This window comes from Sminthopsis crassicaudata, chromosome 3 (genome assembly GCF_048593235.1).
Source record: "Sminthopsis crassicaudata isolate SCR6 chromosome 3, ASM4859323v1, whole genome shotgun sequence".
Lineage (NCBI taxonomy): Eukaryota > Metazoa > Chordata > Mammalia > Dasyuromorphia > Dasyuridae > Sminthopsis > Sminthopsis crassicaudata.
The window spans coordinates 30053931-30196254 of NC_133619.1; the positions used below are offsets into that span (position 1 = coordinate 30053931).

Consider the following 142324-nt stretch of genomic DNA (forward strand, 5'->3'; position numbering starts at 1 on the left):
CCCAGGCTTGAGGAAAGGGTGGGACAGCTGGGGAGTGTTTGTTTAAATGTCACCAAGACGGCACAAAGCAGAGATAAGAGCTTGGTTTCCAGCTACGAGGAACCTCAGAGGTCACTTCAGGGGTTCCCCTCCTTTTATAGACTCCCCAAGACCATGCAGCTCATATATGTCCAAGCCAGGACTGGAGCCCAAGCCCCCGCCTCCTAGAAATCTAGGAAATCACCAGATTAAGAGCAGCAAAGCTTGCCTAAGCATTTCCTCCTGCAAGTTCTCAAGCCCTAGCTGGGCCAGGAAAGGTTTTGCAGTCCGCCTCCTTTGCCAGTCCAGTCTCCTGGGTTCTTCCTCCCTCTGGGGCGCCCAGCTCCAAGGCTTTCAGACCTTGGCAAGCCCGAGGAGCAGCCAGGGGCCGAGGTGAGAAATGACAGTGCCCGACAGCCAGGCACCCCGCCCCGCCCCCTCGCCTCTGCTGGGTCTGGGGGTGCTGAAGGGACAGATCGGGGCGTACTCGAGCAAGGAGGGTCCCGTCCCGCCCCGGCCCCAGCGCTCCGCGAGCCCCCCCCCCCCCCCAGCCGCCCACTGACCTGCTTCAGCTCGCTGGAGAAGTAGAAGTACGTGGTAGCACACAGAAGGGCTTGGATCAGCAGCGAGAAGGGGAAGAGCAGCGCCCAGGCTTGGCAGGCCCGGGGGGCCTCCCTGGAGATGACGGCCTGCAAGGACATGCTGGAGCGCAGGCAGCCGCCGCCGCGCTAGTTTTCAGCCCGCATCTTCGGGACGGCTTGCAGGCTAGCAGTTTGTGCGCGCGCGGGGATGTGTGTGGGGGTGAGGATAGGGGGTGGAGGGGGGCGGGGCTTCGGCTGGCTCGGGATTCTAAAGCAGTCCCGTGTCTGGGAAACCGAAAGTACCTCGCGGGGTCCGCAAATCCGAGAAAAGGCAAGCAGGAGAGGAAATACCTTAGAGAGAAAATAAAATGTCTGAGACTTGCCTTTTTTTTCTTCTTCCTTTCTTTTCTTTCTTTTCTTTTCTTTTCTTTTCTTTTCTTTTCTTTTCTTTTCTTTTCTTTTCTTTTCTTTTCTTTTCTTTCTTTCTTTCCTGAGGCAATTAGGGTTAAGTGACTTGCCCAGGGTCACACAGTTAGGAAGTATTAAGTATCTGAGGTCACATTTGAACTCAGGTCCTCCTGAAAGCTGGTGCTTTATCCACTATGTGAGAGAGAGAGAGAGAGAGAGAGAGAGAGAGAGAGAGAGAGAGAGAGAGAGAGAGAGAGAGAGAGAGAGAGAGAGAGAGAGAGAGAGAAGCAGAGAGAGACAGAGAGGGAGGCAGAGACAGAGAGGGAGGCAGACAGAGAAGAAGAGGAAGAGAGAAGAGAGAGGGAGGAAAGGAGGAAGGAAGAAAAGAAAGGAAAGAAGGAAGGAGGGAGGGAGGGAAGGAAAGAGAGCAGGAAGAGGGAAGGAGACAGGGGAGAGGGAGGGAAAAAGGAAAAGAAAGAAAAGGAAGGAAGGAAGGAAGGAAGAAAGAAAGAAAGAAAGAAAGAAAGAAAGAAAGAAAGAAAGAAAGAAAGAAAGAAAGAAAGAAAGAAAGAAAGAAAGAAAGAAAGAAAGAAAGAAAGAAAGAAAGAAAGAAAGAAAGAAAGGGATGTCAGAAGATGAGATAGTGTCATGGAAACAATGAATGGAAGCTTGGACAAACTTCGGGAGACAGTGGAGGATAGAAGGTCTGTGGGGGTCAGATATGACTGGGCAACATTAGATTAACTTATCTATTTTTTGGAAAGCACAGAGGATATAACTCTGAGAAGGGAAGTTAGATACAAAGTCAATTTCAGTGAATTTAAGGAGAAAGGGGGAAAAGAGAAAAATCCATCTTGAAACTTGAGTAAGGATGGCAGAATAGACCGGAACAAACAGTAACATCTTAGAGGGATAAGGGACCTCCGAAGTTATCCAACTCCTCTGTTTTACAGATGGCTAAAGGGCCAGAGAAGCTGAGCATCTTACCCCAAAATCAAACAGCCAATCAGTGAGTAGGATCTAAGCTACCTGATTCCCAGAGTCCCAGGGCTGGTCCTACCTATTGAGGGAGATTCCTGGCAGTCAGTAGTAGGATGGGGCCAAGACCAGACAGAGTCTGGAGCTGACTCAAACAGGAAGCTATACCTTAAGGAAATCAGAGACTTAGAAGGCAAACCTAACAGTCTCTCAAGCAGACTCAGAAGCAGACATCAGTCATTGGCAGCTGGCTGTGTCCCAATCAAACCTGAGGGGAATTTCTAGGACTAGGAATTGAAAATAAATGACTACCACCCGGGAAGCCCAACCTTTATTCTGAAATAGGATTATTCTCTCCAGAATGTTTATCTGAAGCAAACCTAGGTAAAGTTAGGGATCAAAGTCACTTTTAAAGGGACAGGAGGAAGAAATTTATTTGTTATAGCATTTGATCCTTTGAGGCCCAGCTGTAATTATCCCCATTTTTCAAATGAGTAAACTGAAGCCTCAAGAGGTTTAATGATTTGCTTAAGGTCACATTGCAACTATTGTTTGACATGGTATTTGAACTCAAAGCTTCCTTATTGACAGGTGCAGAATTCTGCATGTAATAGAAATTAAGTGGAAGAGTTAGGATTATAATCCAGATTCTCTGACTCCATACTTCAGCCCTTTTTTTCTCCAACTTCATTGGCTTCTAACCTAAATGTTTGTGGGGCTTGGTTTCCAATCCCTTCGTAGCTGTTGAAACTGAGGCTGACCTTTTCATAGTGGCTAGAAGCTGGAAGATGAATGGATGTCCATCAATTGGAGAATGGTTGGGTAAACTATGGTATATGAATGTTATGGAATATTATTGTTCTATAAGAAATGAACAACAGGAGGAATACAGAGAGGCTTGGAGAGACTTACATCAACTGATGCTCAGTGAAACGAGCAGAACCAGAAGATCATTATACACTTCAACAATGATACTGTATGAGGATGTATGCTGATGGAAGTGGATTTCTTCAACATAGAGAAGAGCTAATCCAATTCCAATTGATTAATGATGGACAGAACCAGCTACATCCAGAAAAGGAACACTGGGAAATGAATGTAAACTGTTATTTTTACCTTCTGAATCCAATTCTTCCTGTGCAACAAAAAATTCGGTTCTACACACATATATTGTATCTAAATTATATTGTAATATATTTAACATATATAAGACTGCTTGCCATCTGGGGGAGGGGGTTGGGGGAGGAAGGGAAAAAATCTGAATAGAAGTAAGTGCAAGGGATAATGTTGTAAAAAATTACCCATGCATATGTACTGTCAAAAAATGTTATAATTATAAAATAAAATAAAAAATTAAAAAAAAAAAAGAAAGAAACTGAGGCTGAAATGTAGTTCAGTGGATAGAGCTCTGAGGAAGATTTGAGTTTAATTCCAGCCTCAGGTATTTAGCTGTGAAATTCTGGGCAAGTTCCAACTTCTGCTTCTCTATGTGCAAAAACAAAACAAAAACTGAGGATGATAATAGTTGTACACCATAAATCATATCTATTTTTATTAAACCTAGAGCCCTTGCAGGAAATAAGATGTAAATACAAATTTCTCCCAGTTCCTGACTCAGATACTAAGCTACATGGAAGAGGAAACAGGCAGAAAAGAAAGACCATAATAATGATTGTTTTCCTGCCTTTTTATAAAAACAAAGAGCAATCTTCCTAATCTCCGCCCATTTGTACTTCCTGAAAAAACAATAATTATGATATAAGTTAATATTTTCCAGAAAGGAATGTGAAAGTAAATATTGAAAATCGTTATTTTTCAATCATATGTGACCCTTTGTGACTCCATTTGGAAGTTTTTTGCAAAGATACTGTAGCAGTTTCCCATTTCCTTCTCTAACTCCTTTTATAGATGAGGAAACTGAGGCAAACAGGGTTAAGTGACTTGCCCTCGGTCACACAGCTAGTGAATGTCTGAAGGCAGATTTGAACTCTAGTCTTCCTAACTCCAGACCCAGAATTCCTTATCTACTGAGCCATTATTGAGTCCCTCCAGTGAAAATTAATAGCTAATATTTACATAGAGCTTACTATGTGTTAAACTCACAACTCAAAGATTGACTAAGATATTGATAAATGTTAGAGGGATGTAGGAAAACTGGGACACTGATACATTGATGGTGGAGTTGTGAACTGATCCAACTATTCTGGAGAGCAGTATAGAACTATGCCCAAAGGATTCTCAAACTGTGCATACTGTTTGATCCAGAAGTGTCTCTACTGGGCCTGTATACCAAAGAGATCATAAAAAAGGGAAAAGGACCCACATATGTAACTCTTTTGTGGTGTCAAGGAACTAGAAACTGAGTGGATGCGTATCAATTGGGGAATGGCTGAATAAGTTCATATGGCATATGAATGTTATAAAGTATTATGTTCTATTAGGAACCATCAGCAGAAAAGGCCTGATGAGACTCACATGAACTGATGCTAAATGAAATGAGCAGAACCAGGAGATCATTGTATATAGCAACAACAAGATTATACAATGATCATTTCTGATGGACGTGGCTCTTTTCAACAGTGAGGTAACTCAGGTTAGTTCCAATGATCTTGTGATAAAGAGAGCCATCTGCACCCACAGAGAGGACTTTAGGAACAGAATGTGGACCACAACATAGTATTTCACTCTTTTTGTTGTTATTTGCTTGCATTTTTTTCTTTTTTGACATATTTTTCTTGGGCAGCATGGTATTTGTGGAAATATGTATTGAAGATTTGCACTTATTTAACATATAGTGGATTACTTGCCATCTAGGGAAGGGCATGGAGGGGGAAGGAAGGGAGAAAAAATTTGGAACACAAGGTTTTGCAAGGATGCATATTATTATCTATACATATGTTTTGAAAAGAAAAAGCTTTAATAAAAAATATTTTTAAAAACCTATGTGCCAGACTCTGTGTTAAGTATTTTACAATTGGGACAGCTAGGTGATGCAGTGGATGGAGCACCAGCCCTGAATTCAGGAGGACCTGAGTTCAAATCTGGTTTCAGACACTTAACACTTCCCAGCTGTGTGACCCTGGGCAAGTCACTTAACCCCAGCCTCAGGGGAGGGGGAGTATTTTACAATTATTGTTTCATTTCATCCTCACTACAATAAAGTAAATGCTTTAATTATCTTTATTTTACAGATGAGAAAATTGAGGCAGGCAAGTTATTTGCCTAAGGCCATAGGATAAGTTTTTGAATTAAGTTTTCTGGGTCTTTTAGGTTTGTTTTTGTGTTTTGTTTTTTTTCTGGAAAGGCACACAACAATTACAAATATCTGACTGAACCAGCCTCAAAAAGTAGATGGAATGAGCTGAGAGAAAGAATGTAAGGGCCCTTTAAATGGGCGGACACAGTGCATCGGGAGATTGAGGCCCAGAAGTAATTTCTGTGGATATTAGGACTGCCCTTGGGTGGGATCCTGGCCATATTGAGATAGTTTTGTAATGGGTGACGGCTCTCTCGCTGATTGGCTGTGTGTGTGACCTCACAGGCCCTATGTAAGCCCACTGCAGGCAGCAACCGCCCTCTTTAATCTGGCGCTCTTCACCCTGGCTCCCTAGCCTGGGTGGCTAAGCCGAGATGGGTAGCCAAAAGAGGTAAGGAGTTTGGTAGTGAACACATGGGTCTTCTGACCAGGTGTTCACTCGGGAACCAACAAGTCAGGGCATCAGTTAGGGCATTATGTGAGTAGGTATAATAAAGGCTTTTAAGATTACACGTGGTTGTTCTTGAGTGCGCTACCGGTTATTAAGCTAGTAATTGTAACTGCCAGGAGAGCACGTTACAAAAGAACTTTCGGCTGAATTCCACAAGACACAGGTGAAGAGAGAGAACATTCCCAGGGTGACTGGTCAGCCCCATTTTAATTGTGTAGAAAATAAATTGGAGAGGAAAGAGAGTAACAGCAAGGAAAAACAATTAGGAGACTATTAGGATAGTCCGAAAGATTGGGATAGTCCAAAAGAGAGATGTTAAGAGCGTTAGTAAATGGAGAGGACTCATGCAAGAGATGTTGGGGAAGCCAATGAAATGTGGCAACTAATCGGATATAAACAGAAACAGAAGATAGTCTCTACTGAAGGCAGGAGGCGTGCCTAGATTTGTATTTTATGAACATTATTTTGATCCTTAGAATTGAGTAATATCCATGTTTTAATTTCATTTATTTTCATTATTCAGTCATTTTTCAGTTGTAACTGACTCTTCATGATCCCATTTGGAATTTCCTTGGTAGAAATCCTGCAATGGTTTGCCATTTCCTTCTGCAGCTGATGTTTATAGATGAGGAAACTAATGTAAACAAGATTACGTGATTTGTCCAGGGCTGATTAGACTCAAACTACTAAGTGTCTGAACTTAAATTTGAACTCAGGAAGATGAGTCTTGCTAACTTGTCCAACACATGGGAAATGTTTTCCATAACATTTGAAAAAAAAGAATATTACTCCCCTTTCATGTTTCTCTTTAATGCAGCAACTTGAGTTATTTAATTCAGGGAAAGCACAAGATTATTTAATTGGGGAAATGCACTGAACTTGGAATAATAGGACATAAGTTCAAAGTCCAGCTTTGCTATTTACTATTTGTATAACATAGATTTGTTCATTAAACCTTGCTATTCATCATTTTCTATAAAATGAAGGAAATGGTTTGGATTAAATGATCTTTAAGCTCTTTTTCAGAAAAAGATTTATGAACTTCCTTTTTAATTATCTTACATTTGCTTCATATATGCTTTTTTTTTTTTGCATGTTGTCTTTTCTATTAAAACTCCTTAAAGACAGGATCTATTTTTGTCTTTGGATCTCTAGCACTTAGCACAGTAATGAGAGCATTGAAAGCAATTATTAAATCTATATTAATTGATTGTTAAAGAATACGCCCATCTATTTAGAGAAGGAAATGCTAAACCACTTTATTGTCTTTGCCAAGCAAACCCCAAAATGCATGGAGAGCAGGATAAAATTGAAATGACTGAATAACAGTAAATGCCCATCTCTTAGATAATTATTTCTGTCTGTGGCAAAACTGTTTCACAGTACACCTAGATCCTCCATGAAAGCTGAACCTCATCCAGCCCTCCCAACTGTCTTGTGGAAGGGGAGTGAACAGGGCTGAGAGCCAAATACATTTTGAACTGCTCAACAACCAGACCCATTGAGTCTGTGGAGGAGTGAAGGCAGCTAGCTATTCCATGTATTCTCCAATGCCCTTTTCTACCTTTCTCACTTATGTTCAAATCATGTTTGGGAAATAATTCATCCGTCACGTTCCTTTCATTTTTGAACTTTAGCCACTTGTAAAATTTATTCAAGAGAAAGGTATATCATTAAGGGAAATTAACCATTAAGTTAATCATTAAGGGATTTTTATGGCCTTCTACAATTCAGTATTGTGAAACTAAATATTTGTGCTAAAAGATTTTTGAAATAATGACAGGATGAGTTCAAAAAGAAATATCCCCATTTCATTATTATATGGAAACACCAAAAAATACTCTTGCTGAAAAAAAAGAAGCAATAGAAATGAGAAATGCATTTGAGTATACTTTTTAAATGTTTAAAGATGTTCTATAAGCCAACTTTCCCCTAAGTCTTCCTTGATTTATTTAGCACAAGATTCTGGTTATCATATTAAAAATACATGATATAATGATGTACTTAAAGAACTCAAAGCTAACTAAAAGTTCATTGAAATAATAATTTCAAGGAGCTCCAAATCACTATTTATCAGAGAAATGCAAATAACTCTGAGATACCACTACATATCTCTCAGATTGGTTAAGATGACAGGGAAAGATAATGACAAATGTTGGAGGGGATGTGAGAAAATTGGGCACTGTTAGATTGTCAGTGGAATTGTGAATGAATCTAACCATTCTGTAGAGCAATTTGGAACTATCCTCAAAATGTTATAAAAATGTGCATACCATATGAATGTTATGGAATATTATTGTTCTATAAGAAATGACCAGCAGGAGGAATACAGAGAGGCTTGGAGAGACTTACATCAACTGATGCTGAGTGAAGTGAGCAGAACCAGGAGATCACTGTACACTTCAACAACAATACTGTATGAGGATGTATTCTGATGGAAGTGGAAATCTTCAATATAGAGAAAAGTTAATTCAGATCCAATTGATCAATGATGGACAGAATCAGCTACACCCAGAGAAGGAACAATGGGAAATGAGTGCAAACTATTTGCATTTTTGTTTTTCTTCCCAGGTTATTTTTACCTTCTGAATCCAATTCTTCCTGTGCAACAACAACAAAAAAATTTGGTTCTGCAAACATATATTGTACCTAGGATATACTATAACATAATTAACATGTATGAGAATGCCTGCCATCTAGGGGAGGGGGTGGAGGGAAGGAAGGGAAAATTCAGAACAGAAGTGAGTGCAAGGAATAATGTTGTAAAAAATTACCCATGTATATGTACTTTCAAAAAAAATGTTATAATTATAAAATTAATAAAAGCATTTAATAACATACACACAGACACACATACGTATATATATGTATATATGTGTGTGTGTGTGTGTATGTCTGTGTGTGTGTATATATATATGTATATGTAATGTGCATACCATTTGATCCAGCAGTATTACTACTGGGCTTATACCCCAAAGAGATCTTAAAGGAGGGAAAGGGACTCACATGTGCAAACATGTTTGTGGCAGCTCTTTTTGTAGTGGCAAGAAACTGGAAACTACGTGGATGTCCACCAATTGGAGATTGGCTGAATGAATTGTGGTATATGAATATTACGGAATATTATTGTGCTATAAGAAGTGATCAGCAGGATGATTTCAGAAAGGCCTGGGGAGACTTACATGAACTGGTGCTTAGTGAAGTGAGCAGAACCAGGAGATCATTGTACATGGCAACAAGACTATATACAATGATCAATTCTGAGGAACATGGCTCTCTTCAACAATGAGATGATTCAAACCAGTCCCAATTGTTCAGTAATGAAGAGAGCCATCTACACCCAGAGAGAAGATTGTGGGAGCTGAATGTGGTTCACAACATAACATTCTCACTCTCTCTGTTGTTGTTTGCTTGCATTTTGTTTTCTTTCCCAGTTTTTTTTTTTTTCCCTTCTTGATCCTATTTTTCTTTGTGCAGCAAAATAACTGTATAAATATGTGTATGTATATTGGATTTAACATATATTTTAACATAAAAAAGAAATAATAATTTCAGCTAAGTTGTAAAATATAAGATAAATTCACATAAATCATCAATATTTTTATATATAAACAATAAAACTTATTAAGAAGAGATAGGAAGATAAATTCCATTTGAAATGAATACAGAAGCTATGCAATATTTGGGAATGTATCTTCCAAGATTTACCAAGGCACTATATGAACCTAACATTCTTCAGAAAAAGAAACATAAACCTAAGTAGAGAAACACTAATCATTTAGTTAGTTAATTGGAAAAACATTGATCTTCACAGGTAGGCCAATATTACATAGTAAAAATGACAATACCACCTAAATTACTTTACTTCTTTAGCAGCAAACCAAACTTCCAAAAGAATATTTTTTATTAAATTGTATAGTATCAAACTAATATGAGGGCAGCGAGGTGACGCAGTGGATAGAGCACCAGCTCTGAAGTCAGGAGGACCTGAGTTCAAATCAGACCCCAGACATTTAACATGTCCTAGCTGTGTGACTTAACCCCAATTGCCTCAGAGGGAGAAAAAAAGCTTAATATGGAAGGTCTAAAAGTTAAAACCCAAGAAGCTAATAATGAAAAAGGGGGAAGGAAAGGGGAAGTCTATCTATATAAGATCACAAATCGAATTCCAAAGCATTAAATCAACTTAATACTGATTTTAAAAAGAGAAAGTATTAATCTGAACAGATTAGATACAATATACAGAAGCAAGAAAATACATTAGCATAATGTCTCATTTATTGGACAGAAGCTCACTATGTTACAAAAACTATTGGAGAAACTGAAAGGAGGCTTGCAGAAATTAGGTTTAAACCAATATCACATCATTCAAAAGCTCCAAATGGGTATATGATTTAACATAAAAATATAAATCACATTATTTTTTTTAAATTTAGAAGAAAGGAAGAAATTACCAAAACAAGTGAAACAGAGGGCCACACAAGATAAAAATAGACAACTTTGATCATATATATTTTTTTTATTTTTGTACAAATGTAACATAAAAAAAATAGACTGAAATCAGGTACCTGGAAAACAAAATCTTTGCAAAAATCTTATTCCTTATATAACTTGAAAAATATTTATGAGGGAGATAAATATCTATTTTTCAAGTTATATAAGGAATTGATTCAAATTTATAAAACTAAGAGTCATTGCCTAATAAATAAATGGTCCAAGGATAACAACAGGCATTTTTCAAAGGAAGAAATCCAACTAAAAATAACCATATGAAAAAATCTTCTAAATCATTTACACTCATAAAAGTGTACATAAAAGCCACTTTGAGGTTCAACCCCATACATATCAGATTGACAAAGAGAATAAAAGAGAAAAATAACAAATAGGAAAATTTTACTTAGTCTCCCTATTCCTATTTCCCCTTACTGTTAGGATTACTAGGTGAGAACTCAGGTTGTCTGGACAATGACAAGGTGAGAATTCAGGTTGTCTGGACAATGACAAGGTGAGAACTCAGGTTGACTTGATAAGAGGAGCAAGCTCATTGGTTGGAGTACTTCTTCCCAGAAGCCCTTGCATTATCCCACGCCCATTCTCTGGGAGGATAAAAGAGGACACCACTCCAGAGATAGGAGAAGACTCTGCACTACATCAGGCTTGACGGGGCTCTCTGCAGGAAGGGAAGTCACTTCTCTGGACAAGAGTTAACAGCAACTGCCTGGAGACAACGGTTCTCTACAGGAAGAAGAATCTGTCCAAGAGATTTGAGTTGACACAGCAGATCTCTTCCCAGAGAGTGATCCAGCAGATTCTGGAGACCACAGCTCGCTACACCTTACTAGTTCCTTCCCTCGGAGATTACCTTATGGTGTGTGTGTGTGTATGTATGCATGTATGTTGGGGAATGGCTGAATATATTATAGTATATGAATGTTACAGAGTTACAGAGTATTATGTATATATGTGTGTATATAGATAGACATATGTAGAGATAGAGACGAAACACAGAGGCAGAGACAGATGCCATTTAGAATGGGAGCTGCTGGAGAAATGCCTTTTGCCTTTCTTTGTATTCTCAGTACTTAGCATAGTGCCTGGAGCAGATAGAGCACTGGTCCTGCAGTCAGAAAGACCTTAATTCAAATCTAGCTTTAGATGCTTATTAGTTCTCTAACTCTAGGCAAGTCACTTAATCCTGTTTGTTTTATAATAGATGGCTCAGTGGGAAAGAGGGAGAAGGAAAGGGGAAATCTAAAGTGATATAAAAGCATAATCAGTACAGGCATAAACCTGAAACAACCAATAGTACATTACCTTCTGACAATTTTGAGCTGAATCAATATTCAATAAAAATCTTGGGAAAGCATGGCTAGAGAATAATTCAAGGGGCAAAAAATCTGACCGGGATTTCTTTTTCCTTATCTGTCAAATGAACTGGAGAAACAAATGGAAACTAGTTCCTTTGCCAAGAAAACCCCAAATGGAATTACAATTGAAAATGATTGAATAACAACAACCAGTGTTTGTTGACTGACAGACAGAAGTAAGCAAAGTCTCCCAGGTAGTGTCAAGGTGAGATTCAAACATCAGTGATCTCACATGACTCTAAACCCTTCACTCTTTTCACAACACTATTCCATAAGCAATGTTAATATAAGGAAAATGTAAACATTCAAAAGTATCATACTTAATTGATTCATTCTAATCAGTTTGGAAATAATATCAGAAATCTAGATGAAGGAATAAATTAAACAAATGCTTTTTCATCTCCCATCTATGGGTCTATTCCCTGGCTGTTTCCCAAATCTGAAATGCTCTCCCTCCTCACCTCTATCTTTCTAAATCCCTAAGTGTTCTTCAAAGATGTTGCCCCCTCTACACATTTCTTCATTCTTAGAATTAGCCCCACTAAGTTACTTCTTGTGTTTTTTCTTTATTTAAGAAGGTGTGGTTTCCCTTAATAGAAAGTAAGTTCCATTAAAATAACTCTGAGGTACCACTTCACACTTCTCAGATTGACTAAGATGACAGGAAAAGATAATGATAATCAGGATAATGAGATGGGAGAGGATGTGGGAAAACGGGGATACTAATACATTGTTGGTGGAGTTGTGAACTGATCCAACCATTGAAGAGCAATTTGGAATTATGCCCAAAGGGCTATAAAACTGTCCATACCCTTTGATTCAGCATTGTCTCTACTGGGTCTATATTCCAAAGAGATAATAAAAAAGGGAAAAGGACCCACATGTGCAATCCTTTTTGTGGTGGCAAGGAACTGGAAACTGAGTGGTTGGCCATCTATTGGGGAATGGCTGAATACATTATGGTATATGAATGTTATTGTACTATAAGAAATCATCAGCAGGATAATTTCAAAAAGACCTGGAGAAACTTATATGAACTGATGCTGACTGAAGTGAGTAGAACCAAGAGAACACTGGACACAGCAACAAGATTATGTGATGATCAACTATGATGGACTTGACTCTGCAGCAATGAGGTGATTCAGGCCCATTCCAATATACTCGAGTTGGAGAGAGCCATCTGCACTCAAAGAGAGAATTGTGGGGACTGAGTGTGAATCACAAGGTAGTATTTTCACCTTTTTGTTGTTGTTTGCTTGCTTTTTTTTTCTTTCCCCCTTTTTTCCTTTTTAATCTGTGCAGCAATTTTGTGCAGCAAAATAATTGAGGAAAAACTATACATGTGGGAGTGGGTGAAAGAAAGGGAGAAAAATTTGAAACATTAGGCTTTTCAAAGGTAAATATTGAAAACTACCTTTGCATATATTTTGAAAATAAAAAGCTATTATTAAAAAAAGAAAAACAAAAACAAAAAAAAAAAAACCGTCCCTTAAGGAAAGGGATCATTTTCATTTTTACCTTAGTATCCTCAATGGTGGCACATAGTAGGACCTTATTAAAGATTGAATGAGCCAATCTGTAGATGACACAAAGCAAACAAGATACAGAATCAGAATCCAAAGAGATTTCAAGACACAATAAAACTGAATTGATTCCTAGAAAGATGAAATTTAACAGAGATGTAAAGTCCTCTTCTTGAGTTCAAAAAGTCCTCTTCATATATGAGAAGACATATTCCCCCAACTTCTTTTGGGGGGAAGGTATATTATCTATGGGTATAGATAATTTCATATCATTTTAGATTTTTTTTAATGTAATGATTTGTTTTGAAGAGTTTTTCTCCCTTTTCTTCCTGTTTTTAGAATAATTCTTTGTTATAATGCATGACTGTGGGAAGGAGGAAGAAGGAAATGGGGAAATTAAGTGATACAAAAACAATCAGTACATTCATAAACTTGCAACAACCAATGTCACATTAGCTCATACATATACACACCTAACAATTTCTAGCTGAGTCAATATTCAATAAAAATCTTGGGAAGGCATGGCTAGTGAATAGTTCATAGGAATAAAAAAAAAAATCTAGCTTGGATTTCTTTTTCTTTTCTTTCCTTTTTAGCAGACTCAAAGTCCAATATCATTAATTCAACAGAATATCATGGCACCCAAGAAAGCTTGTATGACCACAGACTGCATTTGGAGATAGGATATGGGAAATGTGTCTCTGTACTTCCTCTTGTTCAAATCAGATCTGGGGCATTTTTTGGTTCATATTTTCAAGAAATTAATTTTTAGAACACAGTCAATGAAGACCAATCAAATTGTGCTACATTTTAAGATTATGCAAATGGGAATTATTTGAAGGAGCTAGGGATTTTTTGACTGGTGAAGAGAAGACTCAGAACAGACATGATAGTTGTTTTCAAGTCTTTAGAGTATTGGTTGTGGAGCAATTTAAGTGCTTTCCTTGGTCCCGCAAGGATAGAATGAAGAGTAACTACAGGAAATTAAAGAAAGACAGATTTCTATTTTGTATAAGGAAATGCTATCCTACTATTGGGCAGCTAGGAGGTACAGTAGAAATAATGTTAGGCCTAGAGTTACTAGACAACACTCATCTTCCTGAGTCCAAATGTGGCCTCAGATTCTTCCTAGCTTTGTGACCCTGAGCCAGTCACTTAATTTTGTTTGCCTCAGTTTTCTCACCTATAACATGAGCTGGAGAAAGAAATGTCAAATCACTTCAATATCTTTGCCAAGAAAACCCTAAAAGGATCGTGAAGAGTTGACCATGACTAAAAGTTGATTGAACATTCCATTATATTCCATATATAGAGCAGATATTTAATGGAATTTTATGTGGAAAAAGAAAAAGCAGATAGCCTAAATGTATTGTTGACAGTCTGTTAGAAGTCTACTTCCAAAGTTAAAAGTTCAATGGTCATTCAAAAGTTCACTTGCAATCATATAATCATAACTTCCTTATTTTGTTTTTTTTTTTTACATATAAGGCAAATGAAAGCTAGAAAACAACCTGATCAGATTTCTTCACAAACTGGCTTCATAGGTCAATACTGGTTATAAACTCAGAAATAGACCAACTATTGTAGCAACGATCTGGATTGCACATGGATGATAATAGTTTTTAGTTTCTTTTTAATTTTCAAAGATGATGATTCTAATTTTTTTTTCGAGCAAAAGCATAGTTGAACTTAAATTTTTTGCCTTTATGCATACTTGACCTGAAAAAGCTACACTATTTAGCACAAAATGAGATTTAAATCCTAGAGTTTCTAAGTGTGAACATGGGTACTGTGGGTTTGGGTTTTTTGTTTTTGTTTTGTTTTGATGGTTGTGTTTATTTTTAGCATTCCTTTTTATTATATATATATGTATATACATACATATATATATATATATATATATATATATATATATATATATATTCCAACTCTTTTTCTTTATTCCACCTTCTTCCCCACATTGAGAAAACAAGCTCAAAGGATATGAACAGACAATTTTCAGATGATGAAATTAAAACTATTTCCACTCATATGAAAGAGTGTTCCAAATCACTATTGATCAGAGAAATGCAAATTAAGACAACTCTGAGGTATCATTACACACCTGTCAGATTGGCTAAGATGACAGGAACAAATAACGATGAATGTTGGAGGGGCTGTGGGAAAACTGGGACACTGATGCATTGTTGGTGGAGTTGTGAAAGAATCCAACCATTCTGGAGAGCAATCTGGAATTATGCCCAAAAAGTTATAAAAATGTGCATACCCTTTGACCCAGCCATACTACTAATGGGCTTATACCCCAAGGAACTACTAAAGAAGGGAAAGGGACCTGTATGTGCCAAAATGTTTGTGGCAGCCCTTTTCATAGTGGCTAGAAGCTGGAAGATGAATTGATGTCCATCAATTGGAGAATGGTTGGGTAAACTATGGTATATGAATGTTATGGAATATTATTGTTCTATAAGAAATGACCAACAGGAGAAATACAGAGAGGCTTGGAGAGACTTACATCAACTGATGCTCAGTGAAACGAGCAGAACCAGAATATCATTATACACTTCAACAATGATACTGTATGAGGATGTATGCTGATGGAAGTGGATTTCTTCAACATAGAGAAGAGCTAATCCAATTCCAATTGATTAATGATGGACAGAACCAGCTACATCCAGAAAAGGAACACTGGGAAATGAATGTAAACTGTTATTTTTACCTTCTGAATCCAATTCTTCCTGTGCAACAAAAAATTCGGTTCTACACACATATATTGTATCTAGAATATGCTGTAATATATTTAACATGTATAAGACTGCTTGCCATCTGGGGGAGGGGGTTAGGGGAGGAAGGGAAAAAATCTGAATAGAAGTAAGTGCAAGGGATAATGTTGTAAAAAATTACCCATGCATATGTACTGTCAAAAAAATGTTATAATTATAAAATAAAATTAAAATTAAAAAAAAAGAGAGAGAAAACAAGCAACATGATGTCAGCTATATATTTGAAATCATGCAAAAAATTTTTCTATATTATCTAGTTGCAAAAAACTCCCAAGAAAATGGAAGTGAAACAATTATTCTTTCAGTTCTAACATTTTTCATCATGAGTCTTTCAGGATTGTCTTGAATCGATTGTCTTGATCAGAGTAGATAAGGTTTTCAAGTTTGATCATTGTTACAATGTTGTTATTATTGTGTTCAATGGCCTGGTTCTGTTCACTTCACATTGCATCAGTTCAGATAAGTTTTCCCAGTTTTTCTGAAATCATTCTGCCCATCATTCCTTATAATATAACTTTTATCATTTATGATAGAATGAAAGCTTAAATGCCCATATACATCTGAAGATAAGCATGATGTTGTCTGGATGCTATTGAAGTCATATGTGCTGTGACTAAAGAACAATATGTCATCACAATCATATTGGGTGTGAACATATTTCCCATATTTTGATCCGTCATGTCTGATTTGAATGGGAAGGAGAGAAAGAGAAATGTATTGCTTTAACTCAGGAAGTCTCCCCTTTTGTACATAATGGATTTCTTTGGCATTCTGATAAGAGCTATGGATCACTTTACAAACTATGTTTTAAAATACATGAAATAAGAAGATTATAAAGGAAGATTCCAAAGATTATCAGAGGATGACGATATATAAATAGGATTAGACACTAAATCCATTCTTTCCCTCATACTCAGAATAAGTATTGAATATTTTATTTAAAAGAACAGACTTCATGTAGTGTTTTAAGGTTTTGCAAAAGCAAAACTTTTTATTCTTATAACACTGTTAGAGGTAAGTGCTATTATTCCCATTTTAACAGACGAGAAAAATGAGACTCAGTGGACTCTTCCAACTTGCCTAGATTCTTATGTCAAGTATAAGTTCTTCACCACCCTCTCCATTTTTTTTTTCACCTGCTACGGGGATTTACAGGCTTTTCCTCCCTTTGACATCTACATTTCTTTAGGGGTTCTCTCTCCAATTAGTAAACTCTCTGAGAACAAAGACTGCCTTGCTTTTTCTCTGGGTATACTGAGCTCTTAGCACAATACTTGACACTTATTACGAATTTTTAATGCATTTTATCCAACTCTAAAATGAGAAGCCTGGACTAAATGACCTTAAATGTCCCTTCCAGCTCCAATGGTCTATGAATCATAACATTTTCCCTCTTGATACACAACTTTTAAAAGAGTCTAACCACAACAGATGATGGGTTTGAATCATGTTTAGGATTACACAAATGGTAAACTGCTGCTATTGTTAGTAAAAAAAAAAAAAAAAAAAACCCAGAACCAAAAACCAAAAACACAAATATTTAACTCCTTCAAAGAAAGTATTTGCTTACATAAACAAATAGAAATAATTTGTCTTTTTAAGTGAATCATATCTTTTTTTGTTTAATGAAATCATTTTTAAAAATAATCGTCTTTAGAACTGAATCTCCTATACCATCAATTTCTTCATGGTGAAATGTATGCTGGCAATGTAAGATGGCCTTGAGATATCTAAATAGACAGGCAGACTTAAGGGATGGCATATATATATATACATATATATATATATATGTAGCTTCAGAATCTTGCCTATCACTGTCCAAGGGAGATTAGGAGCCTTCAGAAGAGAGCATTGTAAAGCTGATTTTTTTGTTTCCTCTGAGAGATGACACCAGACTAGAATTATATCTACTCTCCATTTCTAAATATTACTGGTTTGGGAGCTCAACTGAGTCAGAGAAAAGATTGCTTTCCTGGCCCCCCTGGTTTTTTAAGAGAGAGGGAATTACCTGAAAGCTTAGTTCCTTCCCATCAAATACAGATTATAAAAAGGACCAATACAAATAGTGAAGAAAGGCATATTCATGCTATAGCAAACAGAAAAAAAGAAAAGATATAATTTTAAAAATATAATTTAAACTATGCCAAAAAATACAAAGTAAATATGTCCTCCAGCTTAGAGAATGATGAGATCTCCATTCAGACCAGGAGATCCCAATCTCTTCTTTTTTTCTGAGACTATTGCCCAGGATCACACAGCCTGGAAATGTTAAGTGTCTGAGACTGGATTTGAACTCAAGTCCTCCTGACTTCAGGGCTGGTACCATCTAGCTGTCTCCCAATATCTTATAAGATGAATTCCATGAAATCTCTAGAAAGGATGCTAGAAATGGAAAACATATTGAAGAGTGAAGTTTTCCTATCTGTCTGCCACTTCCAAATTCTCTCTATATGTCTGCAGTTGGTCCTGAAGAGAGTCTGGAACCATATAAGTCTTTCTTTTTCTTCCTCCCCTTCCCCTTAATAGCATTTTCTTTTTTTCAAATTACATGTAAACATAGTTTTCAATATTCTTTTTGTTGTTGTTGTTGTTGTTGTTGTTTTTGGCTGAGGCAATTGGAGTAAAAGTGACTTGCCCAGAGTCACATGGCTAGGAATGTTAAGTGTCTGAGGCCAGATTTGAACTCAGGTCCTCCTGACTTCAGGGCTGGTGCTCTATCCAACGAGCCACCTAGCTCCCCTTCAATATTCATTTTTTGTAAGATTTTTGTGTTTCATTTTTTTTTTATCCCTCACTCCTTCCTTTCCCTCTCCCTTCCTCAAGACTGCAAGTAATCTGATATAGGTTATATTTATAAAATCACTTTAAGCATATTTCCATATTAGTCTTGTTGTGAAAGAAAAATCAGAAAAACAGGGGAAAATCAGTTTGCTCTGACCTACATTCAGTCTCCATAGTCTTTTCTCTGGCACATGCCTTTCTTATTGGAATGATGACTGCCCCTGCTCAACAAGGCTCTTTTCCCCAAGCAGACATGCAAGTCACATCCTGTTCTCTCCACAATAATCTCGTGCAAAATACTCCAGGCTTGACTGGCAAGCTGAGCTAAGTTAGCAGATTTGGTGGAATGGGCTGTTTTAAGGAACTAGGGAATTTTCTAGAAGTTTTCTTGCAGATAATGGGGGACTACTTGCTGACTTTATTGTAAAAAAGGTAATGCTTTTGAGACCAGGGACAGCTGAGTTAGCCGTGGATATGCTTTTCTAAGTCCAAGATTCCATGACTATGAAATCTCGTGAAAATTTTTCTTCTGGGCTTATCTCTTCAGAGGTTGGGCAACATCCACAGAAGGCCAGAAGCGCCTTTAGAAACCAACAAATTGCTCACATTTTAAATAATGTACTGTTTTCTATTGCTTTTTCTAAAAAGTTCTCTCTATGGCAACTCCTGTTTTGGGTTAAATAAAACCATTTCTAGTTGTGATGTTGTCCCAATTGCTTTAATGGAAAACACATCCCAAGAAAGCAATATTTATGTCAGATGATTTTTTAAGTACATTCCTTTTTGTTGCATTATTTATTTCCTTGCCTCTGAGGCATCAGACCTCACAACACCCATCTTTTTGTCTCTTCACAGATGACAACATATTTTTCAAATAAATTGGTCACATTCCTAAATTTTTGTGACTTAATAGACTAAGAATTCTGTATAACCTGTGATCTATGGGCTTGTTTTATATTGGTTCATTTAGGGGGTTTTTAAAGATAAGTTTTTATGACTATCGCAATAAAATTGATTTTCTTTCTTTGTAATCCTAAGCATTTTGTGTGAAGTGTGAATGTGGGTAAACTCCTTAACCTCTCAGTTTCCTATTTATAGAATGGAAATAGTAATTGTAGAGGGCCACAGATAGTGGGGGAACTCTGGGTGAGATATAATACCCTTTAGCCCAGAGGGAACCCGCTGACAATGTCTGGTTCGACTCCCCATCTCCCCTAAGGGCTCTTGGCCTTCCTGGGAAGTCAGGGGTTGGTGACAACCAGTGTTGTAATTAAAGCAGAGCGATACCAAGTGGCAAAGAGTTAACTATATACAATAGCAAGTTGTTTATGTGGTCGCATGTGCACAGTATATGGTTACTGCAGTGTTTCTTTGGTTATATAAGGGTATTAGGGTATATAAGGCTGAGAGAATTTGAAATAAATGAGCTCCATATTTGACCATCCATGTGAGTCCTGACATCATTCTTCTAAGACCAAGGACTCAGGCTGGTCTGGAGATCCTCCAGAGAGTTAGTCTAGACACAACAAGTAATAATGTCCAACCTCCTTTTTTTTGTTCCTTGATCCCCAATTCCTAGAACTTTCAACTTCTTCCTCTTCCTTCTAACTTACTAGAGCTCCTTCTAGCCTCCAGTAAAAATTCTGCCTTTTGCAAATAACCTTTTCCAGGCCTTCTTAATCTTAACATCATCTTTGGACATACGTATTTTCATTTTGTCTCCCCCTCTTTTGCCTCCATTTAGTCTCTGAGCCCCTAGAAAGCAGGAATTATCTGGCCTTTCTTTGTATCACTATGGAACTTACTTAGTGCAGTGTCTGGGATATATAGTAGGTACTTAATGAATGTTTATTGATTGATTGATCTTAGTTATTATTAACTTTATGTTTATGTTGTATGTATATTTATATCTACTCATTATCCACCTCCACCCTGACTAGAATTTGAATTCCTTGTAAATAGGAATGTTTCATCCTTTGTACTCATAGTACAGTGCTTGACACATAGTAGGTGCTTAATAAATAGTTGGTAATTAATTTTGGTTCTTGTTTACAGAGTTTGCAGTTCACAGAATGAACAGCTGAATAAATATTTACTGAATTCATAATCATCAAGAATCCATGTGATCAAGAAAGGAGGTATGACTTATGTCATTAGAAAGAGGGATGCCAGATGGATAACACAGGTGTCCCACTGAAACCTTCATGGCTTGAAAGTCTAACTAGGATCTGGCTCATGTACAGACCACACCAGTTTGCTCGGTGGATACCATGGAAAGAGGCTAGATCTGGAGAAAGCCTGCTATTCACCGTGTGGCTAGTACATTGGAGTTAGTTCCAATTCTCCCAGAAGAGGGTTCCCAGCCTCCTGCAGCAGAGGAAACAGCTGTGGAAGCTGCATCTGCTAAACAAACTGATGGAATTCACAGAGCCGCCAGCCTCTGTCTGATCACAGAAAGAACAGAAAGGTTGTAAGAACTTGTAAGTTCTTGTAAGAACTCAAAGATAAATAGAACAGAGTGAAAAGGAGCTTAGAGGAGTTATGAACTGAGCTGGCATGGTCAAAAATCCAGCTGAGACATAATGTTATTTCAGGCAGAAAAACCAAAGACAAGTCCTGGACATGTAACAACTGTAATGTTCTTTTCTCTAAATTATAATCGTTCTCTGGGAGCAGGTTTCTTGGGGAGCTTCTGGGAGTAGCCTTCATTTCAGTTCAGTTCAATAATCCCAAAATGCAGCCAGGAGTCCAAATCCTTTGCTGTCTCTTTCCAAATCTTCTCTCCTGCACTTGGGGCTCAGCTAGATTTCTGGAGGCCTTCCGGATCTTGGTTTCAGTGTTCTCCACAGGACAGCCTGCCACCACTTCTCTGTCTTCTTTCATTCTGCCCGACTTGTGAATCTCCTTGACTGAATCCTGATTCTGAATCTCCTGAAATCTTCCTTGGCCCTGAGAGCTTCTTGCTTCTATGCTGCACACTGAGTGCACACCAATCATTATATCACTAGGAAACCATTATTTGTTGTAGGATTAAATCAATGCTAAACTAGATTTAACCATTGTCTCCTCAATTCCACTCAGTACCTTGTTTCAAGTTCTGGCCCATAACATTTCCTTGTAGGATCAGATCAATCATACCGAACTGTGCTAAATTAGATAATTCTTGTCTCTATCCATTCCAGTAACTTAGCACCTTGTAAAAATCCTAACAAACAACTCTTCCTACTTCTGTACACAGCTCTTCACTGTTCACATGTCCAAAGACAGGCAAGCATGGGCCAGGCTGAAAAGCCCAGAGAGTCTATTCGCTCAAGCTTCTTTCTATAGGAGCCCAGGAAGAAGGAGGAGAGAACGCTCTGCAACCCATTGTAGTTTAAATATGGCATTTTTGGGGCTGCTAGGTGGCACAGTGGATAGAGCCCTGGCCCTGGAGTCAGGAGGACCTCAGTTCAAATATTACCTCAGACATTTGACTCTTAGCTGTGTGACCCTGGCAAGTCACTTCACCTTGATTGTCCCTCCAAAGAGCAATTTCCTTTGCAAATAGTCAGCCAAAGGCAACCATTTTCCAAACCGTGTGATGTGGTAGCTACTATGATTTTGAAAGTCTAATAACTCAACACAGAAAAGAGGAAGGGCCACTTCTGCATAGGCTTCCTATTCTGTCTCCATCTTTTCAAAGAAAGGAAGTACTCACAGACTTTTGAGATTGAAACAATTTCTTAAAATTAATTAAAGTACCCCCAAGACATTTATGATAGAATCTCCTAAAAAAGGCAATATAGGGGCAACTAGGTGGTGCAGTGGATAGAGCACTAGCACTGAAGTCGGGAGGACCTGAGTTCAAATCTAGCCTTAGACATTTACCACTTCCTGGCTGTGACCCTGGGCAAGTCACTTAACCCCATTTGCCTCAGAAAAAAAAAAAAAAGCAATATCTTTGAATAGAAAAGACCTTAAACAGGTCTTCCTATCTCTTATCTTAACCAGTGCCATAGTTTTGATGGGTCAGTGTGCTGGAGCAAATCATAAAAGATGGAATAAGAAATTGGAGTTTGGGGATGTATTTTTTGATAATTTAATGGTGATACACAGAAAACTGAGATAGTAAGCTAATTGTCAACTCCTTAAGTGAGTCAGAAAGGATGAAATATCACAGACTAAAACATCCCAGATGACTTCTAAAAATCAACTTAATAAGTCAGAAAGAAAAACTCTAAGAGGAGATGAGTCCAGTTTCTTACAAGACTCAGAGAAAATGCATAGCACTGGAGAAGGGAAGGCTGCTTGAATTTGTGGGATTGGTTGGCTGGAAGGATGGGTACAGGCAGACTCCATAAGGAATAGAGCCAATATTCCTGCATTATCTTACCTAGCACAAGAAATGTTGATATGAATGATTTCCCCCTCTCTACCTTCAACCTCAAGGAAATAATTCTGCATCTTTTTTCCCACTGAGCTCCCACATGGTACCTGAAGCCTTTTCCCTTAGGAACAGGTTTACCTTTATGATTTTATCAATAAAAAGGATAAGTCATTAATATTGACTCTACCACTGCACCCTAAGGACTATATGACTGGCAGCTAAAACCTGCCATACATATTGATTCTCCACTTCAGAAAATGAGCTCCTTGAGACAAGGGACTGTCTTACTTGTCCATTTGTATCTGCAGAGCTTATCATGATGCTTTGCACATAATAAGTGCTTAATAAATGCTTGATTTCTCTGTTTTAAATATTTAAAACTGTTTATCCTTTTGAAAAGTATTAATTACAGACCTTTGCTACATTGGATGTATTATTGGAAATAGGGTAAGAAGCAATAATAGGGGAAACATCCCCAGGGAAAAGGGAGAAACAGCTCTAATCTGAGATGTTTACCAGAGCATCATCTCTAGCTGGGGGCTCAGAACTCATTTTTAATAGAATTTTTAAAAAATTAATAGAAACAATTACAGATTCTTTGATACAACTTCCCAAAGCAGATTAAAACATGAATTATATAGGACCAGTCTAAATAAAGAATCAATAATAAAGCTAGGGAGGCAAAAAGAAATGACTCTGTGTGTGTGTGTGTGTGTGTGTGTGTGTGTGTGTGTGTGTGTGTGTGTGTGTATGTTTGCAGAATAAAGATACAAGAAAGTTTAGGAAACAAAGGCAAAGGAAGCTTGGAAAATACGAAAAAGCTCCATGGCTAAAATATAATTTGAGGTGAATCTTAAAGAAAGTAAGGGCTTCCTAGAAGCAGTGGATTCCAATGGGAGTTGGAATGACCCTGGTTCAATTTTCATATCTGATGATTACTATGAGTGTGACTCTGGACAGGTCACTTAAGCTCTTATGATTCAGTTTCCTGAGGGGTCTGGGTTCTTATGTCCCTTATAGCTCTAAATCTATGAGGCAGAGGTGAAGAATAAATGTTTAATCTCTTAAATATACCTTACATGTCTTTAGTTTGAAGCTATTATTATTAACATATTGTGTTCTTATTTTTACCTTCTGAATCCAAAAAGCAGGTGTAGCCATTCTAATCTTAGGTAAAGCAAAAGTAAAAAATAGATCTTATTAAAAGAGATAAGGAAAGAAAGTACACATTTGTAAAGGGGACCATGATACTAAATGTATATGCAACAAGTGGCAGGGCAGCCAAATTCCTAAAGAAGATTTTAATCCAATTATAGGAAGAAATAGTCAGCAAAACTATACTAATGGGGGACCTCAACCTTCCCCTCTCAGAGTTAAACAAAAATTAAACAATGGAAAATAAACTTGCTTTTCTGTAAACCTCTTTAGCCTGAATAAATGGTAAAAAAAATTGATAGACCAATTTACGCAAAATTGTAATTTTTATTATATTAACTCAGATTACTCATGAATAATTGATATTTTCCCTATTGTTTAGAGAATTGTGTGAAAAGTGTTTTTTATAATTGTGTTCCTATAGTTCTTAGGTTTGTCTTGACAGGTAGACCCCCCCAAATACTTTATTTTGTCTATAGTTATTTTAAATGGAATCTCTCTATTTCTCAATGATGGGCTTTATCGGTAATATAGAGAAATGTTGATGATTTGTGTGGGTTTATTTTATATCCTACAACTTTGCTGAATCAGTTGGAGAATGGCTGGATAAGGTACAGTATATAAATGTTATGGAATATTATTGTTCTATAAGAAATGATCAACAAGATGATTTCAGAAAAGCTAGAGAGATTTACATGAATTGATTCTAAGTGAGGCAAGTAGAACCAAGAGAACATTTTACACAATAACAACGAGAGTATATGACTATCAATTCTGATGGACGTGGCTTTTTTCAACAATAAAGTGATTCAGATCAATTCCAATACACTTGTGATGAAGAAAGCCATTTACTGCCAGAGAGAGGACTGTGAGGACTGAGTGTAGGTCACAACATAGCATTTTCACTTTTTTGTTGTTGTTTGCTTGCATTCTGTTTTCTTCCTCATTTTTTCCTTTTTGATCTGATTTTTCTTGTGCAGCAAAAGAATTGTAGAAATGTGTATAGAAGAATTCCACATGTTTGACATATATTGGATTATTTGCTATTTAGGGAAGAAGGTGAGGGGAAGAAAAACAATTGGAACACAAAGTTTTGCAAAGGTGAATGTTGAAAACTATCTTTGCATAAATTTTGAAAATAAAAAAACTATTATTTTTTAAATGAGGAGAGTTAATTATCCTTGCATATGTTTTGAAAATAAAAAAATCTTAAATTAAAAAATAACCAAAAAAAAAAGAAAGAAATGAAACACTGGGCTGAATCCATGTGCTACATTCACAGTGGCTATCCTCCAAAAGTCTATTCTCTAGTATGTGAGGTATTCTTGATGCTCATTATAGTTCTCAGTCCAAGGGGAACTAATTATTGAAATCAATAAATCTAAATTCCAAAAAATAAAAATAAAATAAAAATGAAGACAGTTCTCTTCTGTCTCTTAGTTTAACCAATGTAATAGGCATAGTAGGTCAGTGTGTTAAAGCAAAGAAGAAAAGAAAAAAGGGCATATTCTTGGGGGAAAGGGATAACTAAAGAAAATGGAACAAAGGAAAAAAAAGAGTAACAAAAGAGAGTAAAAGTATCCCTGTGCTATGACAGGGATAACAAGACATTACTTTTTTATCCCCGGAAGCCAGTTGAGTCTGGAGACCATCTGGGAATGTGAATATGGGCTGAGGTAGCCACAAAGGAATATTGAAAGACAAGAAAGTCACCTGGACACTGGGTCAAATTGGAACTAGCTTCTGTTGCCTAGGTTCAGAGGAGTATTGGAGAACTGAGCCCTAAGACAAAGCAATTAATAAGGAAAGGAGAAACCTATAAATTTTTTACCATTTATTCAGAGTCTAAAGAGATCTACTGAAAAGTAAATGTCATTATCCACTGCTTCTCTGCTAGGAAGTAGATTGACCAGTTGGGGATCTTTGCTTTAAAATGATAGTTTGAACCAGCCGTGTGCTACAACCAGCTTGTATTGATTTGTTGGCAAATGCTACAAAACTTGATTTATTGCTTTGTGAATTGTAAAGACATAAGAAAGTAATTCAGATTTAAATTTAAAACTGTGTTGTCATGTGCAAAAATGGCTGTGGCAGTCCTTTTTGTAGTGGCAAGAAACTGGAAACTGAATGGATGCCCATCAACTGAGTGGATGGCTGAATACGTTATGGTATATGAATGTTATGGAATATTATTGTTCTATAAGAAATGGTCAGCAGGATGATTTCAGAGAGGCCTGGAGAGACTCACATGAACTGATGCTGAGTGAAGTGAGCAGAACCAGGAGATCGTTGTACACAGCAACAGCAAGATTATACAATGATCAATTCTGATGGATGTGGCTCTTGTTAACAATGAGGTGATTCAGACCAATTCCAATGGTCTTGTGATGAAGGGAGCCATCTGCACCCAGAGCGAGGACAGTGGGAACTGGATATGGATCACAACATAGCATTTTCACTCCTTTTGTTGTTGTTTGCTTGCATTTTGTTTTCTTTCTCATTTTTTCCTTTTTTGATCTGATTTTTCTTGTGTAGCATGATATTTGTAGTAGCATATATAGAGGAATGCAATACATGGATCACTTGCCAACTCGGGAAGAGGATGGGTGAAGGGAGGGGAAAAATTAGAATACAGGGTTTTTGTAGGGGTGAATTTAGAAAATTATCCATGTTTATATTTTGAAAATAAGAAGCTTTAATTAAAAATCCTGTTGTACTATTTTGAGAATTAGTTAACATTTAAAAGCATACCAATGCTCCTAATCATCAACTCCATTAGTAAAAGCGTATATTGTCATAGTGTTTTAAGTTTGCTGAACATTTTTCAGACATGATCTCATTGCAGCTTCACAAAAGAATTGTTGCTATTGTTGTTCAATTATTCAGTCATGTCTCTTTGTTATCCCATGTATCCATGGTATCCTATGTATCCATAGTGTTTTCTTGGCAAAAATTATGTAGCATTTTGCCACTTCCCTCTCTAGCTCATTTAAGGATAAGGAAACTGAGGGCAAAAGGCCTTAACCTCTTAATAGCCCAATAGGGTGAAGTGACTTGCCCATAGGGTCACATAACTAGTAAGTGTCTAAAGCCTGGGTTGAACCCAGATGTTCCTGAATTCATACCCAGGGCTCATTCCACTGCACCACCTAGCTATCTCTCACAATGGAGAAATCAGTGCTAATTTTGTCCTCATTTTCAGATAAAAAAAATAGATTCAAAGTTATAATATGTTCCAGGCCCCAGAGTTAGCAAGTGCCCAACTTGCACACTTATTATTTTGTGCTCTTCTCAGTACTACCACTCTCAGATTACTTTTCTTATTACTCAAGTCAGCAGTTTGGGCCATGATCTTCTATTTTCAGTGAAAGGGCTCTCCAGCCAAGAGAAGAACACAGCTGGCTCTCCTATTCCCCTTCCCCATGAGTTCATATCTACCCATCACTTCTGCTCCAAAATCCCTTTATCTATAGCTAGTTACTTAAAATGTGTTAGATAATATTTTTCAAGGAAGTATTAAATTTCATTAGCAATAATCATCTCTTCTTCCTTCTTCCTTATTTTGGTAATTTTCTTTTTCCCCTCCTTAAAAAGCATTTTCAATATTTTTGAATTTACTATTTAAAAAAAAAAACCAAGGAAATCCAAGTTTGTATTATTGGTCCAATTATATTTTGTTCTGATTTGAAGACTTTTCTTTTTCCTTTGCCAGAATATGTAGTTGGGGACATCATTATTATTAATTTGAAAGTAACAAGGGAAAGTTGTCTCCTCAGAACCAATCACTGAATACATATTGATTAAACACTTATTGTGTGCCAGGAATAATACTGAGGATGTGAAAACAAAAGCGAAAACTTTACTGATCTCAAGGAATTTGGACTCTATTGAAGGAGACAATTTGTACCTATATAATCTTATACAAAATATACACAGTTCAAGTAATTTTTCAGAGGAGATAGTAGCTACCTGTGTAGATCAGTAAAGATTCATGTAGGGAGCATTATTTGAGTTTGTATTTGAAGGAACATAAAGAGGCTAAGAGACAGAAATAAGGAGAGGGAACATTCCAGGTGTGAGGCTGTTGCCTAGGAAAGAATATGCAACCAACAGGTATAACAAATAGCTTGAAGTCTGGTGTGAATGGACCATGGTGTCTGAAGAAAAGTAATATACAAAAATTGAAATATTAAAATAAGGTCAGATCTAAAAGAGTTTTTGATCCAAACAGGGGAGTTTATATTTGATCATAGAGTGGCAGTCACTGGAGTTTATTGAGCAGACGAAGGATTAACCTAGAATAATCACAATGATGGGCTCATCCACTGGGGAATGATCAAGTCAACAAGCATTTAATAATTTCCTATTATGAGCCAGACAGTTCTGGGGATACAAAGAAAGCTCAAAACAGCCCCTACCCTTGAAGCACAACGTAATGGGGGAGACAATGCACAAACAACTATATATATATATATATATATATATATATATATATATATATATATATATATATATTATATAGGATAATAAACTGGGATAATGAAAAATGCAATTAGAAGAACTGAATTCTTGAATTCTGAAAGAAAAATGAATTTGAAGAATTCAGTGAAGCAAGATTTCTCTTAACTAACAGAAGGTAAAAGAAGAAAGAAAATAATATGCACATTACACATATATAATAATATATAATGCTGTAAATGGAAATTAATTCTATGTAATAATGATGACCAAGCCTGCCTCATGGAAGAGCTGAGAAAATTCCCCTCCTTCCTTTCTTATGAGAACTGGGTCATTCAAGAATAGATAACTCCAGTAATAAAGTTGTTTGGTTTTTAGGTACTATTCTTTTCTTCTTTTCTTTTTATAAGGTACTCCAGGTTGAGTTAGGGTGGGGTATTTTTGAAAGTATGAAACAAGAGTATCTAAAATCAAAAGATAGGAATAAAGATGATATTTAAAAAAATACCTAGAACTTTGAGAGCTCTTTGAGATTTGCCAAGTGCTATGCATATACTCTCTCACTTGATTTTCTTTTGTTTTAATTAAAGCTTTTTGTTTTCAAAATCCATATGTATGGATAACTTTTAACCTTAACCCTTGCAAAACCTTGTGTTCCAAATTTTTCCCTCTCTTCCCCCCACCTCCTCCCCTAGATGGCAAGTAATCCAAAATATGTTAAACATTTGCAATTCTTCTATACATAATTCCTCAAATATTTGCACAAGAAAAATCAGATTAAAAAGGGAAAAAATGAGAAGGAAAACAAAATATAAGTAAACAACAAAAGAGCAAAAATGTTGTCTCACTTGATTTTCACAACTATGCTGCTGGTGAAGATGAGGACAATAGATCTTTTCTTCACAATAATATCTCCCCTCCATGATGGCTAGAATGGCTAGATCTGAAGCAAGGGGACACTGCTTTATCTAAGGCTTTTAATTTCACCATACTTGGCTGACTCCATCAAGAAAGATGGCGGTCAAGGTGGTGGTGGTACTAGGTATGTATGGCACACACCCTCTTCATTAAGTTTGATGGGCAATTGTTGGATATGCTGTTGTTATAGGTAAGGATATGAGATTCCAATACAGGCTAAACAGAATCACACAACTAATGAGAATTAAAAATGTATTTTTAATTAGCCCAGGTTTCTATGGCGACCTCACAAATCTAGCACTATTTCTCCCATCCCAAATTGCCACCTTCCAATCCTAAAATACCAACCTTCTAGATGATGATTGCCAATACCTAGCAAAATCATCTTCCAAGTTATCAGGGCAAACAGGAGGCAAGAGCTTATACCTAACAATAGTTGTTACAGAGACTGACAATGGGAAGACATGTTCGGACTGGGCAGTGGCCAGGGTAATCAGTGACTAGAGGTCAGCTTGAGGAAAAGCACAGAAAGCTGGTGGTAATGGCAGAAACTCATGGGATCCAGGATTATTAGTTGGGATGACTAGGATTGTCCACTCACAAGGATGAAGGAAAGAACCATGTAAAAAGCAGGCCCCATTGTAGGCAAATGCTCACTTATGTGACCTTAGTCTCTTCATCTGCAAAATAAGCAAGGTGAATGGGGCTAACTTCTAGGGCTCCGAACATAGCTCGTAAATGAAACAAAAAGACTTAGCTGAGTTAATCTGACTGGAACTCTGAAAAGAAACAACTAGGCTTAAAAAAAGAGGGGGAATATAATCAGAAGCAAAAATCATGAGGTCAAGCCATAGTAAAGCTGACCATGCAGTTTACTGGGGAGATTCCAGATGAGAGGAACTGCTGAGCTGTTAGAAACCAAAAGGTTTTCCTATTTCACTTCACAAGGACTTGTCAGCATTGTCCAGTCCCCTATTCCAATGTCTGAAAGGACTAACACCACATCCTAATACCTGTTAGTTTTGAAAATTGGACCAGAGAATTACAAGTTTACTAAAGGCCTATTATAAGTCATGTGGCCCAACCTCAGATGAAGAACCCAAAACTCAGAGAGGCTTTATTCAAGATCACAATGACAGTTAGAGATAGACACTGGATTTGAATCCAGGTCTTCTGACTACTGGCCCAGTGCTTTTTCTACTCTACAATACTGCCTCCCTGTTGTAAGAACAGATGTAATGCCAGCATCTTCTTAGTTTAGGTTTCATGTAGGGGTAAAATGGGATCATTGAACACAAATCATGGACCATTTAACAAAGAAGGTTGTCTTTGCCTTAAAACAGCAAGAATATACCACAAGGAAATGGGGTGGGGGAGGGAGAGAAATGTGTCTTGTCAATAGGTTATGAGGCTCTGTTGATTATGACTTTAGGTTTCCATGAAGTCACAGCCTTGGATTTCCTGCAGCTGGGACTTTTGTGTTCCTAGGTGACCTAGGATCTGGCTCAGAAAGGCTAACACTAATTGGATCCAAAAGACAAATCTATCTAGGGCATATGACTCACCCACTCCTCTTAAAGATGTGGAAACAGGTTCAAAGAAGGTAGAATAGCAGGAAATCCACTAGATCCAGAGTCTGATGATGTGAGTTGAAATCCTGACTGAACAACTTTATCACTGTCTAATTTTATGCAAGTCATTGCTCCAGGGGCCCTAAGTTTCCATATCTACAAAATGAAAGTGATAGAATAGTTTATTTATGGGAGGAAGTGACTTGAAAATTATTAAATTACAAATAACTCCAATTATTGGGTGGCAGAGTTGGATGGTCGAGGTGAAAAATCTGATCCAAATATCCCGGGTCAGGACTGGTGCTTAAAAATTTTTTTCCAGAGTCACAATTATGCCAAATATCTCTAGCTTCCTCCCTATCCCTTCCCTACACCAATTGCTACATCAACTGAAAAAAGATTTTGCAATTCTGCTGGCTACCTGATCTAAGAAAAATCATAAGAGAAATCTTCCTACATACAGATGGACACAGCAAAGCAAAGAAATATTTTTTTTTTAAATTTAAGGGACCAGTAAGGTTCATAATATAAATGTCTTGACTGCCTTTAATTATTCTGTTGGTGTTGATTATATGGAGATGACTCTTTGGGACTACTCTTTTATTTTATTTTATTTTTTCCAATTTAAGGTAAAAACAATTTTCAACATTAATTTAAAAACAATTTTTTTTGTGAATTCCAAATTCTCTTCTTCTGAGCCTTCCCTTCATACTCCTTGATTTGGTAAACAATTTGATATCGGTTATGTGCAATAATACAAAATACATTTCCATTTGTATAGCATAACTTGTTTATCCATGTTCCAGTTAATGGACATCCAATTCTTTGTCACCACAAAAAGAATTGTTAAAAGTAATTTTGTACTAATAGCTCCTTCTCTTCCTTTTTATTTTTTTTTTGGGGGGGGAAGGAATTGCTGAGGCAATTGAGGTTAAGTGATTTGCTCAGGGTCACACAGCCAGGAAGAGTTAAGTGTCTGAGGCCAGATTTGAAGGGCTGGTACTCCTTCCCTTCCTTTTTAAAAATCTTTTTGGGATATAGGCCTAGTGGTGGTATTGCGAGATCAAAAAGTATGCACTGTTTTATAGCCCTTTGAGTATAGTTCCCAATTGCTTTCCAAAAACGTTGGATCAGTTTACAATTCCACCAGCGAATTAGTGTCCCAGTTTTCCTGCATTCCCCCCAACACTTATCCCTTTTCTTTTCTGTGCTATTAGCCAATCTGATAAGTATGAAGTAGTATCTCACAGTTGTTTTAATGTGCAGTTCTCTGATCAACGGTGATTTAGAGCATTTCTTCATATGACTCTTGATAGCTTTTACTTCTTCTGAAAAGTGCATATCCTTTTACCATTTGTTAATTGGGGAATGACTTATATTCCTATAAATTTGACTCAGTTGCTGAATGAAGTGAGCAGAACCAGAAGAATATTGTATATAGTAATAGCAACATTCTGTGGATATAAGCTTTGATAGATTTTGCTCTTCTCAGCAAAGTCTTGCAAAGACAATTTTAAGACATATGTTGGGAAATGCTCTCCACATCCAGAGAAAGAACTATGGAGTCTGAATGCAGACTGAAACATACTACTTTCACTGAGTGGATGTCTGTCAATGGCTGAATAAATTGTGGTATATGAATGTTATAGAATATTATTGTTCTGTAAGAAATGATCAGCAGGATGATTTCAGAAAGGCCTGGCTTACATGAACTGATGCTGAGTGAAATGAACAGGATCAGGAGATCATTATATACTTCAACAACAATACTTTATGATAATCAATTCTGATGGACGTGGCCCTCTCCAACAATGAGATGAACCAAATCAGTTCCAATAGAGCAGTAATGAACTGAACCAGCTACACTCAGCGAAAGAACTCTGGGAGAGGACTATGAACCACTACAAAGAATTCTCAATCCCTGTATATTTGTCCTCCTGCATTTTGGATTTCCTTCACAGGCTAATTGTGCACTATTTCAAAATCCAATTCTTTCTGTACAGCAAAATAACTGCTTGGACATGTATACATATATTGTATTTAACTTATACTTTAACATATTTAACATGTATTGACCAACCTGCCATCTGGGGGAGGAGGTGGGGAGAAGGAGGGGAAAAGTTGGAACAAAAGGTTTGGCAATTGTCGATGCTAAAAAATTACCCATGCATATATCTTGTATAATAAAAAAGAAACATACTACTTTCATTTCCCCCCTTTTGTATAGTTTTCCCCATTTGTTCTTATTCCTTCACAACATGAAAAATGAAATTGATTGTTGTCTTGGAGATGGTGAAAAGGAGGGGAAAAATGGAAATCAAAATGTTATAAAAGCAAATGCCAAAAAATAATAACTAAGTTTTAAAAAATGAAACAAATTTGACACAGTACTCTATATATTTGAGAAAGGAGGTTTTTATCACTTTCTGTTAAAAAAAAAATCCCAGTTTTCTGCTTTCCTTCTAATCTTGGCTGCATTGCTTTTACATGTGCAACATTTTAAATTTTAATATAATCAAAATCATACATTTTACATCTCATAATGCTCTCTATTTGACCACTTGGGGTCTTTGGTCTTTGGTCAAGGAAACCTGTGATAAGGAAAGAAATAGCTAACTGAACCTATCATCCTTGTAAAGTTTCACACTGTAATATCATGGAACTGCATCCACAGACTTTACTTAGCTTTCAGAACAAATTTGAACATCTGGTCACTTCTTTTGTCTCTCTACCCATTTTAGTCCATGGTATTTTATATAACTGAAAATGAAACACCTAAGTGAAATTTGTGAAGAAAGTTCCTCAATGAATCATTCTTTGTTCTTTTAGTTTCAGCTCTCTTAAAATGCTATCTCTTGGAGATCAAATTAAAGGGAGAAATCCAAGGAGAGAAAAAAAAATCATTCAGTTCATCTCAACAGCCACAAGTCTCACAGTTGATGTGTCTGCTATGGATCTACTCATTGATTTTTTTTTTTTTTGAAATGAGATAAATATTTTCAAATTACATTCAAAAATTTGACCGACTTGAGAATGTGTATGTGAAAATGGAGTGGAAAATGACATGCTTCTCATGTGAGAAGAGTGCCTAGATTTTTAAAAAGTCTCTAAATGAACACACTCTTTTATCCAGAAATATCATTACTGAGAGCTGAGAAAGTCAAACAGATTAAGAAATAATTATGAAATACACGACTCAGGAGAAGCATAAGCAGGCAATCAAGAAGGTGATATTATAAGGGAGTTAATAAGGATTATCTGCTTATATTCCTACATAGGAGGATGATACCTTTAACTCATTAGAACTTTCTCATTAATTAGAAAGAAAGGAAGGAAGAATTTATTACTCACTATATTCTGGGAACTTTATAAATATTATCTCATTTGATCCTCACAACAATGGGAGGGGATGGGAAAGGGGAGAAGTATGGAGATGCATTCATGGAGCTCTTATATTTTACAAATGAGAAAATCGAGGTAAACAGGTTAAGTGAGTTGGCTTAGTAAGTGTGTGAGGCAAGAATCCAACTTCCTGACTCCAGGCTCAGCACTTTATCTCTGTGTCACTCAGTCCTAGAAGGATTAACTATAAACTTTCCTTTTCAAAAAACAAAATTAATTTAAATAAGTGAAGTTTCAAAGGTTGGGCAATTAAATAGGGGAAAAAATGGAGCCAAAATTAAAAGGAACTCTGAATTCAGATTCAAGTTCTACTATTATCAACCTCAATTTCCTTACTTAGAAAAGGCAATTGGTCTACTCTAGGTGATCTCAAAGCTCCCTCCTAATTTGGATATTCTCTATTAATCAGAGTACTGAGTCTAATGTTCTGGAAGATGCAATTGTGTGAGCCATTATATCTACAGACCTCAGAACCTTGAGAGTCAATGTCTATCAGTCAATAAATATTTATTAAGCCCCTACTGTGTGTCAGTTGCTTTGGGGCAGCTAGATGGTCCAACGATACAATAGAGAGAGTATTGGGCCTGGAGTCAGAAAGGGTTCAAATCTGGTCTCAGACACTTATTAGCTATGTGACTTAACCTCTGTTTGCCTCAGTTTCCTCATTTGTAAAATGAGTTGCAGGAGAAAATGACAAACTACTCCAGAGTCCAAAAAAAAACTCTATGGATATAGTCCATAAGCTTACTAAGTATTTGGATGACAAAAACAGTAACAACAATGCTCCAGACATTGTGCTAAGTGTTAGGGGCACAATAGTATCATACAAGAGAGTGTAAGATCTGTAAAATGAATTCATTGATCTCCAAGCTGCCTTTCAGCTCTAGATCTGGGATTCATGACCTACATTGCCTGGAAGAAGAACATAAAACTTCCCCCCTTATTTCTGAGCTTTCTGAGGCATTTCATAATTTTTTTTGGCCTGTTGGAGTCCAGCTCTGCCATTAAACTTAAACAAATCACTTCTTTCCAGGCTTCCCTGGGTAAGGGAGAGAATGAGATGAACTCTAAGGATCTGTTATTCTGCAACAAAAATAAAAGGGAAAATGAAATGAACTTGAAACTTAGAATACTAAGAATCTCTGGGATTTCAGGAAGCAAAAGAGGGAGAGGGATTTCCAGGATTCCAAACCTGACTATGGCCACATTCTTCTCAACTAAATATAGATTTAGTCTGTGAAAGGGAAGAAAATAAAAGATAATAAAGTTAGAGCTAAAATAGAGGGGCATTTGGGGACTTAGAATAAGAACCTCAAAGGTCTTTCTGCTTCCCCTCTCCCCTGTTCTTCACCTTCCAAGTCATTATTCATACCGTTGTCAGTATCATTTTTCTTCTGTACAGAGCTGGTTTTGACATTGAAATCTTGAGTATTTCCAAAATGTATAACGATTGAGAAAGCAGCATTTGTATAATGCTTTAGAGTTATGCAAAGCACTTTATGTTCTTAAACAAATTTGATCCTCAAAACAACACTAGGAGTTTAGTTTTATTATGATCCTATTTTACAGATAGGAAACTGAGGCAAATAGACATTAAGGGACTTGCCTAGGGGCACACAGCCAATAATTATCTGAATCTGTATTTGAACTCAGATCTTCCTGGCTTTTGATACTCTATATACTATTCCAGGTAAAGTAGAGTCTTCTAATACTATCAAGTTTTATATTAAATCAAGCAGCACTCTATTTATCCAGCCTTTTCCTATACTGCAGGTCAACAAGAAGAGCACAATCTTACACTGCTTCCTTTCACATAATTAATACTTTGGCCAAACAACCACTCTCAATCTCCTGAAAAAAGAAACACCACAACCTGAACCTTCAAGAAGGGCTTTTCAGGGACCCTTTTCCTTCCTCTTCTCCTCTACTTAATAATTCAGTCCATTATTCAGAGTCCCTCGTCACTGGAGAGAGATAGCATGCCATAGTATACAGTGTCTGGAATACAGCAAGCACTTAATAAATGCTTGTTAAGGGATTGATAGGATGACACTGGAGAAAATGTTGGGTTTGGAATCAAAGTTCAGTTCAGAGGAGAGTACTGGATTTGTAGTCAGCATCAATTATTAATATAATGGTCTATCATGTGCTATCTGCTAAGTGCTCAGGATCCAAATTCAAAAGTATGCTTTTGTACAAGGAAGACAATATATACATCAGTAGGGATGGGAGCTAGATTTGGGATTTCATTGGTATGCTGTTGTTCAGTTTTTTCTCAGTCCTGTCCAACTCTCTGTGACCCCATTGGAGATTTTTCTTAACTAAGACAAACAGGGTAAAGTGACTTGTGCAGAGTCACACAGCCAATAAGGATTTGGGGATTGGTTTATTTATTTATCTTTCAAAGCATTTCTTCACTTTAAAGCTGAAACTTTTAACAGCCTTTCACTTTTACTTTCTTTTTACAAGAAATTTCTCATCTCTTAGGTCCAAAACCTTACAGTTTCATCCTTAAGGTAATCCAGATCTTATTTATTGCTTGTCTAATGGGTAAAATGTTTAATAAATCAGATCGTTTATTGGTGGGACAGAGCTGAGCCATATTACTTCCTTTTGTTCTACCATCTTGGATTCTTCAGGAAGGTCTGTCATATGAAAGAGGAATTGGACATGTTCTGTTTGGCCTCAGACAACAAAGTTAGGAGTAATGGATAGAAACTGTCAAGAGGTCTTCTTGATCAGGAAAAACCTTCCTACCGATGAAAGCTGTCCAAAGATGGAATAGTCACCTTGGGAGGTAATGGGTTCCCCTTCCTTGGAGGTTTTTAATCAAAGATTGTGTGACCTTATATTAAGTATTAAGTTTGGGGGAATTTTTGATGAGATATGGTTTGGATTAGATGAGTACTGAGATTATAGAATCATGGATTTATAATTGGAAGGGACTTTTGAGGCTATCAAATGCCTTGCATTTTATTAAAAGAAATTGAGGCAAAGGAGGGAAAAGAACCCACATGTAAAAAAAATGTTTGTGGCAGCCTTTTTTGTAGTGGCAAGGAACTGGAAGCTGAATGGATGCCCCTCAGTTGAAGAATGGCCGAATAAATTATGGCATATGAATGTTATGGAATATTATTGGTCTGTAAGAAATGACCAGCAGGATGATTTCAGAAAGGCCTGGAAATATTTACATGAACTGATGCTAAGTGAAATGAGCAGGACCAGGAGGTCCATATACATGGCAACAACAACACTATATGATGATCAGTTCTGATGGATGTGGCCCTCTTCAACCATGAGATGATTCAAACCAGTTCCAATTGTTTAGTGATGAAGAGAAGCCATCTACACCCAGAGAGAGGACTGTGGGAACTGAGTGTGGACCACAACATAGCATTTTCACCCTTTTTATTGTTTATTTGCTTCTCTCTCTCTCTCTCTCTCTCTCTCTCTCTCTCTCTCTCTCTTTCTCTCTCTGTCTTTCTCTCTTTCTTTCTCTTTTTACTAGTTTGATTTGATTTTTCTTGTGCGGCATGATAATTGTATAAATATGTATGCATATATTGGATTTAATATCTATTTCTACCATGTTTAACGTATATTGGAATACTTGCCATCTAGAGGAGGACATGGGAGAAGAGAGGGATAATTGGAACAGAAAGTTTTGCAAGGGCTAATGTTAAAGAAATTGTCCATGCACATATTTTGAAAAATAAAAAGCTTTAATAAAGAAAAATAAAATAAAGGAAAGAAAAGAAACTGAGACACAGGAAAGATAATGTCCAAGGTGGGATTTGAACCCAAGTTCTTTCTAATTCTAATTTCTATTCAATATATCATGCTATCTCTGAAAAACATAGTGATCCTTTCCAACTTCAAAGTAGGAGAGAGAAAAAAAAGGGAAAATAGAATCTGAATTCTTGAACATCAGATCCATATCTTTCCTGAGTTTAGAAATCCAAGAACTTAACTGGTTCAGAAATGCAAGACATCAGGCTTTTGAGTCCTGAAACTGGTTTTGTGACTGAGCTTCTGCTGACATTCAGTGTGTTTCTGATCCTTGGGCAATTGTTGTGAGATCTGAGATCTGCAGGAGCCAAAACACAACAAAACACTTCTGGAAAGAAATTCCAAAGTGGAGGGAGTAGAGCTGTGATATGAGAAGAGCATGTATTCCTCTTCCTGAAGCAATATGAGAATCAAATAATGAAGATCAAATTCTGAAGAATGAGATAACATATGTAACCTTTATAAACCTTAAAGCACTATATAAGAGCTAAATAACAACAACCAATAGCAATAATAATAACAATAAATCCTCTGAACAATGTACCCAATATAAAGTGGGGCTTCATTAGGAGAGTTTTCTCAAAGAGCTAAAAATCCCTGGGGAAAACTACACCTTTAGAATTGGCAAGGTAACAAAGCTACACATAAGGAAATTCCCAGAACTGACAGAGGAGTCATATTTTAATGTAAGAGGCCAAGCCTTTTGGGATCTCTACCTAATCTGTGACTGCAAGAGACTGAGACTTTATATATGTTTCTGGAGAGAATTGATTATTAATGGATGACTTCATTTTCTTGTCCTAATTTACTTCCCTTATTTAAATATTTTTGTGTCCTTATTCAATGTACTAATAAAACTTTTCTTCTAGAAAGATTATAAGCTGAGAAGAATTGGTGATGACACAACAAATCGCATCGTATTCTAGACCAGGATTCTTAACTGAGAGTCCATGAACTTGTTTAATTTTTATTTGTAAATGTATTCCAATATAATTGGTTTTCTTTGAAATCCTATGTATTTCACGTATAACCTATATCAGATTGCTTGCTATCTCGAGGAGGGGAGAAGTAAAGAAGGAAGGGAGAAAAAATTTGGAACTCAAAATCTTACAGAAATTATATGTGATTTTCTAAGTCAATATGTATCCAGAGGGATCATTATGTACTAGTAGCTCTTATTTTTGTTAAGTATCTGACACAACTGAAATAAATGACCTCCAGGTCCAATTCTAAATCTATGATCCTGTTGCTCATCATCAGCTACAGGGCTTTCCCCATGGAGCCTCCTCTTCAAAGAGGGCATGGAATGAGAAAGACAATCTATCAAGAGTTTTTCCACTAAAATCCCAACTTTCACATACCTCAGATTCTTTTTTTTTTTTTTTAGGCAATTGGGGTTAAGTGACTTGTCCAGGATCACACAGCTAGGAAGTGTTAAGTGTTTGAGATTAGATTTGAACTCAGGTCCTCCTGAAGTCAGGGCTGGTGCTCTATTCACAGCATCACCTAGCTGCCCCCATACCCCAGATTCTTAACAAATCTTTATCCCTGTATTAAGAGAAATCAAAAGAAGTCAATGCCATAAAGTTAATAGAGAGAAATCAACATGGGAAAAACCCTATCTTTATAACTGAGTTTAGGATGTAAATTCAGGAGATTTTAGATACAGTGTTTGGATAAGTGATTTTTCCCTTTGTTAATTCATAGGGTCATAAATATATTGTGGTTATTCTATTAGAGCAGCTAGTAGATAGAGCACAGGACTTGTCACCAGGAAGACTTTTCATGAGTTCAAATATGGCCATAGACACTTAACCAACTGTATGACCCTGGACAACTCACTTTCCCCTGTTTGCCTCAATTTCCTCACCTATAAAGTGATCTAGAGAAGGAAATGGCAAACTACTCCACTATCTTTATCAGTAAAACCCCAAATAAAATCATGAAGAGTTGGACATGACTGCACAAGGATTTTCTATTTGATTTTAATCTGTAACTGGTTCTCTCTGGTAACTGATTCACCAAGGGGCCAATAACAGGAAAGTAGGAGAGTATGGCTAGTATAGAGGTAATGACCTTGGAGAGGACTGAATAATAGAGTAATAGGGTCATAGTATGCATGAAAAATGGGATTTGAAGCTGGAAGGCAGAGGGAGAAACACTCAATTGTTGATCTGGAGCCCAACCTAATTAGATGGCCACAGACTAAAGAATCTCTCTTCTTAACTACCTAGGTATTTTATCATATTACTGATTGCTCCCTCACTTATTGCTGAATAAAGATATAGAGAAACTGTAATGAACTAGTCTACTAAAAATTTATGGTACTCAACTGGGCCCTCACTCCTATAATGAAAATTTTCATCTCTCTAAATTAACTCACTATCTTTCTATTCCCAGTGGCTTTCCTTTTTCTTCCTCTTCAAACTTTCCTTGATTCCTTTGACCCACCCTCTTAGATAAGAATATTACATCATATTTTATTGAAAACATTGAAGCCATTCACTAAGATCCCCCTTTCCCCTCTTCCTTATCATCCTGATGCTTTCTGTGACTATCTCCTCCTTCATTTTGTATCATATGATGAGATCTTTCTTGCACAAGTGATCTCTTTCCATCTCTTTTCCTTTAGCAGATCACTCCCTCTATTATTCCCACTCTCTTACCTTCAATATCTCCCTGCCTACTGATTCGTTCCCTATTGTCTACAAATATACCTATGTCTCCCCCATCCTCATACAACCCTCCTTTAATCCATCCATTTCCACCAATTATCATCCCATATCTCTCCTCCCTTTTTTATACCCTTACACCTAGAGAAGGCCACCTACAATGGATGTCTTCACTTCTTTTTTCAGTGTTTTCTTAACTCCCTGTAGTCTGGCATCTGACTTCATCATTCAACATAAATTGCTCTTTCCAAAATTACCAATGATCTCTTAGTTATCATATCCAACAATATTTTCTCAATTCTCATCTTTCTTGACCTCTCTACAGCTTTTGACACTGTATCTCCTACCTTCTTCTCTTTGATAATCTCTTTTTTCTTGATTTTTGAGACAACATTCTCTCCTGGGTATTTTTCCTATCTACCTAAATGTTCCTTCTCATTCTCCTTTGCTGGATTTTCATTCAGATCTTATCTTCTCTCAAATCCATCCTGCCATAACTTCTTTAAATATAATATTTCCTAATGTTTATTGGATATCTTGGACCTGTATATCCCATAATTTAAGTTCAACATGTCCAAAAGTGAACTTATCTTTTTGCCAAAATATGCCCCTTTCCAAGTTCCCTATTACTGCTCAGGGTACCACCAACTCCTCAGTCCCCCAGGTTCACAATTTGGTATGATCCTCAGCTCCTCATTCTTTCTTACCACCCACCTACCCCCATATCCAATCTATTGCCAAGACCTTTTCATTTTATCTTTGCAATATCTCTCCTATATACCCCTTTCTCTCTTCTGATATTGCTGCCACTTTAGTGGAGATCTTCGTCTTTTCATACCTATTTATACCTCAAGGCAGATGAGAGAAGATTAACTTCTCCATGAGAGAAGATTAACTTCTCCATTACTATCTTTGTCTCTATTGCTCTTTCTCTCTGTATCAGTCTCTGTCTCTGTCTTTCTCTGTCACTTTCTTTTTCCCTATGTGTGTTTCTGTCTATCTGTCTCTGTCTCTCTGCAGATATCTCTCACCTCTGACCCCAAACCCTCTAGTTAGGTTACATTGACAACAAAAAAAAATCCAAATTGAGTTTACAAAACCTTCAAATGTACAACAAGAGAGCCAAAATATAGTTTAGCTAGATAAAAGTTCTAATGCTGGCTATTCAGTCTATGCTTTAAGGGAAGTGGGGAAGTAGAGTTTTCTCCTCTCTCCTTTTCACTCCATCAGCTATCTATTCCCTCACATAAATAGGAAGTAAATTAGGACAAACAAGAGAAGTGAGTATCTCCATCCTCCTTTTACATCCAGGGATCACTGTGTAGCAGGAAATTGTTAGTCCAGAAAGCTTTCTCCCCACTTTATCTATTCCCCCAACCCTACTGCCAGTGACTAGATAAAGGAAGAAAAGTAGCAGTGTTTTCTTAATAGATGAGAGCAGAAAGGAGGTAAACTGGAATAAGTGACATTTGTTGTTGTTCAATCGTTCAGTCTAATCTGAGTCTTTGTGACCCATTTGGGATTTTCCTGGCAAAGATACTGGAGTAACGTTTTATTGTGGGTTGCTTTAATTTTATTTTCTTTCTCATTTTTTTTCCTTTTTGATCTGATTTTTCTTGTGCAGCAAGATAATTGGATAAAGATGTATGACTATGTTGTATTTAACACAGATTTTACCATGTTTAACATATATCGGATTACTTGCCATCTAGGGGAGGAGAGAAAAGAGTGGGGAAAATTGGAACACAAAGTTTTTCAAGGGTCGTTTTTGAAAAATTATCCTTGCATACATTTTGAAAATAAAAAAATTCGAATGAAAAAAAGATACTGGAATGATTTGCTATTTCCTTCTCCAGCTCATTTGACAGATTAGGAAACTGAGGCAAAGGGCATTAAGTGATACAGCTACTGAGTGTCCGGGGCCATATTTGAACTCAGATGTTCCTGACTCCAGAACTCTACCCACGGAAGAAGTGGAAAAAGAACCTTAGAGTGAGGAAGCCCTGGGTTTGTGTATTATCTCTGACACCTACTGACTGTATGACCCTGGACAGCTCAACCTCTCTGGCAAGTCTGTAAGACTGTAAATTGCAGAGCAGGGCTGTATTGATAAAAGCATCCCATCTGCCCGTTCATCTCTTAACTAGAATTTCCTCACACTAATGAAATCATAGGTGCAGAACAAGAAAAACAAATGCCTTACATTAGACAAGTTGGAACCTGAGCTTAGACACAAGTGGGGACACTGAGAGGCAAAGAAACAAGCAAGTTACCACTGAGGATGCTAAGATTCTGTGTTTTCCCAATGGTCCACAAAAGGATTTGTGAAAACAACTCAGTATGTGGAGCGCCACCTGGTGGTTCAAATAAATCTTACACTCCGGGTAGCCAGAGTGGTTGAGCTGTCCAGGGTTATAGTCAGTAGGTGTCAGAGATACATGAACTGAGGTCTTCCTGACTGTAGTGTTCATTGTTCACACCTTAAATCCAAATCATCTGGTTTTCATTGATTAACCAATGACAGATCCCAGGCCAAACCTGCTTGGTCTTTGTTTGGAGCTTAATTGCCTCAAAATGAATGTAAAAATAAATAATTTGTTTTTGCCAGAAATCCCATGAGTTCTCCCTTCCCAGATTATTTTTTAACTAGATAAAATAGACCATTCTCGCCTCATTTCTTACCTATCCTTAATCGCTAAGTGGTATTGCCTCACTCAAACTAAGACTTTATTTAAGACCTTAGCTTAAAAAGATCAAGATCTCCCACTGTACCCAGGGCCATCTCCACTCATCCTGATCTATGTGTGGCCACCCTGGAGGAGCCCTCCCTCACTTAAATCCAATTCACTTTCATGTCATGGCATCCCCTCACTGTTATCATGATCCTCTTAAAGAATAAAGGATAGGGGCAGCTAGGTAGTGCAGTGGACAGAGCACCAGCCCTGAAGTCAGAAAGACCTGAGTTCAAATCTGGTCTCAGACACTTAACACTTCCTAGCTGTGTGACCCTGGGCAAGTCACCTAACCCCAATGGCCTCAGGGGGGAAAAATGAAGGATGAACAATATTTAGTCTAGTGCCAATGTATGGCAAATAGAGTATACCTTCCCTATACATGTTTAAATACATTTAGACATTTTTCCTCCAAGTAGGATATACTTTAAGGGATAGGGATCATTCTGGCCTCCCAGATATTCACATGGATTAGTTATCACATTGTACATCTCTTCCTCATTGGTTCAGATTACCACTTACTGAAACATTCTAGTAGGATTGTTGTCCGTGATCTCACATGAATTCATCCTAGAGTGTCCACCCAATATTCTAGGAGGTTTCTTCATGCCCTCTTGACATTCATAGGAACCAATGAAGCACATGGGCTGTCCACTGGTTATCTCTTGCTCTTGCCATATGATGAGATCACCCTTTTATTTGATCATCCATTTTATTGAGGACATCCTTTATTTCTCCTTCATAATTCCTTGGTTATATGTTACAACCACTCACTCCCATTATGCCCCTCACTTTTAGCCTTCGAGTGATAGTCAACTTCAATTCTTTGGTGACTATAATATTCCATGACTTTCAGCCATATAAAATCACTAGATATATTTATAAAACATTTATTATAATTATCTGATTAATTATAATATGTATTTACATATAATTAACAAAAATTTATTTTCTCTCCTTCCCATCTCTCTTCCCTACTTCCCTAAAAGAAAAAGAAAAAAAAAAGCTTATAACAAATATTCATAGTCAAACAAAACAAATTCCTACATTGGCATATATATCTCATTTTGTGTCCTGAGTAGATGAGAATTCATAGAAAATAGATAACAAGCTTCATTATCAGTCTTCTGGATTTCCGATTGGTCCTTGCATTGATCAGAATTCTGAAGTCTTTTAAAGTTGTTTCTCTTTAAAAATATTGGTATCACAATATCTTTTAAAATATTTTTGATTCAGGGAGAAGTTTGGGAACATTTCAAGAAAAAATTGTAATTTCTCAATCTATTTTCTCATTCTACTCAACTCTGGTCTTATATAAGTATTTATTTAATGTTCTGAAGTTAGCAAAGAACTCTAAAAATATTATCACATCTGATTTTCACAACAACTCTGTACCACAGATGCTATTATCATCTTAATTTACAGATGAGGACCATGAGGCAGAGGTAAAGTGACTTGTCTAGGGTCATGCAGTTAGTATCTGAGGCTAGATTTCAGCTCATGTCTTTCTGCCTCTATAGCTAGCACTCTATTCATTGTGACACTTAACACTCTATGACTAATTAGTACATGAGCAAACTATCTCATCTACCTCAAGTTTTCTCCCCCATAAAATTAAAACATCCTCAAAGAATTCATCTTTCAAAATTTTCATGAAACTTAAGTGAGAGAATGTATATAAAGTGTTTTGTACTGATGAGGTCCTGGATGACTAAGGTGAGTTTGCAGAGCAAGACTAAGTACTGTTAATATTTAATATTCTGAGGCAGGTAGGTGGCGCAGTGGATAGAGCACCAGCCCTGAATTCAGGAGGACCGGAGTTCAAATCTGGTCTCAGACACTTAACACTTCCTAGCTGTGTGACCTTGGGCAAGTCACTTAACCCCAGCCTCAGGAAAAAAATAAATAAATAAATAAAAGTAAGACTTAATATTCCCTGAGGCAAGCAGGGAAGGGCACTGATGGGGATCAGCTCCAACATATAGTCTCACCCCCACTGGGAGGTCTTGAAAACCCATCTGATTGTATCCAATTAGAAAGCCAAATTATGATGTCAAACCCCTGAGGTTAAATTTCCCCTATAAATCTATCCATGATTTACGCTATCATTGCTCCATCCCTTTTGGGTTAGCCTGCCTTGTAATGTCTTTCTTTCCATTTCCATTCCCATTCCTCTTGGTGTCTTTCTCCTTGTTACAGCTAACTAACTTTTTTAGGGTATGAAATCCCTTTTAGGATTCAGTCCCACAGTCAATGGCACACTCCCACCTCATCTCTTTCTACTGGTTAACTGTGAGTTCTACTAAGGAACTTGTCTTTTCCCTTACTGTTAAAATCCCTTCCCTTGCTAACTCCTGGTACCTATTTTACCTCTTCACCTTGTCTGTAAACTCTTTTTGTAAAGAAAAAAATTATCTTTTTTTTTTTTTTCTGAGGCAATTGGGGTTAAGTGACTGGCCCAGAGTCACATACAGCTAGGAAGTAGGTCAGATTTGAAATCAGGTCCTCCTGACTTCAGGGCTGGTGCTCTATCCACTGCACCAACCACATGCTCCAGAAAAGTATCTTTAGGCAAGGAGAAAACCATTGTGAATTCTTCACATGTGAATTGCTACCAAACCCCATCATTTGGTGCTGGACCCCAACCTCATCAGTACTATTTAGATGTCAGTTATGATTAGGATTATTGTTGAAAGAGAAAAAAATAAATGAGCTGCTGCTCCGGAGAGGGGCCATGCACATGGGCTTTAGCTTCTGAGGGAGCAGACCTCCCAGTCTTTGTCCCTGGTTTCAAAGAGAGTTTCCATTTCTCCAAGGTCCCGAAGCATGCAGCTGTTTGCAGGGAGGTTAGCCTGCAGCCACAGTAGAGAAAAGCAAGCTCCCAATTTTCCATCTGACTTGGAGGGACCTACTTAAATACAAAGCATGATTATTGTGAGTCTTTTTCCAAAAAGAGGATAAACAGACAACCTGAATAAAAGCCCAGACAAACAAAGGAGCTTGTTGGGCACATAAATGAATCATAGCTTTGGCTTTTTAACAAATGCCCCTTTTTAGAGAATTCAGCCCTTTTCCCCTGGTACATTTATGAGCCTTTAAAAAAAAGTATTTTCATTTATTTTGACTTGATATCATTTAGGATCCAATAAATTTTCTTTTTTAAAGAATCTCTCCCCTTTATCTCTCTGATTCTGTCTCTCTCTCTCCATCAGTCTGTCTTTGCCTTTGTCTCTATCTCTGTCTCTGTCTCTCTCTCTCTCTCACCTCCTTTACCTCTATCTCCCCCACCCTTCCCAGTAAAAGAAATCAGTACAAAAAAGAACAATACTTCAAGTACACCCTCTACTGACATTCAAATGAATTTTTCTTTTGAGTGTTGCTTAATAGCCCTTTTTTGTAGTGGCAAGAAACTGGAAACTGAGTGGATGCCCATCGGTTGGGGAATGGCTGATTAAGTTCTGGTATATGAATGCTATGGAATATTACAGTGCTATAAGAAACGACCAGCAGGATGATTTCAGAGAGGTTTGGAGAGACTTACAAGAACTGATGCTGAGTGAAATGAGCAGAATCAGAAGATCATTATACACAGTAACAGCAAGATTATACAATGATCAATTCTGATGGATGTGGCTGTCTTCAACAGTGAGATGATCCAGGCCAGTTCCAATGTTATATATATATGTATGTATATTGCTGAGGCAGTTGGGGTTAAGTGACTTGCTCAGGGTCACACAGCTAGGAAGTGTTAAGTGTCTAAGGTCATATTTGAACACAGGTCCTCCTGACTTCAGAGCTGGCACTCCATCCACCATGCTACCTAGCTGCCCCCAATGATCTTATGATGAAGAGAGCCATCTACACTCAGAGAGGGAACTGTGAGAATTGAATATGGATGACAACATAGCATTTTCACTTCTGTTGTTTAGTTGAATTTTATTTTCTTTCTCATTTTTTTTCCTTTTTGATCCAATTTTTCTTGTGCAAGAAAACTGTATAAATATGTATGCCTATATTAGATTTACATATATTTTACCATGTTTAGCATATATTGGATTACTTGCCATCTAGAGGAGGGATTGGGGGGAAGGGGGAAAACAGATTTGGTGGAATACAAGGTTTTACAAGGATTAATTATCCATGCATATGTTTTGAAAAAAAAAAGCTTTAATAAAAACAATTTTTAAAGTGTTGCTTAAAACATTATCTGGTCATTTTTGTGCTAGGGAGCAGCTAAGAGGTGCAACAGATAAAATACAGGGACCAAAATCTGATTCATTTTCTTGAGTTACATCTGGTTTCAGACACTTAATTGTGTGACCCTAGGCAATTTACTTAATCCTGTTTTCCTTATTTCCTAATCTGTAAAATGAGATGGACAAGGGAACAGCAAGCCAAGGGAACAGTATCTTAGCCAAGAAAATCTCAAATGGAATCTAGGAGACTCAAACATGACTAAAACACCTCAACAGCAGCAGAAAAAGGAATAGAAAAGGAAGATCTAAGTTCAAAGCCTACATATGATACTCACAAACTGACTATAAGATCTTGAATCACACAACATGCCTCAATTTCCCCACATTTGTTTGTTGTCCCCCCATGGCAATTGGGATTAAGTGACTTACCCAGCATTACACAGCTAGGAAGTGTTGTTAGAATCTGTCTAAAACTAGATATGAACCTAGATTCTCCCAACTTCAGAGCTAGTGCTCTATCCACTGCACCACCTAGCTGCCCTGGGTTGTCCTTGTTCTAAGAGGGCCATGACATTAGGAGAGTGATGCCTTCATTTGCAAGTGAATTAAATATGAGAGGGGGCTGTATAAAATCATCAGCCTCATTCTTTCCTCCAGTCTTTGGAATCCAGTGGAAGACACAGGTCAGATCCGTTGGCAATGGCTCCACATGCATTGGGAGACTTTGGCCTTTTTAAGCTAAGCTAGTTCCCAGATCTGTTTGAGGCAATATTCATTCTATAGTTGAAGACTAGATAAGAATTGAGGCAAAATATGGTGTACTTAACCTTCATAAAAGAATGCATCAGGGAGGGAAAGACCCTCTGAGTTTCTGGCCATTACAAAAATAATGGCTATTTACACTCACTCTGAAACACCAGAACCCAAACAATGAGCAAGTAAGACTTGGGCTGGAACCTCTTATTGGCCATGGTACCTTGGTTTTAAAGGCATAGCCAAGTAGGTTTATTTGTCATAATGGACTTTTATCAAAGCTTAGTTTCCCAGTTATATTTAAAGTAATCATAAATGAAAATGATGAGAAAAGAATTCTCTGTATAAAAAAATTTATAGACTTTCCCCTTGTAAATGGAGATTTCAAATTTACCCTGTCTTAAGAGTGTCTTCCCCCAATTGCAAGTCCTGCTAGGCAATTTTGCTTGTCATCTTTCCCTTGTTAAAGATGAATTATTTACCATCATAATAAAGTGGTCCTCTGAGTGGGAAAAAAATTGACAATAGGGGGAAAATTTAATCCTCCAAAACCACGATCCTACAGTATCTTTTTAAAAAAAATCTAACCTCCAAGCCCCAAGATTAAAGTATAAACTATCAAAATTTATATTCCTTTGGTTAGAGCGCCCACATATAAAGGTATGACGCCAACGTGGACAGAGGAAGATGGGGAGGAGAGAGAAGAAGAGCCCTTCTTATGAAATAAGACCAATACTACCTCCCTCACAAGGTCCTTGGATCAAATGAGTTAATCTATGCAAAGTGCAACATGAATGCCATTAATTGTGTTCCAGATGGATTTACACACAAGTATGTGTTGGCAGAAGGCAGAGTAGCAACCTGTAAGAGTTATGGAATTATCGAATTTTTTTAGATTTCTACTTATTCTATTACTTAAAAGTTACTACCCAGGTAAACCTAGTAGTTGAAGAACCATTCATGAAGTCATATACCTTGATTCACATCAAACTTAGTCTTTTAACTTCTCCAAGAAATAGGAAAGTCATTAAGACTTTAGCATAGACTCAGACCTCCAGACCCACTTTATTTTATGTGCTTCTAGAGACCTTGACATTGTTGCAAAGCATTATGGATATAGTAGATGTTTGGATCCTATAGACCTATGAAAAAATGCTTTCCAATGGGAAACTTCTATCTTCAGTAGAACAATGGGAATGAGTATTTTTATGTAATCAATTTTCTGTAAATTTTATGCTTTTCTCCAAATGTCCCACCACCACCAAAAGGCTCTTTTTTATACTCTTATTTTATACTAATTTTTCAACTTTGTATGCCATTTATTATTCATCTCTTAATTTGTACTGCCTTCATTTTATTTTTGTCCTTTTTTTCCCCCCTGAGGCTGGGGTTAAGTGACTTGCCCAGGGTCACACAGCTAGGAAGTGTTAAGTGTAAGACCAGATTTGAACTCGGGTCCTCCTGAATTCAGGGCTGGTGCTCTATCCTCTGTGCCATCTAGCTGCTCCCTATTTTTGTCCTCTTAACAGAATATAAAAATATTCATTCTTCTGAAACTTTGTGAAGACTTTAATTCAGCTCTTTAAACTCTTGACCATGGCATCCATTAGTGGTTCTCCTCTTGCAAAAGTAATAATATAGAATGCTCTGGTCAAACAAGAAAGATGCAGAATTCTAAATCCATTTTTCAAAGCTAAGTTATTAAGGAACAACAATAACAAAGCCATGCTATTCTATATGTGTGTATATATATATATATATATATATATATATATATATATATATATATAATATAACAAAACTATGGCTAATTAAAAGCAATGATAATAACATTTACACAATACTTTAAATGTTTGTAATAAGCTTTACATACATCTCAGAAATAAAACTGCTGTAGCAAAAAAGAAGATACATCCATCCATATTTTAGAGGAAACTGAATTTTCCTACTGGCCCAAAGCATTTGGTTATGACTGGTATCTGCAGGGCTTCCTTTGTTAAAGAAACAGAATGAAGAAGAATCTGGAAGTCGTGACTTGTCTTGAGTAATCTTGAGTACCATAAGTGCCAGTTTTTTTTTCAGATATTGTACACATGAAACAGTTGTTTCAGAGATAACTGAATTTTCATTTTATAAATCACACACTACTCAATTTTTGCTTAATTTTTTTTCTTTATTCCCTTTTCCAGGGTAGGAACTAAAAAAACAAACCAAAAAAAAAGGCCAAAGGTCATGCAGAGCCCTCAAGCAAAGTACATCAAGTTGCTTTTCAATTCTTCACAAACAAAAATTAAAACATTAACGGGAATTTATCATTAATTTTCCCCAGCACTTAAACTTCCTGAAGGCTTTTTCTATACACTTTACATAAACAACACTGATATCAGGGGAAAAAAACAACTAATTTTTTAAAAAATAAAACACATTTTTATAAAACAGGAAAAAAAAAAGAGCCCCTGGCACTGAAGCAATGTGCAAAACTTTAAAAATCTAAATAAAACTTTTTTAAAAAGAAAAAAATTTGTCTAAAATGACCACTGGAGAACACTCATAAAAATTCCTCCAAATTTTCAAATTATTCTTATAGATTTTAGTGTCCACGATCATTGATTGTAATCATTCCAAGAAATTGAGTTAATGGACTTTAGGCAAATCACTTAATTTCTTTCTTCATTTGTGAAATAGACCAGATAAGCTTTATGGTTTCTTCAGTTCTGATTCTATAAGTCTATGTTTCTAGCAAAATGTGGGGTGGGGGGGGAGAAGAGAATGAAGACAAACCCCGCTTTCCCAGCCTAGTTCAAGTTCATGGTACTAGAGAAATTAGAAGACTAGCAATATACATTTTAATCATCTATTTTTAGTAAAATGAGAGAATTCTGTGGAAGACCTACTGTCTGAATTTAGACACTTAATTCCCCAGTTAAGTCTTCTTCACAATTCTACATGACGTGATTTTCAGAAGCTCTTGAGAAATGTGTTATTGTTAAGAAATGTCTTATCATAGCAGCAAAAATCATTGAAAATGGATATAACTTCTAGCTTTGGTCTTTGAATCACAGTTTTTAAAAACAGTTTGTGTAAAGGGTCAAAGTTATACAGGGTCAAAGTTAAAATCCCAAGTTTCTACAAAGCAAATCTTTGGTGGAACGGTGAAACAGCCTCTAATTATGTTCAGTAATGCCCTGGGAGGAGTGGGTTGGGGAAAAAGCCATAAGAAGATGGGTAAAGAGCAAGATCTGTTGTATTTTTTTACAGACATGTATCTATAAGATATAGATGTCTGTGTGTATCTTTTATTTATTGTTCTCATTACTTTTGTTTCTAACATGAAATGCTTATAGCCTTTGGCTCATCAAATGCAGTTGAAAAATTTTAAAAAGGATGATATCAACTGTATTTACTACATTTAGCTTCTTCTATCCTATGCCCCTTCTATGGTAGCGCTGATGTGATAGGGAGATGGTTATCACAAGTTAAGAAGGATATCTATTCCTTTTCACTGGGGTAACCATTCCTTCTCCTCAGATGTCTAACCAATGCCTTTCGGCTCCCCTAGATCGGTCTTCAGCCCATGGATATAGAGGAGTATGGCTGCCACAGTAGCTTGGGAGATAGTTCCATTAGAGAGAATGACCTGTTTGAGGTGGTCCATCATGGGCTGAAGAAACTTTTCCATAATGTTCTCCCTTGTGCTTAGAAGTACTTCCTGAGACAAAGAAAAATACTACAGAGAGAAAAGATGAACAACAAAAAGCGTGTCCTCTCTGCCCAGAAGATTCAATCTTATTCTTCCATGTACCACTGTCAGGATAAGTCCAAATCACCAAGTGACAAAAATTTGAAGTTTATGCAACTTTGGTCTGTAACTATTTAATCTCGCATGTATATATTCATTAAAAAACACTGGGATAATTTCTCACGGGACTTGAATCTGCTCTGGTCAATTTCCTAACATGTTGTGTGCATTTATGGCCCAAGAATATGGCCCAGAAGAGTTGTGAAAAGGGGGAGAAAAGAAAATGACAGTATAACATCACCCTAAAGAATGACAAATTCACAAAAAAAAATTAACCAAATGTTTAACACATAAGAATGTTCCCAATCAAGAAATCAGTCATATTATAAATAGATGAGTTCAGAAGCTTCAAAACTAGATTATAAATGAATGCTCTCAGTAATTTTGTCATAACTGTAGCCTGATATTAAATGTGTCCTCTTACCTGCTTATATATTCCACATGGATACGTCTTCTTGTAGATCATTTATACTTACATATTAAAAATAATCTTTCATTGGATGGGCCTTTTCCATTTATTATCTATAGAAAATTCATTCTAAAATGAAATACATTTACCCCCAAATCCCTCTCCACTCTCATCCCACAGACATGGCATGTTCTCTAATTTAGTCACATGAAAACAAAAACTCTTTTGACTATGTACAAAATCCAGTGTAAATCATACTAATGCATTAGTAATTTTTTTCTCTAATAGCTGTGGTTAGAAGTGAACTTTAAAGAAAAGAGTAAAATCCCAAAGGATTAGTGGATTATCATCCTTTACAAAAGACTGGGAGGAATGAAGCCCGTGTCCCTACCAGAAAGACCATCTGTGTAAAAGAGGAACAAAGGCATTTAATGAGTAGAAATAGGATAGAAGGGTATATTTTAGGCCTTTCAGTAATCAACTGATTTATAAATAAGTTATTTGCAAAAGGGAACCAGATTTACATAAAATTCATTAGAGGGGACTGTCAAGTTTTCCTCCATAAAAGGTCTTCTGGTATAAAGAGCCACTTCCCAGAATCCTTTGGTAGTTTGGGAACCTGGCAGCCATCTGGGTAGACCAGAAGGCTGGTTAATCCAGTTTGGGAGAGAGATTCAAATCTCTACTGAGAGAGCTTAGTAAAGTTCATCAGAATTCATCACTTGGCTTCTCCCAAGCAAGACACACCATGGCCTGGCGGTCACCTGGAGGAAGTCAGAAAGTGCTCGGCGATCCCTTGTGATTGTAGTTGGCTGAGAGGAGTTCACATGCCCTCTCTGGGAGGTTTATCTCTTCAAAGGTTTTGCTTCAACCACTTGATGTAGCTGTCCCTAGTCCGAACTCCTACTGAGAAATTGGTAGGCCATGAAGTGAAAATCATGCAACCATGGAAGGCATCCTCAAAGTGGTCATGGGTCACATCAACACCAGCACTCTCCAAGCGCTTGACGTACATGATGCCATCATCCCTGAGGACATCATGTTCACAGGTCAAGATATAGGTCTTTGGCAGCTTCTGAAGGACCTCCTGGTCAGCAATTAGTGGTGCTGAGCGCACGTCCAGGAGCTGGGGGAGCTCTTGGACAATCTGGGCGTTGCCCACTGTCTGCATGACAGGTTTGTAATCTTTCGTGATAGATGGGGGCAAGAGCGAAAGCCAGTTAAGCCGGGACCTGAGAGTGGCAGCGTGTTCCACATCCAAAGAGGTGTGATTGTTGACCACCATGTCTGGGACAAAATCCTGGTTCCCTTTTAAATAATCGATCCAGTATCTGATCATGACGTGGCGAGGCAAGATTGGGGAGTTCACATTTTGCTGGTAGGATGGAGTGTTGAAGTCGAGAGCTTGGAGGACTGGATAAATCAAAGCTTGGAGCTTGATTTTATTCCTGGAGGCTTCATCTTTGCAAAACTGTGGGGAAAGAAAGGGAAGAACAGAGTGGTATCTTATCTGACATCACTCACATGCATCATATCTTGACAATAATTTAAAATATTCTAAAACTGGGTTAAGTTAATTAACAGCAGTTAGAGACTAATATAGGAAACTCATTCCAGCAAAGCAGGTCAATACCTTTTCTGTACACATCAATAGCAACATTATACCAATGATCAATTTTGGTAGACTTTGCTCTTTACATCAATAGAATGATCTTAAGACACTTCTAAAGGACTCATGATGGAAAATGTGATCCACATTCAGAGAAAGAACTATGAAGTCTGGATTATTTGTATCTTTTTTGGTTTTTCTTTCTCATTTTTTTCCCTTTCATTCTGATTCTTCTTTAATATGACTAATGTGTAAATATGTTTAATATGGTTATATACATATAACACATATAAGATTTCTTGCTGTCTTGGGGATGGAGGAAAAAGGGAGGAAAGAAGAAAAAATGGAAATCAAAATCTCTTAAAAATAAATGTAAAAAACTAATACATTTTTTAAATGAATCAAATTAAAAAAAAAAAACCTCTCTAAGTTATAGTCTCAGAGAGTTGACTAGGACACTGAGAAATTAAAAGGCTAGGCCAGGGTCACATAATTAGTATGAGTCAGCTAGACAGTTTAATGGATAGAAGCAAAAAGAACTGGGTTCAAATCCTGCCTCAAGTTCTTACTAGCTATATAATGCTATACAAGTCACTTAACCTACCCTACTCTCACTTTCCTCATCTGTAAAACGAGATTATCATCCTTATTACACAGGATTATTGTGATGATCAAAAGAGATAGAATATTTAAAGCACTTTTCAAACCCTAAACTTCTATATGATTACTGACTGTGATAATGATTATGTGTTGGAGATAACATTTGAACCTGGGTATTCCAGCTCTCTGGCCACTGTATCCCAAGTACTTTCTCAATAGTATTTACAGACGTCGATAGAGCCATGGCACTATACTAAACCCACACACACACACACACACACACACACACACACACACACACAATTAATCCCACAATTCCTGCTCCTAAACCTCTACAGAGCAAGCTCCCATCACCCTAAGGACTAGGTTGCTCATCCTCCATGGCTGGAATTGGGAAGTAGCATGGATGAAGAAGCAGCCAGAAAAAAAAATGTCTGCTCAACTTAGAAGCAAGTGTGAGCAGCCCCACCCTCAGAAATACAACACAGAATCATGTTCTAATATTGGAGGGGAAAAACAGAGAAGAATGTAGAAAGGAGGGCTGGTCCAAGGTGACTTCCTCCCTCCTTCCTTGTAGAGATAGATGGGGGACTTTGGGCATAGAATATTGTACCCACTGAAGATTAATGCATTGACTGGTTTTCTTGAACTGCCTTTCTCTTTCCTTTTCCATTCTGACCTTCCAGAAACATGGGGGAAAGGCCAAATTTTTCTAAAATCCTGTTTACCTCCTTAATTTCTGTCTTGTGATTCTATTTATCTAGTTCTGGTAGAGAGAGGCTGAGCTCTCCCACTAGTATAGGTCTGTTGTCTATTTCTTTTTGCAATTCTCTTAACTTTAGGAATTTGGATGCTATACCACTTGATGCATGTATGTTTAGTGATCATATTTATTTCAGTTATGATACTCTTTAGCAAGATGTAGTTTCTTTCCTTATTTCTTTTAATTAGATCTATTTTTGCTTTCACTTAATCTGAGATCAGGATCGCTATCCCCTGCTTTTTTTTTTTTTTAATTCAGCTGAAGCATAACAGATTCTGTTCCACCCTTTTACCTTTACTCTGCATGATTTTATCTGCTTTAAATGTGTCTTTTGTAAACAACATATTGTAGGATTCTGGCTTTTAATCCAGTCTATTATCTTCTTCTGCTTCATGGGAGAGTTTATCCCATTCACATTCACATTTAAAATTACTAACTCTGTATTTAAGCATCAAAAAAAAAAAAAAAAAAAAAAAAGGAAGAAAAAGGAAAAGGCAATAAAGAGGAAAACTGTTCAATGCAATTCAATGTATATGCAGACCTTAGAGTTAGAGGACCCTAGTTCAAATTATGCTTTTTCAAATACTAACCAAGTATCCTTGGGCACACATTTAAATTTCCCTCCTCTGTAAAATAGAGGTAATGGAAGAGGTGGCAGGTGGAGTTCCATTCAATTCCTAGAGTTATGCTTTTTTTTAATTAAAAGGCTTACAGGTAGGTAGTAACATGCTGGCATTGGCTCATATTGACTGGTGAGAGCCATTTGTTAAATTTTCAGTGCAAGCATTCACACCTCAGAAATTGGCAAATGCTACAAATTAAGGTTTGATTTATTGCCTTGCTGACTATCTAGACTTAAATGATGGAAGTGGCTGCTAGGTTGGGCAGTGAATAAGAGCACTGGCTCTGGAATCAGGATGACCAGAGTTCAAATCCGTACTTAAGCACATACTATATGACCCTGAGCAAGTCACTTAAGCCTTATTGCCTCAATTAAAAAAAAAGTGAGGGAGAAAATATTAATAATTCTTACAAGGAAATTAAGGTCTATAAGATAATTGCCTAAGGTAACAATAAGAATCTGTGACCGGATCTGTCTATACAGCTTGTGCTCCTGCACTTGATCCATAGGGCCTCCCATAACAAGACTACTCTCTAATCACAGAGGCAGCACCTTGGACAGATCCTTCCAATTCCCATCAATTCCCAAGAAAAGTGCTATTGCCATGGAAATAACAAAATAGAACAACAGAGAAAAAAAATTAAAAAAAAAAAAAAAAAAAAAGCACATGTTCCCTCCAGGTCACATTACCTGCTGACCCAGAGCTGCAGCCAGATTTCCACCAGCACTGTCTCCAGAAATGGCTATTCTCTCTGGGTCGACAGAATACTTCTCTAGGATCTGAGGTTGCAGGAAGTACTTAGTAGCCCGTTCTAAGTCATAGAGTTGCTCAGGAAAATAAACCTTTGGGACCAGCCTGTATCTGTGGAGATAAAAGATCTATATATTTAAGAATCATGGCAGCTCTGCTCCTGAAAGTGATTGATGTGCAGGGAGATGACAGGGAAGGCTCATTTTGAAACCAATTGAAGGGAAAGTGTATTGGGGAGGATTGGGGTGAGGTGTCAGTCTCTCATGTATCACAGGCTGCCTCTCTTGGAGAAGCACTCACAACATCTTGGAACTTTTCTAGAAATGGCCATAACTTTTCCCATCTATAAACTTCCATGGACCATATCCATCCAAGTGGGACCTCACTGACCAATTTACTCCATTTTCCTGCTTTTACCTTCGGAAACCAGACAGCCTGCATATGTTCCTTGCCTTTCTTATAAAGCCCATAGTCCTGATTGAAATTATTATTGAGAGACTTTTGCTTTCCCTGTATCATTGTTATACTGCTTGTATTACACTGATATAGCCCTTTCTAGGACAATTTGAAGATTCTAACTGTTGCCCCCACAAATAGATAAACAGATTTCTTAAGTCTTTATGTAAGTTCAAAATATCATCAGAAAAGACTAAGCTTTTAAGTTAAAGGTTCTTAAAATGGGATCCATGAATTTATTGGGCTTTAAAAAATATTTTGTTAAGTATTTTAATAAAATTGATCTTCTTTATAATTCTTACATTTTATGTTATGCATTTCAAAGCCTTATTCTGAGAAAAAGTTCATAGTTCACCAGCCTGCAAAAAGGGTACATGATACAAAAAAATAAAAATATGAAGAACTCCTGCTTTAACCATTCCCTGGCCAATCTGATTCATTTTGGAAATGTCGTCTAAATCCAGGATGATAAGGAGTTATAATAAAAAGCATAAAGTCATAAAACTTTCCTTTCAGTACATCAACACTTTGGGATCACAGATTTAGAAGTGGAAAAGGACTTTGGATGCCATCTAGTCCCCAACTTCTTAAACTGTGAGTCATGACCTCATATGGGATTTCATGGCTAAATATGAAGTTACAAATTTATGATTTATTATCAGTAAATGTTTGATTTGTACTTATTTTGTATATTTATACTTCCAGGATTGTGTACAAATTTTTTAGGCAAAATGGGCTCATGAATGGAAAATGTTTAAGAAGCCTTGATTTAATCCATTCTCTTACCCCCATTTTACAAGGAAAATGAGACCCACAAAAAGGGTCTGAGGTCACATAGATAGGAAAACTTCCATTATTCCTTAAGAATGCTTCAACACATTATTGGAATTAATTTACAGAAACCAGTATTTAGAGAATTTCTTGGTTAGGGGATTTCTTATCTAGACCAAAAACTTCACACATCCTGAAATTGTCAGAGAAAATAATTGAATCATGCTGTGTTATGTTTAGCCCTTATTAGATCTATTGGAAGCAATTTCTTTTAATTAGAAAGTCTAATGACCTAGAATTACCATTGTGATTTCTCATAACTTCCTCTAACGAAAAATATTGTATTTTAGTCTATCTAAGTTGATCTGTTCTAGCCTGATCCTTAACCCAGAAAAATAATTTCGTTGTCAGACCAGTTCAACAAGCACAAGATACATTTGTGATACTAGTAAGTGGGACAAGAGCATCAGGATTCAAGTCCATTTAAGAAGCAAGCTAACATTTCAGTAGCATTTTACCTTGGAAATACTGTTAGAATGTCAGAGCTGGGAAGGATTTTCCACATCATGAAATGCATTCCCTTAATTATACTGACAAAGGTATTGACACTATGTCCACGAATTTTCACTGACCTAAAAAAAAAAAACTACAAACTTTGGGGCAAAAATGATAAAAAATCTGAATCTTAAAATCAGAATAATTTTTAGGTTGGAAGGAAAGTCTCATAACATAACATAAAAAAATAGATACAAAAATACAGAGAGATTGACTACCAAAATCCACTCCTAGCTATGCCATGCACACATCCTCATTCATGGTACAGGGATAAAATCCCAGAGATTTTCTAGTTACCATCTTCTAGGGGATATATATCTCAAAACAGGTCAGTCATTTCCACAATGATTATAAAAAGCCACTATCCTCCATTCCTAGAGCCAATGTGCAAATTAATAGAACACAATCAAAGAAAACAAGTAATTTTTTGCTAAAAGTCATGGATGTGGCTCCTTTGAACTAGATATTTTGGGGGGAAAGTCCAAAAGGAAAGCTTTCAATGACTTGTCTCCCTGCAAGTTTTTCAAATATCCTGAATTCCTTCTCTTTGTTTCTTAGTGACCACTTAACCCTTATCACAATCCACACTCACTAGTTATTTAAAGCTGGAAGTGTGAAAATGATGTACCAAAGCCACTGGGTGGCACAATTGTACATGATGTACCACTAGATTTGCCCCCAGTCCTTCGGAAGGCACAGAACACTTCAGTGGTGAATTCTCCGTTGTCCATCTGATATATAGCTACCTAAATAACCATCCAAGTCATTTTTTTAGGAAATGCTTGTTAGAGCATCATGTTGGATGATCAAAAATATTTATCAGTGACTTTTTTATATCCGGACTTAACCTCATTTCTCTCCTCTCCAGAAAAGCCAAACCCAACCCCAAGATTAAATGTTCTGGAAATAGGTCCAGTAGTTTTGAATTATGGATTGCAGAGGAATGAGAAGAAAGGAAAGAGCCCATTTACTTTTTTAGATTCCATTAAACTTTTATCCAATTTTCCTGAGAAAGATCAGCTTTAACAGAGAGGAGTTATGAAATGTAAGATGCTTGTGGCTCTGTAAAGGATCTACATCCTTCCCTTCCCATACCCCTTTTCAAGACCCAAATTCTTAGAGAGGCCCATTCATTATCCTTTTGATTAGGTGGTAGCTGGAAGGAACTAGTGAAACTAGACAGTTCTCAGTTCCCAGGCATTAAAGTGAGCCAAGTATCCAAAAGCATCAGAAATGACTGGAGAGTTAAGGCAATCTCATTTTGACCATTGTAGGGAAGGCCCCAAAGGCTGAGATGTCCAACGAAAAAACACCATGGAGATAGTACCAAAAGAGAAAGGTCAAAGTAGTTATTTTGTGATCAGCAGTGACAAGCAGCCAGGCATATTCTGCTAAGCCGTTCCCTAGAAATAAAGCTACTATTTGTTACACATTTTTGGAGCTGGAAAGAAGCCAACAGGCAGCTAGTCTAGCTCCCACATTTTATGGAGGAGGCTAGTGAGACAGAAAAGGAGAATGATTTGCCCAGTCACATGGGCACCAAGAATCCAGATTAGATGGCTCCCTGGACGGGATGAGGAAAGGACTCATTTGGAAATCAAGATGGTGGGAAAAAATACAAGTTATTGATAAAAATTGAAAATAAAGCTGCTGCTAGAAGGGAGAAACACCTGCCTTCTAGTCAGCTGTCTATCTTTAATTATTGGGCATACTTTTTTCCAAACAAATAAAATAATGTCTAAAACAAATGCAAAATCCTCAGCCAAGCATCTGCAGCCCACCAGTTTGCTTCCTGTTATCCTTCACATAGATCATACATTTCTGTCCCAAGCAAACTGGCCTGTCAGCATCTGCTGGACATTTTATTTTCTGTCTGTGCCTTTGCCTAATAGCACAATAATTATAATAGCTAGCAATTATACAGCATTCTGACTCACAGAAACCCTAGAGGCTTCCTTCATATACATAAATAGAGAAGTGTATCTGTGTGTATTTCTTTATGGTTTATAAAACACTTTATAAATATTATCTTATTTGATCTTTACAACAAACCCTGGCAGGGGGAGGGTAGTGGTGACAGTGATGTGCTAGTACTCCCATTTTTAAAAATAAGAAAACTGGGGCAGTGGTCAAACAGAGCTCCAGTCCTGAAGTCAGGAGGACCTAAGTAAAAATCTGGCCTCAGATACTTAACACTTAATTGTATGATCTTGGGCAAGTCACTTAACCCCAATTGCTTCAGCAAAAAAAAATAAAATAAAATAAAATAAGAAGAAATAAGAAAACAGAAGCAAACAGGATTAAATGAATTATCTAAAGTGACATAGCTAGTGTAAGGCTGGATTTCAATTCGGCTCTTCCTGGCTCCAGGCCCTGAGCTCTAGCTACTGTGCCAGCTGCCCCATTTCTAAGATGCACCCTTGTCACCTCTGATTTACAGAAACCCTAATAGCTCCTTAATAGTTTGGTTCTTTCCAGCTCCAAAAATGTGAAACCTCAGATACCACCTGGCCCGTAAGTTCTATCCTGATTCTCCGGGATGTCAAATGCCATTTGATTCCAAGGATTACTTTACCTAACTAACTATCTATACACTGTATTTACTTATTTGTAGTACACTAGAATCTTCTCAGTTAAATGTAAGCTCCTCTAGGGCAGGCCTAATTTTTTCCTCTTTTTATTTGAAGAACCTAGTACAGTGGCTAGAAGTAAGATTTCATTGATATTGGCACCTTCTCCACAATCATAGCCATAGAGTTGCTGATAATAATGGTTTCCAATATCTGGTCTGAAGACCCTAGAGCAGTGGTCCTCAAACTTTTTAATAGGGGGCCAGTTCACTGTCTCTCAGACTGTTAGAGGGCCAGACTATAGTAAAAACAAAAACTCACACTCTCTCTCCACCCCTCAGCCCATTTGCCATAACCCGATGGGCTGCATAAACATCTTCAGTGGGCAGCATCTGGCCCGTGGGCTCTAATTTGAGAACCCCTGGTCTAGAGAGTTCCCAGGTCCTTTCAGAAAATCCCAAAATAAAAAAAAACCCTATTTTAATAAAAACACTTAGATATTTCATTTCTAATGTCACAAATATCAATAGATATCATATAACCCACTTAAATAAAAGTTCTTTAAGGAAGACTTTTTTGGAGTCTTTAATAACTTTTTAAAAGAGAATAAAAAGGGCCTTGAAACCAAAAATTTTGAGAACCACTGGTCTGGGCAGGGCTTCTTAAACTTTTTCTACCTAGAACTCCTTTTTGTCTAAGAAATTTTTACATGACCTTAGGTATACAGATGTATAAAATAGGTATACAAATCAAGCATTTACTGAAAATAAATCATAATTTCATAACCCCTACATTCAACTCTAAGACCCATATGGGGTTGCAAACCAGAGTTTAAGAAACTGGGATCTAAAGAATCAAGAACTTTTCTGGAGATCACATAGTCAATCTGCATCATAGAAATGATCCCTCTGGTTTTAAGCCATGTCACACTTCCTTGTTCCAAGTTTCTTTTTAAAATAAAACTATTCCATTAGTGTCTTCTGAATGCTGTTATTGCTGCTTATCTGTTGGCAAACTTCCTTCTGTGCTGTATTTGTTTTGAAGGGATCTTCCAATATATCTCCAATATTCCTTTCTTATAGTGTCTTTTTCTTTAGCTAGAATTTCACATAACTCAATGCTTTATTAAGTGTATCTTCTTTGTTGTTACATTGGTTTTCTAGCATATCTTCATATATATCCACAAGAAAGGCAATCAGGTAGGGAGAACTGCAACATAAATGCAGATTGCAAGGTAAAGCTTTAAAACAATTCTTTCTCCTCTTGGATGAAGGAGACGCTTACAAAATGTTTGTTCAGTTAAACTGTATTATAACCAAACAGTCTTAATGAGTAAAACAGATGTGTTTATTAATGAGTAGCAATTCCTGATTCAAATTATTCTGGGATTGTGTCCAATACTTTTCAAAACTATTAATTCATTGCCTATTGAAGCATACTTTTTCTTTATTTTTCTCAAGGTTTTTTGTATTTTCTTTCACAACATGACTAACATGGAAATATGTTTTGCATGATTGCACATGAATAACCTATATCAAATTGCCTTCTCGATGAAGTAGGGAGGAAAGGGAGGGAGAGACAGACTTTGAAACTCAAAAATTCTTTAAAAATGCTAAAAATTGTTTTACATGTAATTGGGGGAAAAATAAAAGTATTAAAAAATTTAAAAATAAAAATTCATTTTGTTTCAATATATGCTATGCAACAATTTTAAATGAAAGAACAGTGAAAAGAAATATTGCTTTAAAAAAGATCAGAAGAAAGAAATATGCACAAATTTGTGTGCTTAAAAATAAAACAGCCCAACCCGTTGGTGAATAACAGATGTGAAATGTAGCATGACAGGGAGAGGTGGGCAATTAAAGATACTAGACATCAGATTATGCAAGGGAAAGAACAAAAAGCTTGAGAAAGAGATAAAACGTCAGAGATAAAGGAAAATAAAAACACTGCAGTAGAATTTCCCTACTACTGCCCCCACTGTAGCTACAGAACAAAGGGCTGAGATTTTCTTGACTCTAAGGCTCATTTTCAAAAAAGGCCAGCACAACTCCCTAGATCCCCAGAGCTTGGCTATCTCCTTTTTTTTTGTAATTGTTACAAGAACCTCACAAAAAAAGAAAAACAAAAACAAAAGAACAAACTAGTAAGTTTTCTTTGACGTCATTTTATCTATAACCTTGTGCAAAAATAATCCGAGTCTGAATCATGAAATAGAACTAGGGGTCTTCTTGCCCTTCTGGGTTGGGCCATTCACATAAGAATTTCAAAGTAGTCAACATAGGACTCGATGAATTTTGAGTATGAAATGCAAACAAAAGGACTACAATTTCAGGATCCTCCCCTGAAATCCCAGGATCAGTCATTTTACATTGGACTATTCTTATTTTTGAAGGAGACTCCTATGTGCCTTTAGACCAGTTATTTTAAAACTAGTGTCTGTGACCCAATTTTGTTGTTTTGCAAACTGCATTTCAATTCAATTGGTTTCCTTAGTGATCCTAGAGATTTTATTTTATGCCCTTAAAAATCAACATTCTAAGGAGTCTAAAGGTTTCCCCAGACTGCCAGCACTTAGCACAGGGCCCAGTACATGGCAGCACCTCAATAAATATTGATTGATTGATTGATTAAAGGTATCCAAGACATAAAATAGGTTTAAAATCCCTGGACTAGGTTAAAATACAAAGTTCTCTATTTGGCATTTAAAATCCTTAAGAATGTGGCTCCAGAGTCTTCCTCTGTTTGTTTTCATTTCCTCACAAGTAAAATAAGCTGGCTCAATTAGACAACCTCTAACTCCACTCTAGCTCTAACTCTAAGATAAGGAGAGAAATGTGAAGATGCAATTTGTTGTTCACGTTGTGTGACCGTGGGGGTACCTTTCCGCTTCCCTTTTCTTTGAGCCCCTTTTTCTCATGACAAAAATTGTTAGTATATTTGCTATAGAATGGCAGAACATTGTTATTATAAAATGTAATATGGATTATCACTTCCTTAAATGATGCTCGTAAGGTCAGAATTTCAATAATGTCCTTATATTCTTACTCTTTAAGATATTTACTCTTGATTAGGTTGAGCTGAACCTCACCCTAAATCCCCACACACAGAGATTTTACCTTATAAAGGAAACCTGGAAGCTGGATCTCAGCTTCTCACATCCTTGCCCTGCTATTAGGATTCATGGTGTGAAGAGAAAAATAGCCAGAGTGAAGTGAATTTCTTTGTTCAGATTGCCAAAGATTCCAGAGACCTCATGATGGGGACTCGCTACTTCACATGGCCTCCTCCTCTTCTCCTGATGGTATAAGAAGTTTGTGCATGCGTTTTGGAGTTGGGTGATCCATCATGCCTTGTACTTCTGGGACCTCCCCCAGAGGGGCAGGTTTGCTATCCTATTATCTCAATTAAAGATGCTTTATTCTTCAACCCATGACTTTATTTCAGGACTTGACATTCACAGATATGGGGCAGGATTGGACTGAATGACCTCTAACAATCCTCCCAGCTCTAAAATACCTGGGGTTTTTTTCATTGTTGTTGTTGTTTGTTTGTTTGTTTGTTTTTTTGAGAAATACTTACTCGATTGAGACAATGACAGCATTCAGTTCCTCTGCCATTTTTGAACAGAGTTCATCATAATAGCGAATTCCTAGAAGAAACAGAATGATTGGAGTAAGATCTATGATATTTTACATCATCAACTACTCTTATTAGCAAACATACTTCTGGGACTGGTATTGGACTTTTATCATCTCAATACAATCTCACTGAAATTACTTGCCCAGGGTCACACAGCCAGGAAGTATTAAGTATCTGAGGCCAGATTTGAACTGAGGTCTTCCTGACTTCAGGGTTGGTGTTTTATCCACTATACCAACTAGCTGCCCACCTAACATTATTTTTTTAAAAAGTAATCATCTTTTCATTAAGCTCTTCTTTTAGTAGAATTCAATAAGAGGAAGTCAGGAAAGGAAAACAGTTTATCCAGCTACAGAGCTGCACCCAGTCCCACCCCCAGCTCTGTCCCTCACACATTTGGCCTTTGTCAGAGCCAAGTAGTTTGTTATTGGTTGGGGGATGGATGGCTTGGTTGACAGTCTGCCTTTGTGTTCCATCTCCCACACAGCTAGACTTTCTGGCTACTGCCTTTGTACTGGCTTCCACCATGTCTATTATACATCTTCATCTTCATCATTGCCATCACTCCCATCTACATGGCACTCACCATGTGCCCTGTGCCCTGTATAAAGATGCAGCTTGGGCATTATTTTTTGCAAGCAGCCTTACCTAATCCCTCCCCTTCTATGCTACTTTATGGTGAACCATTTTGTACATATTGATATTGACTCATCGTTTCTTTTAAGTCAATCAAAGTTAATTGACTCGTCCAGAGTCACACAGCAAGTAAGCATCTGAGGCTGGATTTGAATTCAGGTCTTGCAGAATCCAGGGCTGGTATTCTATCCACTGAACTACCTAGCTGCCCTTAATTCACTTTTCATTAATTCTGTATTTTTTTTAAGTCGGTACTTATTATCTAGCCCAATAAAATGCAAACTCCTTTCAAGTTGGAATCATTTTATCCTTTGTACTTCTATTCCCAAAACATCAAATGGTGTCTGTCATAGTCAGTTCATTTTTTTCTTAAAAATAGCTTTTAATTTTCAAAATAGATGCAAAAATAGTTTTCAACATTCACCCTTGCAAAACTTTTGTGTTTGAAATTTTTTCTCTCCCTTCCCCCCCACAGCAATTAGGTTAAACGTGCAATTTTTTTCTATGCATATTTCCACAATTATAATGCTGCACAAGATAAAAAGCAGATCAAAAAGAAAAAAAAAGAGAGAGGAAAAAAAACAAGTAAACAGCAAAGGAGGTGAAAATACTATGTTGTGATTCAGTTTCCATAGTCCTCTTTCTGAATACAGATGCTTCTTTCCCTCACAAGTCATAGCCAGTTCTTAACAAATGCTTGATGAGTGATCGATTTCCTTATCCCCACCAACACAAGGTTACATCCGGTCCTGCTCTGGCCAAATGGTCCTCATCCTTAATACTTTTTGCTCTCAATCCTCTCCCTCAAAATTTACTTGCTCTGTGTCATTCCCACAAAGCTCTGCTTCCTGCTAAGTGACAGCTAACTAATCAAATAAAATAATGGGCACAAACTTGCTATCTCTACCAGGTAACATCAAGTGCATTTTACAATGTATTTCCTGAAAACAATATCTGAGACTGCCAGAGAGGTTCTATGGAAAGGAGGGAAAGCCTTCATTGAACTCATATGGACTTTGCACTTACTATGTACATAGGCTTTTCCATGACATTTGCCATGGAGTAAAATTGACATATCTTATCTTGGTAACCATGAGTTCAGTCCCTTAACTATAACTACTCTCATTAGGCAAGTGTCTAAGATTCCATGGGACAAAAATGTCAGCCTGCATTGAAAAGGGGATTTTCCTCACCTGAGAATTCCACATATCAATAAAATCACAGGTTCAAACCCTATCCCTATCTCCTTCTATGAACAACAGGGAACCCCTGCAAGATTTTTTAAAATTAATTTTATAATTATAACATTTTTTGACAGTACATATGCATAGGTAATTTTTTTTTTACAACATTATCCCTTGTATTCCCTTCTGTTCCAAGTTTTTCCTCTCCTTCCCTCCACCCCCTCCCCTAGATGGCAGGCATTCCCATACATATTAAATATGTTACAGTATATCCTAAGTACAATATAGATGCCCTGCAAGATTTTGAGCAAGGAAATGAGATGGTCAGATCTGAACATCAGGGGATGATGATGATGATGATGATGATGATGATGATGATGACGACGACGACGACTTAGAAAGTCTCTATTTTAAAAATCTGGAAAGGCCTATTTCAACTGTTGCTGAGTGAAAAGAGCAAAACCAAGAGTGTACCATTGTACACAGTAACAGCTACATTGTGTGGATGATCAATTTTAATAGACATTGTTCTCTTCAACAATACAATGATCTGAGACAATTCTAAAAGACTCATGATGGAAAATGTGATCCATATCCAAAGAAAGAACAGGAATCTGAATGCAGATAGAAGCACAGCATTTTCACCTTTTTTTGTTGTTTTTATTTCTCATGTTTTTTCCCATTTGTTCTCATTCTTTCACACATGACTAATGTGGGGAAATGTTTAATATGATTGTACATATATAATCTATATCAGATTGATGTCCTGGAGAAGGGTGAAGGAAGGGAAAAACGGGAGAAAAAAATGGAAAGCAAAATCTTATGAAAGTAAATGTCAAAAACTAATAAATAATTTTTAAAGTCTCTATTTGGACACTCAAGAGACCTCGTCCTTGTGAATTTCTGTGGGTTTCTAACTTTAAAGGGAGATGAGATGATTCACAGCAGAGGATGAATCTTGAAATCATAGGATTTTGCATTCAAACCTATCCCTACAGGCCTTCTTTCAGCTCTACATCTATAAGGATTAGATTTCTCCCCTACCAAAGTGCCATGAGCCCCTATAAGCAGGAACCCTCCCCCTCTGTACCTCCAAAGCCCCTAAGACAAATCTTTTGCCCTGAACAGGCACTCAGACAATATATGTAGAATTATACTGAATGAAAAGTGGCCAGAAGCCCAGGTTGGCCTGGAATTATTCCAAGTTTTTGCTGTTTAATGGACAGGTATGCTTAAAATGAAATGCTTAAAATTAGTCTGCCAGTACCTAATCACCATTTTAACATGCTTATGGTAATTTACCTGTGATAATTGGGACCTCAGGGTAGTTCAAACTAATTTGGAGCTTAGATGAGATAAAGGCTCAGGGATAAGAAGCAATCATAGGATCCATGGAGCAGATGGAGTCCCATGAGGCACACTGCAAAAGGCTGTCCTAGCAGCCCTTCTGTATCCCTATGGCCACTGAGCTGAGTCTGGGACTCTAATACATTTAGAGTTGGAAGGGACCCAAGAAGTCATCCAAAAGGAAGGGTGGGAAAAGTTGGATGGTTCAGTTGATAGAGCCCCGGCCTTGGAAGTAGGAGAATCTGAGTTCAAATCTCACCTCAGACACTTACTTATATGATTTTTTAACCCTGACTGCTTCACCAAAAAGGAAAAAAATAAAAAAGAATGAATCATCTATTGAGAACTAGAGGGGAACTTAGAATTCAGTCATTTTACAGATGAGGAAACTGAGATCCAGAAAAGCCAAAGAAATGACCCAAGATGGCATAAATTAATTAATGGCAAAGCCAGGATCCAAATCCCATTGAGTCCAAATCCAGGAGTGTTTCTCCTGTACTACGATATTCTCATGGTTTAGGGTAGAGGTTTTTTGGGGGAAGCAGAGGTCCTGGGAGGGGAGTATGGGGGCATGTGGTTGTTAGATATTTAGTTTATTTTAATTGGTTTTATTTGGTAGAAATGTTTTTTTAGGTCTTATCAACAGGTTTACAATTATAGTGCTCAATCAAGGTAAAGACTTTAAAAAAAAAAAAAAAAAAAAAAAAACAACAACTAAAAACTAAAAAACACTATCCATCCAAAGCCATTAGAGCTTTTTACAAAACTCACTTGCACTCGCCAGGGCCCATCCTCCTCCATGGATGTAAACAATACCACTCTTCAGTGGTTCTTTGGCCTTTGGGAAACCTTCAAAACTCTAACTTCGACACCATCAAAGTTGGTATCGGTGATCTGAACGTTGGGAGATGACCACGCGCTTTTCTTGCCAAAAGAAACGATGATGAAATTCAGGGCGATAAGATGATGGCTGAGGCCCACATACTGGATCATATGACTCTGAAAAGCAAGGCAGAAGATTAAGAAGTGTTCAGATCTACCTTGCCAGAAGCTCATCATCATTGGTTGAGAATGACTGAGCAAATAGCTATGGGAAAATGGGGCCAGGTCTGACATGCAAGGAAGAATAAACAACAGCAACCACTGGCATTTACTTGTAGGTATTCAGAGCACTTTACAAGCCATTTATTTGGTTATCAAGATAACTCTATGAACTACTGAATATTATCCCCATTTTACAGATGGAAACACTGAGACTGAAGATAGTTAAATAAATGATTTGTCCATGATTACAAAACTAAATAAATTTATGAGGAAGCATTTCAACTCAGGTCTTCCTGACTCTAAATGTAACACATTCTATCCATTGTCTTTAGACAGACAGTGTCTACAGGGTATACACAAACCACACACACTAAAATGTCAATCACAAATTATATACTACCTTTCACAGAAATGCAAATTTTGTAAACAAAAACTAATAAACAAACATCATTAAGTTGTCTGCTATGCTGGGTTCTGGCTGAGTACTTGGAATACAAAGATTTTTTTGAATGAAAAACTTTGCCCTCATAGAGCTTAGTTAAATGGAGAAGGAGAAAGGTGGGGAGAGGAAATGGGAGACATGCATGGGAAATTCCTGGGTACTTTGAGACAAGTCGATCCAGTTCTTTAGAACAAATCTAGAAATCAACCAGAAAAGAAAAAAAAAAATCTCTGGTCAGTCAGTCAGGCATTAAGCAATTATTAAGCACCTAATATCTGCCAAGCACTGTGTAAGTACTAGTGATACAAAAAAAAAAAAAATGTCAAAGACGGTCCTTGGTGTCAAAGAACTCTTAATCTAATTGGCAGCAATGAACAAACAAGTGCAAACCAGTTAGTTGCAAGATAAACAGGAGTTAACTAATAGAGCAAAGGCACTGGAATTGAGAGGGATTGGAAAGGCTTCCTGTAGAAAGAGAGATACAAGGTAGAATGACAGTGGTCAAGAAGATCTAGTTACTTCAGGAATTGGTCTGTGGAAAGATCCCCTTTACTTGAGGTCAGATAGGGTTTCTGATGCAAAAGTTACATCTCAGGTGAGTTCTGAAGGAAGAAATCCACTTCAGAGAGAGATGAGGGAGGAGCTGTTGTCTAGGGACTAATCTATGTAAAATTATTCAGACAGAAGAAGGCAGGACAAGAAGGAAGGATGGAGAATAATCCAGCATGGCCAGGATGGAGAAAATATAACAAGGTTGAATCCACAGAAGTTGAAAAACTGGAAGAATGGAAAGAAGTTTGCTTTTGTAACTTTTGTTAACCATGAGTCTGTCGGCAAAATTGTTATTCAGAAATGATATACTACTACATTGATGGGCATAATTTCGAAGTAAAAAGGTCCTTTCAAAACAAGAGATACAGTCTACTGATTGTCACAAAGGGATTGTGGAGGGGGCCCCAGCAATTTCACAAAAGGGTTGCAGAAGAAGCTTTGGAGGAGACAGAGAAAACTTGTAGTAGAAACTCCAGGGGAAGAAGTGATTACTGTGGTATAAGAGGAGGCAGTTATGGAGGTGAAGATAGCAGGCCTAATGGAACTAATGGAGAAAGTGGTAACCATGGAGATATTGCTGGTTCTAATAGTAGAGGGGGTTATCCAGACAAAAATGTGGAAACCAAGGAGGTAGATCTGTGTGATGGTGGAGGAGGAGGATGTGATGGTTACAGTGAAGGAAGATATTTGGTAGCCATGGGAACACTGGGAACTAGTAATTCAAAGATCACAGTGGGCAGCAGCAACCAAATTATGGCCTCATGAAAGAAGCTCAAGACAGTCCCTATCGTCGTGTTATGGTTCTGATGGAGAAAGCAGTGGCTATGGTTGCAGAAGCTCATCAGAAAAGGGTGACAGTTCTTTGAAGAGAAAGGGTGAGGAGTCACCAGGAAAGTTACGGGGTACTTTGAGACAGTCATCCCAATGCATTAGAGGAACTAAAAAATCAACCACAGGAGGAACAAAAATCTCTGGTCAGAAAAATGATTGCTCAATTGCAATAACTTTGCCTAAACAAGCAAAAGCTTCAAGCTTTAAACTTAAGTCTAATTAGGAAATCCTTCTTGTTCATGACTATCATAGTGAACATTTGCAAAAAGGGCAATGATGTAGTATCACAGAGATAGGAGCTCCTTGAGGCAGCTGAACCATTCATGGCAGCTTTGTCTTTTCAATAAATTGTAGAGATTTGGAAATCGAGATGATAGCACCGATAGTAAATAACAGTAAGGAATCTTTTACTCTTCAATATTTCTGTAGTTCATCTTTCTGCACTTTCTCAGTAGAGAAAATTTAAAGAAATGGGGTTTTGAAGGTCCTGTTAGTGAATATTTCATATGCTGGAAAGCAGTGAGACAGAGTGGATCCAGAGCTCACCATGATGTCAAGAAGACCTGAAAGGGCAGATAGATGGTTCAGGGATGGTTCAGAGTCTGCAGAACCTGAATTCAATTCCAGACTCAGATACTTATACTTACTAGCTCTGTCACTCTGGGCAAGTCACTTAATCCCAATTGCCTTGCAAGAAAACAGTAACAAACAAACAACAACAGAAGATCTGGACCCCAGACCCAACTCTGCTACACATTGGCTGTGAGATTCTGGGCAAAAAGTACCAGACAACTCTCTAAGGTGATAAATTGAAGAAAAAAGAGCTAATCCTTAGTGACAGGATTTCTCCACCAGGTTCAGTTGAAAAAAATTTCTTAAGTTGAAAATCAGAGTTATAAAAATTCTCCATAAATTTCCCTTCAAAAAAAAAAAAAAAAAAAAGGAAAGTCAGAGCTACTTTCATAATAAACCACAGGACAAGCACTGAAGCAACCCATATGTGTACATGTGTGTGATGTATATGCTGTGGATTTGAGGCAAGGAAGCTTTGAATTGAATCTAACCTTGGATGTTAGCTGTGTATCCCTGGATGGCTCTTCAGTTTCCCCATTTTTTTAAAATGAGAGGGTTGTTGATCCCTCAGTTTCCTTCCTAATTTTAAATCCCATGACTTTTCCCCATATCCTGCATGGAAGGGGAAAGAACTATGTAATTTGCTTTATGGGATTCCCCAGCACTTAGCACTACATCTGGCTTATATACAGATAAAGCATTTCTTAAGGCCTTAGTATTTATCATCATGTGTGCAGTCAATTGCGACCAATGGAATACTCTGAGGATGTTTACTTAATTATTGACTTAAAACTGCTAATGGGAAATTTGGTGATTTCCAAGGCTGGTTTTGCAATCAATACCAGAGGGTATCTCTAGCGTTCCAAGGCTAGACCAAAATCCTTCAGAGCAAAGCTTTTAGTTCCCTTTATGAAGTGAGTAGCATGATTTTTTAAAATGCAAAATCTGGCAATTTTAGAAGAAGAAAGATTTTTTTTTTAAATCAAAAGCTAATGAATTGAAACTTCACTGGTCTAAAATGTCTCTGCAGGAATAACCTTATTTATTAACCCTTCCCAACTGGAAAAAAAAAAAAGTTCATGAGAAAAGCTCGAGCACTAGGGGATTAGGGGAAGGAGAAGAGAAAGAGGAAAGAGAAGATATAAATAATCAAGAGAAGATCTATGAAGAGGAACTGACTCTCTTCTCTCTAGTCCCATGCTGAGATCAAGTGGCTCCTTCTTTTTCCAAAAGGGGAATATCAAACAGAAAAAAAAGACTATGACTAAATAAACCAGAGGCCCAGGGCATATACCTCTCTAGAAAGCATTCTAGGCTTCCCAGGGGTAGGGGAAGTAAAGAGATCAAAGAGGCAGCCTGTCCTTTGTATTTATATAATCCTCTTGTTACTCAAGCAAACTCTATCCCTATAAGAATTAGATCTGATGCGGGGAAGGAGAGTTGATTGATGGATGAGAGGAGTTTGTGGGGGTATCTTGAAAGAGAGTTGCAAAAAAGAAGCCTATACTAAAAGGTTTCCAAAGCTAGGATGAGGGCAAAATGACCGTGATATTGTAAACATTTGGATGAGTTCATTCTTAAGAGATGCTAAAGAGCTGCCTTCAAATTCTGCCATTGATTGATTCATTCATTCATTTACTGAATATAGATAGAATAAAGACCATACTGGGAGAGCTTTGCATTGGGAAAGCCAAAGCTTAGACAGAAGATTTGTCCTGTACATTGTCCTGTAATTGCCAAATCTGGTTTTAGAATCAATATTCCCCAGGAGTTCTTCATTGAAAACAAGAGTTTTCCAAAATCCTCAAGAGAAAAACCTTTGATTCCTTTTAGGAAGCAACTGGCTGGGTGATTTTTTTAATGCAACATTCAACAATTATAAAAGAAAAGTTCAAGTCCCCATTGGATATAGTATAAATAGAAGATTAGACACAAATACAATAGCAAATAATATCAATTATTTTTACAGTGTCCTGGACAAGTGATCTGACATCCTGGTGCTTGCATATGTGGATAAATGTGAAAATAAGCATAGAAGAATTGTACATGTTTACATATAATGGATAACTTGCTGTCTAGGGGAAGAAGGGAAGGGAAGGGAGGGAGAAAATTTGGAACACAATGTTTTGCAGGGGTGAATGTTGAAAACTATCTTTGAATGTATTTTGAAAATTAAAAGCTATTATTTAAAAAAAGATTTGTATATGCCTATGTGTATTTCAAGACTAAAAGTTTCAGGAAAGATGCAAGTTTGCATTGGTAGAAGGTCTTTTCTCACCTGAGAGTTCCTGATACCAGTAGAATTACAGGTTCAGACTCTATCCTTATTTATACTCGCTAGAGACATACAGAATCACAAAATCATACAATTTCAGGTTTGGAAAGGATCTTAGAGATCATCTATTCCAATCTCCAAAGTGAGAGCCAGACAGGATAAATGACCAGGGTCATGGAGGCAGTAAATGACAGAGGCAGAGAGTCCCTATAAACCAAATGCCATGCTCTTTTTCATGATACTACATCGTGACTTGACTGCAGAGCTTATTTCTGTTACTCAAACACTGATTCAATAAAATCTCTATTTATAACTCACTGGCAGAATTTCAGGTAGTATAACACAGGCCTTTTTGAGAAAGAGGGGAATTTCTAGAGTCCTCAGTCTAACAATTACTATAAGAGATTTCCTCCTCTCCAGAAGTGTCAAGAGAGAAAGGGAAGTTTTGTATGACCCCAATATCCTGTCCAGTACCTAAAATCAAGGTCATTCCCTGTGGGTGCTTGTCACTGAAACCCCCAGGGTAGAGGACTTTCAGGGGCCTGAGTCAAACTTCTGCCCAGCTGACCCTTCCCCATCTCCCCAGGTATGGTCTTCACCCTAACCTTAACTCATTACTCTGCCCACTAAAGTGAAGAGATCTTGGTCACAAGTCTCTCTATACCCAGACCCCCTACTCCCCAGGGTGAAGCACCCAAATCTGGGAAAGCCATATGTAACCCAAAGGCCTAGAAGGATCCTACCTATGTCACGTGGTAGTTAAGATAACCAGCTGACATCCTCTCCCATCTCAAGCTTTAAGTCTATCTTTATAATGTTTCTTCTCATGGTCAGATGATATAATCACATGTACACAGATATACTCACATATGCATTTGTATATACTTATAGATAAGCATATCTGTACAGTGATATAAATTCACACATATACACATGCATGGATATAGAATACATATATATGTATTGTGGTGGGCATATGTGTGTATATGTGTGTGTGTGTGTGTGTGTGTGTATTATATAAGGTACCAGTACAGCATGTTCTCAAATAAAAGTCACATTTTCCTTACTGAAATAAAGGAGATGAATCTTTTGTTAACTGTAAATTACTTTATAAATTATGAATAAATTTCACATATAATCCTTCCTTATCCATTCTGTCCTAACATGCATATAAAAATGCTCATTCTTTTAGTGTTGAATTCAGAATGTATTTAAAATGGAAAGAAAATTAAGATGAAGCTAATGATTTTTTTTTAATTATCAATTACAGTATGCTAGCTTAATTCGACAATGATCTTTCAGAGCTGCTTTTAGCACAGTAGGTCAGGTAGACTTCTCACATCCCCATGGTTTCTAAAAACCAGAGCTTTTGGAACTGGAACCTCATTTGGTGAATTGCCCATTGTTCACATTGTCCCTTTGATGCTAACTGGGTCTAATACCAGTTTCTTCTACCCTGCCTTACAGAACCCGTTCATGTCGGATGGTAATAGATCATACACAAGACTTAAAAACAAAAGCCTTTGTTATATGGTCACCTCCCAGTACAAATCCTCCAACTGAGGTCAAGACTGTGGGTCTGTCGCCTTTAGGTAAGGAAGAGACAGCTTTGTTTCTTCCCCTCCCTAGGAGAGGAATCCAGCAAACTCAGGGAAAGGGTTACAAAAGCAGCAAATGGGTGGGAGTTTTACAAGGTAAGAATCATATACTGTTGATTTAGGGCTGGACTGAACTCAAGATGTCATCATGGCCAAACCCTTCATTTCATGGAGGAAAACCAGTCCCAATGGGAGGAAGTAATTTCTTGAAAACCACCCAAGGGAGCAATCCATAGAACAAACACTTAAACTCTGATCCATCTTTCTAACCTTGCGGCACTCCCCTTTACAAATACTCTGGGCCAGTCAAACTGGCTTTTTCGTTGTTTTTCAAACAAAATACACCATCACTCAAATTTTTTTAAACTAAGTGCTTTTTTTTTTAATATCCTGTGTGAGTTTTTCTCATTAAAATCCCCTTTTCTTCTCCAAGAATCATCTGTATTATAAATAATATTTTTAAAGACACACTAAAAAGGGAAATCAGCATTCAATAATTTAAAAAATTCTGTGGTGATATACCACACTTGGAAGAATGCAATGGAGATTTTTTTTTCATAGCTCTCCTTTGAAGTTAACTTGTTCCTTGTAATTTCACAACATTCACTTCTGATTTGGGGTGGCAGGTCTCTCCATTTACTCTATTGTGTGGTCATGCTGCATAATATTTTCTTGACTCTTATTCTTCATGAAAATCACTGCAAAATTCTCTGTATTTCTGATATTACTTAATCCTTCTTAAACAGTGACATTTCATTTCATCTGTATGTCACAATTTGCCTAATAATGGGCTCTGGCTGTCCCTGTGTCTGGAATGCCCTCCCCTTCTCACGTTTATCTCTCAGAATTCTTAAGTTTCCTTCAAGGCTCAGCTTTCCTGATGTGCCCATCTATTAGTACCTTCCCTCCAAAAATCATCTTGTATATTCAGTATATCCTTTCTTTGGAATATATTTCTGTGATCATTATTAGCAAAGGGGAAGATAGAATCTATCAGTCTAACCAAGTATCGAGTGTGATCACCTCAATGTTCCCCTCAAATCATAGAATCTCAGAATTGGACAGAACCCTAGGAGCCAACTGGTTCAATCTTACAGAGATGTTCTTGATAAGATACTCAAGAAATGTTTATCCAGTCTTTGCATGTATCCAATCTTCCCATGAGGGAGAGCCTTATTCCCCTTGGGAATAGCATTTATTTATTGGAAAGATTTTTCTTTCGTAACCTATTCTCTTCCTGCCTTTCTAGCCTTCTTACATCTTATTCCCTTCAGTGTACAGTAACTCTGGCCTCTTTGCTGTTCCTCGTACAAAACCCTCCTTTTTCCTGATTCCCAATATTTATTTTGGCTGTACCCCAAGCCCACCATTTTCTTCTTCCTTACTTCTACCTCCCTGGATGTCTTCAGTTCTCAACTAAAATTCCACTTTCTGCAAAAAGACTTTCCTGGCTCTCTCCTCTTTTGACTTTCTCTAATTTATTAGATAGATAGATAGATAGATAGATAGATAGATAGATGTATATATATATGTATGTATGTATATATATATATATATATATATACACCTATCTGTCTATAGCTATCTATCTATCTATATAAAACCACAGGGTTTTGTATGTATGTTTGTATATAGTTTATATATGGTTATTTCCATGCTCTTCCCCTCATTAGATTGTGATCTCCTCAAGGTCAGGGATTTTTTTTGCTCTTGCTTTTATTCCTAGAATTTAGCACATAGTAAAGTGCTTAATTCTTGTGGATTTGATTTCTCATCAAATGTGTCTCCTATGCAAATTCTGCTTGTTTCTCATAACTGTTGCCAAGCTTAGTATAGTTCATCGCTCATTTACATCCAGTTTAGGTTTATAATCTATAGCTGCTTCTGCAGGGATTCATTCTTGGAATGAAAACACAAACCAAAACAGCATATTGTGCTCCCTCTCCTGTTTCTATACTTTATGTACTCAGTAGAAAATCTATAAATCTATAAAATCTATAAAAAAAAATCTATAAAAACTATAGTACTTGTGTGCGTTCACAAAGGGGGACCAAAGCTATCTTTGACTAGAAGCCTCAAAAGGTCCTTCCAGTTCCAAATCCCAACATTATGGGATCCAGTATCAGTGCCATGAAGCTGATTTAGAGCTGGGAGTAACTTTAGAGTAGACTGAACCCAACTCTGTCATTTTACAGCTAAGGGAACTAAGGCTTAGACAAATTAAATAACATGCCCATTGTCACAGAGCTAGTAAATGTCTATCCTGGCTGACAGGGCTCCCAAGGCTGGGACTGATAGGGGTTTTATGAATTCTAGTCAATGTTTTAATAAATTCAATTTTATGAATTCTAGTCAAAGGTGATGTATAAGTATAAAATTCAAAACACAATATTCACTTCCAACTTCAGCAAGCAGAAAGGGAGGGTGTTTCATTTCTAGTCCTTCATCTGACTTCTGAAATGCATTATGCAAGACTGCTTCTGAATCAGGAGTTAATCTTGCACATTTGAAGGTCAGTGAGTAGGAGATCTGACTCTGCTTTTTCTACATACTAATGCAATGACATGCAATGTAGGCAATATGGCCAAATTTCAGTTCTCCAACACCTCAAATTACTATGATTTCATCAGTGTGGGACAGCCTGAAGATCCCAACCCATCATGAGCTTATCAGATGGTCTTGAAGATTTGTCAGAGAAAAAAAAAAAAGGCATCCCCTTTCAATGGTGATGAAATTTTCTGTACCTAGTAGGGTGGTCCTCAAACAGCAGAAACACAGCCCCATGGGCCTCTAACTATGACATTTTCAATTTAGCAGGATCTGTCAAAGCTTAAACACCACTGGCATCTCCATACCACAAGACTTCGAAATAGGACTTCAGGCAGCACAGAGAATAGAATGAGGGACTAAAGTCAGGAAGATCTGACTTAAATCCTTCCTCAGCTACTTACTGGCTTTGTAAGCCTAGCTTAGGGTAATCACTGAATCCCTCTCAGTTTTTCCTCATCTGTAAAATGGGGATAGTAATAGTTGTTATGAAGACAAAATGAAATAAAGTTTGCAAAGGGCTTTGAAAACCTTAAAAGTGTTTTATATATATATGAATAACCACCATAAATATATATATATATAATTTTTTTAATTTTTATTATTCAGTGAAGGATATATAAAAATAGATGCCAATATAAATAAAATATATTTTATGTAAAAATATAGATGCCAGCATAAAAATATAGGATCCAATAATCCATCAGATCCATAACCTCCCCAATATAAATAATTCTTTCAATAATATGGAATGCAGTCCATCCATACCTGCCTGCCCATTCCATGTGACCCTCATCCAGGTCTTCCTAGAAATCCCCTTAAGTCGTTTGGAAACAAACAAAGCATGTAGATAACAACATGGCTTGGAGATTCCCCTGCACTCAAGAGGGTGGGAATATTAATTTGATGGGCTTATATAGATTCCTTCTTGAGAGAAAAGACAGATTCATCTTTTTCATCAAACTGATCAATTTGCAAGAACTAATTAGCCATTTAATCTATGCTCAGCATGATGCTATATTCTGAGAATACAAAGTCCAAAATGAAATAGACTCCACCTTCAAGAAGTTTATAATCTAAAGGGAGAATATATATATATATATATATATATATATATATATATATATATATATATATGTTAACAAACTCACGTACATTTCTTTCAGACACTTTGAGTACAAAGACAAAAGTCAAACAGTCTCTGCCCTCAAGTAATTTAATTTTTTTTCCCTGAGGCTGGGGTTAAGGGACTTGCCCAGGGTCACACAGCTAGGAAGTGTTAAGTGTCTGAGACCACATTTGAACTCAGGTCCTCCTGAATTCAGGGCTGGTGTTCTATCCACTGCGCCACCTAGCTGCTCCCCTCAAGTAATTTAAATCTATGATAAACACAACATCAATGCCTCCCAAATGAGACTCTTTCCAAATTATCTGAGCCACCATTATCATACATCATAGATTTTAGAACTAAAAGGGGTTTTAGAACCCAGCGACTCCTACAGCCTTATTTTACTGGTAAAGAAGCTGCCAGCTGGGTAGCTCAGTGGATAGAGTGCCTTCTCACAAATCAGATAGTTTAAGTAACTTTCTAAGGCTATAAGGTATAAAGATGTGGCTGATTTGCTGGGGAGAGGGAGAACTCCTTGGGAGTTCTCAATATCAAAAACTATACTTCAGATACCTCTCCTCCTCCCCCAAAAAAAATGTATAAAAGGGGAAGGAAAAAAAGGAGGAAGCCTTATTTCCCTGAGTTCAAAATCTTACCTCAGACACACTTATCACACAAATCATTTAATCCTGTCTGCCTCAGTTTCTTCATCTATAAAATGAGATAGAGAAGGAAATGGCAAAACATTCCAGGATCTCTGTCAAGAAAACCCCCAAAAGGAGTCATGAAGAGTGGGACATAGATGAAGGAAGAAGGAGGAGAAAGAGGAGGAGGAGGAGGAGGAGGAGGAGGAGGAGGAGGAGGAGGAGGAGGAGGAGGAGAAGACTAAACAAAAAGAAACTAAGAAAAGAGAGTGTGCCACTGGTGAGAGTCCGAAGTGTATTTGCAGTCAGATCTTCCTAATTCTGAAGCTAGATCCCTATCCACTGTCATGCTGCTGAATTTGCACCAATTGCACCAATTCCAAAGACCTGCCACATTGGTATTAAAGCCAATCCCACCCCTCTCTTAAAATGAAAGGGGCGTGGGAAATATATCTAAAGAGAAGGAAAAAGGGAATTAACTGCTTACTCCTAACAGTATAAACAATGCTCCCTTGGTCTAACACAATGGTGGGAGTGGTTGGCACGTATACCTAATACCCAGAAAGATCGTTTTCTACCAGAATGCAGATGTTTTTGCTTCAATTAATATGCATCTGCACAATCTAACACATTCAGTCAAAACCTCAAGTAACTTCTTGCCACATGATCTAATTAACCTGTCAAAATCTCATGCCCATCTCTTATCCTATTTTGTATTATAATTATTCACCCATGGGTCCTTCCCCCTTCCGAAGAGCCCCAGACATTGCCTCAGTTTAGAAGAAGTCTCACTCATCACTCAGGCTGGCTAGGATCTTGCCTTCTTTCAAGTTACTCTCCTTTATACACCCAGAGGAATAAAAATTGTAGTTGTTTAGCCATTTCCAACTCTTCATAACATTGTGGACCATATTGTCTATGGGATTTTGGAGGCAAAGATACTGGAATAATTTGGCACTTCCTTCTCTCATAGATTAGGCAGACAGAAGTCAAGTGTCACAGGGCTAGTAAGTGTCTGAAGTCGGACTCCAACTCAGGACTTCTTGACTCCACACCACATCCAAGTGCTCTATTCACTGCTTCTTCAAAGAGAAAATACATGATGAAAAAACCCACTACTATTTATTCAATATTCTAAATGATCTGTGAACTTACTCAAAAGCAACTGACCCAACGTGCTGAGGGCTTCCGATTTCTCTTGACATTATAGGATGCAAATAAGTATCTGGTGGTCAGCACATGGCTAGCCCATCTTCTCTTCCTATCTTAGGACATCTGTTATTCCTAGATTTTTTTTTTTAAAGTTCTTCATTGTTCTATGAGGAATTTCATCCAGGAATTTGCCTTCAGGAAATTGTACCGGACCTTTCATGATACTACTTCCCCCCCTCCAAAAAAAGCCCTCAAAGTATCATCCTTTAATACCAGCATTCTACCAATGTGACTCCAAGTAGGTCAGCTTATTTCTCAATTACCTATACAATTAGAGAGTTGGATTCAATGATGTCTGAAGAATCTCTCAGAAAGAAAGTCAATGAATTCTACGCTTACTTTATTGAGGTTTTTTTCAAACACACACACACACACACACACACACAGTGAGAAACAGAGAAAGAAAGAATATCATGTCCTCTACCCCAAGAACCATCTAGCCTTCCTATAATTAACCATTAATTCCATGTCCCTACAGAAGTCTACAGAGCTATCAACCCCACCGAGAGAAATAGTCTATTCCTGCCCCACCCCAGCTGTAATCCCAGTCCAAGAAAAGTAAACATACATTTTTAAATTCTTCCCCAGTTCTGGTAGCCATTCTTAAATCTTTCTAGGAAAAAAAAAATAGAATAAAAATAGAATAAAATCCACAACCTCACATATCTTCCAAATTTTGCCATCCTTCATCTAAAGGAAGTGCCTATAATCAACTTCTCAAAGCAGATAGTTTAAGTAACTTTCTAAGGCTGTAAGGTATAAAGATGTGGCTGATCTGCTGGGTAGAGGGAGCTTCCTCCATGGGAGTTCTCAATACCAATAACTATACTTCAGATGCCTTTCCTCCCCCTCCCCCCAAAAAAATGTAAAAGGTGAAGGAATAAAGGGAGGAAGGGGAGAAGGAAAAGGTAGAGATGGGGTATTTATGTCCATAGGGGAAGAAAGGAGGCTGTAGTGTCACTGGCCAGTCAAGGTAAAGGGACTTGCCCAAAGTTACATGGGGATTTAAACCAAGTCCATGGACCCTTGAGATAGCCCCTTTTTCTACTGTACAATGCTGTCTCCCTTAGTGAGATCATATATGGTCTTAAGACTGATCCTCTTCTATGGTTCATAAATCAGCCCTAAAATGCACAGATCTAAAGCTTTTTTTTTTTTTTTTTTTTTTTTTTTTTAAAGCCCACCGGTCCCATATAACTTCCTACTAAGGCAGGATAACCTTTCCTTGAATGTCTTGGCAGTCCCAATTTTGGGATCTTTCCAATTCACTGCACTCAAGTTAAGAACATAATTCTCTTCTCAAATACCTCCTTTTCCTTTTTTTTTTTTTTTTTTTTTTTTTTTTCTATTTCAACATTTTCCCATGGTAAACAGAGACCTTTAGATTTATTCCCAATTTATTCATGTATTTCTTGGTTTTTCCATCAGGTTCTCGGGGGCAGTCTTTCAGAGAAGCAACCTTTCCACCTGTTGGGGTCAATAGAAAGTTCTTGGAGCAATTCTGAGTCCCATCATTCAAGCAAAGGAAAGTGATGGCCCTATCTTCCACTCCCCCAATCCCCAAAACATTTTCCTCAAGAATGCCTTTTGGCACCTTTTTTAATCCTTCTTAGCCTTTGAAGTGGCCCAGCTGGGGAGAGGTAGAATAACAAAGGAAAGAAGAAAGGTCGGCTGTTAGAGACTCCAGATTTCTTTTTCAGGAGTCTGTCTTTACCCCTGGGCAATTTAGAGAAGTCAATTCAAGCTTTCCAAATCAGCTTTTAAATTTCAAGAACCGTGGGCCATCTGAGTTGTATTAAACTTCATTCTAAAGCAGCCAGCAAAACTCCTGTCGATTATGAGCTGCTCAGTTAGGGAGAAAATTCAAGAGATATTTCAAAGGTGGCAATAAAAAGATTCGTTAACAAACGGAATATGCAGGTGATAGAAGAGGCAAAGATGATAATGTTTCAGTGACTATCCTCAATAATAATAGAGAAGTTTAGAAATGAAGGGAAAGGGAAGAATTTATTTTGTTTTGGACACACTGAGTTCGACATCCCTATGGGACATCCAGTTTGAGATGTGTCCCAAAGGCAGTTTATATTTTGGAAATAAGTGGGATTAAGTGACTTGTCCAGACTCACACAGTTAGAAAGTATCTGAGGTAGCATTTGAACTCAAGTCCTCCTAACTTCAGAGCCAGTATTCTATGCACTAGTTGTCCCTAGACTAATATTATACATATATATATATATATATATAAAATAAACATACATATATTTATATAATGTATGTATATATATATAATAAACATACATATATTTATATAATGTGTGTATATATATATAATAAACATACATATATTTATATAATGTATGTATATATATATAATAAACATACATATATTTATATAATGTATGTATGTATATATATATATTTATATATATACATGGGGGAGGGTATTTGTTGTTAATTTCCCCTGGCTCCCCAAGAAAGCAATCTCTCTAGGCTTATATGAACTGCTACAATGTGCAAAGTATACAGAACCAGGAAACAAAATGTACAAAAACGGTGACAATATAAATGAAACAAACTACCAAAAATAAGAGATACGAGAAAGGCTCTCCCTCCTTTCTTTGCAGAAGACAACCACTTTTCCAATTTGTTGGCTGGTCTACTGAACTTCTTTTTCCTACTTTTTTTCTACTTTCTTATGGGTTATCCAGGTACATTGGGAAGTGTAGATGACATAAAAACAAAAGACAATGAAAATTCCCCACAAGTCAAGGACTGGCTTTTGGTTTGTCTTTATATCTCCAGTCTCTGATATTTAGATACTTAACAAATGTTTGTGAAAATGAATAAAGGCACAACATAGTAAAGCAGAAATGACAAGCTGCAATTCTACAGCAATTCATAGTTTGCTTTTACTGTATTTATAGCAAGACTACTATGACTGTGACTCAGTTATTCTGGGGCATATGTCTGTTCTTGGTCAATATGTACACTAATGAGAAATTACACAGAAGTGGTATGAAGGATATGTGAGTTATATGACAAAGGAAAAAAAAAACAGTCAAGAGCCATGGGAAAAGAACTTTAATATCTTTGTAAGGGCAATTAGATAGCATGGTAGATATAGTGTGAGGCTTGGAGTCAGAAAGACCCATCTTTTTGAGTTCAAATACAGTCTCTTACACTTACTAGCAAGTCACTTAACTGTGTTCTTTTCAATTTCCTTACCTATAAATGAGCTGGAAAACCAAATGGCAAACCACTCCAGATTTGTCAAGAAAACCTTAAATGGAGTCACAAAGAGCTGGACAGGATTGAACAATAATGTCTAGAGACCTAAAGGATAGCTCTTAGCACATTGGGAAGTCTCCACAGTGAGGATATAAAAGAAAATTATATACAATGGACAAGTATGGATAGGTTATGACCTATTTATTTGGAAAAATCAGCAAAGAAATCATACATTCACGAGCTATTATTAAGATTTACAAAGATATATACAAAATATATATATGTTGCTATTGCAAGATAAATACTTTTATGGTAAATGGATTTTTTTTTAAGCCAACAGATCAAATCACAGAAAACAATTTTATCCTTTCATTGGCTACTCTTGGATTGTAGGATTTTGTTTTTCAGATTTTTCAGCTCCTGGAGAGGGGGTGTGTGTGTGTGTGTGTGTGTGTGTGTGTGTGTGTGTGCATGCATGCACATGCTAGCATTATATTTATTGTTAGTGGAAATGTTAAAAAGTGAGGGTCAAAGGTAGAAATTCGCTGGAAAGAGCAGTAGCCCACAAAAAAAAAATCAATGAAATCATTATTTAAAATTATTTATATAGCATTTTATATTCTCCCAATTATCCCCAAAAACAATTTAACATTTGCTTTTTAAAATTTTGAGTCCCAAATTCCCTGTCTCCTCATTAAGAAGGCAAGCCATTTGATATATATATATATATATATATACATAAAATAGTTTTTTAAAAATGTTATGTGAGCAGAAGTTAACTATAAACCCTCCAAACACTTCATCTGAAAATGGATGATCTTGATTAGGATTTACTTATTATTAGTAATAATTAAATTACTGATTACCTAATATGCTAATAACCTAGCATGAAAATAAGAGGGATAAAAGGATGACACTTGTCTGTCCCTACAAGGGGATAGAAATTCATTCTATCATTTTTTATAATAGAAAAGAAATGGAAACAAAACAGATGCTCATTGGAGAAGAATGCTACAAATAATAATTACATATATATATATATGTAAGGGAATATTAGTGTGCCATAATTTTTTTTAAACAGTGGGGAAGGAAGAGGACAGAAGGGAAGGCAGATTTGGGGAGAAGGTAATAAAAAGCAAAACACTTTTGAGGAGGGACAGGGTTAAAGGAGAGAAAGAATAGAATAAATGGGGAGGGAGATGCAGTTAGTATTAGCAATAGTAAAAACATTTTTGAAGCAAGTTTCTCTGATAATAGGCCTCATTTCTCAAACATATAGAGAAATAAGTCAAATTTATAAAAATAAGAGCCATTCCCCAAGTGAGAAAGGATCAAAAGATATGAATAATTTTCAGATAAAGTAATCAAAGCTATCTATAGCCATCTGAAAAAAAATCCTCTAAATAAAATTAAAACAATTCTGAAGTATTACCTCATACCTATTGGGTAATAGGACAGAAAAGGAAAATGACAAATATTAGAGGGGTTATGGGGAAAATGAAACATTAATGAATTGTTGGTGGAATTGTGAACTCTTTCAACCATTCTGTAGAGCAATATGGAACTTTGCTCAATAGGCTACAAAATCATGCATAACCTTTAACTTAGTAATATCACTATTAGGTCTTCATCTTTTCTTTTTTCTTTTCTTTTCTGAGGCTAAGGTTAAGTGACTTGCCCAGGGCCACACAGCTAGGAAGTGTTAAGTGTCTGAGACCAGATTTGAACTCGGATCCTCCTGAATTCAGGGCTGGTGCTCTATCCACTGCGCCACCTAGCTGCCCCAGGTCTTCATCTTAAAAAAGATTTTTTAAAAAAGGAAAAGAACCTATAAGTACAAAAATATTACTTACTTTCTGGGGGCAAAGAATTAGACACTGAGGGGATGCCCATCAATTGGGGAATGGCTGAACAAATTGTATTATGTGAATCATGATGGAATATTGTTGTGCTATAAGAAATGATGAGCAGGATGTTTTCCAGAAACCCTGGATTGTTGTGTTGTTTGTCTATGTTTTCTTTCACAATATGACTTATTATGAAAATGTTTTGCATGACTACACATATATGACTTATAACATATTCCTTGCCTTCTTGATGAAGGGAGATGGGAATGAAAGGAAGGAGAGAATATGGAAATCAAAGTTTTAAAAAACAAATGTCAAAAAACATTTTTAAAATGTTACATGTAACTGGAGGAAAAATAAAAATACTAAATAAATGAAGAAAAAACTAATACAGAATATAAACCAAGCTCCAAAGTTCATTTTTATGGACCTCTCTTTATTGGTGGTTACAAATACTCTGTGTGAATACAGAAGGTGGGAGTGGAAGAGGAAAAAATTCTGGGCTCTACAGTCTTTTGGGGTTCTCCTAACTTGAGAAAGAAGTCCTTATGGACAATCTCTGTAAGCCACTGCAGAGAGAAATATTCTGGGAAAAGGCCAACATGAGAGAAGCTGGCAATCACTATCATTCCCTATTCCCAGTTCCCCATGCTAGAAATTTTAGGAATTATTCTTCTTTGGATGAAACATAGGACATCTCTCTCAGTCAAGTTGACTTCCCTTACTTCCAAAGAGAGAGAACTCATTTAATCTATGTAATCTGGTACATATTATTATTTTGTTTTTGTGAATTTGGATAAACAGGTTTTTTTGCTATTTGCTATGTGATTTCCTTTTAGAACTGGTATCTGGTGGGGAAAGGATCAAGTCTTGGGGCCTTTTATCTCCATTAATAAAGAGTAGGAGTTTTGCATGAGTCTTAATGTACAGTTTTCCCCTAGACTAGCAATATTTAAAAGTGCAGATAGATATACTTCTAGACTAGTACCCCTTCTTTTGAGAAGTGCAGAGTAGCCAATCTTCTGGTCCTTATCTTCTACTTCCTTTCCTGGTAGGAATTAAATTCTCTCCTGGAAGAAGTCAGGGAGAGGAGACAGTTGAGATGTCCATTCTGTTCTTCTTTTGAGTCATAGAAACAACCAGGCATAACAAGAAAAGCATGGAGAAGGACTTATGTGACTTGATTCAAAATGAAATAATTATAACCAGGGAAAAAAACACACACAGTGAATATAACAAAATTCCTAATTGAATGAAAAATCCAATTACATTGGCCAACTGTCCTCCCAAAAAAAAGATATGGAGAAAGGGAGAAACATCTTCCTCTCTTTGTAGAAGTGGGACTATAGTTTGGAACACAGAAGATTTTTTTAACTTTTTTTCTCTATGTCATTTTTTTAAAATTAAAGCTTTTTACTTTCAAAACATATGCATGAATAACATTGTCATGTCTCAACATTGACCCTTACAAAACCTTGTGTTCCAAATTTTCTCCTCCTTCCTTCCACTCCCTCTCCTAAATGGTAAGTAATCTAATATATGTTAAACATGTTAAAAATATGTTAAATCCAATATATGCATATATATTTGTACAATAATCTTGTTGCACAAGAAAAGTTAAATCAAACCTATGTCATTCTTTGTGGTAAAAGATGGGTCTCTCTATGAGGAATACAACAGGAAAAGTGTTGTTGGTGGTGGTGATTTTTATTTGTGTCCAATTTTCTGTGACCCCATTTGGGATTTTCTTGCAAAGATATTGGAATAGTTTGCTATTTTCTTCTCTAGTTCATTTTTACAGATGATGAAATAGAGGCAAATAAGATAAAGTGACTTGCCTAGGGTCACATAGCTAGACTGATGAGTCTTCCTGATTTCAAGCCTGTTACTCTATTCTCTCTGCCACTTAACTTCCCCCAGGAAATATCTCTCTCTCTCTCTCTCTCTCTCTCTCTCTCTCTCTCTCTCTCTCTCTCTCTCTCACACACACACACACACACACACACACACACACACACACACACACACACACACCCCAGTAATTTTTTTTTAATTTACCCTGCCTTTAACTGGGCACTCAAATCACTCAAATATTTCTGGTTGTGATTTATAAGTTGAGACACATCACTGATGTAGTTTAATGACTACCACTACAACAAAATAAATATGGTGACTTAAAGTAGGTGAGATTTGACACAGAATCAGTATATGGAAAAGCCTCATTCGAGGATCAGGAAGATAAGGTTTTGCTGAAAATATCCAATCAGAAGTAGAAATTGGGAACTATGGCAAAAGTCCAAAATAATTCAGAGGTTCAAGGAAGGAGCCCCTACCGAGCTTTTTCCTGCCCTGACAAGTAGGTAATTTACTTGGCCAGGGAACAGAACCCAATGTCTTGTTCATAATAACTTGTTCCCTAAGTGAGGGATGCACAGATAGTGATCCTGCCCATTACAGTGCAATTTGTTCTACTTTTCTAACCAAACTGAGCCTATACATTTTTTTCACATTGAAAAAGTGCAATAATCCTAAAACAGCGAGAATCAATTATTCAGTGTGAAGTACTATTCAAATTGAAGACTGGCACAGACATACAAGTGTTTAGAAAATGCTGAACTTGGAATCAACAGCCCTGGATTGAATTTCTGCTTCTTACACTTTTTGGCTGTATGATGCAGGGCAAGTCACCTCTCAGGGCCCCAAGCAACTCTCCAAGACTAGAAATTAGAAGAGGTGTGTCTATCTGTATTAAGGCAGCTGAATGGCTGGAGTCAGAAAGACTCATCTTCCTGAGTACAAATCTGGCCTCAGAAAAACTCCTATTTGCCTCAGTTTCCCTATCTGTAAAATGAGCTGGAATAGAAAATGGCAAAGCATTTCAGTATCTTTGCCAGAAAACTTCAAAAGAGGTCATAAAGAGTCATAGATGATGGAACAACAATCATCTGCAATAGCAGAGGTAATTTTTCACCAAAATTAATCTACAACCATGAAATCAACAATCTGACCAAAATAAATCTCACATTACTCATTATTATCAAAGAGAAATAATTTCCACACCAGTCAACACACATGAAGCCTGACTATTAATTTAAAAAGCTCAAAGTACAACTAATCTTCAGATTTAAATCAAAGAGACAGAACTATTCAAGAAACAGAGAGATTTGGAAGGGATTTCAGAACTATAGTGAATCATAGATAATGATTTTGCTATTAAAGAAGCACACTCTATCAACCCTCTGAATATGCAGGTTTAGGTCCTCACACACATACACACACAGAGACACACACCACTCCATTATAAATCAACATGCTTTCCTGGAACATAACTATATACATTCACAATCAGATTTTGATCCCTGAACAAACTGTCTGCAACTCATATTTATTTCCCCCTTCGTAGATTACATATTTAATGGTAGAAAGGTCATTAAAGATCACCTGTTCCATCCTTTCCTTATATTCAATGAGAAACTACAACAAAAAAGTAGAACTTTAAATCATCATAATTATAATGAACAAATACATTTTCATAATGAGTGAGCAAATTCACTTCTGCCCACAGTTCAATTATGTAAACAGAGTGATTCAATCCTCTGGGTTTTATAAAACCAAGAGAATATAAATAGAGCTTTTGAGAAAAATAATAATTCAGTCATTTTCAGTTCCCAGAAGTAATAGTTTAAAAATGTGAATCAGGGTAAAACTCAAATGCCTCTATAATAGTTAAAGAACATGATCGTAAAAATGATTATAGTAGGCACAGAGACAAAACTAAAGTGGTTACCTGACCCTGAAGAGCTAGCAAATGATTTCTTCAAAAATAAGGAGTTTATAAATATTAAATGTTCTTCAGAAATATTTATATTTCCTTTCGTAGCCCTTTTAAAAAGCCAGAGAGTTAAGGCTGGAGACCAGAAATTGAGGATCAAAATATTTAACCTTATACAGTGTCCAATTAAAAGACAAGCCAGAAAAAGGTGAAAATTTAATGCCTTCATCTATTTCAATGATAGTATCTCTTTTCAATCTTACAGCATTCTACAACAAAATTAGTTAAATACTTCTAGAAGAGCTAAAACCTATCTCTAACCTAAATTTGGAAGGCAAAGATGCCAAATAACACAACAATCCTTCCTTCCACCTACACTGTATAACTGTATTAATTCCTCAATTCCATTTACCTCCCACTTTCTCAGGACTCCAGAAAACCAGTTTTTCCTCCCATTGATACTTCTAGGTTAAAGAGTATCAGCCATTGGACTAAAAGGTCCACTCTATTTTCTCAAGTCCAAGCAGAGCAACAGAGCAAATCAAGTCAGAAAAAAATAATCGGTTAGAAAGCCCATTTAAGCTGGACAGTCACCCTCTAGTCTTCTGATGCTGTCTTCTTGAAGAAGCGTAAGTGGATATTCTTGCTCTTCAAAGCTCTCATATCCAGGCTGCTCACACCAGCACCATGGTCACTAGAAAAACTGCCCATTAAGGATGTTCACCCATGCTTCATGTCCCAAATTCCAAAGATAACAGGAAAAGTAATCTAAATGACTCTGATTAGAAATTATTCATCTGACAGATCTAAGCCATTTTTGACAAGTATACCAGGTCTTTTAAGGAAACTGGACCTTTTAAACTGAGAAATGGAATTACTAATGAATGCACTTTAGTGTAATCATTTCAGCAAAAAGACTCAAGTGAAACCAGATTTTCAGAAAAAATAATGCACAAAACACCCACAAGAGAACCACACAATCCTAGACTTTGAAGAGCTCTTGCATTATCAAACCCTAATGAGCACCTGAACAAGAATCTACACCAAACAGCAACTCCCTTGACCGTTGTAGGCCTCAGTTTCTTACTCGGTAAAATTTAAGATTATTGTTGTTAAATCATTTTTCAATTGTGTTTGAATCTCTGTGACCCTATTTGGGCTTTTACTAGCAGAATAGTGGTTTACCATTTCCACACCTCCAGATCATTTTGTAGAAGAGAAGCTTATGCAAATAGGATTAATTGACTAGCTCAGGATCATTGTTATTGTTGGTCCTTCCTTCTGGAAGAGAACCAAAGACATCAGGAAAGTGATGTCTTGACATTCAAGTGACTTGGATTTAAGTGAGGCAAGGCTATTCAAAGTCACCTGTTTCATTCCTCCAGGCCTATCTGGATCCAGTGGCAAGACATAGCTCAGGAGGACTGCAAATGGCAGTGAGAGACCTTGACTTTTTTTTAGCTAAGGTCTTTCTCAAATCTCATTTTATTTGATACCCATTCAGTGATTAGGCTAGATAAAAAATGAGTCAAAAGATGGCCTTTTTTTACCCATTCAAACAGCTACTAAGTGTCTAAGACCAGATTTGAACTCAGGAAGATGAGTCTTCTTGACTCCAGACCTCAAACTCTATCCACTGTGCCATTTCACTGCCTTAAAGACCTAGTAAATAAGGATAAGGGATAAAGCTTTTTTTAAAAGTTTTCCTTAAATTGTGTTCTGTAGAAAATATCATTTAGATTAGGCTTTCTTTCATGGAATTAGAAATATTTGTCTGATTTCTTACTGAGTGATACATAACCTCTCAAAATGACATAATTCCTTACTGGTCATGATGAAGGAGCATTGAAAAAGTTCTGACTTGTCAAAAGGAGCTTAACCTCTGGTATCTACATGAAGAAAGAAAAATGGAATCAGGTCTCTTTTGAGTGTTTTATTTTTTGGGATTCTGCCAATATTTGCTCTTCCTTATACTTCTAGTAAGGAAAAGAATGGTGTTTTCCCCTAGTTCCCCAAGTGATAATGGGGACTACAAGGATTTGGCTGTAAGAATATGGAGCTGTCTAGTTAAGTCTGGGTCACTGGCCACAGCCACCTTCAGTTGTTTGTTTTCTCGAATCTCAAGAAATGAATGTTTCTAGTTCTGGAAGTAACTGAGTTTTCAGGTCAGGATTTCCTGAGGTTCTGAGGTTAGCTGTCCAGTGGGAGGTAATTTCCATAATAACACTGAGTTCTCAGATAAGAATATCACTATCCGGAGGATTCTGGCCCAAAATAACCAAGAAAGAAATCCTGAGCCCTGGGTCCTAGATAAATACCAAATAACCTATTCAACCATCCCCAAAAGTTGTATTTACAACAATCAATCAATATTCATTAAATACCTATTATGTGTCAGACTTCTTAGTTCAGAATATGAGTGTGATAAGTTATTGTTTTATAGTTTTTTTAATATGCATGTCTTTTGAGTTCCTTTACATTTTAAGAAGTTTCTGTAATATTGGGGGAAAAAACTAAATTAAACCTGATATTCATAATGAATTTTGAGGAACTGGTTAATCCAGAACTTTAACTAAATTCTTGTTTCAGAGATTTTCTCAAAGTCGCTACACTACTTTAATAATTTGGTTTGTACACTTGGGGAGGAGTAAATAGAAAGGGAAGACATAAGAGCAGAAATGGTTGACCTTGACAGTGCCCAGCTGAAATTGCAGCCAGAAGTGGGTGAAAGTTCAATGACCTTGTTTGAAAGTAGATGATGTCAGCAAAACAATCGGATGGAAAGTCACTTTCAAAAGAAGGGAAAATTGCTTTCCAAGCTGCGATGGTTTTTCTGGTAGGCAAAATGCCAAAGTGAGATAGCTTTTTTTCTCCCTCTTTAAGTAAACAATGATAGAGTCCCAGAATTAAGCAATAGTTGCTGCAGGTACTAAAAGAAAGATGAGGTCACATATTCCTTTAACCTAAAGAGGCACCCCAGAGGCCTCATACCAAGTTTATGCTGCACATGTGCTCTGGGGAACATGAAGTTCTTGCCAAACAATGCATGGGAGCACACACACACACACACACACACACACACACACACACACACAGACAAAACTTACATGCCAAGTTACTAACTATAGCACTGAATTTACATTAGCATATCACATGGATGTGATTCTACCCAAAGGAAAACTGGCATAACATTAATGAAATTTCCAACAAACAAGACAAGGACTGCTTCTAATCCCAGTTTTTGAAATGTCTGTCCATTCACAGAGATGTCTTAACAAAAAGATTTTTTAAAAGGTAAATCCAATAATAACTTTTATTTTTTCCTTTATTATTTTATTAAAGGTTTTTTTATTTTTGAAAACATATGCATGGATAATTCTTCAACATTAACCCTTGCAAAACCTTGTGTTCCAATTTCTCCCTCCTTTCCCCCACCCCCTCCCCTAGATGGCAAGTAGTCCAATATATGTTAAATATGGTAGGAATATATATATTAAATCCAATATATGCATACATATTTGTACAATTATCTTGCTGCACAAGAAAAATTAAATCAAACTAGAAAAGAAAATGATGAAGAAAATAAAAAACAAGCAAACAACAACAAAAAGAGTGAAAATGCTATGTTGCAAACTATACTCAGTTCCCATAGTCCTCCCTGGGTACAGATGGTTCTCTTCATCACAAGATCATTGAAACTGGTCTGAATCATCTCACCAACAATAATTTTTCTAAAAAATTGAATATTCATGAATACAGAAATGTTGCAAATTCTGTTAAATAATATAAGATGGAGGCTCCACCCAGAACATCTATATAAACTGTACAATGCATACTCTGATTTGAGAAACTATGCTTCAAGAATTATTCATAGCTATTTTATTGAGGTGCAACGTGACAACTGGGTGGAACAATGAAGTCATGAGTCACCTTGGATATTATTATTTGTGATCCTGGGAAAGTCACTATTTTCTTATCCATATAATGGGCATAGTAATGTCTATTGCACTGGCCTCACAAAGTTGGGAGGAAGATGGTAAAGGTATATATTGAGAGCCAGAAGGGACCAAGTTCTATCCTCTCAATGTAACAATTGATTAAATGAGTAAACTGATGTCCAGACAAATCCCCATGACCTAACTTAGATTTAGAGCTGGAAGACCCCAGAAGCCATAGAGCAGAATTCTTTCATTCCTTCAAATGAGTGAACTGGAACCCAGAGAAATTCCTAAATAATGTAGGATCATAATTTTGAGGAGGAAGGAGATGCAAGCATTCAATGAGTCTAACCACCTAATTTTATAGATTGGCCAAAGATGTTCAAATAACAGAATAGGATTTGAGCCAGAAGAGGCCTCAACTGTGAGATCCAACCTCCTCTTTTTCACATAAGGATGTTTAGTAACTTGCCCAGTCTTACCACTAAAAAGTGTCAGAGCCTGGATTCAAATGTAAGTCTTCAGATTCTTTTCTTCAATCAATCAAAAAGCAATTTCATTATATGAATTTGAAAATTTATTCAAATTCAAAGCAAATAAATTATATAAATAACCTACATCTGCTTGCCATCTTGGAGGAGGGGGGAGAGAAAAAATTTGGAACTCAAAATCTTATTTTAAGAGTCATCTTAAAAAACTCTACTATAGTAGGCCCCTATATTCTTGTCAATTGCTTGCTTTTTTGGTAAATATTATTTCATTTTCTCCAATTATATGTAAAAGTAGTTTTTAAGATTGTATTTGGAATTTAGAAGGTACTTCTGATAGAAATGCTAGTATAAATGAAAGTTCTTGATTATCTCTTTTATCTGTCTTCTCCCCACATGACTTGTTAGTTGCAAAGAAGATATAGTAGGCATCTAAAAATGTGTACGGAATTTAGTTTTTTTCACTGGGTTACCCATTCAGATGAATGCTACTAAAGAAATAGATTTCCTTGTAGATAAGGAAGAGAAATGGAATCTTGATGATAAGCTAGGGACAAGGATCCCCAATGAATCTATTAATCCAAATCAATGTGGAAACGTCTACAAGATTAGGGAAAGACAATGTTGAAAAATTACCCATCCATATGTTTTGTAAATAAAAAACTATAATAAAAAAAAATGGATAGACAAATAAATAAAGAGTAAGGAAAGGTCCTTGAATTAGAAACCAGAAGGCATAAGCTCAAAATCCAAGGTCTACAACTTTTAGTTGTGTGAAGCCATTAATAGTCAAAGGCAGTCTGGAGAAAGTGCTGGATTTGCAGACTGGCATTTGTTGTTCTATCATCAGATTCTTCAGTGACCCCATTTGGGGTTTTCTTGGCAAAGATCTTGAAGTGGCTTGTCATTTCCTTCACTAGCTTCTTTTATAGATAAGGAAACTGAGGCAAACAAGGTAAAATGACTTGTTCAGAGACACATGGCTAGTTAGTATCTGTGGCCATATTTGAACTCAGGCCTAGCATTTTACCCATTGCAACACCTAGCTATATAGGTTCAAATATTGCATCAAAAGTGAATAAATCATTAACCCTGATTGAGCGACTTGTGGCCTCTGTTTCTCATCTATAAAATGAAGGAGTAGAATTCTAGACCTAAATCTATGATCCTATAAATCGCCTATCTTATCTGAGTCTCAGTTTACTTGCAAGATAGAGATAATTCTGCCATACCTGTATTATCCACCAATGCATGGTTCTGCGTCCATTAAGATAAGCAATGGACTAAATACATTTCAGTTACCATCATTATGATCACAACTATCACCAAGAGAAGTTTCTGGAGCAAGGGTTGGTCCCCTAAGCATTTGGGATCAATCACCGGGAAGAAGACAATTCGATAGCATTCTTGTTGGGTTAAAATTATATCTTGTTCTGGTTCCTCTGACCACTACTGCCATCTTCTTCTAGTCAGTATAGTCAGTGCAAATCAACAATAGCAGGAAAAAAGAAGGCAAAGGGAAACTTGGAAGTCACATGCAAACCATCCCAAAGACTAAGAAACATAATTTATAAACTAAATCAAGTTTTATTAACTAAAACTCCCATCCCTGCAACATGCCCCTAATGGAGGGAAATTATCTAGGTGCCATTTGTGAAGGTGTCTTGTCCTCTGATATGTAAATTGCAGATAAAATCCAGACCTCCACAGTTCTAGGCCAAAGGAACATCAAAAAGATGGTGATAAATTTAAATTGATGACTTTGAAGTTCTACTGTTAATTTTGAGATGATCTGGATGAGTAATAAGTTAACAGAGAAAACTTGGTCTGTCTCCCCCAAAAAAACTATAAAAATGGGGTCTGAAACTCCAGCCCAACATTCTTTCATCTTCAGTAGGTCCATGCTAACAAGTGCTCCTAACTCTAATCCATAGTTATTTGAGTGAGAATCTCTACCTCTTTCCCTACTCAAACTCTTCTCCATGCTGCTTCCCTTCATCATCTCATTCCCCTATCCCTGAGCTGTGGTATCTCCCTCTGGATCTTCCTCCATTTTTCACCAGTTGTCTCTGTGCCTTATTAAAGTGTGATTGCTGCCTCATTTCCCACTGCTATCAAGTACCAAAAGAATAAAGTATGCTTGCCTCCATTTCCTCATTTCATAAATTAATTATTAATTTGCCTGTCCAATTTGAAAATGACTCTGAAACAAAAAGTAGGACTAATGCACCAGATGAAAGAATTGGGATTCCAGATCCCAATACACTCCACAAATAAGTTGAAACCCAATTGGCTCAGACTTATGCTTTAATATATTAAAAAGAATAAATATAAAGCCATAGGCTTTGGTTGGAAAAGACTTAGGGATTTTAGTTGACAGTTGGATTAGCTTTCAATAGAAGCAAATTCGATCATCAAAAATGAATGAATCTTAGTGACAATAATATCTAATGTTTATATAAAGTAGCATATTAGGGTTACAAAGGCTCAACCTCAATTATCCTAGCAAAACAGCCTAGTTGAAACAGTGTCATACACACAAACACACAAAGGTAGAAACAGAGACAAAGAGATAGACAATTAAGAGACAGACAGAAATGCGAGAAAAAGAGAAAGTCAGAGGCAGGGAGACAAATAGAGCCACAGAAAGAGAGAGAGATAGAGATAGAAAGAGACAGAGACTCAGAAACAGAGAAACAGAGAGACAAAAAGATGGGGGAAGGGAATTCAGACCACAGCAGTGGGCAGGTCAAATCACCACAACCACTTTTAGTCTTGGACCCAGAACCTAGATAGGATCTGGATCCAAGGATCCTTGGAAATAGTGGTGCTGCCTACTCAGTGCCCAAAGGCATCATCTTAGGAAGCAAGTCCCAAGGGCTACAGTCACAGTTATTCAAGACTCCAAAAAGAAAGTTCTTGCCATCAAAGTCAAGAAGGTTCAACATCAGAAATTGATATAATCTTGTCAGTGGAAATAAGATTAAAGAGGAGGCATTCCTATTTATCCACTTTGCTGCTGCATCCTAAGGACTATGACTTACAGCTGAAATCTTCCAACTGTGTGGAACTCACACAGAGTTCCAACTCTTTCTTTATAAAAGATTTCATCCCCAGCACTTAGTATAATGTTTTACAAATTAAACATTTAAATGTTCCATCATCCAGTATCTTACTTAATTCTGATAATTCCATCAAGTACATGGGATACAAGAATGTTTGTTTGAGTTGGGTGAGTTTGTTGGAGTTTTCTAGACTAAATCTGTGATTTCTATGGCATGGAGAATTCCCAGAAAGGAAATTCCCTTTACCTATGCACCTCCTCTCAAACTTACTCAAGAGAGTTACCTGAGACACACTTCCTATCCAGGGTGACATAGCCAGGGGTACTTGGTCCCAAGTCTTCATGATTCCAGAGCTGTCCACTGAGCCACACTGCTTTTCACAGCACAAGAATCATCTTTTTTTTTCCAGATGAATAAACCAAGGTTAGGAGACATTAGACAGAAAATCTCAAGGTTTTCAAGATTTCAGTTAAATGATTAAAAAGGAGACCCAAATCCAGGGTTTCTGATTCTTGGTCCAACAGTCTTTCCATCTTCCTGCACATAGTTTAACAAAAAAAGAGAGATGAAAAACCATCCCCAGTACCAGCCAGAGCACAACTAGAGCTCCGTCTCCAGACCTGGCTTATCACATTTCATGAGTGACCTTGACAGAAGATGGCAGAGTAGCAGGAGTCCTGCCAGAGTCTCCCTATATTCCCCTCCAAACAACTTGAATATAACACATTGAATTGAATTCTGAAGCAGCAGAGGTAATGATGGGTCAGAGTGAAACATGTTTTCCAGTCCAAGGGAACTGAGGAAGTCAGCAGAAGAAGTCTATAACCCTACAAGGGTGGGGGAAAGCAAGATTAGCAGTGGGTATTGGAGGTGGGAATGGCACTGGCAGTAGCAGCATCCAGGACTCTCAGCCTACAGATAGTGGGGGAGTGGGGAGGACAACTGGTCAGAAAAAGATCATCAGGGACCTTTAGCTGGCACTGGCATAGGACCTGGTACTATTTGGCACTTGACCATATGCAGTTCTGGGTCATAGTTCTAGAGCCAAGAGAGATGCTGGACTTCCAGCTGCAGAGAAGCAAAAGATCTAGTTGAAATCGAAGGGCAGAAAGGAGTATTTGTGGTTACTCCGAAGGGAGCAGAAGCCCTGGTCCCAGGTCCAGGGCACTAAGGAGTTCTAGCACATGGGACTGCATTAGAACGAGGGTCCTTCCTGGATAAATATCAGAGGACAGAGCAGAAGAGCAATAGCTACACCTCTTCCTGGATCACCCCACCTTGGAAGCACTAAAAATTTATAGACCTTCAGAACTAGCTCTGAAAATAGCAAAGTAATACTAATATCACAATTTCCTTTTAGAGTATGCATTTTTAAAGTGCCTACTATGTCCCAGGCACTGTGGTAGGTACTAAAGACCAAAATAAAATATTCACTCAAAAAGCTTACACTCAAATAAATGGAGTGAATAGCAGAAAGAAGGGGAGGGGTAAAGACTAGGGAGGGACTACATTTTCTTCTCTTTTTCTTTTTTAAATTAAATGCTTTAATAATTGAAAAATTTTCTAGTTTTAACATTTCACAGGTCTAATTATTTTCTTATTTATATTTATACAGTTTTCAGAGAGTGACAGGATCCGAATCAAAGAATCTCAAAGTTGTACATATAGGGACTATATTTTCAATTGTTAAAATCTGATCTGTATTTTCCCAATCCAACATCAGTCAGGCCTTTAAGTTTTGACCAAAAGTTCATTCAATTCAACCCATAAAAACTACATAAGTTTGACTATTGCTAGGTACCAGAGAAAAGAGAAAAAATAGACAAAGAGAAAACAGTTCTGGACTTTAAGGAATTTACATTCCACTGGGGAATAAAAACACTTAAAAATAAGTAAACAAGATAGTTTGAGAAAGGGCAAACAGAACAATTTGGGGAAGGGGAATAAGAATCAGGCAGGTTAACCAAGTCAAAAAAGCATTTAAAGAAGTCTTACTGTTTGCCAAGCACTGGGCCAAGTGCTTGGAGTGCAAACCTCAACAAAAACAAAGACAAACTTGCCCTTATGGAGTTTATATTCTAACTGAGGAAAATACCACATAATAAGGAGTTAGGCAAGTATAAAAAGCACTGGATGAGCAAAAATTGCCACAATTTTAATTTCGCCTTCCATACTTCCATGACTTTGGGAAATGCATTTAATCTCTCTTAAACCTCAAGGTGCTTAAAAAAAAAAGGAGGGGGTGAAAGGAAGCATCTCTTAGCAGAGAAGATATTACTGATTCAGAATGAAACATATTTTCTGAAATGTCTGTCTCTGTGGATTTGTTTTGCCTAAATATATTTATTATAAATTTATTTATTACAAGTGAGGAGTTTTTTCTTAAAAAGAACAGATTGGTGCAGTGGATAAGGTCTGAGTCAAAAAGAGTTCAAATACAGTCTCAGACACTTACTAGATTTATGATCCTGAGCAAGTCACTTAATCCCTATTTACCTCTGTTTCTCACCTTCAAAATGGGGACACACAGGAAAAAGGAGAAGCAAATCACTCCAATTATCTTTGCCAAGAAAACCCCAGAGATAACATCTATGGGGCCACACAGAATCAGATACAACTGAACCAGGGGATCAGTAATAATAATACCATTTTTCTTTTATAAAAAAGAAGAGTATCAATTAGATATTTTTAAAATATGCAGAAGAGATCCAAAGGAAGGTCAAAAGACACATGGACCAATAAGCAAGGCAACATAGGGGCTACCCTTGCCCTAGAAGATAGAAATCTGGCCTCTGAACCAGGAAGACCTAACAAATTTCAGTCCAGCTTCCAGGCTATATGATCTTGGGCAAGTCACATAACTATTCAATGTTCTAAGCCAGTGGAGTCAAACTCAAATAGAAACAGGGCTGCACATCAACTTAGAAATCCACATATTTCTATTAATCTTGTCCTTATCTTTACCTTGGGCAAGGCATCTCTCCTACCAATGGGATCGCAAGACCTACATTTTCTCTTTCCATCTTATCTTCAAAAAAAAAATCAAGTTGCTCACAACAGAAATTAGTAATATCTTATAAAAATCTTTCTTTTTTGTTTTTTATATGATAACATTTTCCATGTATATGCTGTTATTAATCAATTTTTTAAAAGAAAAAAATAGAAATGGCAAAAATGGCCAGGACTAAAAATGGCTAAATCTGTGACTCTGTGAGATTGGCGATAAGAAGAATAAGAGCCATGGAATTTATTATACTGATAAACATTCATTTAGCTGAACTTTAGACAAGAATTAAGATGCTTTTTGTTCCTTGAAAATTCAAATGAATGATTTTGCAAGGGTGAATATTAAAAACTATCTTTGCATGTATTTTGAAAAGATATTATTAAAATTTTAAAGATAAGAAAAATAATTTTAAATACTTAAAAAAAAAGAAAATTCAAATGACATATATCATGTATCAGGTAGTTAGGCGGTAGGTATAATAGATAGAGTGACGGGCTTGGAGTTAGGAAGACCTGAATTGAAATCCAGGCTCAAACACTTACTAGCTGTGTGACCATGGGCATGTCACTTTATTCTGTTTGCCTCTGTTTCCTCATTTACAAGGTGAAAGGGAGATGGCAAACCATCCCAGTAACACTGCCAAGGAAATCCCAAATGAGGTCACAGAGTCAAACACGACTGAAAAATGACCAAACAACACACAAAATGTGTCAGGTATTGAAACCCACTCATTTGTATCTTTAATAGGATAAGAGAGAACAAGAGACAATCAGCAAGCTACCACACAATTTTCTATTTGGCAAAAGGGAGATTTATATTCATGAAACTGATTATCATATATTGCTGATGACTCTTAGACCTACATTGCATGAAATTAAATATGTACATGTGTAAATGTGTGTCTCCATATATAATAACAGCAGCAGCATTTATTTAGCACTTTGATGTTTACAACATGCTTTATAAACAGTACCTTATTTTGTCCTCACAACAATTTTAGCATGTAGGTACTATTATTAATTCCATTTTATAGATGAGGAAACTGAGGCAGACAGAGATTAGGGGACTTACTCATTAGTGTCTGAGGCAGAATTTGAACTCTCTTCCTGACTCTAGGTCCATAGCTCTACATGTTGAGTCTCATTCATAACATTCATAAACCAGGACATCTTCCTAACTGTGATACAAGGTTCAAAGTAATCTGATTTTTCTTCACCTTCATTGTTTAATCATTTACTTTCAACTCCCAGCCATCCAAAGGAAGTGGGTGTGGGGCAGACTCTCAGCCTTGGGCAACACTTTGAGGTCCAGGGTGCCTTCCTTTGGAGACTAGATTATCCTGCTGCCAATCTCAGAAGACAGTCCCTCTCCGACTCCCCAAACTTCCCTAGCCCTTCCTCCTTTTCCCCTTATTCCTTCTGCCATTCAAAACAAGAAATCAAGGTGAGTAGGGACTATTTTCTAGCCTGGATCCTTGGAAAAACTAAGTAATCTGATAAACTAGGAAAGGGCTAAATAAAGTTTAACAGTTTTGTTCTAGGCCCCAGATCAATATACATTAGTTTATCTATTAGTTACTTGACATTTTGATGGAGGGAATTTTTCCATCTGTAGACCCAGAATCAGAGGAATAACTTGAGAAAAGATCACAAGGATACATTTAAACCATGAATGACTTTAGGGACTTTCTATAGCTGGCAGCTCTGCAAGTACTCTGGCTTCTCCCCATCTCAGAGGAAGGAGTAGATCATCCCCCAAGATTTGTGAGACACTTCAAATTCTTCAAGAAAAGCACTGTCATTGAAACATACTTTTTCTTTAATTTTATTTTTCTTGAAGTGTTTTTTTTTGTTTGTTTGTTTTTTAATGGGGTGGGGGGAGTCAGGATCTCTGTTTTCCTTCACAGCAAGACTTCTATGGAAATGTTTTGCATAACTTCACATGTGCCTTCCAGATAACGTGAGAATGGGGAGGGAGGGAAAGAATCTGGAACTCAAAGTTTTAAAAACAAATGTTAAAAAGTTGTTTTATGTGTATCTGGAGGAAAATAAAATATTTAATAATAATGAAGGAAAAGCATTGTCATCCATCCCCTGAGAGGGGGATCAGCACTCTCAGGAAGAGAAAAAAGAAAGAAGGGAAGAGAATCAACTGCAGATTTAATGAAAGGCTGGCCACCTTCCCGAAATGTGGGGTAGGCAGTTGCCTGAAGTTTGTTCCATTTGCCCTTTACTTAAAAAATAAATAAATAAATAAATGATGGGGTAGGCAGTTGCCTGAAGTTGTTTCATTTGCCCTTTACTTAAAAAAATAATAATTATAACCTATCTACCATCCCTAAATGAGTCACACATCTTACATCCAGCACCCCATTAAGAGTCCCATAGGTTTCACTGACATACAACACTGACATACAACTTTCCTGTTTCTAATCTTCACAAAATATCATCTCTCTATGGCCCACAGGAGTCCACACCTTGAGGAACAGCTGTCAGATCATTTCTGATTCACAGTTTGTATCATCTTTTGGAAATTACTATTCTAGGTAGAGTTCTGCTTCCTGGGGTTTAAATAGCTTTTCTTATTTATTTCAGAATTCAGATGGCCAGAAAAAGAAGAAAGGAAGCATTTTTTCCACATAAGGCAGATTCTTAGAGTAGTGTTAAATGGAAGACACACATTCTCCCTGGAGGATGGGGAGATAAAAAGAGGAACCCAAATTCTGAGTCATGGTTTCAGGAAATAACATTGGTTACTTTAGTTATCTTAGACCTTTGACTTCCATTGCATTTCAGTTTTTTCAGTCATATCTCATGCTTCACGATCCCATTTGGAGTTTTCCTGGCAAATATACTAGAATGGTTTGCCATTTCCTTTTCCAGCTCATTTTACTGATGAAGAAACTGAGGCAAAAAGTGTCTGACCCTGGATTTCAACTCTGGTCTTCCTGACTCCAAGATTGGCTCTTTATCCACGGAGCCTATGGGAGACCTGTGGCTAGCCAAGCTCAATATTAACAAATATTTTCTTGTGTCTAATAGGTATAGGTCATTATGCTTCACCATAGGATAAAAATACTGGAGTTTTGCCCTTCAGAGATTTATAATCTAAAGAAGAGAAGAGGTATCACTTGAACAGAGTTGGCTTCTTTCCATAACTGTACTCTTTTACTGGAAAATATTTCTTTAGGAAGCTTAGGAGTGGCTAACAAACAATCCTAGCAAGATTTCCCCAGTTGTTTCCCCCTCCCCCTCCACATACTTTTTTTTTGTGTGTGTGTGTAGGGGGGAGGGAGGGAGTGTTAATTATTCAGTGTTGTCATAATCATTTGATGGGAAAAGCATAGATGAAGGAGTCAGTATTTTAGTTCAAATCTTGGATCTGATCTTTCTGGCCTAATTGACCTTGCACCACTTACTTATTTTAAAGTCTCTCTGAATTTCCTCAACTATAAAATGAGATGTTTGGACCTGAAGTTATATAAGGTCTTCTCTCCTTAAAACACTTTGTTTTATTTGTTATATACATGGGCATCTCTCCTTGAGGGCAGATATTTTTATTTTTGTCTGTTTTCCCCAGAGCCAGAGAGGCATTTCAGCACTTGCTGCATTGAACATACACCAGAGCATTCCCTGAATGGCAACAACACTTTACTGAGTGATTCTAACTCATCATTCTGGCTTACTCAAATTCAGGAGGACAGGATTAAGAAAGATCTTCAAATTCCTTTTAGCCAAATTCAAACTTCCAGCCTGAAAATTACTTGGCTTGCAACCAGGGCAGAACCTCAAGATTTCCGGAGCTAGACAAGGATGACAATGATCATTTAGTTCAACCTATTCCCCTCCAGGAAAAGCTCCCTGCCACAATCCAGCTGACAAGTCTCCTCCAACCTGTGCTTAAAGACCTTCAGTGAGGGTCCAGAATCCCCTTTGGGTGCAGACTCCATGTTGAAAACTTTCTCCTGACCATCATGAATGGGAGGGATCAAATATTACAAATGGGGCAATTTTCTACCATATTAATGTCACAGAGATCGCTAAGGTTGGAGCCCTGGAAAGGAACTAAAACTGAATACAGGTCAGTTAGGCGAAAGGAAAAAGACATGAAGGAAAAGGAGGGCACCAAGTGAGAAGCAAGCACAGGTTCCCCTGATTCTGAGTGGGAATCAGCCCTTCATGAGCAAGTTTTAAGGAATGAAGAGGGATTTTTTTTTCCCCTCCCATTTTAATTCCTGCAAAAGCGGAGGACGGGAAAATCTAGAAGAAAGAAGCAAAAGGGATGGAGGATGTTTTATTGCTTTTGGAGATAGGAATCTCCCCCAGGCCCGGACCGGGGTGAGAGCTCGGGGAGGTCCTTATCTCCGGGCCATCCCAGCTACAATCCCTCTCTTATCTGAGGGTAAACTGGGGAGAGCCGCAGCCTCCTGCCCGTGGGCACAGGAAACACACCCAGAATGCATTAGTGAGATAAGCCTTCCCGGCTAAATCCTGGCTATGTGGAACCAGGGAGGCAGATTTTACCTCGAGACCAGACATGCACAGAAATGACAGAGTAGAAACAGAACCGAGGCCACGGATGTCTGCGCCGCTGGCCGCTCTCCTCAGCTCCCTCAGGGTCTGCGATGGGGACCCAGCATAGAAAATGGGATGCGCAGTCGCTGCCGGCCAGGGCCTTCTCCCCCATCCCAGACTGCGACTACCTGGGTGACCTTGGTCCCCCGGGTCGCGGGCAGCCTTCCCAAAGCCCGAGGACGTTAGGAAGTTGCATGTGGACCCAGACCCGTCTTACGGTGGCCAGAGGGCCCTAGGGGATGGTGACAGGCGGCTTCGCGCGCCCCTTCTCCTCGCCCGCGGACATTTAGCAGCCGGGGTCTGAGGAAAGGAGGAAGTAGGTTTCGGGGGGAGGGGGGGCAGACGGGGACCACCCCCCCTATGCGTTGCTGAACCTCCATTCGGGAAATTCATCTTCTGGCGAGAAAAACTGCTCGGGAAACAGAAAACTAGCAGGCAGCCTTCAGAGGCGGCGGCGCGTTGGGTTACGGGGAGAGAGCCACGGCGGCGGGGCCGCGGGCTCCTCGGCGTTAGGCTGGGGCGCTCCCCACCGACCTTTCCCCCAGCGGGACCGCAGCCGGGCCGGGCCGGTGGGAGGGCGCGCGCTCGGGGGCTCACCAGCTGCTGCGCGCTCCTGAAGGTGGCATCCAGCAGCATCAGCTTCCAGGGATCGGAGATGTTGGCGGGCAGGGGGATGTACACGTAGTAGGCGAGCAGAGCCACCAGGGCGGTGGACACCACGCAGAAGCAGCGCAGCCTCGTGTGGCTCTGCTGTCCCATCGCCGCGGCTGCGGGAGAGGAGGTGGCGGCTGGGCAAAGGCGGCGACCCGAGAAACCCGAGCGCAGACGCTGGAGCCCGGCTGCAGCACTAAGTTTCTGCAAGGTTACGGCGTTCTTCCCCGGGTTTCTTAAAACCTCCGAGAGCCAATCAGCGGCGGCGCCGGGAGGAAGTCCGCGAGCTGACGCGCCTCCTTCGGGGTGTCCTTGCAAACTGTCAGGGAGCGCAGTGGCTGGCCAGGCTGGCGCTCGCTCGGCTGGGCGCAGCGGACTCTGGAGGACAGCGCAGGGTACTGCACCCCCAGGTGCGAGCTGGGCCCCGGCCACCTACCTCGCTCTTCGGCCCCGGCTCCCGCTGCAAGGATGGGCCTCCTTCCTCCAGGGCAGCGCCCCCCTTCCCCCCTCCTCCCCGCTTTGCTCCGGCTCCTAAGGAGGGAAAAGTCCATCCAGCGGCCCCTCAAGAGAGAACGCCCACTGAAAAGCTTCTCCTTACCGTTCGCCAACGGTAGCAGAGGAGAATCAGAACTCAGGCTTTTCTGTTGAAGTGTTTTCTAACAGGTGACTCACTGGTGGAGTTTCCTTTGTTTTGGGGAAAGGATGGGGATGAGGGATTCTGGGTGATAAACAGAAAATCCCACCTCAGTAGCAGGCTCCCTGCCCAACAAGTAACCAAATGATCATTTTTGAAACGGGCCGTAACTGCAGCCCAGGAAGAACTTGCTCCTGGATTGGACCGGGCTAACATTTTCTTTCAGCCTTCAGTACATGGAAGCAAACTTCCTTGACCGTTGCTACATACCCCTACTCTCCGTCCCTGCTACGTTCTCCACAATGGACTCGTCTCACAGAAGGAGTTAAGGAATCTGCCAGACAGAGTGCATGGAGGACAACTTGCTTGTTTTTTGTTTTTGTTTTTGGTTTTTTTTGGTGAATGACAAAAGGAAATGGTATACTTTCAGTCTAAGTAAAACAGAACAAGGAATATTTTCAATCCAACTATTCTTGATGAAAGTATAAAACTTCCCTCTGCCCTTCCAATCTCCTCATGTCGTCATGTGAATTTATTGAGAGAATATTGAGAATATTCCATTCTGAAATGGAAGATGTTGTGGTTTAATGAAGGGAATGTTGAATTTGTAATTAAAAGACCTCAGTTTGAAATCTCATCCTGCCATTTATTATCTGTATTACTTTCAGGAAATCACTGCTCTCTAGGCTAGAGTTACTGTAAAATAAAGGAGTTGGACAAGGGAAAAAATAGAGTTGTTCCTGGCTATCAGACACAGTGTCTATTTGACTCAGTGCATGAGTGTAATGAAGGCAAAGTTCTGTCTGAGAGCCATCCCAATGGCCTTTTGCGACTGGATTTACATACAGTACTTAGTCCAGTCCCCTCCATTAGCCCTGATTAAGTACTGAGATCAAAAGCAGAGCCTAGGTTCTCAATGTCCATCATCAGTCTTTGAGTGGTCCTCAAACTTTTAAAATACGGGGCCAGTTCACTGTCCCTCAGACTGTGGGAGGGCCGGATTATAGTAAAAATAAAAGCTCACACTCTGTCTCTGCCCTTCAGCCCATTTGCCATAACCCAGCCCGCTGCATAAACGTCCTCAGAGGGCTGCATGTGTCCCATAGTTTGAGAACCCCTGATTTATTCATTTAAGCTTAGTCTGGTTCTATCATAGAATGTAAGCAACTGTGAGGGGAGGGACTATTTCATTTCTGTCTTTGTGATCCCAGAGCCTGGCACTTGTTTGTTAATTGACTGGTTCTTTCAAGAATTACAATTAGAAAGTAGAAGTGAGTCTGAAAATTAGAGAAAGACAAGATAAACTACTAAGAAAAATATGGCTTCAGATGGGACATCTGTGTGTATTCAACATTCTATTGATAAGATATTGGAATTTCCTATGTATTTAGGGGAAATTGCATTATCGGATCAAGAAAAAATCAAAGAGAAAATGATTACTAGGTATAATGGGGGGGGGGGAATCAGGTCTTTCAGGTCATTTCATAGATTTATAGAAAACTCCAAGTAGAGAAAATTTCTCTCTTAAAGTAAATGGCAATTTCAACTAACTTATACTTTTAGAGTACACTGACAAGTTAAATGATTTCTTCCCAGGTCACAATTAATTAGGTATTTTAGATTCCAAAATGGGTGACAGCCTGGGTTTGATTACCCAACATGATTCAAGATTTAAACTCTTACTTTAAAGCACTAAACATCATAAATTAAATAAATTTAAATAAATTAAATATATAACATCAAAAATTATTTTTTGTTCAGTCCTATTTAAGTCTTCATGATGCAATGCTGGAGAAACTGAGGCAAGATAGAGATTAGAGAGTTTTAAATATTTTATTTGAAAGGGAGAGATTTACTGAAACTAAATGGATCCATGGTTTGGTCCCAGGGCTGAATGAGACTATCGTCTCCAAGAATCCAGCATCTAGCCAGTTCTCAATGACATATTTATACACAATAGCTAAACAAAGGCAGGGTGTGGAGTCCAAACTCTGATGAGCAGGAATCTCCAGGGAGGATCCATTAATCTGGTTCTGACAGGTTGGGGGGGGGTAGGACCATAAATTCTTACTAACTGGGAGGTAACAAAGTGTCTGGCTAGAGACAGAACATCTGGACTCCCCCTTTTTGAGTTTACACATTGACAATTTATAATCTCTGAGTTATACCAGTCTTAATGAAGTGTGTGTGGGAGAACTAAAGGGATTGAGGCAGAACAATTAAGGAAACTGAGGCAGAACAATAAAGGAAACTGAGGCAGAACAATTAGAAGAGAACTGTGGCACAACAATGACCCCATTTCAGGTTTTCTTAGCAAAGACACTGGAATAGTTTGCCATTTCCTTCACCAGCTCATTTTATAGATGAGAAAACAGAAGCAAACAAGATTAAATGACTTGCTTAGGATCACAAAGTTAATAAGATTTGAACTCAGAAAATGTCTATCACATAAAAAAATGTGCAATGTTTGTTGATTAACTACAATTTAATTTAGCTTTTGCCAAGCAGCCACCTATATGAGGAATTTAATAAATATTGGACTTGGTATCCAGTATGTTGAAGGTATCCCCTTCCTATGTATATCACAAGAGTCTCTTGAGCAGTGAGTTGAAAGAGAAGAGTGAACAATTGTGATAATGTCTGGCCGAGTTTACAATACAAAAAACCCATAGATGGTGTTTGTGGGGACAGTCAGGCTGACCCTTGACACCTAGTTATTTTCCCATTTCCAATTCAATTTGCTCACTCTATGGCAAGTCAGAATGCCTCCAATGAGAGTTTATGATTCATTGAATTTCTGTGGGAGGCAGGGATGTCTTTCCTTGACCTCTGACTGATTTACCTTTCCCCCCTACCTTCCAGAGACTGTTCTCAAGGTAGGTGTGAAATCTGTTGAAATTGTATTCTGTCTCTTGTCCTTATGCTTCAAAGATACCTAAAATAATGGATACTCATTATCATCTATGCTGGCCTGCTGTCAAAATTATTTGAATCTGTTTTTAGAAATTAAAGAGAAACTGAAGAATCAAAAGCAAGAAAAATAAAACTCAGGCAAAATGAGGAAACATCTACTATACCAGACATATAAAAGCTGAGTTAAGAAATGCTACTAAGATAGTTTCATGATGAAAAAACGATTTTGTTAAATCACTAGTCCTCTGAAATCTCATCTAAATAGAAGCAGAAGAGACAATAAAGATGATCTAATCATAGATCAGATTATGGAAGGAATCTCAGAAGCCATCTGGTTAAAAAAATTTAATAATAGCTATTTTCAAAATACATGCAAAGTTAGTTTTCAACATTCATCTTGCAAAACCTTGTGTTCCACATTTTTCTCCTTCCCTTCCCTCCAATCCCTCCCCTAGAAGGCAAATAATCCAATATATGTTAAACATGTACAGTTCTTCTATACATATGTCCACAATTATCATGCTGCACAAGAAAAATCAGATCAAAAACAAAAAAGTGAGAAAGAAAAAAAAAAGCAAGCAAACAACAAAAAAGGTGAAATCACCACCCCTCTCTATTCATGAAGACTGATATAATTCAGGGCTATTTGCTCTAAGGTTATAAATTGTGTAAATTTAGAAAGGGGGACTCCAGACATTCTGTTTCTAGTCAGACACTTTTTCAACTCCCAGTTAGTAAGAATTTATGGTCCTACCCCCCCCCCCAACCTGTTGGAACCAGATTTATGGTTCTTGCCTGGAGATTCCAGATCACCAGAGTTTGGACTCCACCCTCCACCCCCCCCCAACTTTGTTTAGCTACTGTGTATAAATATGCCATTGGGAACTCGAATTGGCTGCTGGATATAGGCTAGATGTTGGCTGGATGCTGGATTCTTGGAGACAATAGTCTCACTCAGCCCTGGGACCAAACCTTAGATCCATTTGGTCCCAGTAAATCTCTCCCTTCCAAATAAAATATTAAAAACTCTCTAATCTCTATCTTGCCTCAGTTTCTCTGGCAGTACAGATCAATTCTGATGGAAATGGCTCTTCTCAACAATGAGTTGATTCAATCAAGTTCCAAAGATCTTATGATGATAGAGCTATCTTATACCTAGAGAGAGGTCTGTGGGAACTACGTGTGGATCACAACATAACATTTTCACTTTTGTTGTTGTTTTCTTGAATTTTTTTTCTTTTTCATTTTTTTTCCTTTTTGATCTGATTTTTTTTCTTGGGCAGCAAGATAATTTTATAAATATGTATGCCTATATTGAATTTACATATATATTTTTTTACCATGTTTAACATAGATTACTACCTATCTAGGGTAGGGGGTGGGAGGAAGGAGGGAGGAAATTGGAACACAAGGTTTTGCAAGGGTCAGTGATGAAAAATTATCCTTGTATGTATTTTGAAAATAAAAAGTTTCAATTTAAAAAAAGAGAAAAGAGCCACATCCATCAGAGTTGATCATCATATAATCTTGCTGCTATGTACAATATGTTATGTACAATTTTCTTGCTTCTACTCACTTCACTTAGCATCAGTTCATGTAAGTCTCTCCAGGTGTCTCTGAAATCATCCTGTTGGTCATTTCTTACAGAACAGTAATATTCCATAACATTAATATAGCATAACTTATTCAGACACTCCCCAACTGAGGGACATTCACTTTTATGGTTTATAGGCCAATTGCCATTGTATAAAACAGAGGTATTTCAAACTCAACATGTCTAAAACTGACCTCTATCACCCATGTCCGCAGATCCTCCATTGTATGATGAAGGTAGCACCATCTTGCTGCTTCCCCTAGTTTGTAATATTAATATTATCTTTTCTCCTTCCTACATATCCAACCAGAAGCCAAATCTTGCTATATTGTTATTCAGTGGTTTGACTCTTCATGTCTCAATTTGGGGTTTTCTTGGCAGAGATATTGGAATGGTTTGCCTTTTTCTCCAGATAATTTTACAAATGAGGAAACTGAGGCAGACAAGATATCACACAACTAGTGTCTGAGGCAGATTTGAACTGAGGAAGATGAGATAGTGTGACCACCTAGCTGCTCAATAATAGTATAGCATTTCCTCATATGAATTGGAAACTTCTTCTGACCTCCATGTGAATACTTTCTTTGTGTGAGTTCTTCATAAAACAGTATAATTTTTTTTTTTTTTTTTTTTTTTTTTTTGCTGAGGCAATTGGGGTTAAGTGACTTGCCCAGGATCACACAGTTATGAAGTGTTAAGTATCTGAGATCAGATTTGAACTCAGGTCCTCCTGACTTCAGGGCTGGTACTCTATCCATTGCGCCATCTAGCTGACTCATAAAATAGTCTTTTTTGGCAAATGCATATTTGGTATTTCAATAGTGTGGCCAGCCCATAGGAGTGGAGCTCTCCATAGTAGAGTTTGAATGCTTGGCAGATTAGCTTAAGGATCCAACATCCAGTCCCTTACCTTGCCAGTTGATCTTTAGAATATTCTTAAAACAATGCAAATGGAAGTGTTTGTTTCCTGGCACAATGCTGAATAGCTATCCATGTTTCACAAGCATACAACAATGAGGTGTGTAGACTTTCAGTTCGGTAGGTAGCCTAATACCTCTTCTGTCCCACACTTTCCTTCAGGTCCTCCCAAAAAGTGAGTTATCTGGCAATGCATGAGCAAAGCATTCCTGGTTTATTCTTCCTGGAAAGTATACTCCCCAGATAAGTGAACTTATCCACAGCATTCAATATTTCTCCATTTGATCTGGTTCTACATATGGATGGTATGATGCTAGTTATCGGACAACCTATTTTTTTGGTGTTAATTTGTTAGGCCAAAATTAGTACAAGCAGCGGAGAATCGATCCCACAACAGAATTGTTAAGGATATTTTCAAGGTCTCTCTGAAGAACCTTGTGATTATGATATGGGAAACACTGACAAAGGACTGCCCAGCATAATGTTTCTGCACTAAAAAAAGGCCCTCTGCTCTATGAGCACAGCAAAATGGCAATAGCTCAAAAGAAATGTGAGATGCACAAATTTGGAGACATCCTTACTCCATATGTTCATGGGAATGATTTGTGCCCAAACTGAGATAGAGCCTTCTGAGCTTTTGTTGGTCTGATCAGCTAGTTAGCCATTCTGTTATTACCTTGACTTCAACACAATGATGTTATTTTGGCCCTCTTCAGCAATGAAGGATAGGGCTGTCAAATAGAGCCCCAATTTCTGGGAGTGATAGAATAGCTTTGGCATCAGGAGGATCCAAGTTCAAATTTTACTTTAGATACTAATTGTGTGGCTTTGGACAAGGCATTTAACCCCATTGCTTCCAAAGCAAAATAAAAAAGTACAAAAAAGAATACATTTTTGTGTATTCCCTTCATATTTATGCTAAATATATCTATGCTTATTGATTATTCCATTGCAATGTAAGTTTCTTGCAAATAAGGATTGTTTAATTCTTTTTATTTGTATTCCCCAGTGCCTAGCACAGTTTCTGTCCCTTAGTAGTCAGTATTTTATAAACTACTTGCTTGAGTGACTGGACTTGATCTTATCTCAATTCTCAGCTTTAGTGATTCAGTTACAATAGCTATTAGAGGCAGGATTCAAACCCAGATAGACTACCAAAAAAAGGGGAGGTGAGGGAGAGGGTAACTGGCTTATTGTAAGGTAATTAGTTCAGCTTTGTAGTAGTGAAGTCCTTTTATTACCAGGTGATAAGAGAAGAGCCTGATTGCTGTTTGTAATAGGCAGGTGTTCTTTTTTGCAGAATTGTTCTGATTTCTTCCCCTTTTGTGCTGTCTTTGGGCAACTCCAAAGAGCTGGCCTGTGCAATGGAGTCAACCACGTTCCAGGAGTTATTTGGGAAGAGATTCAATTATCGGTTTGAAACTTCTCTCTATGCCTTGGTTTCAATTGCTCACCCTACTGACCTTGAAATTTTGAAAGACCTTGAGATGATCCACAAAAACAAAGTGTTTATCTCTAAAACGCCAGTTTCCAAATGAAGCTCTCAGCTGGATGGCCTGGGAAGTACTAAAAGTTCTCTGCAAATAGCTGAGATTAAGGAATCATATTAGCTAATGTGTTCTGAGATGCACAAAAGGCTTGATCCTCAGAGGGTGAAATATGGACCCTATTCATTTCATCATACATAGGACTGTCAGCAACAAGCACTAGGGACCCAAAAAAGCAGGTCCAAGAAACACTTGAGAAGAAGTTATCCCAGACAATGCTTCAGAATAGTATGGAGAAATTCAATTTGTACTCAAAGTGAGATTTTAGTCTATTTTGCACAAAGCACTGCTAGGCCTTAGGAGCACAAAGATAATAACCAAAAGTTACTTCTATCTAACTAGGGTACACTGCTGCACACACAGATAAGACTAAACACAAACAAAAACATTTAAGGGAAGAGAGAGCTAACAACTGTGGAGACTGGGACTGGTAAGAAGTGGTGTCCAAGCTAATTCTTAAAGGAAGCCAAGAAGGGAGTGCAAAGACCAGAGGGGGGATGTCAAATGCCTAATAGGGGAACAGATAGCATGGTGGGTAGACTGCTGGACTCTAGAGTCAAGGATGCCTAAATTCATGTTCTGTCTTATATACTTATTAGCTATGAGACATCAGGCAAGTCACTTTACTTCTGTCTGGAGGTTTTTCAATTCCCTCTTTTGTAAAATAGGGACAGGCTTCACAGGGTTAGGAAGATCAAATGAGATAACATGCATACAATGTTAAATAAATGTTAGCTATGTGAGCTAATAGACTACCTTGGCAGGGACAGAGCTTGACCAGGAACAATATGAAATAAAACAAACTAAAGCCTAATGGTGAAAAATCTTAGTGACCAAGCTGAAGAATCTGTATTTCAGTCTAGAGGCAGGCACTAAAGTTTGGCCATGGGAGGAATCCAGGGAGAACTGTGTCTTGGGAAGATTACCTTGGCAGCTTTGTAAAGGACATATCAAGTAAGGCAGAGACCATAAGCAGAGAAATCAGTGAGAAAGCTATTACAATAAGTAATGTGAAATCGTACCAGGGCTCCTGGGAAATTCTAGTATACAATTGGGGGTGCTTCCTTTTGGAAAAGCAGCATGGCAATAAAGAGTCACAAAACTAATCATACCTAGTAATTCCATTGCCAAGATTCATGGTGGAGGGGGGGCAGATATCGGCACCAAAAATATTCATTGCTTGTCTGTAATAATAAAGAAAAAAACAAAAACAAAATAAAAAATACTGGAAACAGCCCCTATGCTTAACAAGTTGAGCATGGCTGAATAAATGATGGTATACAAATATAATGTAATACTGCAGTAGCACAAAAATGGTAATTATGACACAAAATACTGAAAGACTTATAGGAAATGATGAGTGAAACAGAATTATTTCATCAAGTCCACTGGGGTAGTGGCTCTTGGGAATAGGGAGAAAAGGACTATGAAAGATATTTGTAATGGATGGAATAGAGAAGTAAAGTAGAAGGTTCAAAAATAACAAGATTGTGAACTTGAGTTAGTGAGAAGTTGTTGATGCCCTTAATAGAAAGATGGGAATTAAAAGGAGAGATGGGACTGATTTAGGGAAAAAGAGAATAAGTTCATTCTAGTCAAGTGGAGAAATAGATATGGATGAAATAACCATATTTCCCAGATGTCCAGAAGGTAGTTTCATATCTGACCTGGCAGTTAAAAAAAAAAAGAGATTAGGAATAAACAATTGAGAGTTATCTGTGTTGAGATGATATTAAGTATCATGAAACAGATGAAATCAAGCAGGAGAATAGATGAGAAGAGGGCTCAGAATGGAATCTAGAAGGAAATCCACTCTTAAGGAATAGGAAATGAAGGGATTTCTATGTTCTTTGTGCTTTCTCTCGTAATTGGTCATCTCAAAAAGTTTACAAAAGCCCTTATCATGTATGGGTGTGTCACATGGTCCACTTATAAGAGGACATAATTTTTTTTTTTATAAAACTACAATTTTTTGCTAAAACATTTTAATTTTCAAAAGATGAATTGATAATTTTTCAGCATCAATCCTCGGAAATCCTTGTGTTCCAATTTCCCCTCCTTCTCCCCACCTCCTTCCTTAGATAGCAATCAGGGTAAAAATATGTTAAATTCAATATATGCACACATATTTATACAATTATCTTGCTGCACAAGAAAAAAATCAGATCAAAAAGGAAAAAATGAGAAAGAAAATAAAATGCAAGTAAACAACAAAAAGAGTGAGAATGTTATGTTGTGATCCATGCTCAGTTCCCACAGTCCTTTTTCTGGATTTAGATGGCTCTCTTTCTCACAAGATCATTGGAAGTGGTCTGAATCATCTCATTGTTGAAAAGAGCTATGGGGGACATAATTTTTAAAAGAACAGGCACGGGATGAATTGTGATCTTCAATATTAGAGGGTGCTTTTTCTTATATAAGAGAATATTCTGTCTATGCTCTGTCTTCATCTCTGAATCTCACTGACATAACACATATACACACTTGAGTATTTTAAGTATTAACAGGACCTAGAGGAATACTTTAGGCAAAGAATAAAAATAGGAGCCAGATATATGTTTTCACTGGCATAGAGTACCCCAAGGTGAGGAAATTCTTTCTGATAATGCAAGCAGTCACCTTCTCTACAATTTATATAATCTTACAGAGATACCCATAACAATTAAAGATAAAATAGTGTATTCAAGATCACATAGCCAGTATGTATCATAGGAAAGGCTTAAAACCAGATGTTCCTGGCTTGGTGGCTAGCTCTCTATCCATCACAGTATAGCACACCACCTCATTCACAAAGTAGACACTTTATACCCATTTGCTGGATTGGATTGGATCTAGGTAGAGATTATGGGATGATCAGGAAGAGAACAAAGTCAGAGCCACCCATGAGTTTTATGGTAGGATGAAGTCTTCAGCATTGTCAATAGAACAAGTTGAGGAAAATAAAGACTAAGAAAATGCCATCACATGGAGCAGTTGCCAGATTATTGGCAACTGGTAACAGCACTCTCAAGACTAATGGTGCTAGATCTAGGGGAGGAGGTGGGAGAAGGGAGGGGAAACTGGAAAATAAGGTTCTGCAAGAATTAATGTTGAAGAATTATCCATGCATATGTTTTGAAAAATAAAAAAGCTTTAATAATAATAAAAAAAAAACCTAATGCTATTAGAAAGCAAGTAATATGCAGTGAGTGCAAAGTAAAGAAATGAATGGTAAGTCCCAGGAGGCAAAACAACAGGAAATTATTAAGTTCCTACTAAGTACTAGGCACCATGATAAGTGCTGTACATATAAATACAAATATAAGAAAGAACAAGATTTGTGTTTGTGTGTATGTGTGTTTGATGGAACTTTTTTGATGTTTTGATGAAATTTTTCTGTATTGCTTTATCAATTATCAAAACAATAAGATCATGGAATAAAAGGGAACTCATTAGGCATTTAGTTCAACTCTTTCATTTTATAGGTGAGGAAACTGGAACCCAATGAAGAGAAGCCATTTGTCTAAGATTTTACAAGTGTTAAATAGCACATCTGGGATTTGAACCCAGCCCCTTTGATACCAAATTGTCTCATATGCATTTTATTCAAACTAAAACCTGGCACACATAGTTTGACAATTAAGAGAAATTATATGTACATACATTCATGTGTATATGTGTGTGTATGTGAATACATACACACACACACACACATATATACACACACACACACACACACACACACACACACATTTAGTTTATGAGAATAATGGAGGACAGAAAATGCTAACTGCCCCTGATATATTATTCTGATTCTCCTCCTCTTATATAATTGGGGTTAAGTGAGTTGCCCAGTTAGGAAGTGTGAAGTATTTGAGGCTGCCTTTGAACTCCTGATTCCTGAGTGGATGCTCAATCTGTTGTGCTATCTAGCTGCTTTCCCCCTTCTCCATATTTTCTAAAAAGATCTAGATTAGTCTTCAAAGCACAATTAGTGGTTAATGAGTGTTTCACTAAGTAGCTGTTAAACTTACTTATTTCATTAATTAATTTCTTATAATAGCCTTTTATTGTTTCAAATACATTCAAAAAATAGTTTTCAACATTCACCTTTGCAAAACTTTGTGTTCCAAATTTTTCTCCCTCCTTCCCCATCTCCCCGTCTCCTAGACATCAAGTAATCCTCTAGGTTAAATATGTGCAATTCTCTTAAACATTTCCACATTTATCGTGTGATTAATTTCTTTATAAACCATTACTGAAGCACCGGTCGGGTGCTATCTCCTACACAAGGCCTTCCTGATTCTTTCTTTTCAATTGTTTTGTTTTAAATAATCTGGGTTTATAGTCAGACTATTTACATAAGACTCTCATTAGGGGAGTGATAAGAAACCAGCTTTCCCCAAAGGTCTGCCTTCTAAATTCTGCTTTTTTTTTTTTTTTTTTTTTTCCCTTTCTGTAGCTGGAACTTGAAGCAGGAAACAAAAAGAATACCTCTATATCTCTTTTTCCCCAGTCTCTCCTCTCAGGCAGCTGCTTTGCTTTGGTTTGTCATTCTCTCCACCAATGAGGAGTCTTATACAAATAACCTTGTAGTTTTCTTGTTTAGTCATTTTTCAGTTTTGTTAGATTCTGATTTGTTTGTTTGTTTGTTTGTTTTTCATTTGTTTGTTTTTGGTAAAGTTGCTGGAGTGGCTTGCCATTTCCTTCTTCAATTCATTTTATAGATGAAGAAGCTGAGATAAATAGGGTGAAATGATTTCCCCAGAGTCACAAAGCTAGTAAATATCTGAAGCCAGATTTAAACTCAGAAAGATTATTAGTATTCCTGACTTTAGGCCTAGAGTTCTATGTACTGCACCACCTACCTGTTTAGTAAACACTTGTGAATTAAATTGAATGCTATGAATCTGTGAACATTTCCTTTTCTAGTCTTAAAGGGGAGGAAAAGGGGGAAAATACTGAAGCATTCTTTCTGCTGAATGAGGGAGATGAAAATGAAAAAAAAACCTGTCAGGAATCTTTCTAAATGGGGGAATTATAATAGGGGTGACGAGAGGCACTAGGAACTGGCTTCAAGAGACCCACAAATGAACTTAATCTGGCATAAGCCATGAATAAAAAGGTATTTCCCAAACTAGACAAAGCTTCTAGAAAGAAAATCGGTTGTTCTATGTCTCAAAAGGCTATCAAACTGTGCATACCTTTGACCCAGCAGTGTCTCTATTGGGCCTGTATCCTAAAGAGATCATAAAGGAGGGAAAGGGACCCACATGTTCAAAAATGTTTGTGGCAATCTTTTTTGTACTGGCTAGCAACTGAAAATAGTGGATGCCTGTCAATTGGAGAATGGCTGAATAAGTTCTGGTATGTGAATGCTATGGAATATTATTGTTCTACAAGAAATGATCAACATGATGATTGCAGAAAGACTTGGAGAGACTTACATGAACTGATGTTAAGTGAAGTGAGTAGAACCAAGAGAACATTGTACACAGCAACAAGATTATGTGATAATCAGCTATGGTGGGCTTGGCTATTTTCAACAATGAGCTGATTTGGGCCATAGACTTGTGATGGAGAGAGCCATCTGTATCCAGAAAGAGACTAGGGGGATTCAATGTGAATCAACATTGTATTTTCACCTTTTTTGTTGTTTACTTGCTTTTTATTTTCTTTCTCATTGTTTTTCCTTTTTTTAAAATTTTTACATTCATTTATTTAAATAGTATTTCTTTGTTTCCACTTACATATAAAAACACTTTTCAACATTCACTTTTTTATTTTATTTTTATTTTATTTTATAATTATAACTTTTTTTTTTTGACAGTACATATGCATGGGTAATTTTTTACAACATTATCCCTTGCACTTACTTCTGTTCAGATTTTTTCCCTTCCTCCCCCAACCCCCTCCCCCAGATGGCAGGCAGTCTTATACATGTTAAATATATTACAATATATTCTAGATACAATATATGTGTGTAGAACCGAATTTCTTGTTGCACAGAAAGAATTGGATTCAGAAGGTAAAAATAACAGTTTACACTCATTTCCCAGTGTTCCTTTTCTGGATGAAGCTGATTCTGTCCATCATTAATCAATTGGAATTGGATTAGCTCTTCTCTATGTTGAAGATATCCACTTCCATCAGACTACATCCTCATACAGTATCATTGTTGAAGTGTATAATGATCTTCTGGTTCTGCTCGTTTCACTGAGCATCAGTTGATGTAAGTCTCTCCAGGCCTCTCTGTATTTCTCCTGTTGGTCATTTCTTACAGAACAATAATATTCCATAACATTCATATACCATAGTTTACCCAACCATTCTCCAATTGATGGATATCCATTCATCTTCCAGCTTCTAGCCACTATGAAAAGGGCTGCCACAAACATTTTGGCACATACAGGTCCCTTTCCCTTCTTTAGTATTTCCTTGGGATATAAGCCCAGTAGTAGTATGGCTGGGTCAAAGGGTATGCACATTTTGATAACTTTTTGGGCATAATTCCAGATTGCTCTCCAGAATGGTTGGATTCTTTCACAACTCCACCAACAATGCATCAGTGTCCCAGTTTTCCCACAGCCCCTTCAACATTCATCGTTATTTGCTCCTGTCATCTTAGCCAATCTGACAGGTGTGTAATGATATCTCAGAGTTGTCTTAATTTGCATTTCTCTGATCAATAGTGATTTGGAACACTCTTTCATATGAGCGGAAATAGTTTTAATTTCATCATCTGAAAATTGTCTCTTCATATCCTTTGACCATTTATCAATTTGGAGAATGGCTTGATTTCTTATAAATTAAAGTCAATTCTCTGTATATTTGGGAGATGAGGTCTTTATCAGAACCTTTAACTGTAAAAATGTTTTCCCAATTTGTTACTTCCCTTCTAATCTTGTTTGCATTAGTTTTGTTTGTGCAGAAACTTTTAAATTTGGTGTAATCAAAATTTTCTATTTTGTGATCAATAGTAGTCTCTAGTTCTCCCTTGGACACAAACTCCTTCCTCCTCCACAAGTCTGAGAGGTAAACCATCCCATGTTCCTCCAATTCATTTATGATTTCGTTCTTTATGCCTAAATCTTGGACCCATTTTGACCTAATCTTAGTATGTGGTGTTAAATGTGGGTCCATGCCTAATTTCTGCCATACTAATTTGCAGTTTTCCCAGCAGTTTTTGTCAAATAATGAATTTGGGATCTTTGGGTTTGTCAAACACTAGATTGCTATTTTTATTCACTATCTTGCCCTGTGAACTTAACCTATGCCACTGATCAACTAGTCTATTTCTTAGCCAATACCAAATGGTTTTGGTGACTGTTGCTTTATAATACAGTTCTAGATCAGGTACAGCTAGACCACTTTCACTTAATTTTTTTTTTCATTACTTCCCTTGAAATTCTCGACCTTTTGTTGTTCCATATGAATTCTGTTGTTATTTTTTCTAGGTTATTAAAATAGTTTCTTGGAAGTCTGGTTGGTATAGCACTAAATAAATAGATTAGTTTAGGGAGTATTGTCATCTTAATTATATTCGCTGGGCCTATCCAAGAGCACTGAATGTTTTTCCAATTATTTAAATCTGACTTTATTTTTGTGACAAGTGTTTTGTAATTTTGCTCATATAATTCCTGACTCTCCTTTGGTAGATATATTCCCAAATATTTTATACTATCGACCGTTATTTTGAATGGAATTTCTCTTTGTATCTCTTGCTGTTGGATTGTGTTGGTAATGTATAAAAATGCTGAGGATTTATGTGGATTTATTTTGTATCCTGCAACTTTGCTAAAATTCTGAATTATTTCTAATAGCTTTTTAGCAGAGTCTTTGGGGTTCTCTAAGTATACCATCATGTCATCTGCGAAAAGTGATAATTTGATTTCCTCATTTCCTACTCTAATTCCTTGAATCTCTTTCTCGGCTCTTATTGCCGAGGCTAGAGTTTCTAGTACTATATTGAAAAGTAATGGTGATAGTGGGCAACCTTGTTTCACTCCTGATCTTATAGGGAAAGGTTCTAGTTTATCGCCATTACATATGATGTTTACTGAAGGTTTTAAATATAAATATATATAATATATATTATATATAACATAATATATAATATATATATCATATATATATAATACATATAATATATTATATATACATATTATATATGAAATATAATATGTATATTATATATTATATGATATGTATATTATATATTATATATATTTATAATAATATTTATTTATTATTTATATAAATAAATATAAATATAAATATATGCTCCTTATTATTTTAAGGAATAGTACATTTATTCCTATACTCTCAAGCGTTTTTAGTAGGAATGGATGTTGGATTTTATCAAATGCTTTTTCTGCATCTATTGAGATGATCATATGGTTTTTATTAACTTGATTATTAATATGGTCAATTATACTAATAGTTTTCCTAATATTAAACCAGCCCTGCATTCCTGGTATAAATCCCACTTGGTCATAGTGTATTATCCTGGGGATGATTTTCTGAAGTCTATTTGCTAATATCTTATTTAAGATTTTAGCATCAATATTCATTAAGGAAATTGGTGTATAGTTTTCTTTCTCAGTTTTCGATCTATCTGGTTTAGGTATCAGTACCATGTCTGTGTCATAGAAAGAATTTGGTAGGACTCTTTCAATCCCTATTTTTTCAAATAGTTTACATAGCATTGGAGTTAGTTGTTCTTTAAATGTTTGGTTGAATTCACATGTAAATCCATCTGGTCCTGGGGACTTTTTCTTAGGAAGTTGGTTAATAGCTTGGTCTATTTCTTTTTCTGAGATGGGACTATTTAGACTACTTACTTCTTCCTCTGTTAATCTGGGCAAGCTATATTTTTGAAGGTATTCTTCCATTTCATTTAAGTTATCGAATTTATCGGCATAAAGTTGAGCAAAGTAGATCCTAACTATTGTTCTAATTTCCTCTTCATTAGTAGTGAGTTCACCCTTTTCATTTTCAAGACTAACAATTTGCTTTTTCTCTTTCCTTTTTTTAATCAGGTTTACTAAGGGTTTGTCTATTTTGTTGTTTTTTTCATAAAACCAACTCTTAGTTTTATTAATTTATTCAATAGTTTTTTTACTTTCAATTTTATTAATCTCACCTTTTATTTTTTGAATTTCAAGTTTTGTGTTTGTCTGGGGGTTTTTAATTTGTTCCTTTTCTAGCAATTTTAGTTGTAAGCCCAATTCGTTGGCCCTCACTTTCTCTATTTTATGCAAGTAGGCCTGTAGAGATATAAAACTTCCCCTTATTACTGCTTTGGCTGTATCCCACACATTTTGGTATGATGTCTCATTATTGTCATTTTCTTGGGTGAAGTTATTAATTATGTCTATGATTTGCCGTTTTACCCAATCATTTTTTAGTATAAGATTATTTAGTTTCCAATTATTTTTTGGTCTGTTTTCCCCTGGCTTCTTATTAAATGTAATTTTGATTGCATTGTGGTCTGAAAAGGATGCATTTACTATTTCTGCCTTCCTGCATTTGATTTTGAGGTTTTTATGCCATAGTATATGATCAATTTTTGTATAGGTTCCATGAACTGCTGAGAAGAAAGTATATTCCTTTCTGTCTCCATTTAGCTTTCACCAAAGATCTATTATATCAAACTTTTCTAGTATTCTATTTACCTTTTTGACTTCTTTCTTATTTATTTTGTGGTTTGATTTATCTAATTCTGAGAGTGCAAGGTTGAGATCTCCCACTATTATAGTTTTGCTATCTATTTCCTCTTGCAGCTCTCTTAATTTCTCTTTTAAGAATTTAGATGCTGCACCACTTGGCGCATATGTTTAATATTGATACTTCTTCATTATTGATGCTGCCCTTTAGCAGGATATAATGCCCTTCCTTATCTCTTTTAATTAGATCAATTTTTGTTTTTGCTTGATCTGAGATGAGGAAGGCTACTCCTGCTTTTTTGGTTATGCCTGAAGCATAATAGATTCTGCTCCACCCTTTTACTTTTAGTTTGAATGTCTCACCCTGTTTCAGGTGTGTTTCCTGTAAACAACATATAGTAGGATTCTGACTTTTAATCCAGTCTGCTAACTGCTTCCTCTTTATGAGGCAGTTTGCCCCATTCACATTTATGGTTAGAAGGACTAATTCTATATTGCTTGCCATCCTATTAACCCCTTTTTGATCTGATTTTTCTCATGCAGCATGATAATTGTATAATGAAGAATTGCACATATTTAACATATATTGGAATACTTGCCATCTAGGGGAGGGAGGTAGTTGGAAGGGAGGGATAAAAAAAATGGAACACAAGGATTTGCAAGGGTGAATGTTAAAAATTATATACATAAGTTTTGAAAACAAAAAGCTTTATAAAAATAGAATTTACAAATGCCAAAAAAGAAAGAAAAATCTGTTTTTAAGAGTATAAGGAGAAAAGAGCAATGCAAAGAAGAAGGTAGCAATTTCTGTGCATGTGACCCAAGGGGTCTTGGCTTTTTTTCAAACAATGTCACTGATAACAGGATATAAAACTGCTTTATGGATGAGTTATTGATCAAATGATGACTTACAGAGTCTTGGGCAGTGAGCCGTACATATGACAGCACTTTTGTTCATCCCTAAATTACATTATGAAACAATGTTCCTTTGTTCCTTGGTGTATGGTAACTGACTGTAAGTGGAGAGTAACCTGCCTTGTGAGGGATGTTGGCCACTAACTTAAAATATGGATTGTTTTTTAATTATTTATTTTTTTTTTTTTTTGCTGAGGCAATTAGGGTTATGACTTGCCCGGGGTCTGCTAGTAAGTGTTAAGTGTCTGAGATCAAATTTGAACTCAAGTCCTCCTGACTTCAAGGCTGATGCTCTATCCACTTCGCCACCTACCTGCACCTTATTATTATTTTTTTTTGTTTTGTTTTGTTTTGTTTTATTTTGTTTTTTGTAAGTGGTAAGTTAATTTGCATCTAGCTTTACTGTAATTTCACCTGCACATAGACAACTATAACATGTCTAAGACAAAATTTTAATTTGCAAAGCATTTTTGCATATATTATTTCTTTTGCTACTCACAGCAACTTCATGAAGCAGGTATTCTCATTCCTTCTACTTTATAGATCAGGAAATGGAAGGTCATAGAGGTAATTTTGTTGTCCAATATAACACAATATCTAGCACTGCCACTTCTCTCACTCTTGCTGTAATACTGACAAGAGATAAGTTCTCATTGACTAGGTAAAAAGGAAGAGGAGGGAATAGTACCTGCTGTGTGCCAGGTACAATGGTAAGCCTGTCACAAATATCCCATTTAAGCCTCATAACAACTCTAAGAAATAAGGCTACTTCTTCATTTTACATTTTACTGAGATAGTTAGAACTTGTCCAGGTTAATATAAGTATGTGTCTGAAACTGAATTTGAATTCAGATCTTCCTAATACTAGGTCTAGAGCTTTATCCATTGTGACATTTAAGTCCCTCTAGAGCTTTTTGAACACCCCCTCACTTGTGTCAATTCAACCAGCTAAAGAGGCTCATCTTCACCAAGTGCTTAGCCCACTGGAAGCACTTACAGAAGGCCTGTGCATCTTCCAAAATGCCTGTGGGGACTGCAACAACTAAACATTCTCTAAAGACAGGTCTTATTGACCAATCAGTCCCATGGTGCATCACACTTCTGAGTTCCAAGTCATACCAGTATCCCAAAATTGGTGACTCGGGGTGAACTGAGAAATAGAAATCCAGTTCCTATATTGTGAATCTCTCCAGAATTCTTTCTTTTATTATGGAAGCAAACATACTAAGGGGCCTTTTTGTGTCACTAGAAAAGAATCTGAAGAAACTCAAATTGTATACATCTTAGGACTCCTGGGTCTAGAGAAAAATCCTATGATCTAGGGGATTTGGGGAACTGAAAAAGCAGCAAAGCAATTAAATGCTTTACATATTAATTATGTATATGGCCTATATAAATTGTGTAGTTTTGTTTGTTGATTGATTTTATGCCAAGTAAATTTCCATGCAATATTCAATTGTGTTTTCTGCTTTGGTAGAAAGCAGATATTGTTATACCACAGTCACATAGTGCTCTTATGAGGTGAAATAAAGGCACTCACTAATATTTGGTCAATGGGGTAAGGGCTTGGAACTAATCTTAATTAGTAAATCCACAAATTCATATGCTGCTTGACAATAAGTTGGTGCTGTCTCACATTGAAATGGAATTGAGGAATATATCAGAACACTTCTGCCCAATGAGGCATTATGTAAACCAAGATATAGTTTGCAGACTTTCCACTGGTTGTCTATTAATACTTACTTGGTATTTAAATTTAAAACCAAAACCAAAAACTTTTATTTACACTTTTTGATTTTTTCAACACAGTTATTTTTCAATATATGACTCTTGCTCCCTAACTTATCCTACCATTCTCTCATGAAAATAGTTAAACCAAACCACTTAGACAGTATCTATACTGTTTCCTCTTAATAATCTGAACCTCTCCATTGAGAGGAATAAAGTTTATTGTATTCTCTATTCTCTGGAATCAAAATTGTTTATGGTAGTTAATCAGGATTTAATGATCTTTTAGTATTATTTTAAAATATATTATTAATAATAGTATTTCATTTAGCTTGCCACAATGATTGCGTTCAATACTCTCTTCATTTGACTTTCTTCAGGCTGCATCAATTCAAATAAGTCCTCCCATTTTCTTTGGTTGATGCATTCATTGTTTCTGATGGTACAATAATAATATTCATATACTTCAATCTGTTCAATCATTTCCTAATTGACAACAACTCACTGGGTGTTTTTTTTTGTTTTTTTTTTGTCCCTTCCACAAAAAAGTGTTGCTACATATATTTTGGCACTTTTCCCTCTTTGGTTATTGTTGTTTTACATATTTGAGTTATGTACTTAATAATAGGATTGCTTTGTAAGGTCAAAGAAGTTGTTTTTGGCTAGATCCCTTTTTATCATTTTCTTTGCTTCAAGAACATTTTGTCGTATGTTCAAGATGACATAATTGCTGGTTATGGGTCTATAAATACAAAGTTTTAAACATTCACAAGGTCATTTTGTGTGTGTGTGTGTGTGTGTGTGTGTGTGTGTGTTCCTGTACAAATGTGAGCATATGTATGCATTTCAAAGACGTAAAAATGGACAAGCACCCCAAAATTTAGCCTTGTCCAGGGAAGCCAAGGAGTGAATTATAAATCATTGACATACCTTATAATTTAAAGTTGGCAAAGTACATGACATAAGATTAGAACATCACATATCAGCAGATATAAGGGAACTTTGAAGTTATCAAAGTCCAATCCCCCCATTTTAAAGATAAGAAAATAGAAAGCCAGAAAGGTTAAGTGATTTATATGAGGTCATACACTTCATACAAGTGACAAAATCAGAATTGAAAACCTAGTTTTTGAATTCAAAACCCATTTGACTTTCTATTGTGCCATTCTATTAAAAAACAAACACTTTTTGTGTTGTGTTAAATATATCCAAGTCACATAAATGCATCCTTAGCTCCAAGTTCTGCCTTTACAATGTGTTCATTTGGGTAGATTTGCTTGCTACCAGCTCTTCATTTTGGGTCACAAGTTATTTTGCCTTTTTCTATTCAAAGAGGACTTTACCAACTGTTGGAGCACTCATGACTAGGTCATTACTAACTGCTCCATCAATAGTATTCATGAAAGATCTGGTGGTTAGCATATTTACCCCACAGTCAGTGATAAAATAACTAAAAGTTGACTAGCCAGTGAACTTGGACATAGACTGAAAATCAATGTGTGTTTGGATGTGTTGACGCTCAAGAGTACGGATTTTCTGTGATTTTGAGCTATTCACAATTGAATTCTTCTCCTGATTTTAGAAAGGCAGAAAAATCTAACTCTTCTTGTACTGAAGTAAACAGGATTAAGTGATCTCCCTAGACTGGAATAGTTAAGTGTCTAAGGCCAGATTTGAACTCATGAAGATGAGTCTTTTTGACTCTAAGGTTGGTGGCCTATCTACTGTGCAACCTTTCTTCCTTTTTCAATTTTTTTTTCATTTCAATTTTTTTCATTTCTCAAGAGTGCTTGGAACCAACCACATGTCTCTCTCCCTGGAGAAGCTGTGGCACAAAATTTGATTGTAATGCAGCTCTATAGAAGTATATTAGTATTCTCCCTACCAAGTAGGAATCATTTTTCCTCTGAAAATGTAAAGCATATAATAATCCATATAAATTTAAGTGACTCAAGGCCTAAAATACATTCTGCTATTTTGCAAATTCATACCATTCAAAGGAAAGTTTTCAGTGGAATAGCAAATATGAGTTGTTTTCAAAACCTAACAACCTATTCTTTAAATCTCATTACATTTAAAAGTAAATAAAAAGTAAATAAAACTTTTCTCTTACTATTTTGACTGCCTTGTTCAAATTGGTGAATGAATCTGTTTTAATAGTAATACTACTGGAGCAGCACTTGCAAAGTGGTCAAAAGCCAGGTTTTATTTACTGATCTGTGGTCTTTGTATCAGAGTTCTTAACAAAATTAATCAGCTCAGTCTTAAAAAAAAAGAAAGAAAGAAAGAAAGAAAGAAAGAAAGAAAGAAAGAAAGAAAGAAAGAAAGAAAGAAAGAAAGAAAGAAAGAAAGAAAGAAAGAAAGAAAGAAAGAAAGAAAGAAAGAAAATGTAGCAGTACAAAAAATAGTATGAACTTAGATGAAAGCCTACTTACACATTAAATTAGGAGAATATAAGAAAGACAGCACCATATAATGGAGAAAGGGCTAATTTTTGAGGCAGGAAGACCCAGGCTCCAGTATCAACTCTTGACAGGTAATGACTATGTGTCTGAGACCAAGTTGCTAAACCTCACAATGCCTCCAGAAATTTTTTCAAATAATAATTCATAGATCCTCTGCAGATCTTCATTAGATCTTCTACCAATGAAATAACAGATTTTAAGCAAAACAAACAAAGAAGCCGATTGCCTAGTTATCTTTCTAGTTGGAAGACAAATTGCTACTGGGTACATTTTAACAGCTTGCTGGTTACTATTGCAACACAGTCTTCAACTTTAGTTATATAACAGTTGCCAAATGTGTGGGCACAGTTTAAATATATTAAACATATAAGATCTGATAACTACACAGGACAGGCAACATTTAAAACACATTGGGATCATTGTCTCAATTCCAAATGAAATACATCTTTGTTTTACATCTCAGAGGATTAGAAATGACTGATTATGGAAAAGCAATGAAATGTATTTTACAATCACACAATTCTGTTTTAAATTACTGTATATAACCATATTTACCAGATGTGTCTTTTCTACAAAGTCCTACCAGGATGCTTCATTATGGGTAAAAGTGACCTTGGTTTTCTGAAGACTATTTTGGCAGAACATAAGCTTAGTTGAGGGAGGTAGGGAGAGATGATATAATAGATAGAGCTCATCTCTCTCTGTATTTGTGTTTTGAAACAGGAAGAGTAAGTGAGAGAACAAGGGAAAGAGAAAGAGGGAAGGAGGGAGGGAGAGAGAAAGAGAGAGAGAGAGAGAGAGAGAGAGAGAGAGAGAGAGAGAGAGAGAGAGAGAGAGACAGAGAGAGAGACAGAGAGACAGAGAGAGACAGAGACAGAGAGACAGAGAGAGAGACAGAGACAGAGAGAGAGACAGAGAGAGAGACAGAGAGAGAGACAGAGAGAGAGACAGAGAGAGAGACAGAGAGACAGAGAGAGAGACAGAGACAGAGAGAGACAGAGAGAGAGACAGAGAGACAGAGAGACAGAGACAGGAATGTTTTTGTGTAATGTAAATGAACCACTTCATAGACGTCCCCCTTCCCTCTCAGGGATATATATGGCATTGCAACTTTATAGCCAGAATGGCTTCAGTGTCTGACATCTGGAGTGGAGGCCCAGCCATTGCTTTTCCTCTCTCTTTACATACATATATACATACATACATACATATTTATTTCACATATTCACATACACACACACATGGGGTGGGACTGTCAGAAGATGGAATTTTTATTTTTATGGATCAAAAAAATTAAATAAAATTTTAAAAATTACTTACCAAAGCAGGGAGTTTGAGATCTGCATTAATCAATGCATGATGACATGCATTGTTTGATTGACATGTAATATTCTCTAAAATGTAATCTTCTCTTGTTGGGGTTTTCTTGGGGTCTTTGGAGGCAGCCTTCAGTAATCACCCCAAATGCAGGCAGGTATTAAAAGTCCAAATCCTTTATTGTCTCTTTCCAAGTCTTGGCTTCTTTTCTGCAGCTTAGCTTTCTTAGAGGCCTTCTGTAGTCTTGGTTCTGAGAGCTTGAGCTCTGCCTTCTGAATCTCCTCGACTTCCAAGGGTTTGTGCTTCAGCCTCCAGACACAACAAACGTGGAAGATGGAATGAATCTGTCTCAGCTTCTGAGAGCTTCTAGTGTGCTTGTCCTTGTTTTGGCCGTGAGAGCTTCTTGCTTATGTGCTATACACCGATCATTATATCATTAGGAAACCATTATTTGTTGTAGGATTAAATCAATGCTAAACTAGATTTAACCATTGTCTCCTCAATTCCACTTAGCCCTTTTTTCAAGTTCTGGCCCATAACATCTCTTTGTAGGATTAAATCTATCACACTGAACCATGCTAAATTAGATAACTATTGTCTCTATCCATTCCACTGACTTAGTATCTTGTAAGAATCCTTTGTTTCAAGTCAGAGTTCTGGCCCATAAGAAGGAAAATTCTAGCGTTAGAGTGAAGATCTGGATTTGCATCCTTGCTGTGTCTCTCACCACTTCTATGAGCTTGGGTAAGCTTTCTCAACTGTAGAACAAAGGTCCAGACTAGATAGTTTCTATCTGTGAATTTATGATCACATGATTGTATCTACACTTTTGGAATGACTGAGGCTGGTTCAGGTTCTGATTGGATAAGATGGTCTCTGAAATCCTATAATTCTTTAAGTACTAAAATAAGCACAAGATGTGATGATAAAATAGTGGTCCTGGTTTCATAAGCAGCACATACACACACTCACATATATTCAGCAATGAAACGCTTCAGGAGATATTTGGATATTTAAGGCACCCTAATTCTTATGGTAGATTTGCCATTATTGTTTATTTGTCCTTCTCCTTTATCTGTTGTATCTAAGCTATTGCCTACGCCAATGAGTTTCTATAGCACTTGGCATGTATCACTATGAATTTTTAAAAAGTCTATAAATCCATTTTGGTTTTCCTTCCAAATTCTCTTCCTCACCCCAACCTAGGAAGTTAGCCCTTGGTAACAAAGAATAAATAAAAGAATAAAAGAGAGAGGGAAGAAAAAAACAGATCAGAAACACGTACCAACACATCCCTCATGTCTGACAGTCTATGCAATGTTTGGTTCCCACAATCCTCCAGTTCTACAAAGGAAAGAGTTTTATCTTTTCATCTTTATTTTGGAGCCATACTTATTAATTTTCATTCCATCTTAAAGATCTTTGGGTGAAGTCTCTAACTTTCCTTAGAAACTCTTATCAAACTTAGAAACAGGCAAGAATTTCTTGAATATTTAACTTAATTAATTTAAGCTTAATAATGTAATTAAATTGTATTTCCTTCTGTTATACATTCTATGAATGGAAATACAGAGAGACTGGTAAATGTCTTCCTTCCCAAATAGTTTATCCTTCATATATTTGAAGGACAGCACCAAGTAATTCTTGTGCCCAGTGCAAATCTTTTCCCATGTCCACCACTTGGCTGGTACCATACATGCCTTTCATAGCTACCCTGATGCTTTTGGCAGAGGAACTATCCAGTTTATAGGTTACAGCTGCTGGCATCAAAGAATGCCCTACTTTACTCCAAATACATCAGACTATCATCAAGACTAGCTAGAAATTCTAGCCATGTTTTTCTTGCACTGAGTTACTAATTTCAATTGTTCTAATTATCTTTTCTTACATAAATTAGTCATTCCCTTAATCACTTCTACTTATCCTTTGTCATATGTAGAAACCCAAAGTGAATGTGTCTCTTTGGGGAAACTTTTTTAATGTTCAAGAAAGCTGGAGGATTATTAGTTTACTATGATTCTTCTACTAATGAAACAACTTATCAGCATTTCTTAAGCATGCCCTATGGCAACTGGGGATACAATGTAGACCCACCATCATGTTCATACTTTAATACCATAGGATTACACTGGTGCTTTCATTTTAAAAGACTTCTAGTTTTTTTTTTCTACATGGGAGTATTTTTTTATTATTATATTTTTTTGTATTAATTTTATAATTATAAATTTTTTGATAGTATATATGCATGAGTAATTTTTTTTTATAACATTAACCCTTGTATGACCAACAGGAGAAATACAGAGAGGCTTGGAGAGACTTACATCAACTGATGCTGAGTGAAACGAGCAGAACCAGAAGATCATTATACACTTCAACAATGATACTGTACGAGGATGTATGCTGATGGAAGTGGATTTCTTCAACATAGAGAAGAGCTAATCCAATTCCAATTGATTAATGATGGACAGAACCAGCTACATCCAGAAAAGGAACACTGGGAAATGAATGTAAACTGTTATTTTTACCTTCTGAATCCAATTCTTCCTGTGCAACAAAAAATTCGGTTCTACACACATATATTGTATCTAAATTATACTGTAATATATTTAACATATATAAGACTGCTTGCCATCTGGGGGAGGGGGTTGGGGGAGGAAGGGAAAAAATCTGAATAGAAGTAAGTGCAAGGGATAATGTTGTAAAAAATTACCCATGCATATGTACTATCAAAAAATGTTATAATTATAAAATAAAAAAAAAAAATTTAAAAAAAACAAAAAAAAAAAAAACCATTAACCCTTGTATTCATTTTTCCAGATTTTCCCCTCCCTCCCTCTACTTCATCCCCTAGATGACAGGCAATCTCATACATTTTACATGTGTTACAGTATAATCTAGATACAATATATATGTGTAAATCCAATTTTCTTGTTGCAAGTTAAGTATTGGATTCCCAAGGTATAAGTAACCTGGGTAGATAGACAGTAGTGCTACTATTTTACATTCAATTCTACATGGGAGTATTTAATTAGAGTTCAGACCTATGATTTCATTGGTGGAGGTAACTCCCAGAATGGAAATTCCCTCTATCATTGCAGATCAGAAACATATCTGTCATTTACAATCTAAGAAAGTAATCCAGTTCAATGAAGAAGTCAACTGTCTTGCCTATGGTCAAAGATGGGATTTGATTCTAGGTTTTTCTGACTCCTCTCTTCATTTATACCAAGGGTGTCAAACACACATAAATGGAGGTCATTTAATCTTGGATAAGAATTCCTATGGGCTACATAATGACTTAGAAAACTACACATGAATATACATTTGTTACTTCATCAACCCATTAAAGTCTGAGAGGAATTACAATTTAATCTGGTTCAGGCTATGGCCTAAAGGCCACATATTTGATACTTCTGTTTAAGACCTTGTTGTTCCTCCAAAAGGAAGGTGCCAACTTTTTAAAACCTAGGGCAAAGTTTCCGTCACAGAATTACTCACTACTTTCCTTACTTTTATAGTATAATTTAGGATTGGCATTTAATTTCACACTGATTTTCTCAAAGGTATGATTTAGAGTACATATATTTTCTTTTGCCAATTCCATTGTTGGTGGATGGAGTAGAGAATGGAGGAAGTGAAAGAAGACTTTTTTAGTGAATAAAATAAAATCTCACATTTTAAACTGTGAGGCAAATACTGAGAGGCAGTATAATGTAGAAACAACATAAAATCTGCAATCAGTGAACCTGGATTCAACTACTAATGTTTCTAAATAGTTATGTAACTCTAGGCAAATTACCTACCCTATCTAATCCTGTTTCCTAATTTATAAAATGAGAGCATTGGATTAAGTAATGTAAAGTCTTTTTCTAACTGTAAGTCCTATGAAATTGTTAATAAAAATCTCAGGGAAAGGAAGCCAGGGATTTTTAAAAGTCAAACATTATTGTTTCAATTTGCTTATAAAAGAGCAATATGTGGTGATATTAATGAAAAAGAAAAGGAAAAAGTAAGTAATAATGGAAAATGAGGTTTTAAAATATCCCTTTCATTATATTAGCATATTCAAGTTTATATTCTTTACAGTAGCATAAAGAGAAATTATCTTTTTTTTTTATTATAACTTTTTCTTTACAAAACATATACATGGGTAATTTTTCAACATTGACCCTTGCAAAACTTTTCCTCTCCTTTCCCTCTCCCCCTCCCCTAGATGGCAGGTAGTCCAATACATGTTAAATATGTTAAGGTATATATTAAATATAATATGTGTATAGACATTTATACAGTTATCTTGCTGCACAAGAAAAATCAGATCTAGAAAGAAAGTTAAAAAAAAAAAACTTGAGAAGGAAAACAAAAATGCAAACAAACAATAACAGAAAGAGTGGAAATGCTATGTTGTGATCCCCACTCATTTCCCATAGTTCTCTCTCTGGGTATAGCTGATTTTCTTCATTATTGAACAATTGAAACTGGTTTGAATCATCTCATTGTTGAAGAGAGCCATTTTCATCAGAATTGATCATCATACAGTATTGTTGTTGAAGTGTATAGTGATCTTCTGGTTTTGCTCATTTCACTCAGCATCAGTTTGTGTAATGCTCTCCAGGCCTTTCTGAAATCATCCTGCTGGTCATTTCTTACAAAACAATAATATTCCATAACATTAATATACCATAATTTATTCAGCCACTCTCCAATTGATGGACATCCATTCAATTTCCAGTTTATTGCCACTACAAAGAGGGCCGCTACAAACATTTTTGCACATGTGGGTCCCTTTCCCTTCTTTAAGATCTCTTTGGCATATAAGCTGGATCAAAAGGTATACACAGTCTGATAATGAGAAATTATATTTTTTTAAAAAAGATTTAACATAAAATTATTCTCTTTAAATTCTTTTTTGGAAACATTTTAGAAATAAAATACAAATTATGACTATTAGGAATATTATAAAATTTATAACTGCAGAAACTATAGGATCACAGATGGGAAGTTAGAGGCTGTCATATCCAGCCTCCTCATTTTATAGATGAGGTTTAGGGAGTCCAAGGGACTTGTCCAACCAAGGTCACATTGCTAGTAAGCATCAGAATCAGGACTGGAACCAGATACCCTGATTCCAAAGGCACATTCTTTCCACTGTATCATGCTTAGTTCATTTTCCTTGGTTTGAAGATGCTGAAACTATGACCCATAGAATAGTAACTTGCTGAAATCTACCCTAGAGATAAGTAACAGAGAGCAAGGCTAGGAACCCAGGCTTGCTGTAGCCCAATCAAAGGCTGTTTCTACTGGGCCTAGCTGCCCCACTGGCATCTTGTATCACAGAAAAGCCTAATTCTTTAGAATTGACTAGTAGTGAAATATAGGAATTGTTTGTTTAGATGTGGATCCAGCATTCCTTGTTATTCCTTGCAAGAGGGTTTCCCAAGTGGCAGGCCCATTTTTCCTGTTTTGGATTCTAGATTCCAGGTTTTCTGCAGCAGGTAAATTGGTCTGAGATTTGCAATATCTTAATGATGTAGTAGACAGAGTATTGGACTTTAAAGTAAAAAGACTTGTTTTTATCCTGTCTCTGATCCTGTTTAGCTGGTGACCATGGGCCAGTGGTCTCTCTGGGTCTCACTTACCCATAATTGATGAAGATAATAGGACTTTTGGTACTGCCTCCAAAAGGTTGTATTGAAGTTTAAATGAGAATCTGTGTGAAAAACTGAAAAATCACTGAAAACCTCTTGGGCTTATGCTCCATGTATACTGTACAATGAGTTCCTCTACCTTCTTTGGATCCAGTTGTTCTTCCTTGGGATTTCTCAATGAGTCTGTATTCACTTACCGTCAGGAGCTCAACAATTTTTCTCCATTGGTGGGGAAGAGGATAGAAAATTGGGGTACCTGTGAAATGTATTAGTACAGATGACTAGGAAAAAATGAACATTTAGAGAAACTAGGGAAGGACCTGAGAGTCAGTAGGATGAGGAAGAACATTGAATCTGGAGTCAACAAATCAACAAACTAATAAACCATCACCCATTAACTATATAATCCCAGGCAGATGACTTACCTTTTCTGATCCTATTTCCTAATTTATAAAATGAGGTCATTGGACTAAAATCATTTAAGTTCCCCTTCTATCTGTAAATCCTGTGAAAATGCAATAAAACCAGAGGGATAGAAAGTCACTTGATGACTTTCATTTAAGAATTTCTAGGTCACACTTGCACAGTTCAAGCTATCTGTCATATACAAGGGAAAAAGAGAAGTGTGTGTAGTTTAGCTAATAAAAACTGTGACTCAGTTGTCTTCACAACATGTGAATTGCAGACAGATGTTGTTGCTACTTGTCCATAGTTCTCAAAGAGGACCCAAACATCAGGAAGGTGATGCCATGACATGCAAGTAAATTGGATTGAAGTGAGAGAGAACTGTGCAAGTCACTTGCCTCACTTTCCCCTCCAAAATTATCCATGACCATTTACAGATTAGAACAACAGATGGCTCTGGAAGAGGTTTGCAAAGCACTGTCCTTAAAATTTACTATCTCATGAGAATTTCTAATAACGCTGTGAGGTAGATATAGGTATTACTCCCATTTTCAAATAAAAAAACTGAGATTCAAAAAAATTAAGTGCTAGTTAAATGTCAGAGGCAAGATTTGAATCCAGGTTTTCCTGATTCTAATTCCAGCATGATAATTACTCCCCTGGTGCCTCAGTACCATATTTATGAAAGAAATAATTTTGTCAACCAATTAGTCGATCAATCAAGTATTTGTTGATTACTTCCTTTGGGTGCAGTTAGGTGAAGCATGAAGGGGTTGGCAGTCGGGTTTGTGGGGAGGTGATCCTCATCTCCTGGGAGCTGTCAGATCAGTCAGTGTGCTGCTGAGCTCAGGAAATGGGTCTGGGAGCCAACAGTTTTCAGTTCCAGTCCAATCTCTGCTAATAGCTAGCTGGGTACTCAGGGGCAAGTCACTCATTGACTTTGGACAGGTTTCCTTGTGTGTGAAATAAGAAATAAGGAATTTAACCGATTTCATAATTTTCAGCTCTAAAAAATGTTTGACAACCCAGAATTCATAGCTATATGAAGCAATTTCTGTGTTGTCAGTGAATAGAGTGTTGCATCTGAAGTCAGGAAGACCTGTGTTCAAATCAGATCACAGATGCTCACTAGCTGTTCATTGGGGAAAGAAATAGCAAACTATTCCAGTACTTCTTTGCCAAGGAAAACTCATGGATGGTATGGTCCGAGTACTCATGAAGATACAACTGAATAATATATAATAAGCACCAACTTAATCAGCTGAAAAGTGAAAATACCAACCAGTTAATTAAACACCAAATAATCAATTTAATATTTTTTTTTTTAAAGCTGAGTGAATAAATTGGCTTCTGGTGTTAGATTCCATAAAAATTATGCATGTGTATTTATACTTTTATACATTTATGCTGAATGGATAGTGGAACAAGTGTTCTGTTATATATGTATACTGATTAATCAAGAGAAATTATGGATTAGTTGGAAAGATAAATAATAGATGAAGTAGAAAGAAAGTAATAAAGAAGAAAAAAAGAAAAAGATAGATAGGTAGACAGGTAGAGAGGAAAAATTAATAATCTTGACTTTAGACTTATTCAATTGCTGTAAATGTCTATATCTGCCCAGAAACACTGACGAGCAATTAATGGCATTCTACCTAAAATGTTGACTCTTCAAATTGAAGTAATTTGTCACCATCCTCAATGCACACATCCTATTTTCTCCCCTGACCTAATCACCTCTAAAAAATAAATGCTAATGAGAAGATAAACCTCTTAGAGAAATAGAAATAGTTCACTAGAATGAATTTTTATGCTAGCTAGTGGCATTGGAGGGAAAAAAAGTCATGAGATAAGAAAGTTTTAACAATAGGTTTTTCTTACAATTTAGTGTAACTTCAGTCATCATTATCAAGTTACTACTCGGACATGAAATTAATAGTCTGATTCTTAAGAATTTGAGAAATTCATTCAAGAGTCCAGGGAACATTATTTTTAGGTTCTTATGGCATAACTAATACAGACATATCCACGGGAAGCAGATAGCAAACAATTAGATCCAATTGGATTCAGCTGTGGCTGTGTAGACCTCATCACAGTCTTCTGGAGAAAAAGAGATTGTCATAGGGTCAGCCAATATCAACATGGCTCAATGGAAGAGGAGTCTGAAGACCTGGGTCCATCCTTGTTGTGCTACTTTATTCCTTTTTGTAGAGGCTATCAGGGTTAAATGAGTTGCCCAGGGTCACAAAGCTAATGAATGTCGGAGTGAATTCCCAGGGTCACAAAGCTAGGAAATGTCTGAGTTGAAATTCGAACTCAGGCCTTTCTGACTCCTGGGATAATACTCTATGACCACCCAGCCACCTTGTTCTTATGTATGTCATCAGCAGTTCCATTATTCTTTCTATGAATCAGTTTTCTCCTCTGGAAACTGAGGAACTTTGACAAAATGATTTCTGGGGTCCTTTTAAGCCTAACACTATGAAAATCTAAATAGTTAATACTTGGGAAGATATTTATGATCAAAAGACTGGCAGCCTGGGCTTAGAATTGGGAATTCTACCACAGACTAGCTATATGACTTGGATAAATCACTTAACCTCTGAATCTCAGTTTTTTAATCTGTAAAATGAATAACTTGGACTTGAAGGTCTATAAACTCTTCTCTAGTTCTAAGGCTACTAATTCTATAATATTTAACCCTATGACATTTATTGTATATTTATGTTGATCTCAGTTCTGAAATCATTCACTATAATGGAAATTTCTTCAAAATCCCAATATGCATCTAGATATAAATCATTTTAAAAAAATCTATGATTTCCTCATGGCTGGTGAGAAAACTTCCATTCCCAATGTAGATCAGCATCTGCTCTTCAATTTACAGTCAGAAAATTGACTAAGTCACTGAGAGATTAAGTGAGTCTTTGGACACTATCAACTACTTTCCAGCAAGCTCTTATTTTCATTTCAGAAATGGGGAAACTTAAATCCTTTAAATCTAGGGTAATCCAGTTACAGAAATGATCTATAATCACACAGACTGAATATAAGAATGCCACTAATGTTCCTATCTTTGGATAAAAGATACTTATGATGTTATACCTGTCATCTCATAATTAAGGCTACTTTAGGAAATCATGTTTATTATCCACAAAATCAAAGGCATATTTAGCAAGTGTAAAAATCTTGATGCCTTTTATAAATAGCACCAATTAAATTGCTACATTAAGCTGATAAACTATCTAATTAACAGGGTTCATGGTGCAATATTTGAAGTCAAGCCCTTCTGGCTCTACCACTAACTAGCTATGACATGGGTAAGTCCCTTCCTCAATTTGAGTTTTCACATGAGTTCTCATGTGGAAAATGAATGGGATTGGTCTATATGATCTTCAACATCCTTTCTGCTTTGAAAATTTTGCAAATTGAATAAATGAGAATAATGTCCTCAGAACTCACTGTCAAATTCAGTAATTCAACAAAAGCAGAACCTCCCTATCACTTCATGGAAAACTAATCCCATTTACCCAAAAACAATTTTAAGTGTTGGATTTGTATAATCTAATCAGGCTGTATAAATTGATTTCTATCCTAATGATTCTCCTGAATGAAGCAATGATTCATAGCCCAATTATTGGCTGTTATTATATAAATGTATATATATATATATATATGTAATAGGCTCTACTGTTTTAAGATAATTGTACACAGCAGATAGAGTAGAAAAAGCCATCTTATTACAACTGGCTTGAAAGATGAATATTTTAATCAAAAAAATTCTGGCCATGGAAAAGCAATTCCCTTTTCTAGTCATTGTTTTTCTTTTTTTTTCTTTTTTAGTTCCTAGGCAAACTCTCTAATAGTGATTCTCAAAGTAAGATCTAGAAAATTTGGGGTGGGTGGTCTCTGAAACCCTTTCAGAGGGTCTACAAATTCTAATTAAGTCTTTATTTCTAATATGGTAAATATAAATATAAACCACATGAACAAAAAACTCTTTGGAGAGATGGATCCCCAATAATTTTTAATAATATAAAGATACTGAGAATAAAAGTTTGAGAATCACTATTCTATAAAATTAAAGGCTTGGACAAAATGCTTTTTGAGGACCCTTCAAACTCTAAAGCCGTGAACATTTAAACAATAATGCCCGGTAAAAGTATTGATTACCAGAACAACAGCATGGTACAGTGATCACTGGAGTTAGAATCCAGAAGACTTGGGTTCAAATCTCATCACAGATACTTATTAGCTCTGTGGTTCTGATTGAGTCCCTCAATTAGGAGGCAGGATTGAAACTTCTTAAATCTCTACACAATACTTACTGCTGAATACAGAGACTAAGCCCTTAATAAACGGTAGTGATTATGTTGGTAGTTAGAGAAGAGAAAATAAATGACTTGAAATTTATTTTGTATACTTTTTTTTATTATTATAGCTTTTTATTTACCAGATATATACATGGGTAATTTTCCAGCATTGACAATTGCAAAATCTTTTGTTCCAATTTTTCCCCTCCTTCCTCCCACTCTCTCCCCCAGATGGCAGGTAGACCAACACATGTTACATATGCTAGAGTATAAGTATATATGTGCAAACAATTATTTTGCTGTATTTTGTATACTTTTAAAAAATGACAGTAGTAATTTTATTTCTAAGCATAGGATGAAAAATTGCACCATTCAATTCAACTTGCATTTATTCAGCATATATAGGCATCTAGGTACAAAGAAAAAAGCAAAAGTCTCTATCCTCAAGGAACTTCCATTCCACTGGGAAGCAGCTAAATAAATGACAGCATGACAAATATTAATAGCAGTGCTGTATGAATCCATTGCTATTCTGACTTGAGGCACTTTTAGGGGGTGCTCCACTTTCCCAGCTCCTCTTTTGGGGGGATTCTTGAATGAATGATCTTTTACTAAGCACTTATTATGTGCTAAATATTAGTCAAAGCACTGGAAATATATATATATAAAAAAAAGCAAAACAGTAATTCGAGAGAGCATTACATGCCAAGAAAACACATCAGAAATTCAACATGCCAATTACACGCCACTTAAAGTTGCATATTCTGCCTTATTAAGAAACACAAAAACTCCACCCAACCTATTGCTTTTAGAATTAGGAAGATGCCCATGAATGACCAAGGGTTGCAATAGAGTGTGGGACGGGGAGTCAGCAAATCCTGCCTCAGATACTTACTGTGTGACCCTGGACAGGTCACAATGTGTTTGCCTCAGTCTCCTCAATTGTAATATTGGTAAAATAATAACAGTTACCTCCAAGGAGCACAGGGAAGATCATGTGAGATAATTGTGAAGCATTTAGCACAATACCTGGCACATAGGAAGCAAGAAATAAATGGGGGAAATTAATTTATTGCCAAGATAAAGTCTGGATTTCAAACGACATTGATGCAGCCTCAGCAAAGTTAACTTGGATTTAGGGTGGCTGACTTCGTACCTACATCAAGGTATGAATCTAAAACCTGCCATTCCCTCAGATTCAGTGAATTACAGATACAGAAATGCTGGGCTTGAGGAAGATTGAGGGATGCATTTTCATCTGTAATAAGATCCTGTAAACATCTTGGAAAGAAGATCTGCATCATATTTCCAACCAGTTGTTGGACCTCCTCCCTTGTCAGTACCCCAAACTACCCTGTCTAAAACAGAATTCTTCATTCCCACCAAACCTATTCTTCCTCCTGACTTCCCTCTTTCTGATCATGACATCACCTTCTGCACAAATGATTCTGATGTGAACCTTTGTAAAGGGCTGGAACTCTGAATAGGTGCACTGGAATCAGACAAGGGAGCGCGTAAGGCTAATTACCCATTGGACAATACTTTATTAGCATGTGCTTGGAAAAATGGCTCAGTTTCGTCCATCCCCTTCACTTCTCTCCCTGAAGACTCTGGCTGACTCTGGGGCCTCCAGGGAGCTGGGCTGAAATTTACAAACCTCAGTCTCACACACGCCTCCCTTTTCCTCATCTCCCATCAATCACCAGGTCCTGTCAGTCTTATCTAAGTATCACCTCGGTTACAAGCCCCCTTCCATCCACACTAGGTGCGCTCTGGCCATCACCTGGGACTCTGGCAATAGCCTTCCAACCGGGTTCCCCACCTTATGCACTTGTCAGAGTGATCTTCCTGATGTGTGGCTTGGATCATGGAAACCCAATTTGAACATCTGTCCCTCCTCCTCCATCCTCACACTTTTTAAAATAAGGGCCAGTTCACTGTCCCTCAGACTGTGGGAGGGCCGGACTATAGTAGAAACAAAAGCTCACACTCTGTCTCCGCCCCTCAGCCATTTGCATAACCTGGCGCTGATCCGGCCCAGGGCCGTAGTTTGAGAACCTTAGATCATTCTTTGCCCTCAAATACTGGGCTTTTAAAAGTCTGCTGCTCTGACGTTCCAGGCCCTCGCACTCCCCCTGCTCTGATGCTCTAGGCCTTCATGTCCCCACTGTTCTAAATGTTTTAAGCTTCCACGTTCCTGCAGTTCTCACGTTCCAGGCCCCTATGTTCTCTCCTCCCCTCCCCCTTTGGGTGTAAACATCTCCGGCCCTACAAAGTATGACACGAGAACGGGGAAGGGGGCGGTTTGAGGGGACGCGAGGACCCAGGTCTGACACACCCGGAGCACCGACAAAGGTCCGCGGAGAGGGGGAAGTCGGAACTGTGCCCGGGAGCCCCGCGAAAGGACTCGGGAGCAGATTCTCGGACTCTGCGCTTGCGCAAATGTCCCCTCCTCTCCGGCACAGCAGTTTTCCGGAAGTGAGAAATGGGAGGCCGCAGCCTTGGTTGCGGCAGGCGC

The 142324-nt window shown here is 37.1% G+C and overlaps 2 protein-coding genes across 2 annotated transcripts in view; both read right to left on the reverse strand.

The window, feature by feature from the left end:
- TNFSF10 (TNF superfamily member 10) overlaps positions 1-997 on the reverse strand; it is a 10727-nt gene extending 9730 nt beyond the window's left edge. The window contains exon 1 of the mRNA XM_074298198.1: positions 582-997. Coding sequence (XP_074154299.1) covers positions 582-719 — 138 coding nt within the window. The 5' untranslated portion in view covers positions 720-997. The remainder of the gene's footprint in view (positions 1-581) is intronic.
- A 49810-nt stretch (positions 998-50807) lies between these two features.
- NCEH1 (neutral cholesterol ester hydrolase 1) lies at positions 50808-106178 on the reverse strand. Its single transcript, XM_074298200.1, is given in 6 exon segments — positions 50808-54334; positions 57148-57319; positions 65143-65212; positions 69141-69227; positions 69230-69368; positions 105712-106178. Coding segments are annotated over 6 exon segments (1248 nt in total). The 5' UTR covers positions 105874-106178; the 3' UTR covers positions 50808-53716.
- Between the last annotated feature and the right edge of the window lie 36146 nt (positions 106179-142324).